General features: G+C 45.1%; 1 protein-coding gene and 1 long non-coding RNA gene across 2 annotated transcripts; one reads left to right on the forward strand and one right to left on the reverse strand.

Annotated features, from left to right (window-relative positions):
• The first annotated feature begins 37,068 nt into the window (after window positions 1-37,068).
• Window positions 37,069-39,617, forward strand: LOC134956886 (uncharacterized). Its single transcript, XM_063938764.1, has 5 exons — window positions 37,069-37,250; window positions 37,419-37,938; window positions 38,015-38,554; window positions 38,638-38,766; window positions 38,842-39,617. Exons 1-5 carry the CDS (start codon window positions 37,074-37,076, stop codon window positions 39,525-39,527), a joined length of 2,052 nt encoding a protein of 683 aa, XP_063794834.1. The 5' UTR covers window positions 37,069-37,073; the 3' UTR covers window positions 39,528-39,617.
• A 1,448-nt stretch (window positions 39,618-41,065) lies between these two features.
• On the reverse strand, window positions 41,066-108,265 carry LOC134956888 (uncharacterized). The gene is made up of 5 exons (XR_010186264.1): window positions 108,009-108,265; window positions 103,958-104,169; window positions 41,730-42,101; window positions 41,463-41,646; window positions 41,066-41,189 (listed from the first exon to the last, which is right to left on the reverse strand). It is a non-coding gene; the product is annotated as an uncharacterized LOC134956888 (long non-coding RNA).
• Window positions 108,266-144,179: the final 35,914 nt, after the last annotated feature.

Consider the following 144,179-nt stretch of genomic DNA (forward strand, 5'->3'; position numbering starts at 1 on the left):
CATAGTTAGTAAAATATACAGAAAGATAGAGAAATGTATAGATAGAAAATTGTATAGGTAGAGAGAGAAATATATAGTTAGAGTAAGGTATATAAAGAGAGAAATGTATAGATAGAAATATGTTTATGTAGAGAAATAGATAGACCGATAGGGAAATTAAGTATAGATAGAAAAATGTATAGTTAGAGAGATAGAAAAATGTATAGATAAATGAGTAGTTTGAAAAATAGATCTAAAGATAGGGAGAAATTTATAGATAGAAACATGTATATGTAGAGAGTAAGAGAAATGTATAGTTAGAAAAATATATCGAGAGGTAGAAAAATGTATAATGTATCATCAGAGAGCGAAATTCATAGATAGAAAAAATGTATAGTTGGAGAGATAGGTTAATGTAAGATATAGACATGTAGAGATAAATGTATGCTTAGAAAAATATAGAGAAAGAAAGACAGAAAAATGTATAGACAAAGTAATGTACAGGGAAAGAGAGAGAGAAATGTATAGATTGAGTAATGTATAGTTAGAGAGAGAAATGTTTAGATAGAAAAATGAATAGGTATATAGTAAGAGAAATGTATAGATAAATGTATTGTTAGAAAAATATATAGAAAGAAATATTTAAAAAAGTATAGATTAATGTATAAAAAGAGAGAGAAATGCATAGATAGAGAAATGTATAGGTAAATGTGTAGTTAGAAAATATACAGAAAGAAAGAAAGATAGAGAAATATAGATAGATTAATGTATAGACAGAGAGAGAAATGTATAGATAGAAAAATGTACACATAGAGAAATAGACATAACAGGAAATGTATAGATAGAAAAATGTATAGTTTGAAAGTAAAAGAAATGTACAGATAGGTAAATGTATAGTTAGAAAAATATATAGAAAGATAGAAAAATGTATAGAGTTATGTATAAAAAGAGTGATAAATGCATAGATAGAAAAATGTATAGTTAGAAAGATAGGGATGTGTAAAGCTAGAGAAATGTATAGAACATTGTGTCATTACAAAAATAGACAGAAAGAAATATAGAGCAATATATAGATAGAGTGATGTATAGTCAAAGAGAGAAATGTATAGATAGAAAATTGTATAGGTAGAAAAATAAGAATTTACTTACCGATAATTCTATTTCTCGGAGTCCGTAGTGGATGCTGGGGTTCCTGAAAGGACCATGGGGAATAGCGGCTCCGCAGGAGACAGGGCACAAAAAGTAAAGCTTTAGGATCAGGTGGTGTGCACTGGCTCCTCCCCCTATGACCCTCCTCCAAGCCTCAGTTAGGATACTGTGCCCGGACGAGCGTACACAATAAGGAAGGATTTTGAATCCCGGGTAAGACTCATACCAGCCACACCAATCACACTGTACAACCTGTGATCTGAACCCAGTTAACAGTATGATAACAGCGGAGCCTCTGAAAAGATGGCTCACAACAATAATAACCCGATTTTTGTAACTATGTACAAGTATTGCAGATAATCCGCACTTGGGATGGGCGCCCAGCATCCACTACGGACTCCGAGAAATAGAATTATCGGTAAGTAAATTCTTATTTTCTCTATCGTCCTAGTGGATGCTGGGGTTCCTGAAAGGACCATGGGGATTATACCAAAGCTCCCAAACGGGCGGGAGAGTGCGGATGACTCTGCAGCACCGAATGAGAGAACTCCAGGTCCTCCTTAGCCAGGGTATCAAATTTGTAGGATTTTACAAACGTGTTTGCCCCTGACTAAGTAGCCGCTCGGCAAAGTTGTAAAGCCGAGACCCCTCGGGCAGCCGCCCAAGATGAGCCCACCTTCCTTGTGGAATGGGCATTTACATATTTTGGCTGTGGCAGGCCTGCCACAGAATGTGCAAGCTGAATTGTATTACACATCCAACTAGCAATAGTCTGCTTAGAAGCAAGAGCACCCAGTTTGTTGGGTGCATACAGGATAACAGCAAGTCAGTATTCCTGACTCCAGCCGTCCTGGAACCTATATTTTCAGGGCCCTGACAACATCTAGCAACTTGGAGTCCTCCAAGTCCCTAGTAGGCGCAAGGCACCACAATAAGCTGGTTCAGGTGAAACACTGACACCACCTTAGGGAGAGAACTGGGGACGAGTCCGCAGCTCTGCCCTGTCCGAATGGACAAACAGATATGGGCTTTTTTGAGAAAAAAACCACCAATTTGACACTCGCCTGGCCCAGGCCAGGGCCAAGAGCATGGTCACTTTTCATGTGAAATGCTTCAAATCCACAGATTTGACTGGTTTTAAACCAATGTGATTTGAGGAATCCCAGAACTACGTTGAGATCCCACAGTGCCACTGGAGGCACAAAAGGGGGTTGTATATGCAATACTCCCTTGACAAACTTCTGGACTTCAGGAACTGAAGCCAATTCTTTCTGGAAGAAAATCGACAGGGCCGAAATTTGAACCTTAATGGACCCCAATTTGAGGCCCATAGACACTCCTGTTTGCAGGAAATGCAGGAATCGACCGAGTTGAAATTTCTTCGTGGGGCCTTCCTGGCCTCACACCACGCAACATATTTTCGCCACATGTGGTGATAATGTTGTGCGGTCACCTCCTTCCTGGCTTTGACCAGGGTAGGAATGACCTCTTCCGGAATGCCTTTTTCCCTTAGGATCCGGCGTTCCACCGCCATGCTGTCAAACGCAGCTGCGGTAAGTCTTGGAACAGACATGGTACTTGCTGAAGCAAGTCCCTTCTTAGCGGCAGAGGCCATAAGTCCTCTGTGAGCATCTCTTGAAGTTCCGGGTACCAAGTCCTTCTTGGCCAATCCGGAGCCATGAGTATAGTTCTTACTCCTCTACGTCTTATAATTCTCAGTACCTTAGGTATGAGAAGCAGAGGAGGGAACACATACACCGACTGGTACACCCACGGTGTTACCAGAACGTCCACAGCTATTGCCTGAGGGTCTCTTGACCTGGCGCAATACCTGTCCCGTTTTTTGTTCAGACGGGACGCCATCATGTCCACCTTTGGTATTTCCCAACGGTTCACAATTATGTGGAAAAACTTCCCGATGAAGTTTCCACTCTCCCGGGTGGAGGTCGTGCCTGCTGAGGAAGTCTGCTTCCCAGTTTCCATTCCCGGAATGAAACACTACTGACAGTGCTATCACATGATTTTCCGCCCAGCGAAAAGTCCTTGCAGTTTTTGCCATTGCCCTCCTGCTTCTTGTGCCGCCCTGTCTGTTTACGTGGGCGACTGCCGTGATGTTTTTCCCACTGGATCAATACCGGCTGACCTTGAAGCAGAGGTCTTGCTAAGCTTAGAGCATTATAAAAATACCCTTAGCTCCAGTATATTTATGTGGAGAAAAGTCTCCAGACTTGATCACACTCCCTGGAAATTTTTTCCTTGTGTGACTGCTCCCCAGCCTCTCGGGCTGGCCTCCGTGGTCACCAGCATCCAATCCTGAATGCCGAATCTGCGGCCCTCTAGAAGATGAGCACTCTGTAACCACCACAGGAGAGACACCCTTGTCCTTGGATATAGGGTTATCCGCTGATGCATCTGAAGATGCGATCCGGACCATTTGTCCAGCAGATCCCACTGAAAAGTTCTTGCGTGAAATCTGCCGAATGGAATTGCTTCGTAGGAAGCCACCATTTTTACCAGGACCCTTGTGCAATGATGCACTGACACTTTTCCTGGTTTTAGGAGGTTCCTGACTAGCTCGGATAACTCCCTGGCTTTCTCTTCCGGGAGAAACACCTTTTTCTGGACTGTGTCCAGAATCATCCCTAGGCACAGCAGACGTGTCGTCGGGATCAGCTGCGATTTTGGAATATTTAGAATCCACCCGTGCTGTTGTAGCAGTATCCGAGATAGTGCTACTCCGACCTCCAACTGTTCCCTGGACTTTGCCCTTATCAGGAGATCGTCCAAGTAAGGGATAATTAAGACGCCTTTTCTTCGAAGAAGAATCATCATTTCGGCCATTACCTTGGTAAAGACCCGGGGTGCCGTGGACAATCCAAACGGCAGCGTCTGAAACTGATAGTGACAGTTCTGTACCACGAACCTGAAGTACCCTTAGTGAGAAAGGCAAATTTGGGACATGGAGGTAAGCATCCCTGATGTCCCGGGACACTATATAGTCCCCTTCTTCCTGGTTCGTTATCACTGCTCTGAGTGACTCCATCTTGATTTGAACCTTTGTAAGTGTTCAAATTTTTTAGATTTAGAATAGGTCTCACCTAGCCTTCTGGCTTCAGTACCACAATATAGTGTGGAATAATACCCCTTTCCTTGTTGTAGGAGGGGTAATTTGATTATCACCTGCTGGGAATACAGCTTGTGAATTGTTTCCCATACTGCCTCCTTGTCGGAGGGAGACCTTGGTAAAGCAGACTTCAGGAGCCTGCGAGGGGGAAACGTCTCGACATTCCAATCTGTACCCCTGGGATACTACTTGTAGGATCCAGGGGTCCTGTACGGTCCCAGCGTCATGCTGAGAGCTTGGCAGAAGCGGTGGAAGGCTTCTGTTCCTGGGAATGGGCTGCCTGCTGCAGTCTTCTTCCCTTTCCTCTATCCCTGGGCAGATATGACTCTTATAGGGACGAAAGGACTGAGGCTGAAAAGACGGTGTCTTTTTCTGCAGAGATGTGACTTAGGGTAAAAACGGTGGATTTTCCAGCAGTTGCCGTGGCCACCAGGTCCGATGGACCGACCCCAAATAACTCCTCTTCCTTTATACGGCAATACACCTTTGTGCCGTTTGGAATCTGCATCACCTGACCACTGTCCTGTCCATAAACATCTTCTGGCAGATATGGACATCGCACTTACTCTTGATGCCAGAGTGCAAATATCCCTCTGTGCATCTCGTATATATAGAAATGCATCCTTTAAATGCTCTATAGTCAATAAAATACTGTCCCTGTCAAGGGTATCAATATTTTTAGTCAGGGAATCCGACCAAGCCACCCCAGCTCTGCACATCCAGGCTGAGGCGATCGCTGGTCGCAGTATAACACCAGTATGTGTGTATATACTTTTTATGATATTTTCCAGCCTCCTGTCAGCTGGCTCCTTGAGGACGGCCCTATCTATAGACGGTACCGCCACTTGTTTTGATAAGCGTGTGAGCGCCTTATCCACCCTAAGGGGTGTTTCCCACCGCGCCCTAACTTCTGGCGGGAAAGGGTATACCGCCAATAATTTTCTATCGGGGGGAACCCACGCATCATCACACACTTCATTTAATTTATCTGATTCAGGAAAAACTACAGGTAGTTTTTTCACATCCCACATAATACCCTTTTATGTGGTACTTGTAGTATCAGAAATATGTAACACCTCCTTCATTGCCCTTAACAAGTAACGTGTGGCCCTAAAGGGAAATACGTTTGTTTCTTCACCGTCGACACTGAAATCAGTGTCCGTGTCTGTGTCTGTCGACCGACTGAGGTAAAAGGACGTTTTAACGCCCCTGACGGTGTTTGAGACGCCTGGACAGGTACTAATGTGTTTGCCAGCCGTCTCATGTCGCCAACCGACCTTGCAGCGTGTTGACATTATCACGTAATTCCATAAATAAGCCATCCATTCCGGTGTCGACTCCCTAGAGAGTGACATCACCATTACAGGCAATTTGCTCCGCCTCCTCACCAACATCGTCCTCATACATGTCGACACACACGTACCGACATATAGCACACACACACAGGGAATGCTCTGATAGAGGACAGGACCCCACTAGCCCCTTGGGGAGACAGAGGGAGAGTTTGCCAGCACACACCAAAGCGCTATATTTTACAGGGATAGCCTTATAATAAGTGCTCCCTTATAGCTGCTTTTATAAAATCACAATTTCGCCAAATTTTGCCCCCCCTCTCTTGATTTAACCCTGTTTCTGTAGTGCAGTGCAGGGGAGAGCCTGGGAGCCTTCCTGACCAGCGGAACTGTGTGAGGAAATGGCGCTGTGTGCTGAGGAGATAGGCCCCGCCCCCTTTTCGGCGGGCTCGTCTCCCGCTTAAAAATGGATTCTGGCAGGGGTTAAATATCTCCATATAGCCCCGGAGGCTATATGTGAGGTATTTTTTGCCAAAAAAAGGATTTTCATTGCTGCCCAGGGCGCCCCCCCCCCCAGCGCCCTGCACCCTCAGTGACTGCCGTGTGAAGTGTGCTGAGAGCAATGGCGCACAGCTGCAGTGCTGTGCGCTACCTTAAGAAGACTGAGGAGTCTTCTGCCGCCGATTCTGGACCTTCTTCTCTTTTCAGCATCTGCAAGGGGGCCGGCGGCGAGGCTCCGGTGACCATCCAGGCTGTACCTGTGATCGTCCCTCTGGAGCTAATGTCCAGTAGCCAAAGAAGCCAATCCATCCTGCACGCAGGTGAGTTCACTTCTTCTCCCCTAAGTCCCTCGATGCAGTGATCCTGTTGCCAGCAGGACTCACTGTAAAATAAAAAACCTAAGCTAAACTTTTCTAAGCAGCTCTTTAGGAGAGCCACCTAGATTGCACCCTTCTCGGCAGGGCACAAAAACCTAACTGAGGCTTGGAGGAGGGTCATAGGGGGAGGAGCCAGTGCACACCACCTGATCCTAAAGCTTTACTTTTTGTGCCCTGTCTCCTGCGGAGCCGCTATTCCCCATGGTCCTTTCAGGAACCCCAGCATCCACTAGGACGATAGAGAAAATAGATATAAAGATAGGGAAATGTATAGATAGAAAAATGTATAGGTACTGGGTAAGAGAACTGTATAGTTAGAAAAAATATATAGAAAAATAGTAAAATGTGTACTGTATAGTAAGAGAGAAAAATGCATAGATAGAAAAAATGTATAATTAGAGAGAGAGAGAGAGAGAGAGAGAGAAATGTAAGATATAGAAATGTATAGGTAAATGTATAGTTAGAAAAATATACAGAAAGAAAGATAGAGCAATATATAGATAGAGTGATGTATAGTCAGAAAGATAAATGTATAGATAGAAAAATGTATAGGTAGAGAAAAATATATAAAGATAGGGAATGTATAGATAGAAAAAACTATAGGTATTGGGTAAGAGATCTGTATAATTATGAAAATATATATAGAAAGATAGAAATGCATAGATAATGTATAGTAAGAGAGAAAGGGAAATGTAGATATAGAAATGTATACATAAATGTATAGCTAGAAAAATATACAGAAAGAAAGATAGAGCAATGTATAGCTAGAGAAATGTATAGTAATAAAAATATATAAAAATAAAAATGTATAATGTAAAGCCAGAGAGAGAAATGCATAGATAAAAAAATATACAGAAAAAAGATAGAGCAATGTATAGATAAAGTAATGTATATTCAGAGAGAGAAATATATAGATAGAAAAATGTATAGTCAGAGAATAAGTGAAATGTATACTTAGAAAAATATATAGAAAGACAGAAACATGTATAGATAGAGTAATGTATAAAAGGAGACAGAAATGCATTAATAAAAAATATATAGTTAGAGACATAGAGAAATGTATAGATAAATGTGTAGTTAGAAAATTATACAGAAAGAAAGAGTAATGTATAGGCAGAGAGAAATGTGTATATAGAAAAATGTATAGTTTGAGAGATAAGGAAACACATAGAGAAATGTAAAGATAGAAAGCAGTCCTGCTCCCTTTAATTAGATGTGTTTGTGATATTTAGCTTACAGTACGTAGAGTTGAAGTTATGGTGGCAGCCGAGTACCAGTGAATGATTGTAGTTCCGGGAAAGGGGGTTGCTGTAGGTGAAGCACTCAGCATGTGGGTTCTGCAAGCTCAAGATCACGGTTGGCACGCACAGCCTCAAAAAATGTATAAATAGTCAATTGTAGATAGATATAGAAATAGAAATTTATAGATAAATGTATACTTAGAACAATATACAGAAAGATAGAGAAATGTATAGAGTTATGTATAAAAAGAGTGATAAATGCATAGATAGAAAAATGTATAGTTAGAAAGATAGGGATGTGTAAAGCTAGAGAAATGTATAGAACATTGTGTCATTACAAAAATAGACAGAAAGAAATATAGAGCAATATATAGATAGAGTGATGTATAGTCAGAGAGAGAAATGTATAGATAGAAAATTGTATAGGTAGAAAATAGATATAAAGATAGGGAAATGTATAGATAGAAAAATGTATAGGTACTGGGTAAGAGAACTGTATAGTTAGAAAAAATATATAGAAAAATAGTAAAATGTGTACTGTATAGTCAGAGAGAAAAATGCATAGATAGAAAAAATGTATAATGAGAGAGAGAGAGAGAGAGAGAGAGAGAGAGAGAGAGAGAGAGAGAGGGAAATGTAAGATATAGAAATGTATAGGTAAATATATAGTTAGAAAAATATACAGAAAGAAAGATAGAGCAATATATAGAGTGATGTATAGTCAGAAAGATAAATGTATAGATAGAAAAACGTATAGGTAGAGAAAAATATATAAAGATAGGGAATGTATAGATAGAAAAAACGATAGGTATTGGGTAAGAGAACTGTATAATTATGAAAATATATATAGAAAGATAGAATAATGTATAGTCAGAGATAGAAATGCATAGATAATGTATAGTAAGAGAGAAAGGGAAATTGTAGATATAGAAATGTATACATAAATGTATAGCTAGAAAAATATACAGAAAGAAAGATAGAGCAATGTATAGCTAGAGAAATGTATAGATAGAGAAATATATAGATAGGTAAATGTATAGATAGAAATATGTATAGGTAGAGAGTAAGAAAAATATATAGATAGAAAAATGTATAGATAATGTATAGTCAGAGAAAAATGTATAGCTAGAAAAATGTATAGGTAGAGAAATAGACAGATAGGTAGGGAAATGTATAGATAGAAAAATGTTTAGAAAGTGTATAGTTAGAGAGATGGGGAAATGTAAGTTATAGAAATGTGTATATATACGTAAATGTATAGTAAAAAAAATATACAGAAAGAAAAACAGAGAAATGTACAGATAGAAATATGTATAGGTATAGAAATAAATAGACAGATAGGGAAATGTACAAATAGAAAAATGTAAAAAGACTGAGTAAGAGAAATGTATAGTAATAAAAATATATAAAAATAAAAATGTATAATGTAAAGCCAGAGAGAGAAATGCATAGATAGAAAAATATACAGAAAAAAGATAGAGCAATGTATAGATAAAGAAATGTATATTCAGAGAGAGAAATAGATAGATAGAAAAATGTATAGTCAGAGAATAAGTGAAATGTATACTTAGAAAAATATATAGAAAGACGGAAACATGTATAGATAGAGTAATGTATAAAAGGAGACAGAAATGCATTAATAAAAAATATATAGTTAGAGACATAGAGAGATGTATAGATAAATGTGTAGTTAGAAAATTATACAGAAAGAAAGAGTAATGTATAGGCAGAGAGAAATGTGTATATAGAAAAATGTATAGTTTGAGAGATAAGGAAACACATAGATAGAGAAATGTAAAGATAGAAAGCAGTACTGCTCCCTTTAATTAGATTTGTTTGTGATATTTAGCTTACAGTACGTAGAGTTGAAGTCATGGTGGCAGCCGAGTACCAGTGAATGATTGTAGTTCCGGGAAAGGGGGTTACTGTAGGGAAGCACTCAGCATGTGGGTTCTGCAAGCTCAAGATCACGGTTGGCACGCACAGCCTCAAAAAATGTATAAACAGTCAATTGTAGATAGATATAGAAATAGAAATTTATAGATAAATGTATACTTAGAACAATATACAGAAAGATAGAGAAATGTATAGATAGAGTAATGTATAGGCAGAGATAGAAATGTATAGATGGTTATGTATAAAAAGAGAGAAATGCATAGATAAAAAATGTATAGGTAGAGAAATTGATAGATAGGAAAATGTATAGATAAATGTGTAGTTAGAAAAATACATGGAAAGATAGAGAAATCTATAGTTAGAATAATGTATAGGCAGATAGAGAAATGTATAGATAGAATAATGTAAAGGCAGAGAGAGAAATGTATAGCTAGAGTAATGTATAGTCAGAGAGAGAAATGTTTAGATAGAAAAATGTATAGGTAGCGAGTAAGGTAAATGTAGAGATAGAGAAATGTATATATAAATGTATAGTCAGAAAAATATATAGAAAGATAGAAAAATATATAGAGTAATGTATAGTCAGAGAGAGAAATGCAGATAGAAAAAGGTATAGTTAGAGAGAAAGGTAAATGTATAGATAAAAAAATGTATAGGTAGAGAGACAGAGAAATGTATAGATAAATATGTAGTTAGAAAAATAGAAAAAAGACAGAAGAAATGTGTAGATAGAACAATGTATAGGTAGAGAATACGTGAAATGTATAGTTAGAAAAATATATAGAAAGGTAGAAAAAGGTATAATGTATAGTCAGAGAGTGAAATGAATAGATAGAAAAATTTATAGGTAGAGAAATAGACAGATAGGGAAATGTATAGATCGAGATATGTATAGGCATAGAGTAAGAGAAATGTAGAGACAGAGAAATGTATAGATAAATGCATAGTTAGTAAAATATACAGAAAGATAGAGAAATGTATAGATAGAAAATTGTATAGGTAGAGAGAGAAATAAATAGTTAGAGTAAGGTATAAAAAGAGAGAAATGTATAGATAGAAATATGTTTATGTAGAGAAATAGATAGACCGATAGGGAAATTAAGTATAGATAGAAAAATGTATAGTTAGAGAGATAGAAAAATGTATAGATAAATGAGTAGTTTGAAAAATAGATCTAAAGATAGGGAGAAATTTATAGATAGAAACATGTATATGTAGACAGTAAGAGAAATGTATAGTTAGAAAAATATATCGAGAGGTAGAAAAATGTATAATGTATCATCAGACAGCGAAATTCATAGATAGAAACAATGTATAGTTGGAGAGATAGGTTAATGTAAGATATAGACATGTAGAGATAAATGTATGCTTAGAAAAATATACAGAAAGAAAGACAGAAAAATGTATAGACAAAGTAATGTACAGGGAAAGAGAGAGAGAAATGTATAGATTGAGTAATGTATAGTTAGAGAGAGAAATGTTTAGATAGAAAAATGAATAGATATATAGTAAGAGAAATGTATAGATAAATGTATTGTTAGAAAAATATATAGAAAGAAATATTTAAAAAAAGTATAGATTAATGTATAAAAAGAGTGATAAATGCATAGATAGAAAAATGTATAGTTAGAAAGATAGGGATGTGTAAAGCTAGAGAAATGTATAGAACATTGTGTCATTACAAAAATAGACAGAAAGAAATATAGAGCAATATATAGATAGAGTGATGTATAGTCAGAGAGAGAAATGTATAGATAGAAAATTGTATAGGTAGAGAAATAGATATAAAGATAGGGAAATGTATAGATAGAAAAATGTATAGGTACAGGGTAAAAGAACTGTATAGTTAGAAAAAATATATAGAAAAATAGTAAAATGTGTTCTGTATAGTCAGAGAGAAAAATGCATAGATAGAAAAAATGTATAATTAGAGAGAGAGAGAGGGAAATGTAAGATATAGAAATGTATAGGTAAATGTATAGTTAGAAAAATATACAGAAAGAAAGATAGAGCAATATATAGATAGAGTGATGTATAGTCAGAAAGATAAATGTATAGATAGAAAAATGTATAGGTAGAGAAAAATATATAAAGATAGGGAATGTATAGATAGAAAAAACTATAGGTATTGGGTAAGAGATCTGTATAATTATGAAAATATATATAGAAAGATAGAATAATGTATAGTCAGAGATAGAAATGCATAGATAATGTATAGTAAGAGAGAAAGGGAAATGTAGATATAGAAATGTATACATAAATGTATAGCTAGAAAAATATACAGAAAGAAAGATAGAGCAATGTATAGCTAGAGAAATGTATAGTAATAAAAATATATAAAAATAAAAATGTATAATGTAAAGCCAGAGAGAGAAATGCATAGATAGAAAAATATACAGAAAAAAGATAGAGCAATGTATAGATAAAGTAATGTATATTCAGAGAGAGAAATATATAGATAGAAAAATGTATAGTCAGAGAATAAGTGAAATGTATACTTAGAAAAATATATAGAAAGACAGAAACATGTATAGATAGAGTAATGTATAAAAGGAGACAGAAATGCATTAATAAAAAATATATAGTTAGAGACATAGAGAAATGTATAGATAAATGTGTAGTTAGAAAATTATACAGAAAGAAAGAATAATGTATAGGCAGAGAGAAATGTGTATATAGAAAAATGTATAGTTTGAGAGATAAGGAAACACATAGAGAAATGTAAAGATAGAAAGCAGTCCTGCTCCCTTTAATTAGATGTGTTTGTGATATTTAGCTTACAGTACGTAGAGTTGAAGTTATGGTGGCAGCCGAGTACCAGTGAATGATTGTAGTTCCGGGAAAGGGGGTTGCTGTAGGTGAAGCACTCAGCATGTGGGTTCTGCAAGCTCAAGATCACGGTTGGCACGCACAGCCTCAAAAAATGTATAAACAGTCAATTGTAGATAGATATAGAAATAGAAATTTATAGATAAATGTATACTTAGAACAATATACAGAAAGATAGAGAAATGTATAGAGTTATGTACAAAAAGAGAGAAATGCATAGATAAAAAAATGTATAGGTAGAGAAATTGATAGATAGGAAAATGTATAGATAAATGTGTAGTTAGAAAAATATATGGAAAGATAGAGAAATCTATAGTTAGAATAATGTATAGGCAGATAGAGAAATGTATAGATAGAATAATGTATTGGCAGAGAGAGAAATATATAGCTAGAGTAATGTATAGTCAGAGAGAGAAATGTTTAGATAGAAAAATGAATAGGTAGCGAGTAAGGTAAATGTAGAGCTAGAGAAATGTATATATATAAATGTATAGTCAGAAAAATATATAGAAAGATAGAACAATATATAGAGTAATGTATAGTCAGAGAGAGAAATGCAGATAGAAATAGGTATAGTTAGAGAGATAGGGAAATGTATAGATAAAAAAATGTATAGGTAGAGAGACAGAGAAATGTATAGATAAATATGTAGTTAGAAAAATAGAAAAAAGACAGAAGAAATGTGTAGATAGAACAATGTATAGGTAGAGAATACGTGAAATGTATAGTTAGAAAAATATATAGAAAGGTAGAAAAAGGTATAATGTATAGTCAGAGAGTGAAATGAATAGATAGAAAAATTTATAGGTAGAGAAATAGACAGATAGGGAAATGTATAGATCGAGATATGTATAGGTATAGAGTAAGAGAAATGTAGAGACAGAGAAATGTATAGATAAATGCATAGTTAGTAAAATATACAGAAAGATAGAGAAATGTATAGATAGAAAATTGTATAGGTAGAGAGAGAAATATATAGTTAGAGTAAGGTATATAAAGAGAGAAATGTATAGATAGAAATATGTTTATGTAGAGAAATAGATAGACCGATAGGGAAATGTATAGATAGAAAAATGTATAGTTAGAGAGATAGAAAAATGTATAGATAAATGAGTAGTTTGAAAAATAGATAAAAAGATAGGGAGAAATTTATAGATAGAAACATGTATATGTAGAGAGTAAGAGAAATGTATAGTTAGAAAAATATATCGAGAGGTAGAAAAATGTATAATGTATCATCAGAGAGCGAAATTCATAGATAGAAAAAATGTATAGTTGGAGAGATAGGTTAATGTAAGATATAGACATGTAGAGATAAATGTATGCTTAGAAAAATATACAGAAAGAAAGACAGAAAAATGTATAGACAAAGTAATGTACAGGGAAAGAGAGAGAGAAATGTATAGATTGAGTAATGTATAGTTAGAGAGAGAAATGTTTAGATAGAAAAATGAATAGGTATATAGTAAGAGAAATGTATAGATAAATGTATTGTTAGAAAAATATATAGAAAGAAATATTTAAAAAAGTATAGATTAATGTATAAAAAGAGAGAGAAATGCATAGATAGATAAATGTATAAGTAAATGTGTAGTTAGAAAATATACAGAAAGAAAGATAGAGAAATATATAGATAGATTAATGTATAGACAGAGAGAGAAATGTATAGATAGAAAAATGTACACATAGAGAAATAGACATAACAGGAAATGTATAGATAGAAAAATGTATAGTTTGAAAGTAAAAGAAATGTACAGATAGGTAAATGTATAGTTAGAAAAATATATAGAAAGATAGAAAAATGTATAGAGTTATGTATAAAAAGAGTGATAAATGCATAGATAGAAAAATGTATAGTTAGAAAGATAGGGATGTGTAAAGCTAGAGAAATGTATAGAACATTGTGTCATTACAAAAATAGACAGAAAGAAATATAGAGCAATATATAGATAGAGTGATGTATAGTCAAAGAGAGAAATGTATAGATAGAAAATTGTATAGGTAGAAAAATAGATATAAAGATAGGGAAATGTATAGATAGAAAAATGTATAGGTACTGGGTAAAAGAACTGTATAGTTAGAAAAAATATATAGAAAAATAGTAAAATGTGTACTGTATAGTCAGAGAGAAAAATGCATAGATAGAAAAAATGTATAATTAGAGAGAGAGAGAGAGGTAAATGTAAGATATAGAAATGTATAGGTAAATGTATAGTTAGAAAAATATACAGAAAGAAAGATAGAGCAATATATAGATAGAGTGATGTATAGTCAGAAAGATAAATGTATAGATAGAAAAATGTATAGGTAGAGAAAAATATATAAAGATAGGGAATGTATAGATAGAAAAAACTATAGGTATCGGGTAAGAGAACTGTATAATTATGAATATATATATATAGAAAGATAGAATAATGTATAGTCAGAGATAGAAATGCATAGATAATGTATAGTAAGAGAGAAAGGGAAATGTTGATATAGAAATGTATACATAAATGTATAGCTAGAAAAATATACAGAAAGAAAGAGCAATGTATAGCTAGAGAAATGTATAGATAGAAAAATGTATAGGTAGAGAAATATATAGCTAGGGAAATGTATAGATAGAAATATGTATAGGTAGAGAGTAAGAAAAATATATAGATAGAAAAATGTATAGATAATGTATAGTCAGAGAAAAATGTATAGCTAGAAAAATGTATAGGTAGAGAAATAGACAGGTAGGTAGGGAAATGTATAGATAGAAAAATGTTTAGAAAGTGTATAGTTAGAGAGATGGGGAAATGTAAGTTATAGAAATGTGTATATATACGTAAATGTATAGTAAGAAAAATATACAGAAAGAAAAATAGAGAAATGTACAGATAGAAATATGTATAGGTATAGAAATAAATAGACAGATAGGGAAATGTACAAATAGAAAAATTTAAAAAGATTGAGTAAGAGAAATGTATAGTAATAAAAATATATAAAAATCAAAATGTATAATGTAAAGCCAGAGAGAGAAATGCATAGATAGAAAAATATACAGAAAAAAGATAGAGCAATGTATAGATAAAGAAATGTATATTCAGAGAGAGAAATAGATAGATAGAAAAATGTATAGTCAGAGAATAAGTGAAATGTATACTTAGAAAAGTATATAGAAAGACAGAAACATGTATAGATAGAGTAATGTATAAAAGGAGACAGAAATGCATTAATAAAAAATATATAGTTAGAGACATAGAGAGATGTATAGATAAATGTGTAGTTAGAAAATTATACAGAAAGAAAGAGTAATGTATAGGCAGAGAGAAATGTGTATATAGAAAAATGTATAGTTTGAGAGATAAGGAAACACATAGATAGAGAAATGTAAAGATAGAAAGCAGTACTGCTCCCTTTAATTAGATTTGTTTGTGATATTTAGCTTACAGTACGTAGAGTTGAAGTCATGGTGGCAGCCGAGTACCAGTGAATGATTGTAGTTCCGGGAAAGGGGGTTACTGTAGGGAAGCACTCAGCATGTGGGTTCTGCAAGCTCAAGATCACGGTTGGCACGCACAGCCTCAAAAAATGTATAAACAGTCAATTGTAGATAGATATAGAAATAGAAATTTATAGATAAATGTATACTTAGAACAATATACAGAAAGATAGAGAAATGTATAGAGTTATGTATAAAAAGAGTGATAAATGCATAGATAGAAAAATGTATAGTTAGAAAGATAGGGATGTGTAAAGCTAGAGAAATGTATAGAACATTGTGTCATTACAAAAATAGACAGAAAGAAATATAGAGCAATATATAGATAGAGTGATGTATAGTCAGAGAGAGAAATGTATAGATAGAAAATTGTATAGGTAGAAAATAGATATAAAGATAGGGAAATGTATAGATAGAAAAATGTATAGGTACTGGGTAAGAGAACTGTATAGTTAGAAAAAATATAAAGAAAAATAGTAAAATGTGTACTGTATAGTCAGAGAGAAAAATGCATAGATAGAAAAAATGTATAATGAGAGAGAGAGAGAGAAGAGAGAGAGAGGGGGAAATGTAAGATATAGAAATGTATAGGTAAATATATAGTTAGAAAAATATACAGAAAGAAAGATAGAGCAATATATAGAGTGATGTATAGTCAGAAAGATAAATGTATAGATAGAAAAACGTATAGGTAGAGAAAAATATATAAAGATAGGGAATGTATAGATAGAAAAAACTATAGGTATTGGGTAAGAGAACTGTATAATTAAGAAAATATATATAGAAAGATAGAATAATGTATAGTCAGAGATAGAAATGCATAGATAATGTATAGTAAGAGAGAAAGGGAAATTGTAGATATAGAAATGTATACATAAATGTATAGCTAGAAAAATATACAGAAAGAAAGATAGAGCAATGTATAGCTAGAGAAATGTATAGATAGAGAAATATATAGATAGGTAAATGTATAGATAGAAATATGTATAGGTAGAGAGTAAGAAAAATATATAGATAGAAAAATGTATAGATAATGTATAGTCAGAGAAAAATGTATAGCTAGAAAAATGTATAGGTAGAGAAAATAAGAATTTACTTACCGATAATTCTATTTCTCATAGTCCGTAGTGGATGCTGGGGACTCCGAAAGGACCATGGGGAATAGCGGCTCCGCAGGAGACTGGGCACAAAGTAAAAGCTTTAGGACTAGCTGGTGTGCACTGGCTCCTCCCCCTATGACCCTCCTCCAAGCCTCAGTTAGGATACTGTGCCCGGACGAGCGTACACAATAAGGAAGGATTTTGAATCCCGGGTAAGACTCATTACCAGCCACACCAATCACACCGTACAACTTGTGATCTGAACCCAGTTAACAGCATGATAACAGAAGGAGCCTCTGAAAAGATGGCTCACAACAACAATAACCCGATTTTTGTAACAATAACTATGTACAAGTAATGCAGACAATCCGCACTTGGGATGGGCGCCCAGCATCCACTACGGACTATGAGAAATAGAATTATCGGTAAGTAAATTCTTATTTTCTCTAACGTCCTAGTGGATGCTGGGGACTCCGAAAGGACCATGGGGATTATACCAAAGCTCCCAAATGGGCGGGAGAGTGCGGATGACTCTGCAGCACCGAATGAGAGAACTCCAGGTCCTCCTCAGCCAGGGTATCAAATTTGTAGAATTTAGCAAACGTGTTTGCCCCTGACCAAGTAGCTGCTCGGCAAAGTTGTAAAGCCGAGACCCCTCGGGCAGCCGCCCAAGATGAGCCCACTTTCCGTGTGGAATGGGCTTTTATAGATTTTGGCTGTGGCAGGCCTGCCACAGAATGTGCAAGCTGAATTGTACTACAAATCCAACGAGCAATCGTCTGCTTAGAAGCAGGAGCACCCAGCTTGTTGGGTGCATACATGATAAACAGCGAGTCAGATTTCCTGACTCCAGCCGTCCTGGAAACATATATTTTCAGGGCCCTGACTACGTCCAGCAACTTGGAATCCTCCAAGTCCCTAGTAGCCGCAGGCACCACGATAGGTTGGTTTAAGTGAAATGCTGAAACCACCTTAGGGAGAAATTGAGGACGAGTCCTCAATTTTGCCCTGTCCGTATGAAAAATTAAGTAAGGGCTTTTATAGGATAAAGCCGCCAATTCTGATACACGCCTGGCTGAAGCCAGGGCTAACAGCATTACCACTTTCCAAGTGAGATACTTCAAGTCCACAGTGGTGAGTGGTTCAAACCAATGTGATTTTAGGAATCCCAACACTACATTGAGATCCCAAGGTGCCACTGGAGGCACAAAAGGAGGCTGTATATGCAGTACTCCCTTGACAAACGTCTGAACTTCAGGTACAGAAGCTAGTTCTTTTTGGAAGAATATCGACAGGGCCGAAATTTGAACCTTAATGGACCCTAATTTGAGGCCCATAGACAGTCCTGTTTGCAGGAAATGCAGGAATCGACCCAGTTGAAATTCCTCCGTAGGGGCCTTCCTGGCCTCGCACCACGCAACATATTTACGCCAAATACGGTGATAATGTTGTACGGTTACATCCTTCCTGGCTTTGATCAGGGTAGGGATGACTTCATCCGGAATGCCTTTTTCCTTCAGGGTCCGGCGTTCAACCGCCATGCCGTCAAACGCAGCCGCGGTAAGTCTTGGAACAGACATGGTCCCTGCTGGAGCAGGTCCTGTCTAAGAGGTAGAGGCCACGGGTCTTCCGTGAGCATCTCTTGAATTTCCGGGTACCAAGTCCTTCTTGGCCAATCCGGAGCCACGAGTATAGTCTTTACTCCTCTCCTTCTTATGATTCTCAGTACTTTTGGTATGAGAGGAAGAGGAGGGAACACATACACTGACCGGTACACCCACGGTGTTACCAGAGCGTCCACAGCTATTGCCTGAGGGTCCCTTGACCTGGAACAATATCTGTCCAGTTTTTTGTAGAGGCGAGACGCCATCATGTCCACCTTTGGTTTTTCCCAACGGTTTACAATCATGTGGAAGACTTCCGGGTGAAGTCCCCACTCCCCCGGGTGAAGATCGTGTCTGCTGAGGAAGTCTGCTTCCCAGTTGTCCACTCCCGGAATGAACACTGCTGACAGTGCTATCACATGATTTTCCGCCCAGCGAAGAATCCTTGCCACTTCCGTCATTGCCCTCCTGCTTCTTGTGCCGCCCTGTCTGTTTACGTGGGCGACTGCTGTGATGTTGTCCGACTGGATCAATACTGGCTGACCCTGAAGCAGAGGCCTTGCCTGACTTAGGGCATTGTAAATGGCCCTTAGTTCCAGGATATTTATGTGAAGTGACGTTTCCATGCTTGACCACAAGCCCTGGAAATTTTTTCCCTGTGTGACTGCTCCCCAGCCTCTCAGGCTGGCATCCGTGGTCACCAGGACCCAATCCTGAATGCCGAATCTGCGGCCCTCTAGGAGATGAGCACTCTGTAACCACCACAGGAGAGACACCCTTGTCCTTGGAGACAGGGTTATCCGCTGATGCATTTGAAGATGCGATCCGGACCATTTTTCTAGCAGATCCAACTGAAAAGTTCTTGCGTGGAATCTGCCGAATGGAATCGCTTCGTAAGAAGCCACCATCTTTCCCAGGACCCTTGTGCACTGATGCACTGACACCTGGCCTGGTCTTAGGAGTTTCCTGACTAGGTCGGATAACTCCCTGGCTTTCTCTTCCGGGAGAAACACCTTTTTCTGTACTGTGTCCAGAATCATCCCTAGGAACAGAAGACGTGTCGTCAGAATCAGCTGCGATTTTGGAATATTTAGAATCCATCCGTGCTGTCGTAGTACTATTTGCGATAGTGCTACTCCGACCTCTAACTGTTCTCTGGACCGTGCCCTTATCAGGAGATCGTCCAAGTAAGGGATAATTAAGACGCCTTTTCTTCGAAGAAGAATCATCATTTCGGCCATTACCTTGGTAAAGACCCGGGGTGCCGTGGACAATCCAAACAGCAGCGTCTGAAACTGATAGTGACAGTTCTGTACCACAAACCTGAGGTACCCTTGGTGAGAAGGGCAAATTGGGACATGGAGGTAAGCATCCTTGATGTCCAGAGACACCATGTAGTCCCCTTCTTCCAGGTTCGCTATCACTGCTCTGAGTGACTCCATCTTGAACTTGAACCTTTTTATGTAAGTGTTCAAGGTTTTCAGATTTAAAATGGGTCTCACCGAGCCGTCGGTACCACAAACAGCGTGGAGTAATACCCCTTTCCCTGTTGTAGGAGGGGTACCTTGATTATCACTTGCTGGGAATACAGCTTGTGAATGGCTTCCAATACCGCCTCCCTGTCGGGGGTAGACGTTGGTAAAGCAGACTTCAAGAACCGGCGAGGGGGAGACGTCTCGAATTCCAATTTGTACCCCTGAGATACTACCTGCAGGATCCAGGGGTCCACTTGCGAGTGAGCCCACTGCGCGCTGAAATTCTTGAGACGGGCCCCCACCGTGCCTGAGTCCGCTTGTAAGGCCCCAGCGTCATGCTGAGGACTTGGCAGAAGCGGGGGAGGGCTTCTGGTCGTGGGAAGAAGCTGTCTGTTGTAGTCTTTTTCCCCTTCCTCTGCCCCGGGGCAGATATGAGTGGCCTTTTGCCCGCTTGCCCTTATGGGGACGAAAGGACTGAGCCTGAAAAGGCGGTATCTTTTTCTGCTGCGAGGTGACTTGGGGTAAAAAGGTGGATTTCCCAGCCGTTGCCGTGGCCACCAGGTCCGATAGACCGCCCCAAATAACTCCTCCCCTTTATACGGCAATACTTCCATATGCCGTTTGGAATCCGCATCCCCTGACCACTGTCGCGTCCATAATCCTCTTCTGGCAGAAATGGACATCGCACTTACTCTTGATGCCAGAGTGCAAATGTCTCTCTGTGCATCTCGCATATATAGGAATGCATCCTTTAAATGCTCTATAGTCAATAATATATTGTCCCTGTCCAGGGTATCAATATTTTCAGTCAGGGAATCCGACCAAGCCACCCCAGCACTGCACATCCAGGCTGAGGCGATTGCTGGTCGCAGTATAACACCAGTATGTGTGTATATACTTTTAAGGATATTTTCCAGCCTCCTATCTGCTGGCTCCTTAAGGGCGGCCGTTTCTGGAGACGGTAACGCCACTTGTTTTGATAAGCGTGTGAGCGCCTTATCCACCCTAGGGGGTGTTTCCCAACGAGCCCTAACCTCTGGTGGGAAGGGATATAGTGCCAATAATTTTTTAGAAATTAGCAGTTTTCTGTCGGGGGTAACCCACGCTTCATCACACACTTCATTCAATTCATCTGATTCAGGAAAAACTACGGGTAGTTTTTTCACACCCCACATAATACCCCTTTTTGTGGTACTTGCAGTATCAGAGATGTGCAAAACCTCCTTCAATGCCGTGATCATGTAACGTGTGGCCCTACTGGAAAATACGTTTGTTTCTTCACCGTCGACACTGGAGTCAGTGTCTGTGTCTGGGTCCGTGTCGACCCACTGAGGTAACGGGCGTTTAATAGCCCCTGACGGTGTTTGAGACGCCTGGACAGGCACTAACTGAGCTGCCGGCTGTCTCATGTCGTCAACAGTTTTCTGTAACGTGCCGACACTGTCACGTAATTCCTTAATTACGGCCATCCATTCAGGTGTCGACTCCCTAGGGGGTGACATCACCATTATAGGCAATTGCTCCGCCTCCACATCATTTTCCTCCTCATACATGTCGACACACACGTACCGACACCCAGCACACACACAGGGAATGCTCTGATAGAGGACAGGACCCACTTAGCCCTTTGGGGAGACAGAGGGAGAGTTTGCCAGCACACACCAGAGCGCTATATATGTATAGGGACAACCTTACAATAAGTGTCTATCCCTTATAGCTGCTCATATCTGTTATTTTGCCAAATAAGTGCCCCCCTCTCTTTTTTACCCTGTTTCTGTAGTTGCAGGATGCAGGGGAGATTCTGGGAGCCTTCCTACCAGCGGAGCTGTGTGGGAAAAATGGCGCTGTGTGCTGAGGAGATAGGCCCCGCCCCCTTCACGGCGGGCTCTTCTCCCGCTTTTTTCTGGAAAACTGGCAGGGGTTAAATACATCCATATAGCCCAGGAGCTATATGTGATGTATTTTTCGCCAACTAAGGTAAATTCATTGCTTCCCAGGACGCCCCCCCCCAGCGTCCTGCACCCTCAGTGACCGGAGTGTGAAGTGTGCCGAGAGCAATGGCGCACAGCTGCAGTGCTGTGCGCTACCTTATGAAGACAGGAAAGTCTTCTGCCGCCGATTTATGGACCTCTTCTTGCTTCAGCATCTGTAAGGGGGCCGGCGGCGCGGCTCCGGGACCCATCCATGGCTGGGCCTGTGATCGTCCCTCTGGAGCTAATGTCCAGTAGCCTAAGAAACCCAATCCACTCTGCACGCAGGTGAGTTCGTTTCTCTCCCCTAAGTCCCTCGATGCAGTGAGCCTGTTGCCAGCAGGTCTCACTGAAAATAAAAAACCTATTTAAACTTTTACTCTAAGCAGCTCAGGAGAGCCACCTAGATTGCACCCTTCTCGTTCGGGCACAAAATCTAACTGAGGCTTGGAGGAGGGTCATAGGGGGAGGAGCCAGTGCACACCAGCTAGTCCTAAAGCTTTTACTTTGTGCCCAGTCTCCTGCGAAGCCGCTATTCCCCATGGTCCTTTCGGAGTCCCCAGCATCCACTAGGACGTTAGAGAAATAGACAGATAGGTAGGGAAATGTATAGATAGAAAAATGTTTAGAAAGTGTATAGTTAGAGAGATGGGGAAATGTAAGTTATAGAAATGTGTATATATACGTAAATGTATAGTAAGAAAAATATACAGAAAGAAAAATAGAGAAATGTACAGATAGAAATATGTATAGGTATAGAAATAAATAGACAGGTAGGGAAATGTACAAATAGAAAAATGTAAAAAGATTGAGTAAGAGAAATGTATAGTAATAAAAATATATAAAAATAAAAATGTATAATGTAAAGCCAGAGAGAGAAATGCATAGATAGAAAAATATACAGAAAAAAGATAGAGCAATGTATAGATAAAGTAATGTATATTCAGAGAGAGAAATAGATAGATAGAAAAATGTATAGTCAGAGAATAAGTGAAATGTATACTTAGAAAAATATATAGAAAGACAGAAACATGTATAGATAGAGTAATGTATAAAAGGAGACAGAAATGCATTAATAAAAAATATATAGTTAGAGACATAGAGAAATGTATAGATAAATGTGTAGTTAGAAAATTATACAGAAAGAAAGAGTAATGTATAGGCAGAGAGAAATGTGTATATAGAAAAATGTATAGTTTGAGAGATGAGGAAACACATAGAGAAATGTAAAGATAGAAAGCAGTCCTGCTCCCTTTAATTAGATGTGTTTGTGATATTTAGCTTACAGTACGTAGAGTTGAAGTCATGGTGGCAGCCGAGTACCAGTGAATGATTGTAGTTCCGGGAAAGGGGGTTGCTGTAGGTGAAGCACTCAGCATGTGGGTTCTGCAAGCTCAAGATCACGGTTGGCACGCACAGCCTCAAAAAATGTATAAACAGTCAATTGTAGATAGATATAGAAATAGAAATTTATAGATAAATGTATACTTAGAACAATATACAGAAAGATAGAGAAATGTATAGATAGAGTAATGTATAGGTAGAGATAGAAATGTATATAGTTATGTACAAAAAGAGAGAAATGCATAAATAAAAAAATGTATAGGTAGAGAAATTGATAGATAGGAAAATGTATAGATAAATGTGTAGTTAGAAAAATATATGGAAAGATAGAGAAATCTATAGTTAGAATAATGTATAGGCAGATAGAGAAATGTATAGATAGAATAATGTATTGGCAGAGAGAGAAATATATAGCTAGAGTAATGTATAGTCAGAGAGAGAAATGTTTAGATAGAAAAATGTATAGGTAGCGAGTAAGGTAAATGTAGAGATAGAGAAATGTATATATAAATGTATAGTCAGAAAAATATATAGAAAGATAGAAAAATATATAGAGTAATGTATAGTCAGAGAGAGAAATGCAGATAGAAATAGGTATAGTTAGAGAGATAGAGAAATGTATAGATAAAAAAATGTATAGGTAGAGAGACAGATAAATGTATAGATAAATATGTAGTTAGAAAAATAGAAAAAAGACAGAAGAAATTTGTAGATAGAACAATGTATAGGTAGAGAATACGTGAAATGTATAGTTAGAAAAATATATAGAAAGGTAGAAAAAGGTATAATGTATAGTCAGAGAGTGAAATGAATAGATAGAAAAATTTATAGGTAGAGAAATAGACAGATAGGGAAATGTATAGATCGAGATATGTATAGGTATAGAGTAAGAGAAATGTAGAGACAGAGAAATGTATAGATAAATGCATAGTTAGTAAAATATACAGAAAGATAGAGAAATGTATAGATAGAAAATTGTATAGGTAGAGAGAGAAATATATAGTTAGAGTAAGGTATATAAAGAGAGAAATGTATAGATATAAATATGTTTATGTAGAGAAATAGATAGACCGATAGGGAAATTAAGTATAGATAGAAAAATGTATAGTTAGAGAGATAGAAAAATGTATAGATAAATGAGTAGTTTGAAAAATAGATCTAAAGATAGGGAGAAATTTATAGATAGAAACATGTATATGTAGACAGTAAGAGAAATGTATAGTTAGAAAAATATATCGAGAGGTAGAAAAATGTATAATGTATCATCAGAGAGCGAAATTCATAGATAGAAAAAATGTATAGTTGGAGAGATAGGTTAATGTAAGATATAGACATGTAGAGATAAATGTATGCTTAGAAAAATATACAGAAAGAAAGACAGAAAAATGTATAGACAAAGTAATGTACAGGGAAAGAGAGAAATGTATAGATTGAGTAATGTATAGTTAGAGAGAGAAATGTTTAGATAGAAAAATGAATAGATATATAGTAAGAGAAATGTATAGATAAATGTATTGTTAGAAAAATATATAGAAAGAAATATTTAAAAAAGTATAGATTAATGTATAAAAAGAGTGATAAATGCATAGATAGAAAAATGTATAGTTAGAAAGATAGGGATGTGTAAAGCTAGAGAAATGTATAGAACATTGTGTCATTACAAAAATAGACAGAAAGAAATATAGAGCAATATATAGATAGAGTGATGTATAGTCAGAGAGAGAAATGTATAGATAGAAAATTGTATAGGTAGAGAAATAGATATAAAGATAGGGAAATGTATAGATAAAAAAATGTATAGGTACTGGGTAAAAGAACTGTATAGTTAGAATAAATATATAGAAAAATAGTAAAATGTGTACTGTATAGTCAGAGAGAAAAATGCATAGATAGAAAAAATGTATAATTAGAGAGAGAGAGGGAAATGTAAGATATAGAAATGTATAGGTAAATGTATAGTTAGAAAAATATACAGAAAGAAAGAGAGCAATATATAGATAGAGTGATGTATAGTCAGAAAGATAAATGTATAGATAGAAAAATGTATAGGTAGAGAAAAATATATAAAGATAGGGAATGTATAGATAGAAAAAACTATAGGTATTGGGTAAGAGAACTGTATAATTATGAAAATATATATAGAAAGATAGAATAATGTATAGTCAGAGATAGAAATGCATAGATAATGTATAGTAAGAGAGAAAGGGAAATGTAGATATAGAAATATATACATAAATGTATAGCTAGAAAAATATACAGAAAGAAAGATAGAGCAATGTATAGCTAGAGAAATGTATAGATAGAGAAATATATAGATAGGGAAATGTATAGATAGAAATACAGTATGTATAGATAGAGAGTAAGAAAAATATATAGATAGAAAAATGTATAGATAATGTATAGTCAGAGAAAAATGTATAGCTAGAAAAATGTATAGGTAGAGAAATAGACAGATAGGTAGGGAAATGTATAGATAGAAAAATGTTTAGAAAGTGTATAGTTAGAGAGATGGGGAAATGTAAGTTATAGAAATGTGTATATATACGTAAATGTATAGTAAGAAAAATATACAGAAAGAAAAATAGAGAAATGTACAGATAGAAATATGTATAGGTATAGAAATAAATAGACAGGTAGGGAAATGTACAAATGGAAAAATGTAAAAAGATTGAGTAAGAGAAATGTATAGTAATAAAAATATATAAAAATAAAAATGTATAATGTAAAGCCAGAGAGAGAAATGCATAGATAGAAAAATATACAGAAAAAAGATAGAGCAATGTATAGATAAAGTAATGTATATTCAGAGAGAAATAGATAGATAGAAAAATGTATAGTCAGAGAATAAGTGAAATGTATACTTAGAAAAATATATAGAAAGACAGAAACATGTATAGATAGAGTAATGTATAAAAGGAGACAGAAATGCATTAATAAAAAATATATAGTTAGAGACATAGAGAAATGTATAGATAAATGTGTAGTTAGAAAATTATACAGAAAGAAAGAGTAATGTATAGGCAGAGAGAAATGTGTATATAGAAAAATGTATAGTTTGAGAGATAAGGAAACACATAGAGAAATGTAAAGATAGAAAGCAGTCCTGCTCCCTTTAATTAGATGTGTTTGTGATATTTAGCTTACAGTACGTAGAGTTGAAGTTATGGTGGCAGCCGAGTACCAGTGAATGATTGTAGTTCCGGGAAAGGGGGTTGCTGTAGGTGAAGCACTCAGCATGTGGGTTCTGCAAGCTCAAGATCACGGTTGGCACGCACAGCCTCAAAAAATGTATAAACAGTCAATTGTAGATAGATATAGAAATAGAAATTTATAGATAAATGTATACTTAGAACAATATACAGAAAGATAGAGAAATGTATAGAGTTATGTATAAAAAGAGTGATAAATGCATAGATAGAAAAATGTATAGTTAGAAAGATAGGGATGTGTAAAGCTAGAGAAATGTATAGAACATTGTGTCATTACAAAAATAGACAGAAAGAAATATAGAGTAATATATAGATAGAGTGATGTATAGTCAGAGAGAGAAATGTATAGATAGAAAATTGTATAGGTAGAAAATAGATATAAAGATAGGGAAATGTATAGATAGAAAAATGTATAGGTACTGGGTAAGAGAACTGTATAGTTAGAAAAAATATATAGAAAAATAGTAAAATGTGTACTGTATAGTCAGAGAGAAAAATGCATAGATAGAAAAAATGTATAATGAGAGAGAGAGAGAGAGAGAGGGAAATGTAAGATATAGAAATGTATAGGTAAATATATAGTTAGAAAAATATACAGAAAGAAAGATAGAGCAATATATAGAGTGATGTATAGTCAGAAAGATAAATGTATAGATAGAAAAATGTATAGGTAGAGAAAAATATATAAAGATAGGGAATATATAGATAGAAAAAACTATAGGTATTGGGTAAGAGAACTGTATAATTATGAAAATATATATAGAAAGATAGAATAATGTATAGTCAGAGATAGAAATGCATAGATAATGTATAGTAAGAGAGAAAGGGAAATTGTAGATATAGAAATGTATACATAAATGTATAGCTAGAAAAATATACAGAAAGAAAGATAGAGCAATGTATAGCTAGAGAAATGTATAGATAGAGAAATATATAGATAGGTAAATGTATAGATAGAAATATGTATAGGTAGAGAGTAAGAAAAATATATAGATAGAAAAATGTATAGATAATGTATAGTCAGAGAAAAATGTATAGCTAGAAAAATGTATAGGTAGAGAAAGACAGATAGGTAGGGAAATGTATAGATAGAAAAATGTTTAGAAAGTGTATAGTTAGAGAGATGGGGAAATGTAAGTTATAGAAATGTGTATATATACGTAAATGTATAGTAAGAAAAATATACAGAAAGAAAAATAGAGAAATGTACAGATAGAAATATGTATAGGTATAGAAATAAATAGACAGATAGGGAAATGTACAAATAGAAAAATGTAAAAAGATTGAGTAAGAGAAATGTATAGTAATAAAAATATATAAAAATAAAAATGTATAATGTAAAGCCAGAGAGAGAAATGCATAGATAGAAAAATATACAGAAAAAAGATAGAGCAATGTATAGATAAAGAAATGTATATTCAGAGAGAGAAATAGATAGATAGAAAAATGTATAGTCAGAGAATAAGTGCAATGTATACTTAGAAAAATATATAGAAAGACAGAAACATGTATAGATAGAGTAATGTATAAAAGGAGACAGAAATGCATTAATAAAAAATATATAGTTAGAGACATAGAGAGATGTATAGATAAATGTGTAGTTAGAAAATTATACAGAAAGAAAGAGTAATGTATAGGCAGAGAGAAATGTGTATATAGAAAAATGTATAGTTTGAGAGATAAGGAAACACATAGATAGAGAAATGTAAAGATAGAAAGCAGTACTGCTCCCTTTAATTAGATGTGTTTGTGATATTTAGCTTACAGTACGTAGAGTTGAAGTCATGGTGGCAGCCGAGTACCAGTGAATGATTGTAGTTCCGGGAAAGGGGGTTACTGTAGGTGAAGCACTCAGCATGTGGGTTCTGCAAGCTCAAGATCACGGTTGGCACGCACAGCCTCAAAAAATTTATAAACAGTCAATTGTAGATAGATATAGAAATAGAAATGTATAGATAAATGTATACTTAGAACAATATACAGAAAGATAGAGAAATGTATAGATAGAGTAATGTATAGGCAGAGATAGAAATGTATAGATAGTTATGTATAAAACGAGAGAAATGCATAGATAAAAAAATGTATAGGTAGAGAAATTGATAGATAGGAAAATGTATAGATAAATGTGTAGTTAGAAACATACATGGAAAGATAGAGAAATCTATAGTTAGAATAATGTATAGGCAGATAGAGAAATGTATAGATAGAATAATGTATAGGCAGAGAGAGAAATGTATAGCTAGAGTAATGTATAGTCAGAGAGAGAAATGTTTAGTTAGAAAAATGTATAGGTAGCAAGTAAGGTAAATGTAGAGATAGAGAAATGTATATATAAATGTATAGTCAGAAAAATATATAGAAAGAAAGATAGAAAAATATATAGAGTAATGTATAGTCAGAGAGAGAAATGCAAAGATAGAAAAAGGTATAGTTAGAGAGATAGGGAACTGTATAGATAAAAAAATGTATAGGTAGAGAGACAGAGAAATGTATAGATAAATATGTAGTTAGAAAAATAGAAAAAAGACAGAAGAAATGTGTAGATAGAACAATGTATAGGTAGAGAATACGTGAAATGTATAGATAGAAAAATATATAGAAAGGTAGAAAAAGGTATAATGTATAGTCAGAGAGTGAAATGCATAGATAGAAAAATGTATAGGTAGAGAAATAGACAGATAGGGAAATGTATAGATCGAGATATGTATAGGTATAGAGTAAGAGAAATGTAGAGATAGAGAAATGTATAGATAAATGCATAGTTAGTAAAATATACAGAAAGATAGAGAAATGTATAGATAGAAAATTGTATAGGCAGAGAGAGAAATATATAGTTAGAGTAAGGTATAAAAAGAGAGAAATGTATAGATAGAAATATGTTTATGTAGAGAAATAGATAGACCGATAGGGAAATGTATAGATAGAAAAAATAAGAATTTACTTACCGATAATTCTATTTCTCGTAGTCCGTAGTGGATGCTGGGGACTCCGTAAGGACCATGGGGAATAGCGGCTCCGCAGGAGACTGGGCACATCTAAAGAAAGCTTTAGGATTATCTGGTGTGCACTGGCTCCTCCCCCTATGACCCTCCTCCAAGCCTCAGTTAGGATACTGTGCCCGGACGAGCGTACACAATAAGGAAGGATCTTGAATCCCGGGTAAGACTCATACCAGCCACACCAATCACACCGTATAACCTGTGATCTGAACCCAGTTAACAGCATGATAACAGAGGAGCCTCTAGAAAAGATGGCTCACTACAGCAATAACCCGATTTTTTGGTAACAATAACTATGTACTAGTATTGCAGACAATCCGCACTTGGGATGGGCGCCCAGCATCCACTACGGACTACGAGAAATAGAATTATCGGTAAGTAAATTCTTATTTTCTCTAACGTCCTAAGTGGATGCTGGGGACTCCGTAAGGACCATGGGGATTATACCAAAGCTCCCAAACGGGCGGGAGAGTGCGGATGACTCTGCAGCACCAAATGAGAGAACTCCATGTCCTCCTCAGCCAGGGTATCAATTTTGTAGAATTTTACAAACGTATTTGCTCCTGACCAAGTAGCTGCTCGGCAAAGTTGTAAAGCCGAGACCCCTCGGGCAGCCGCCCAAGATGAGCCCACCTTCCTTGTGGAGTGGGCATTTACAGATTTTTGGCTGTGGCAGGCCTGCCACCGAATGTGCAAGCTGAATGGTACTACAAATCCAACGAGCAATAGTCTGCTTAGAAGCAGGAGCACCCAGCTTGTTGGGTGCATACAGGATAAACAGCGAGTCAGTTTTCCTGACTCCAGCCATCCTGGAAACATATATTTTCAGGGCCCTGACAACGTCTAGCAACTTGGAGTCCTCCAAGTCCCTAGTAGCCGCAGGCACCACAATAGGTTGGTTCAGGTGAAACGCTGAAACCACCTTAGGGAGAAACTGAGGACAAGTCCTCAATTCCGCCCTGTCCGAATGGAAAATCAGATAAGGGCTTTTACAGGATAAAGCCGCCAATTCTGACACGCGCCTGGCCCAGACCAGGGCCAACAGCATGACCACTTTCCCTGTGAGATATTTTAACTCCACAGATTTAAGTGGTTCAAACCAATGTGACTTTTGGAACCCAAAAACTACATTGAGATCCCAAAGTGCCACTGGAGGCACAAAAGGAGGCTGTATATGCAGTACCCCTTTTACAAACGTCTGAACTTCAGGGACTGAAGCTAGTTCTTTTTGGAAGAAAATTGACAGGGCCGAAATTTGAACCTTAATGGACCCCCATTTCAGGCCCATAGACACTCCTGTTTGCAGGAAATGTAGGAATCGACCCAGTTGAATTTCCTCCGTCGGGCCTTACTGGCCTCGCACCACGCAACATATTTTCGCCAAATGCGGTGATAATGTTTTGCGGTTACATCCTTCCTGGCTTTGATCAGGATAGGGATGACTTCATCCGGAATGCCTTTTTTCCTTCAGGATCCGGCGTTCAACCGCCATGCCGTCAAACGCAGCCGCGGTAAGTCTTGGAACAGACAGGGTCCTTGCTGGAGCAGGTCCCTTCTTAGAGGTAGAGGCCACGGATCCTCCGTGAGCATCTCTTGAAGTTCCGGTTACCAAGTCCTTCTTGGCCAATCCGGAGCCACGAATATAGTGCTTACTCCTCTCCATCTTATCAATCTCAGTACCTTGGGTATGAGAGGCAGAGGAGGGAACACATACACTGACTGGTACACCCACGGTGTTACCAGAGCGTCTACAGCTATTGCCTGAGGGTCCCTTGACCTGGCGCAATACCTGTCGAGTTTTTCCCAACGGTTTATAATCATGTGGAAGACTTCTGGGTGAAGTCCCCACTCTCCCGGGTGGAGGTCGTGCTGAGGAAGTCTGCTTCCCAGTTGTCCACTCCCGGAATGAATACTGCTGACAGTGCTATCACATGATTTTCCGACCAGCGAAGAATCCTTGCAGCTTCTGCCATTGCCCTCCTGCTTCTTGTGCCACCCTGTCTGTTTACGTGGGTGACTGCCGTGATGTTGTCCGACTGGATCAACACCGGCTGACCTTGAAGCAGAGGTCTTGCTAAGCTTAGAGCATTGTAAATGGCCCTTAGCTTCAGGATATTTATGTGAAGTGATGTCTCCAGGCTTGACCATAAGCCCTGGATATTCCTTCCCTGTGTGACTGCTCCCCAGCCTCGCAGGCTGGCATCCGTGGTCACCAGGACCCAGTCCTGAATGCCGAATCTGCGGCCCTCTAGAAGATGAGCACTCTGCAACCACCACAGGAGGGACACCCTTGTCCTTGGTGACAGGGTTATCCGCTGATGCATCTGAAGATGCGACCCGGACCATTTGTCCAGCAGGTCCCACTGGAAAGTTCTTGCGTGGAATCTGCCGAATGGGATTGCTTCGTAGGAAGCCACCATTTTACCCAGAACCCTTGTGCATTGATGCACTGAGACTTGGCTCGGTTTTAGGAGGTTCCTGACTAGCTCGGATAACTCCCTGGCTTTCTCCTTTCGGGAGAAACACCTTTTTCTGGACTGTGTCCAGGATCATCCCTAGGAACAGAAGACAAGTCGTCGGAATCAGCTGCGATTTTGGAATATTGAGAATCCAATCGTGCTGCCGCAACACTACCTGAGATAGTGCTACACCGACCTCCAACTGTTCCCTGGATCTTACCCTTATCAGGGAATCGTCCAAGTAAAGGATAACTAAAATTCCCTTCCTTCGAAGGAATATCATCATTTCGGCCATTACCTTGGTAAAGACCCGGGGTGCCGTGGACCATCCATACCGCAGCGTCTGAACTGATAGTGACAGTTCTGTACCATAAACCTGAGGTACCCTTGATGAGAAGGGTAAATTTTGACATGAAGGTAAGCATCCTTGATGTCCCGAGACATCATGTAGTCCCCTTCTTCCAGGTTCGCAATCACTGCTCTGAGTGACTCAATCTTGAATTTGAACCTCTGTATGTAAGTGTTCAAAGATTTTAGATTTAGAATCGGTCTCACCGAGCCGTCCGGCTTCGGTACCACAACAGTGTGGAATAATACCCCGTTCCCTGTTGCAGGAGGGGTACCTTGATAATCACCTGCTGGGAATACAGCTTGTGAATGGCTTCCAAAACTGTCTCCCTGTCAGAAGGAGACATCGGTAAAGCCGACTTTAGGAAACGGCGAGGGGGAGACGTCTCGAATTCTAATTTGTACCCCTGAGATATCACCTGAAGGATCCAGGGGTCTACTTGCGAGTGAGCCCACTGCGCGCTGAAATTCATTGAGACGGGCCCCCCACCGTGCCTGATTCTGCTTGTAAAGCCCCAGCGTCATACTGAGGGCTTGGCAGAGGCGGGAGAGGGTTTCTGTTCCTGGGAACTGGCTGATTTCTGCAGCCTTTTTCCTCTCCCTCTGTCACGGGGCAGAAATGAGGAACCTTTTGCCCGCTTGTCCACGAAAAGACTGCGCCTGATAATACGGCGTCTTCTCATGTTGAGAGGCGACCTGGGGTACAAACGTGGATTTCCCAGCTGTTGCCGTGGCCACCAGGTCTGAAAGACCGACCCCAAATAACTCCTCCCCTTAATAAGGCAATACTACCAAATGCCGTTTGGAATACGCCTCACCTGACCACTGACGTGTCCATAACACTCTACTGGTAGAAATGGACAACGCACTTAGACTTGATGCCAGTCGGCAAATATTCCGCTGTGCATCACGCATATATAGAAATGCATCTTTTAAATGCTCTATAGGCAAAAATATACTGTCCCTATCTAGGGTATCAATATTTTTAGTCAGGGAATCCGACCACGCCAACCCAGCACTGCACATCCAGGCTGAGGCGATTGCTGGTCGCAGTATAACACCAGTATGTGTGTAAATACATTTTAGGATACCCTCCTGCTTTCTATCAGCAGGATCCTTAAGGGCGGCCATCTCAGGAGAGGGTAGAGCCCTTACAAGCGTGTGAGCGCTTTATCCACCCTAGGAGGTGTTTCCCAACGCACCCTAACCTCTGGCGGGAAAGGATATAATGCCAATAACATTTTAGAAATTATCAGTTGTTATCGGGGGAAAACCACGCATCATCACACACCTCATTTAATTTCTCAGATTCAGGAAAACTACAGGTAGTTTTTCCTCACCGAACATAATACCCCTTTTTTTGGTGGTACTCGTATTATCAGAAATGTGTAAAACATATTTCATTGCCTCAATCATGTAACGTGTGGCCCTACTGGAAGTCACATTTGTCTCTTCACCGTCGACACTGGAGTCAGTATCCGTGTCGGCGTCTATATCTGCCATCTGAGGTAACGGGCGCTTTAGAGCCCCTGACGGCCTATGAGACGTCTGGACAGGCACAAGCTGAGTAGCCGGCTGTCTCATGTCAACCACTGTCTTTTATACAGAGCTGACACTGTCACGTAATTCCTTCCAACAGTTCATCCACTCAGGTGTCAACCCCCTAGAGGGTGACATCACTATTACAGGCAATCTGCTCCGTCTCCACATCATTTTTCTCCTCATACATGTCGACACAAACGTACCGACATACAGCACACACACAGGGAATGCTCTGATAGAGGACAGGACCCCACTAGCCCTTTGGGGAGACAGAGGGAGAGTTTGCCAGCACACACCAGAGCGCTATATATATATACAGGGATAACCTTATATAAGTGTTTTTCCCCTTATAGCTGCTGTATCTTTAATACTGCGCGTAATTAGTGCCCCCCCTCTCTTTTTTAACCCTTTCTGTAGTGTAGTGACTGCAGGGGAGAGACAGGGAGCTTCCTTCCAACGGAGCTGTGAGGGAAAATGGCGCCAGTGTGCTGAGGAGATAGGCTCCGCCCCCTTATCGGCGGCCTTATCTCCCGTTTTTTTAATGTATTTTGGCAGGGGTTAAATGCATCCATATAGCCCAGGAGCTATATGTGATGCATTTTTTTTGCAATCCAAGGTGTTTTTTATTGCGTCTCAGGGCGCCCCCCCCCCAGCGCCCTGCACCCTCAGTGACCGGAGTGTGAAGTGTGCTGAGAGCAATGGCGCACAGCTGCAGTGCTGTGCGCTACCTTGTTGAAGACAGGACGTCTTCTGCCGCCGATTTTCCGGACCTCTTCTGCCTTCTGGCTCTGTAAGGGGGCCGGCGGCGCGGCTCTGGGACCCATCCAGGCTGGGCCTGTGATCGTCCCTCTGGAGCTAATGTCCAGTAGCCTAAGAAGCCCAATCCACTCTGCACGCAGGTGAGTTCGCTTCTTCTCCCCTTAGTCCCTCGATGCAGTGAGCCTGTTGCCAGCAGGTCTCACTGAAAATAAAAAACCTAAACTAAAACTTTCACTAAGAAGCTCAGGAGAGCCCCTAGTGTGCACCCTTCTCGTTCGGGCACAAAGATCTAACTGAGGCTTGGAGGAGGGTCATAGGGGGAGGAGCCAGTGCACACCAGATAATCCTAAAGCTTTCTTTAGATGTGCCCAGTCTCCTGCGGAGCCGCTATTCCCCATGGTCCTTACGGAGTCCCCAGCATCCACTTAGGACGTTAGAGAAATGTATAGGTAGGGAGATAGAAAAATGTATAGATAAATGAGTAGTTTGAAAAATAGATATAAAGATAGGGAGAAATTTATAGATAGAAACATGTATATGTAGAGAGTAAGAGAAATGTATAGTTAGAAAAATATATCGAGAGGTAGAAAAATGTATAATGTATCATCAGAGAGCGAAATTCATAGATAGAAAAAATGTATAGTTGGAGAGATAGGTTAATGTAAGATATAGACATGTAGAGATAAATGTATGCTTAGAAAAATATAGAGAAAGAAAGACAGAAAAATGTATAGACAAAGTAATGTACAGGGAAAGAGAGAGAGAAATGTATAGATTGAGTAATGTATAGTTAGAGAGAGAAATGTTTAGATAGAAAAATGAATAGGTATATAGTAAGAGAAATGTATAGATAAATGTATTGTTAGAAAAATATATAGAAAGAAATATTTAAAAAAGTATAGATTAATGTATAAAAAGAGAGAGAAATGCATAGATAGATAAATGTATAGGTAAATGTGTAGTTAGAAAATATACAGAATATGCAATCCCGGGCGAATCGCGCCTTTTTTCCGCCCGTTTAAAAATTCGCCAGCACTCGACAGCCGCAGCCCTGCCGCCGGGACCATGAATTCACCATATGCAATGCATAACGGATTCGACACACCCCTTGGCGGATAACGGCCCAATCGGCGAGTAGTGGGCGTCCCGAATTCGACTGCCCGCCGAAAGCAGCCCTTTATTAGGGCTTGTTTGCTGCGTGCTCTGCAGCCATTTTGTGAACCTGCAGAGAGGTGTGAGGAGGTGCAGAGCTAGCAAATTGGTTGTTTGCTGTGGTATCGTTTGGACACCCCAGCAGGCTTTATTCCAGGACAGACAGGAGGATACCTGTTACCCCGGAGGAGAGCCATTTTCGGAGCTTTTACAGCATTTGTAGGTAAGTACCACATGTGGGTCTGGTGTTGCATGTATGTGTTTGTGTAGTGGGGGTTGCCATGAGGTGTACATGGGGTGTTTGGGTATGTGTATAGCTCCTGCTTGTTTTGCTGCATTTTTTTGTGGATTTTTGTGTTTTGGGGTAGTTTTTCAAGCTTTTTTTTCTTTCTTAAAATGACTTTTTGGGTCTTGCTTTTACATTGGTGTACCTCCAGCATGTGCAGGATTGATTTTTGGCTAGTTTGGGCTGATTTTAGTGTGTGTCGGTAGCAATGCGGTCGACATGTTGTGGTGTTTGTTTGTCAAACATGTTTCTTCCCTCCTATTTTAGCTCTGGTGTACCTCCTTTTGTGTGCAGGGATGCTTTTCGGTTAGTTTGGGGTGATTTGGAGCAAGTTTGGTCGGCCATGCGGCCGACGTGGTGTCGGTTGTATGCCAAACATGTTTTTTTCCTCCTCTTTTAGCTCTGGTGTACCTCCTGAGTGTGCAGGGATGCTTTTCGGTTAGTTTGGGGTGATTTGGAGCAAGTTTGGTCGGCCATGCGGCCGACATGTGGTGTCGGTTGTATGCCAAACATGTTTTTTTCCTCCTCTTTTAGCTCTGGTGTACCTCCTGAGTGTGCAGGGATGCTTTTCGGTTAGTTTGGGGTGATTTGGAGCAAGTTTGGTCGGCCATGCGGCCGACATGTGGTGTCTGTTGTATGCCAAACATGTTTTTTTCCTCCTCTTTTAGCTCTGGTGTACCTCCTGAGTGTGCAGGGGTGCTTTTTGGCTAGTGTGTGTCAGCCATTTTGGGTGTGTCAGCCATTTTGGGTGTGTCAGCCATTTTGTGTGTCAGCCATGGTTGATTTCCAGTATGTGCAGGGATGCTTGTACAGGGGTTTTTTTTTGTTTGTTTTTTGTTTTGTTTTGTGCTTTGGTCCTGCTTGAGAACTGGGGTCCCAGCAGCATGATGTGATTGCATTTAATTATGTAATGTGTTAAATTTTTAAATATATATAATTTTTTTTTATTTTTGTCTTTTTAAAACAGAGATGTCAAGGGACAAGCAGCCCCGATCCCCCCCTTCCCCCACCCACTCGGATCTATCCCTGCATAGCAACGAGGAGTGGGAGCCGACCCAGGAGGGGGATACGACCGACCAGGCATGCAGTGACCAGCCGCGGTCGTCAAGGGCCCATGAGAAGACTAAGAAAAAGCCTAGTAGAAAGGTACTGACAACACCTGCAGACACAAATAGCATCCAACTTGACCCACCCTAGTTTGCGCACTGCCATGCACACCTACAGGTATATGTGCGCAATGCCAGGGATACTGACACTCACAGGTACACACCGATCTCATTAAATGCATGGTTTTTTTTTTTTCAATCCCTAAAGGCAAGAAGCCAGCCAGAGGAGCAGTCGGAGGAGGAAGCCTCTGGTGAAGATGCAGGACCGAAAAAGCCGCGTGGCCCCAGATACACTGAGGCGGAAAACTGTGCTCTAGTGGATGGCGTCGACAGGTCCTACGACGTTCTGTATGGACCAAGGGCACAGACCACAGCAGCTAGGACAAAGCGAAACATCTGGGATGCCATCGCGAGCCAAGTCACTGCAGTATCTGGAAACCGCCGGAGCACCAGAAACTGCATGAAGCGGTACAGTGATTGCCGCAGACAGACCAAAAAGAAGATGGGGATTCAGCGCCGACATGAGACCGCTACGGGAGGTGGACCGGCTCTCAACCTGAAGTGGCTACCCTGGGAGAATGTTATTAGAAGGCGCATGAACCCTGCCATGGTCGAAGGAGTTCGCGGAGGTGTGGACTCTAGCCGTCCTGCTGGCTTTCCCAAGGAGGAAGAACTGCCCAGAAGACGGAAGAAGGCGGGAGATAAGCAGTCCAAAAGGAGGCCTGATGGTAAGAATAAATTCAGATGAGCTGTATTAACGAAAAAATTGTTTTGTACTTGCTAATGTGATTATTTTTTTTTCAGACAGGCCTGCCCAGAGGACATCACCTGCGCGCAGGACATCGCCAGCGCGCGGACCGACACCTGCGCAGCAGGCATCGACAGCAGCGCGCGGGCCGACACCTGCGCAGCAAGCATCAGGAGCGCGCAGATCTTCACCTGTGCGCCACAGATCGTCATCGCACAGTTTGTCACCTGTGCACCAGACGACGTCGGCGCGCAGACTATCACCTGTGGGCCAGACATCAGCGCACAGAACTTCACCTGTGCGCCATACACCGTCGGCGACCACACCACAAGATGGGCGCCAAACTACAGCTCCTGCGCGCAGGTCATCACCAGATCGTCGTATCTCCAGGAGCTCTGGGACTGTGACTGAAGAGCCTCAAGACACAACCCTTGTGGACCCATCACCCGATCTGTTTGAGTCTACAGGGTTAACAGACGAGACTTTTCTTGGGTTTGAGGACAGCCGTGCAGACGTATCCAGCCAGACCCTTGAAAAGTCTTCAGATACGAGGACAAGTGAAGCTCCTGGAGCAGCGGCACCACAGGATGGAGAAGGTTTGTATTTAATTTTTTGGGGTGTGGGGTTCAGCAGTTTTGTATAGTTTATTAACTTAAACAAAAAATTATTTTGCAAACAGTGGTGCCACGGACCAGCAGCGGACTAGCTTCGGGAATTGGTTCCTACTACAGGCCGGATCTCCTCCTACAGGAGTCGTCAGAGGATGACGAGGTGGAAGTGCAGCAGGCTGCAGTTGCTACATCCCTGTGTGAGTAAATAGAATTGTGAGCCTTCAAACAAATGTATGATGAATGTGTATTAAATTTTCTAATTTTCTTTTCAGCTGCCCAAATGCAAGTGGTGGCAGACGTCCAGGAAGGGCAGAATCCCTCAACTGTTCAGAGGGTTCACACCCTGGCATCGGAGATTACTTCCCGCCAGGATACGTACACAAATGTCGTTGGAAGCAGACGGGACAACATTGAGAGGACAATGGAGAAGATGTCAAACAGTCTGCTTGAAATGCAGAAGGCTCTTGCCGACAGCATGGCCACAATGCTACAGGTCAGAATGGAAGATCATAGGGAGACTATGGACGTCCTTCACATTCTGGCCGAATCCATGAGCCGGCTCGTGGAGAACACAACATGTCTGGCACACAGCAATACCAACATGTCGGAGAGCCATCGACAATCCTCATCCAGCCAACAGCTCATCGCAACCACACTGCAGATGATCTATGACAAGCTCCCAGAACCAGCTCATCAACACGCTGGTGATCCATTTCCGCCGTCACAAGCCACAAGGACGCCTCGTACCCTTCCTCAACTACCATCCCAGTACAGACAGTCACAGATGTACCAGGGATATACAGGGATGTACCCCACCCACCAGATGCCTCCACCACCGGCCGCCACATCTACAGCCGCATGGGCACAGAGGCCCAGTCAACGTACTACCCAGCCTCCCAGGACATCGACACCCCACACTCAGGAGGAACACCAGGATCCGGACAGACTTCCACCATAAGCCCGGTCGCATTGTTTTATTTACTTCTATGTTTTTCATGTATCCCTTTCTTCCCCTCCCATTAGTTTTTTTTTTTTTCTTACTATTGTTTTTTCTTTGTTGGGCTTCCCCATCCGTGACCGGGTACTACCAAGGAGCTTTGTGTAGGCATACATGCGCGGGCATGTATGCGGGCGCGTGTGGTAACGGATGAAAGCTCCTTGTGGCTACATGTATGATGGGCCAAAGAGCAATTCTGATACCACTCTTTTACCCAAAAAATCCTTTTTGTAATGGTGTACAATAGGCTTTCACTGTTGTGTGAATTTACTATTCACTAGTGTGTGTTTTTGGCTTATTCATAGGATTGGGTGGAAAATTGAAGTGGACGGCATAAGTTCGTGTTGTGCGTACCAAGGTGAGTAGAGCAATGTTTCAATGTATATATTCTAGAAACTTTGGACCGCCTGCCTTTGTGGAACCACACAGCCCAGCAATGGGTCATGCTGGTCTGTGTGGTTCCACAAATGTTAGCGTGTCAAAGTGCTGACCACTGACGCCACTATTCCACTTTGGACCGCCTGCCTTTGTGGAACCAAACAGCCCAGCAATGGGTCATGCTGGGCTATGTGGTTCCACAAATGTTAGCGTGTCAAAGTGCTGACCACTGACGCCACTATTCCACTTTGGACCACCTGCCTTTGTGGTACCACACAGCCCAGCAATGGGTCATGCTGGGCTATGTGGTTCCACAAATGTTAGCGTGTCAAAGTGCTGACCACTGACGCCACTATTCCACTTTGGACCGCCTGCCTTTGTGGAACCACACAGCCTAGCAATGGGTCATGCTGGGCTGTGTGGTTCCACAAATGTTAGCGTGTCAAAGTGCTGACCACTGACGCCACTATTCCACTTTGGACCGTCTGCCTTTGTGGAACCACACAGCCCAGCAATGGGTCATGCTGGGCTGTGTGGTTCCACAAATGTTCTTGGAAAGAAATGAACATGACTTTAGTGTCTTTACTTAATATACTTTTTTTCTTTTCCCCACAGATATCTATCTACACAAGAAAAGAATATAAAGAATAACAAACTACTTTTTTGTTTTATTACCTTACAATTTTTCTTCAATAAATTTTTAAAAAGAGAAGTTTTCTGTGGTTTTTATTAAAAAATATTTGATATGAAGTTGAATTGTACAGAAGTAGGTCGCACATGGAACATCAGGGGAACTGTGTGTCTCTTCACATCCACGCCACTTGGGAAGGAAACACTGCAAGACCTGTGGAAGAGAACAGTATGAGGTTCCAGCTAATGGTAAAGTGTCACCCTGGTACTGAAAAGAAGAGGTACAATCAACACGACACAAGCAGGTTACAGTGGGCCCAAATGCAATCCCCCGGCACTTGCGTCACTACACATCCAAACATTCCCTTGACCAGTATTGGTGTATCAGGGAATGATTGGATGTGCAGTTTGGCAAATGCCGGAGGGCTGCACTTTGGACATGTCGGGGTGACTTGGACAAGAGGGAGTTTAGGGAAATACATCTCACCTGAGGGGGAGTTGTCTGCTACATGGCGGAGGGTCAGGTCCACATCACAAGTTGGTCGCCCATGGAACATCAGGGGAACTGTGTGTCTCTTCACATCCACGCCACTTGGGAAGGAAACACCGCAAGACCTGTGGAAGAGAACAGTATGAGGTTCCAGCTAATGGTAAAGTGTCACCCTGGTCCTGAAAAGAAGAGGTACAATCAACACGACACAAGCAGGTTACAGTGGGCCCAAATGCAATCCTCCGGCACTTGCGTCACTACACATCCAAACATTCCCGGACAAGCATTGCTGTATCAGGGCATGATTGGATGTGCAGTTTTGCAAATGCCGGAGGGCTGCACTTTGGACATGCCGGGGTGATTTTGGACAAGAGGGAGTTTAGGGAAATACATCTCACCTGAGGGGGGTTGTCTGCTACATGGCGGAGGGTCAGGTCCACATCACAAGTAGGTCGCCCATGGTAGAGTTGGATAAAATGGTCCAAAATTTGCAGCAAACCAACAACAGGAGAAAACAGGGGGTAACGATTCGTCAACAGGACAAAACAGGCCTGGGAATGCACATCAACAGGACGTAAAACTCTGAAATACATAAATAAAGAAGTTTTTTTAGAATATTACAATGTCAGTTTACACAATAATACAAATGTTATAAGTATACTCACAGGCAACCGAAAAAAAGTTTTGTATCACTGTCCGCCGGGAATCATCTCCTTCATCCATACCCACCGGTACAGCAGAAGAACGGTTCCCGCGTCGGAAAGCACTGCGACGAAGAGTCACCGGCAAACGGTTTGCGACACATATGTTGTGTAAAATACAACATGCATTTACCATGCCGCAAACCTTCGCCGGTGAGTACAAAAGAGCATCGCCGGAAGTGTCTAAACATCGAAACCGGCTTTTAAGTACACCGAAGGCACGTTCAATTATTTGCCTCGATGCAATGTGTGTCTCTTGGTAACGTTTTTCTGCTCTACCAACAGGATTAGACAATGGGGTCAAGAGCCACGATTTGTTTGGATAACCCGCATCACCTATATAGAAAAGGAAAAAAATGGTAGTTAATCTAAAAAATAATAAAAAAATAATAAAATAATATAAAATAAAAACAATTTAAATACATACCTAACAGCCAGCCACCAGGCATGTTTCCTGTTTCGAACTTGTCAAACAGCGATGACTGGCTTAGGATGAAGGAGTCGTGAGACGATCCAGGAAATCCCACAAAAATGTTCAAAAATCTCATGTTAACATCACAGACCGCCTGTACATTCAGGGAATGGAAATGTTTTCGGTTCCGAAAACATTCTTCTGAATTCCGTGGCGGTCTGATCTGCACGTGGGTACAGTCAATCGCTCCCAGCACATTGGGAAATTTGTATTTGGTGAAAAAGCCTAATTTGATCTCACGACATTCGCTGTCCGTCTCTGGAAATGTGATGTACTGGATCGTCAATTTGCGGAAAGCCCTAATGACCTGGGTTATACAGCGCGACAGTGTCGACTGTGAAAAACCGCATGTTTGAGACAGTGTAGGCTGGAATGTGCCTGACGCCAAAAAATGTAACGTACCCAGCAGTTTCTGGAAACCGCTGACTGCACGGTTGGACCGGGCCCGAGGTTCCAGGTCAGCCTCCAACAGAGCGTACAGCGAATATATGTCGCGAGTCGATAAGCGATAATTTTGTATCACCTCGAACTCGCTGAGATCCTCCAGTTCACGCCTAGTGCGATACTGGCGTGGACGTGGAAATGAAACCCGCAATACTGGCTCACCCAATGCAGACATTTGCTGATCTTGATCCTGATGTTCACCAGCACTCTCTTCCTCCATGCTTGCAGCCAGCATGAACATCACAATCTGGTCAGAGAATGGCTCCATTATTGTAGTCAGTACAAAAATAGGAATGTGTTTTAAAATGCAGGAATTTTCCTAAAAAAATGATTCCACAACAGAGCTGACTGTAATGGCTCCTTCTCCCTGAATGTCTCACACCGGGAGTGAGGAGATAGGAGGTGCTTTGCAGAAGTGTATCCTGGGTAAAACTGTGGAATCATGGGTACATTTCCCTCAGGAGAGTGAAGAAAAAAATATTCTTTTAAAAAATCAATTAAATAATACTTGTGCCTCCAAAAAAGACAAACCAAGTACCTAATCCCTCCTAATATAAATAGATATGCTATTACCAAAAAAAAAAACACCAAAAAAAAAATGTTTTACATTTTTTTTATTAGTTTCACCCACCAAAGTGTGGCGGATTGAAAATGTCGAATTTGCGGTCTAAAAGCACTGTTGTCGAATTTCCAAACTTCCATTGAATAGACTTTGGTCGAATTGCAGCATTTGTACCATTGCAAAAAAAGTCGAATTTGACAAAAGTCGAATTTCCAAAAGTCGAATTTTGAATGTCCGTTTTTTAGCATAAAGTACTGGATTGCATTGTCGATTTTTTTTTTTTTTTTGGCGAAAAAGTCCCGAAATTCGACAATTTCAGGAATTCGACAGCAATTGCATATACCCCATAAATGTATAGTTTAAAAAATATTTAGAAATATAGAAAAATGCATAAATGGAGTAATATAGAAAAAATAAGAATTTACTCACCGGTAATTCTATTTCTCGTAGTCCGTAGTGGATGCTGGGAACTCTGTAAGGACCATGGGGAATAGCGGGCTCCGAAGGAGACTGGGCACTCTAAGAAAGAATTAGGACTACCTGGTGTGCACTGGCTCCTCCCTCTATGCCCCTCCTCCAGACCTCAGTTAGGGAAACTGTGCCCGGAAGAGCTGACACAATAAGGAAGGGATTTGGAATCCCGGGTAAGACTCATACCAGCCACACCAATCACACCGTACAACTCGTGATACTATATCCAGTTAACAGTATGAACAACAACTGAGCCTCACGAACAGATGGCTCATAACAATAACCCTTTAGTTAGGCAATAACTATATACAAGTATTGCAGACAATCCGCACTTGGGATGGGCGCCCAGCATCCACTACGGACTACGAGAAATAGAATTACCGGTGAGTAAATTCTTATTTTCTCTGACGTCCTAGTGGATGCTGGGAACTCCGTAAGGACCATGGGGATTATACCAAAGCTCCCAAACGGGCGGGAGAGTGCGGATGACTCTGCAGCACCGAATGAGCAAACACAAGGGCCTCCTCAGCCAGGGTATCAAACTTGTAGAATTTTGCAAATGTGTTTGAACCCGACCAAGTAGCAGCTCGGCAAAGTTGTAAAGCCGAGACCCCTCGGGCAGCCACCCAAGAAGAGCCCACTTTCCTCGTGGAATGGGCTTTTACTGATTTAGGATGCGGCAGTCCAGCCGCAGAATGTGCAAGTTGAATCGTGCTACAGATCCAGCGAGCAATAGTCTGCTTAGAAGCAGGAGCAGCCAGCTTGTTGGGTGCATACAGGATAAATAGCGAGTCAGTTTTCCTGACTCCAGCCGTCCTGGAAATATATATTTTCAGGGCCCTGACTACGTCCAGTAACTTGGAATCCTCCAAATCCCGAGTAGCCGCAGGCACCACGGTAGGTTGGTTCACATGAAAAGCTGAAACCACCTTAGGAAGGAATTGGGAACGAGTCCTCAATTCCGCCCTATCCATATGAAAAATCAGATAAGGGCTTTTACATGACAAAGCCGCCAACTCTGATACACGCCTGGCCGACGCCAAGGCCAACAGCATGACCACTTTCCACGTGAGGTATTTTAGCTCCACGGTTTTAAGTGGCTCAAACCAATGTGACTTTAGGAAATCCAACACCACGTTGAGAGCCCACGGTGCCACTGGAGGCACAAAAGGGGGCTGAATATGCAGCACTCCTTTAACAAAAGTCTGAACTTCAGGCAGTGAAGCCAGTTCTTTTTGGAAGAAAATCGACAGAGCCGAGATCTGGACCTTAATGGAACCCAATTTTCGGCCCATAGTCACTCCTGACTGTAGGAAGTGCAGAAATCGACCGAGCTGAAATTCCTCCGTTGGGGCCTTCCTGGCCTCACACCAAGCAACATATTTTCGCCATATGCGGTGATAATGTCTTACGGTCACATCTTTCCTAGCTTTAATCAGCGTAGGAATGACTTCCTCCGGAATGCCCTTTTCTTTTAGGATCCGGTGTTCAACCGCCATGCCGTCAAACGCAGCCGCGGTAAGTCTTGGAACAGACAGGGCCCCTGCTGCAGCAGGTCCTGTCTGAGCGGCAGAGGCCATGGGTCCTCTGAGATCATTTCTTGAAGTTCTGGGTACCAAGCTCTTCTTGGCCAATCCGGAACCACAAGTATAGTTCTTACTCCACTCCTTCTTATTATTCTCAGTACCTTGGGTATGAGAGGCAGAGGAGGGAAAACATAAACCGACTGGTACACCCGCGGTGTCACTAGAGCGTCCACAGCTATCGACTGAGGGTCCCTTGACCTGGCGCAATATCTTTTTAGCTTTTTGTTGAGGCGGGACGCCATCATGTCCACCTGTGGCCTTTCCCAACGGTGTACAATCATTTGGAAGACTTCTGGATGAAGTCCCCACTCTCCCGGGTGGAGGTCGTGCCTGCTGAGGAAGTCTGCTTCCCAGTTGTCCACTCCCGGAATGAACACTGCTGACAGTGCTAACACATGATTTTCCACCCATCGGAGAATCCTTGTGGCTTCTGCCATCGCCATCCTGCTTCTTGTGCCGCCCTGACGGTTTACATGGGCGACCGTCGTGATGTTGTCTGACTGGATCAGCACCGGCTGGTGTTGAAGCAGGGGTCTTGCCTGACTTAGGGCATTGTAAATGGCCCTTAGTTCCAGAATATTTATGTGTAGGGAAGTCTCCTGACTCGTCCATAGTCCTTGGAAGTTTCTTCCCTGTGTGACTGCCCCCCAACCTCGAAGGCTGGCATCCGTGGTAACCAGGACCCAGTCCTGTATGCCGAATCTGCGGCCCTCTAGAAGATGAGCACTCTGCAGCCACCACAACAGCGACACCCTGGTCCTTGGAGACAGGGTTATCAGCCGATGCATCTGAAGATGCGATCCGGACCACTTGTCCAACAGATCCCACTGAAAGATCCTTGCATGGAACCTTCCGAATGGAATTGCTTCGTAAGAAGCTACCATCTTTCCCAGGACTCGCGTGCAGTGGTGCACCGACACCTGTTTTGGTTTTAGGAGGTCTCTGACTAGAGATGACAACTCCTTGGCCTTCTCCTCCGGGAGAAACACCTTTTTCTGTTCTGTGTCCAGAACCATCCCCAGGAACAGTAGACGCGTTGTAGGAACCAGCTGCAACTTTGGAATATTCAGGATCCAGCCGTGCTGTTGTAGCACTTCCCGAGCTAGTGCTACTCCGATCAACAACTGTTCCCTGGACCTCGCCTTTATAAGGAGATCGTCCAAGTACGGGATAATTATAACTCCCTTTTTTCGAAGGAGTATCATCATTTCGGCCATTACCTTGGTAAATACCCTCGGTGCGGTGGACAGACCAAACGGCAACGTCTGAAATTGGTAATGACAGTCCTGTACCACAAATCTGAGGTACTCCTGGTGAGGAGGGTAAATGGGGACATGCAGGTAAGCATCCTTGATGTCCAGTGATACCATGTAATCCCCTTCGTCCAGGCTTGCAATAACCGCCCTGAGCGATTCCATTTTGAACTTGAACCTTCTTATATAAGTGTTCAAGGATTTCAAATTTAAAATGGGTCTCACCGAACCTTTCCGGTTTCGGTACCACAAACATTGTGGAATAGTAACCACGTCCCTGTTGAAGGAGGGGTACTTTGGTTATCACCTGCTGGGAGTACAGCTTGTGAATCGCCTCCAGCACCGCCTCCCTGTCTGGGGGAGTAGTTGGCAAGGCTGATTTGAGGAAACGGCGAGGGGGAGACGTCTCGAATTCCAGCTTGTACCCCTGATGCCAGTTGGCAAATATCCCTCTGTGCATCTCTCATGTATAAGACTACGTCTTTAATATGCTCTACAGTTAGCAATATAGTGTCCCTGTCAAGGGTATCAATGTTATCAGACAGGGAACCTGACCACGCAGCTGCAGCACTGCACATCCATGCTGAAGCAATAGCTGGTCTCAGTATAATACCTGTGTGTGTATACACAGACTTCAGGATAGCCTCCTGCTTTCTATCAGCAGGTTCCTTTAGGGCGGCCGTATCCGGAGACGGTAGTGCCACCTTCTTTGACAAGCGTGTGAGCGCTTTATCCACCCTAGGGGATGTTTCCCAACGTGACCTATCCTCTGGCGGGAAAGGGTACGTCATTAGTAACCTTTAAGAAATTACTAGTTTCTTATCGGGGGAAGCCCACGCTTCTTCACACACTTCATTTAACTCCTCAGATGGAGGAAAAACTGGTAGTTTTTTCTCTCCAAACATAATACCCTTTTTTGTGGTACCTGGGGTAACATCAGAAATGTGCAACACATTTTTCATAGCCTCAATCATGTAACGTGTGGCCCTATTGGAAGTTACATTAGTCTCATCGTCGTCGACACTGGAGTCAGTATCCGTGTCGACATCTGTGTCTGCCATCTGAGGTAGCGGGCGTTTTAGAGCCCCTGATGGCTTTTGAGACGACTGGGCAGGCACAGGCTGAGAAGCCGGCTGTCCCATATTTGGTATGTCGTCAAACCTTTTATGTAAGGAGTCGACACTGTCACGTAATTCCTTCCACATAACCATCCACTCAGGTGTCGGCCCCGCAGGGGGTGACATCACATTTATAGGCATCTGCTCCGCCTCCACATAAGCCTCCTCATCAAACATGTCGACACAGCCGTACCGACACACCGCACACACACCGGGAATGCTCTGACAGAGGACAGGACCCCACAAAGCCCTTTGGGGAGACAGAGAGAGAGTATGCCAGCACACACCAGAGCGCTATATAACACAGGGATTAACACTATAACTGAGTGTTTTCCCTTATAGCTGCTTATATATATATATTGCTGCGCCTAAATTTAGTGCCCCCCCTCTCTTTTGTACCCTTTTGCAGCTTGAAACTGCAGGGGAGAGCCAGGGAGCGATCCTTCCAGCGGAGCTGTGAGGGAAAAATGGCGCCAGTGTGCTGAGGGAGATAGCCCCGCCCCTTTTTCGGCGGACTTTTCTCCCGCTTTTTTTATGGATTCTGGCAGGGGTATTTATCACATATATAGCCTCTGGGACTATATATTGTGATTTTTTGCCAGCCAAGGTATTCATATTGCTGCTCAGGGTGCCCCCCCCAGCGCCCTGCACCCATCAGTGACCGGAGTGTGAGGTGTGCATGAGGAGCAATGGCGCACAGCTGCAGTGCTGTGCGCTACCTTGTTGAAGACCGAAGTCTTCTGCCGCCGATTTTCCGGACCATCTTCATGCTTCTGGCTCTGTAAGGGGGACGGCGGCGCGGCTCCGGGACCGGACGATCGAGGTCGGGTCCTGTGTTCGATCCCTCTGGAGCTAATGGTGTCCAGTAGCCTAAGAAGCCCAAGCTAGCTGCAAGCAGGTAGGTTCGCTTCTTCTCCCCTTAGTCCCTCGTAGCAGTGAGTCTGTTGCCAGCAGATCTCACTGAAAATAAAAAACCTAAAATATACTTTCTTTTCTAGGAGCTCAGGAGAGCCCCTAGTGTGCATCCAGCTCAGCCGGGCACAAGATTCTAACTGAGGTCTGGAGGAGGGTCATAGGGGGAGGAGCCAGTGCACACCAGTTAGACCAAAAGCTTTTAGTTGTGCTCAGTCTCCTGCGGAGCCGCTATTCCCCATGGTCCTTACGGAGTCCCAGCATCCACTTAGGACGTCAGAGAAATATACAGATAGATAGAGAAATGTATAGAGAGATTAATGTATAGGCAGAGAGAAAATAAGATTTTACTTACCGGTAAATCTATTTCTCGCAGTCCGTAGTGGATGCTGGGGACTCCGTAAGGACCATGGGGAATAGACGGGCTCCGCAGGAGACAGGGCACTTTAAGAAAGAATTAGGACTACTGGTGTGCACTGGCTCCTCCCTCTATGCCCCTCCTTCAGACCTCAGTTAAGGAAACTGTGCCCGGAAGAGCTGACAGTACAAGGAAAGGATTTTGGAATCCAGGGTAAGACTCACACCAGCCACACCAATCACACCGTATAACTCGTGATAAACTTACCCAGTTAACAGTATGAACAACAATAGAGCATCAGACAAACCTGATGCAACCATAACATAACCCTTATTTAAGCAATAACTATATACAAGTATTGCAGAAGAAGTCCGCACTTGGGACGGGCGCCCAGCATCCACTACGGACTACGAGAAATAGATTTACCGGTAAGTAAAATCTTATTTTCTCTAACGTCCTAGTGGATGCTGGGGACTCCGTAAGGACCATGGGGATTATACCAAAGCACCCAAACAGGCGGGAGAGTGCGGATGACTCTGCAGCACCGAATGAGCAAACTCAAGGTCCTCCTCAGCCAGGGTATCAAACTTGTAGAACTTTGCAAAGGTGTTTGAATCCGACCAAGTAGCTGCTCGGCAAAGCTGTAATGCCGAGACCCCTCGGGCAGCCGCCCAAGAAGAGCCCACCTTCCTTGTGGAATGGGCTTTTACTGATTTTGGATGCGGCAATTCAGCCGCAGAATGAGCCTGCTGAATCGTGTTACAGATCCAGCGAGCAATAGTTTGCTTTGAAGCAGGAGCACCCAGCTTGTTGGATGCATACAGGGTAAACAGCGAGTCAGTTTTCCTGACTCCAGCCGTTCTGGCTACATAAATCTTCAAAGCCCTGACTACATCTAGTAACTTGGAATCCTCCAAGTCACGAGTAGCCGCAGGCACCACAATAGGTTGGTTCAAATGAAAGGATGACACCACCTTCGGAAGAAATTGCGGACGAGTCCGTAACTCTGCCCTGTCCATATGGAAAACCAGATAGGGGCTTTTACATGACAAATCCGCCAATTTAGACACACGCCTAGCCGAAGCTATAGCCTCTGGGACTATATATTGTGATTTTTTGCCAGCCAAGGTATTCATATTGCTGCTCAGGGCGGCCCCCCCCCCCAGCGCCCTGCACCCATCAGTGACCGGAGTGTGAGGTGTGCATGAGGAGCAATGGCGCACAGCTGCAGTGCTGTGCGCTACCTTGTTGAAGACCGAAGTCTTCTGCCGCCGATTTTCCGGACCATCTTCATGCTTCTGGCTCTGTAAGGGGGACGGCGGCGCGGCTCCGGGACCGGACGATCGAGGTCGGGTCCTGTGTTCAATCCCTCTGGAGCTAATGGTGTCCAGTAGCCTAAGAAGCCCAAGCTAGCTGCAAGCAGGTAGGTTCGCTTCTTCTCCCCTTAGTCCCTCGTAGCAGTGAGTCTGTTGCCAGCAGATCTCACTGAAAATAAAAAACCTAAAATATACTTTCTTTTCTAGGAGCTCAGGAGAGCCCCTAGTGTGCATCCAGCTCAGCCGGGCACAAGATTCTAACTGAGGTCTGGAGGAGGGTCATAGGGGGAGGAGCCAGTGCACACCAGTTAGACCAAAAGCTTTTAGTTGTGCCCAGTCTCCTGCGGAGCCGCTATTCCCCATGGTCCTTACGGAGTCCCAGCATCCACTTAGGACGTCAGAGAAATATACAGATAGATAGAGAAATGTATAGAGAGATTAATGTATAGGCAGAGAGAAAATAAGATTTTACTTACCGGTAAATCTATTTCTCGCAGTCCGTAGTGGATGCTGGGGACTCCGTAAGGACCATGGGGAATAGACGGGCTCCGCAGGAGACAGGGCACTTTAAGAAAGAATTAGGACTACTGGTGTGCACTGGCTCCTCCCTCTATGCCCCTCCTTCAGACCTCAGTTAAGGAAACTGTGCCCAGAAGAGCTGACAGTACAAGGAAAGGATTTTGGAATCCAGGGTAAGACTCATACCAGCCACACCAATCACACCGTATAACTCGTGATAAACTTACCCAGTTAACAGTATGAACAACAACAGAGCATCAGACAAACCTGATGCAACCATAACATAACCCTTATTTAAGCAATAACTATATACAAGTATTGCAGAAGAAGTCCGCACTTGGGACGGGCGCCCAGCATCCACTACGGACTACGAGAAATAGATTTACCGGTAAGTAAAATCTTATTTTCTCTAACGTCCTAGTGGATGCTGGGGACTCCGTAAGGACCATGGGGATTATACCAAAGCACCCAAACAGGCGGGAGAGTGCGGATGACTCTGCAGCACCGAATGAGCAAACTCAAGGTCCTCCTCAGCCAGGGTATCAAACTTGTAGAACTTTGCAAAGGTGTTTGAACCCGACCAAGTAGCTGCTCGGCAAAGCTGTAATGCCGAGACCCCTCGGGCAGCCACCCAAGAAGAGCCCACCTTCCTTGTGGAATGGGCTTTTACTGATTTTGGATGCGGCAATCCAGCCGCAGAATGAGCCTGCTGAATCGTGTTACAGATCCAGCGAGCAATAGTTTGCTTTGAAGCAGGAGCACCCAGCTTGTTGGATGCATACAGGGAAAACAGCGAGTCAGTTTTCCTGACTCCAGCCGTTCTGGCTACATAAATCTTCAAAGCCCTGACTACATCTAGTAACTTGGAATCCTCCAAGTCACGAGTAGCCGCAGGCACCACAATAGGTTGGTTCAAATGAAAGGATGACACCACCTTCGGAAGAAATTGCGGACGAGTCCGTAACTCTGCCCTGTCCATATGGAAAACCAGATAGGGGCTTTTACATGACAAAGCCGCCAATTTAGACACACGCCTAGCCGAAGCTAAGGCCAATAGCATGACCACTTTCCACGTGAGATATTTTAACTCCACAGTCTTAAGTGGCTCAAACCAGTGAGATTTCAGGAAACTCAATACCACGTTAAGATCCCAAGGTGGCACAAAAGGGGGCTCAATATGCAGCACTCCCTTTACAAACGTCTGAACTTCAGGAAGAGAAGCCAGTTCCTTTTGAAAGAAAATGGATAGGGACGAAATCTGGACCTTAATGGACCCTAATTTTAAGCCCATAGTCACTCCCGCCTGTAGGAAGTGAAGGAAACGGCCCAGTTGGAATTCCTCTGTAGGGGCCTTCCTGGCCTCACACCAAGCAACATATTTTCGCCATATACGGTGATAATGTTTTGCTGTCACGTCCTTCCTAGCCTTTATCAGCGTAGGAATAACCTCATCCGGAATGCCTTTTTCCGCTAGGATCCGGCGTTCAACCGCCATGCCGTCAAACGCAGCCGCGGTAAGTCTTGGAACAGACAGGGTCCCTGTTGCAACAGATCCTGTCTGAGAGGCAGAGGCCATGGGTCCTCTGTGAGCATTTCTAGCAGTTCCGGATACCAAGCCCTTCTTGGCCAATCCGGAACAATGAGTATTGTTCTCACTCCTCTTTTTCTTACGATTCTCAGCACCTTGTGTATGAGAGGAAGAGGAGGAAACACATAAACCAACTGGAACACCCACGGAGTCACTAGTGCGTCCACAGCTATCGCCTGAGGGTCTCTTGACCTGGCGCAATACCTTTGTAGCTTCTTGTTGAGGCGGGATGCCATCATGTCCACCTGTGGCAGTTCCCATCGATTTGTAATCTGTGTGAAGACTTCTTGATGAAGTCCCCACTCTCCCGGGTGGAGGTCATGCCTGCTGAGGAAGTCTGCTTCCCAGTTGTCCACTCCCGGAATGAACACTGCTGACAGTGCTTGCACGTGATTCTCCGCCCAGCGAAGAATTCTGGTGGCTTCTGCCATTGCCACCCTGCTTCTTGTGCCGCCCTGGCGGTTTACATGAGCCACTGCGGTGAGGTTGTCTGACTGAATCAGCACTGGTTGGTTGCGAAGCAGAGGCTCCGCTTGACTCAGGGCGTTGTATATGGCCCTTAGTTCCAGGATATTGATGTGCAGACAAGTCTCTTGACTTGACCACAGCCCCTGGAAGTTTCTTCCCTGAGTGACTGCCCCCCACCCTCGGAGGCTTGCATCCGTGGTCACCAGGACCCAGTCCTGTATGCCGAACCTGCGGCCCTCGAGAAGGTGAGCACTCTGCAGCCACCACAGAAGAGACACCCTGGCCCTGGGGGATAGGGTAATCAGCCGATGCATCTGAAGATGCGATCCGGACCACTTGTCCAACAGATCCCACTGAAAGGTCCTCGCATGGAACCTGCCGAAGGGATTGGCTTCGTATGATGCCACCATCTTTCCCAGGACTCGCGTGCATAGATGCACCGACACCTGTTTTGGTTTTAGGAGGTCTCTGACCAGAGTCACGAGCTCCTGGGCCTTCTCCTCCGGGAGAAACACCTTCTTCTGGTCTGTGTCCAGAATCATGCCCAGGAAGGGCAGACTCGTCGTAGGAATTAGCTGCGACTTTGGAATATTCAGAATCCAGCCGTGCTGTTGTAACACCTCCCGAGAGTGTGCTACGCTGATCAGCAACTGCTCTCTGGACCTCGCCTTTATGAGGAGATCGTCCAAGTATGGGATAATTGTAACTCCTTGCTTTCGCAGAAGCACCATCATTTCTGCCATTACCTTGGTAAATATTCTCGGTGCCGTGGAATGGGCTTTCACTGATTTAGGATGCGGCAGTCCAGCCGCAGAATGTGCAAGCTGAATCGTACTATAGATCCAGCGAGCAATAGTCTGCTTTGAAGCAGGTGCACCCAACTTGTTGGGCGCATACAGGATAAATAGCGAGTCAGTCTTTCTGACTCCAGCTGTCCTGGAAACATAAATTTTCAGGGCCCTGACTACGTCCAACAACTTGGAAGCCTCCAAGTCTGTAGTAGCCGCAGGCACCACGGTAGGTTGGTTCAGATGAAAGGCTGATACCACCTTAGGGAGAAATTGGGGACGAGTTCTCAATTCTGCCCTATCCATATGGAAAATCAGATAAGGGCTTTTACATGACAAAGCCGCCAATTCTGATACACGCCTGGCCGAAGCCAAGGCCAACAACATGACCACTTTCCACGTGAGATATTTCAATTCCACGGTTTTAAGTGGCTCAAACCAATGTGACTTTAGGAAATCCAACACCACGTTGAGATCCCAAGGTGCCACTGGAGGCACAAAAGGGGGCTGAATATGCAGCACTCCCTTAACAAAAGTCTGAACTTCAGGCAGTGAAGCCAGTTCTCTCTGGAAGAAAATCGATAGAGCCGAAATCTGGACCTTAATGGAACCCAATTTTGTAGGAAACGGACTGTAGGAAGTGCAGGAAACGGCCCAGCTGAAATTCATCCATTGGGGCCTTCCTGGCCTCACACCACGCAACATATTTTCGCCAAATGCGGTGATAATGGTTTGCGGTCACTTCTTTCCTAGCTTTAATAAGCGTAGGAATGACTTCCTCCGGAATGCCCTTTTCCTTCAGTATCCGGTGTTCAACCGCCATGCCGTCAAACGCAGCCGCGGTAAGTCTTGGAACAGACAGGGCCCCTGCTGCAGCAGGTCCTGTCTGAGCGGCAGAGGCCATGGTCCTCTGAGATCATTTCTTGAAGTTCCGGGTATCAAGCTCTTCTTGGCCAATCCGGAACAATGAGTATAGTCCTTACTCCTCTTCTCCTTATTATCCTCAGTACCTTTGGTATGAGAGGAAGAGGAGGGAACACATAAACCGACCGGTAAACCCACGGTGTCACTAGAGCGTCCACAGCTATCGCCTGAGGGTCTCTTGACCTGGCGCAATATCTTTCTAGCTTTTTGTTTAGGCGGGACGTCATCATGTCCACCTGTGGCCTTTCCCAACAGTTTACAATCAGTTGGAAGACTTCTGGATGAAGTCCCGACTCTCCCGGGTGGAGGTCGTGCCTGCTGAGGAAGTCTGCTTCCCAGTTGTCCACTCCCGGAATGAACACTGCTGACAGTGCTAACACGTGATCTTCCGTCCATCGGAGAATCCTTGTGGCTTCTGCCATCGCCGTCCTGCTTCTTGTGCCGCCCTGTCGGTTTACATGGGCGACTGCCGTGATGTTGTCTGACTGGATCAGTACCGGCTGGTTTTGAAGCAGGGGTTTTGCCTGACTTAGGGCATTGAAAATGGCCCTCAGTTCCAGAATATGTATGTGTAGGGAAGTCTCCTGACTTGACCATAGTCCTTGGAAGTTTCTTCCCAGTGTGACTGCCCCCCAGCCTCGAAGGCTGGCATCCGTGGTCACCAGGACCCAGTCCTGTATGCCGAATCTGCGGCCCTCTTGAAGATGAGCACTTTGCAGCCACCACAGCAGAGACAGCCTGGTCCTTGGAGACAGGGTTATCAGCCGATGCATCTGAAGATGCGATCCGGACCACTTGTCCAACAGGTCCCACTGAAAGGTTCTTGCATGGAACATGCCGAATGGAATTGCTTCGTAGGAAGCTACCATTTTTCCCAGGACTCGCGTGCAGTGATGCACCGACACCCGTTTTGGTTTTAGGAGGCCTCTGACTAGAGATGACAGCTCTTTGGCTTTCTCCTCCGGGAGAAACACTTTTTTCTGTTCTGTGTCCAGAACCATCCCCAGGAACAGTAGACGTGTCGTAGGGACCAGCTGTGACTTTGGAATATTTAGAATCCAGCCGTGCTGTTGTAGCACCTCCCGAGATAGTGCTACCCCGACCAACAACTGTTCCCTGGACCTCGCCTTTATCAGGAGATCGTCCAAGTACGGGATAATTAAAACTCCCTTTTTTCGCAGGAGTATCATCATTTCGGCCATTACCTTGGTAAATACCCTCGGAGCCGTGGATAGACCGAACGGCAACGTCTGGAATTGGTAATGACAATCCTGTACCACAAATCTGAGGTACTCCTGGTGAGGATGGTAAATGGGGACATGCAGGTAAGCATCCTTGATGTCCAGTGATACCATGTAATCCCCCTCGTCCAGGCTTGCAATAACCGCCCTGAGCAATTCCATCTTGAACTTGAATTTTTTTATATATGTGTTCAAGGATTTCAAATTTAAAATGGGTCTCACCGAACCGTCCGGTTTCGGTACCACAAACATTGTGGAATAGTAACCCCGTCCTTGTTGAAGTAGGGGCACCTTGACTATCACCTGCTGGGAATACAGCTTGTGAATTGCCTCTAGCACTGCCTCCCTGCCTGAGGGAGTTGTTGGCAAGGCAGATTTGAGGAAACGGTGGGGGGGAGACGTCTCGAATTCCAGCTTGTACCCCTGAGATACTACTTGAAAGATCCAGGGATCCACCCGTGAGCGAGTCCACTGATTGCTGAAATTTTTGAGACGGGCCCCCACCGTACCTGGCTCCGCCTGTGGAGCCCCAGCGTCATGCGGTGGACTTGGAGGAAGCGGGGGAGGACTTTTGCTCCTGGGAACTGGCTGTATGCTGCAGCTTTTTCCCTCTACCTCTGCCTCTGGCAGAAAGGACGCGCCTTTAACCCGCTTGCCCTTATGGGGCCGAAAGGACTGTACCTGATAATACGGTGCTTTCTTTGGCTGTGAGGGAACATGGGGTAAAAATGCAGACTTCCCAGCTGTTGCTGTGGAAACGAGGTCCGAGAGACCATCCCCGAACAACTCCTCACCCTTATAAGGCAAAACTTCCATGTGCCTTTTAGAATCTGCATCACCTGTCCACTGCCGAGTCCATAACCCTATCCTGGCAGAAATGGACATTGCACTTATTTTAGATGCCAGTTGGCAAATATCCCTCTGTGCATCTCTCATGTATAAGACTGCGTCTTTAATATGCTCTACGGTTAGCAATATAGTGTCCCTGTCTAGGGTATCAATATTTTCCGACAGGGAATCTGACCACGCAGCTGCAGCACTGCACATCCATGCTGAAGCAATAGCTGGTCTCCGTATAATACCTGTGTGTGTATATACAGACTTCAGGATAGCCTCCTGCTTTCTATCAGCAGGTTCCTTTAGGGCGGCCGTATCCGGAGACGGTAGTGCCACCTTCTTTGACAAGCGTGTGAGCGCTTTATCCACCCTAGGGGATGTTTCCCAACGTGACCTATCCTCTGGCGGGAAAGGGTACGTCATTAGTAACCTTTAAGAAATTACTAGTTTCTTATCGGGGGAAGCCCACGCTTCTTCACACACTTCATTTAACTCCTCAGATGGAGGAAAAACTGGTAGTTTTTTCTCTCCAAACATAATACCCTTTTTTGTGGTACCTGGGGTAACATCAGAAATGTGCAACACATTTTTCATAGCCTCAATCATGTAACGTGTGGCCCTATTGGAAGTTACATTAGTCTCATCGTCGTCCACACTGGAGTCAGTATCCGTGTCGACATCTGTGTCTGCCATCTGAGGTAGCGGGTGTTTTAGAGCCCCTGATGGCTTTTGAGACGACTGGGCAGGCACAGGCTGAGAAGCCGGCTGTCCCATATTTGGTATGTCGTCAAACCTTTTATGTAAGGAGTCGACACTGTCACGTAATTCCTTCCACATAATCATCCACTCAGGTGTCGGCCCCGCAGGGGGTGACATCACATTTATAGGCATCTGCTCCGCCTCCACATAAGCCTCCTCATCAAACATGTCGACACAGCCATACCGACACACCGCACACACACCGGGAATGCTCTGACAGAGGACAGGACCCCACAAAGCCCTTTGGGGAGACAGAGAGAGAGTATGCCAGCACACACCAGAGCGCTATATAACACAGGGATTAACACTATAACTGAGTGTTTTCCCTTATAGCTGCTTATATATATATATATATATTGCTGCGCCTAAATTTAGTGCCCCCCCTCTCTTTTGTACCCTTTTGCAGCTTGAAACTGCAGGGGAGAGCCAGGGAGCGATCCTTCCAGCGGAGCTGTGAGGGAAAAATGGCGCCAGTGTGCTGAGGGAGATAGCCCCGCCCCTTTTTCAGCTGACTTTTCTCCCGCTTTTTTTATGGATTCTGGCAGGGGTATTTATCACATAAATAGCCTCTGGGACTATATATTGTGATTTTTTGCCAGCCAAGGTATTCATATTGCTGCTCAGGGTGCCCCCCCCAGCGCCCTGCACCCATCAGTGACCGGAGCCAGTGCACACCAGTTAGACCAAAAGCTTTTAGTTGTGCCCAGTCTCCTGCAGAGCCGCTATTCCCCATGGTCCTTACGGAGTCCCAGCATCCACTTAGGACGTCAGAGAAATATACAGATAGATAGAGAAATGTATAGAGAGATTAATGTATAGGCAGAGAGAAAATAAGATTTTACTTACCGGTAAATCTATTTCTCGCAGTCCGTAGTGGATGCTGGGGACTCCGTAAGGACCATGGGGAATAGACGGGCTCCGCAGGAGACAGGGCACTTTAAGAAAGAATTAGGACTACTGGTGTGCACTGGCTCCTCCCTCTATGCCCCTCCTTCAGACCTCAGTTAAGGAAACTGTGCCCGGAAGAACTGACAGTACAAGGAAAGGATTTTGGAATCCAGGGTAAGACTCATACCAGCCACACCAATCACACCGTATAACTCGTGATAAACTTGCCCAGTTAACAGTATGAACAACAACAGAGCATCAGACAAACCTGATGCAACCATAACATAACCCTTATTTAAGCAATAACTATATACAAGTATTGCAGAAGAAGTCCGCACTTGGGACGGGCGCCCAGCATCCACTACGGACTACGAGAAATAGATTTACCGATAAGTAAAATCTTATTTTCTCTAACGTCCTAGTGGATGCTGGGGACTCCGTAAGGACCATGGGGATTATACCAAAGCACCCAAACAGGCGGGAGAGTGCGGATGACTCTGCAGCACCGAATGAGCAAACTCAAGGTCCTCCTCAGCCAGGGTATCAAACTTGTAGAACTTTGCAAAGGTGTTTGAACCCGACCAAGTAGCTGCTCGGCAAAGCTGTAATGCCGAGACCCCTCGGGCAGCCGCCCAAGAAGAGCCCACCTTCCTTGTGGAATGGGCTTTTACTGATTTTGGATGCGGCAATCCAGCCGCAGAATGAGCCTGCTGAATCGTGTTACAGATCCAGCGAGCAATAGTTTGCTTTGAAGCAGGAGCACCCAGCTTGTTGGATGCATACAGGGTAAACAGCGAGTCAGTTTTCCTGACTCCAGCCGTTCTGGCTACATAAATCTTCAAAGCCCTGACTACATCTAGTAACTTGGAATCCTCCAAGTCACGAGTAGCCGCAGGCACCACAATAGGTTGGTTCAAATGAAAGGATGACACCACCTTCGGAAGAAATTGCGGACGAGTCCGTAACTCTGCCCTGTCCATATGCAAAACCAGATAGGGGCTTTTACATGACAAAGCCGCCAATTTAGACACACGCCTAGCCGAAGCTAAGGCCAATAGCATGACCACTTTACACGTGAGATATTTTAACTCCACAGTCTTAAGTGGCTCAAACCAGTGAGATTTCAGGAAACTCAATACCACGTTAAGATCCCAAGGTGCCACTGGTGGCACAAAAGGGGGCTCAATATGCAGCACTCCCTTTACAAACGTCTGAACTTCAGGAAGAGAAGCCAGTTCCTTTTGAAAGAAAATGGATAGGGACGAAATCTGGACCTTAATGGACCCTAATTTTAAGCCCATAGTCACTCCCACCTGTAGGAAGTGAAGGAAACGGCCCAGTTGGAATTCCTCTGTAGGGGCCTTCCTGGCCTCACACCAAGCAACATATTTTCGCCATATACGGTGATAATGTTTTGCTGTCACGTCCTTCCTAGCCTTTATCAGCGTAGGAATAACCTCATCCGGAATGCCTTTTTCCGCTAGGATCCGGCGTTCAACCGCCATGCCATCAAACGCAGCCGCGGTAAGTCTTGGAACAGACAGGGTCCCTGTTGCAACAGATCCTGTCTGAGAGGCAGAGGCCATGGGTCCTCTGTGAGCATTTCTAGCAGTTCCGGATACCAAGCCCTTCTTGGCCAATCCGGAACAATGAGTATTGTTCTCACTCCTCTTTTTCTTACGATTCTCAGCACCTTGTGTATGAGAGGAAGAGGAGGAAACACATAAACCGACTGGAACACCCACGGAGTCACTAGTGCGTCCACAGCTATCGCCTGAGGGTCTCTTGACCTGGCGCAATGCCTTTGTAGCTTCTTGTTGAGGCGGGATGCCATCATGTCCACCTGTGGCAGTTCCCATCGATTTGTAATCTGTGTGAAGACTTCTTGATGAAGTCCCCACTCTCCCGGGTGGAGGTCATGCCTGCTGAGGAAGTCTGCTTCCCAGTTGTCCACTCCCGGAATGAACACTGCTGACAGTGCTTGCACGTGATTCTCCGCCCAGCGAAGAATTCTGGTGGCTTCTGCCATTGCCACCCTGCTTCTTGTGCCGCCCTGGCGGTTTACATGAGCCACTGCGGTGAGGTTGTCTGACTGAATCAGCACTGGTTGGTTGCGAAGCAGAGGCTCCGCTTGACTCAGGGCGTTGTATATGGCCCTTAGTTCCAGGATATTGATGTGCAGACAAGTCTCTTGACTTGACCACAGCCCCTGGAAGTTTCTTCCCTGAGTGACTGCCCCCCACCCTCGGAGGCTTGCATCCGTGGTCACCAGGACCCAGTCCTGTATGCCGAACCTGCGGCCCTCGAGAAGGTGAGCACTCTGCAGCCACCACAGAAGAGACACCCTGGCCCTGGGGGATAGGGTAATCAGCCGATGCATCTGAAGATGCGATCCGGACCACTTGTCCAACAGATCCCACTGAAAGGTCCTCGCATGGAACCTGCCGAAGGGAATGGCTTCGTATGATGCCACCATCTTTCCCAGGACTCGCGTGCATAGATGCACCGACACCTGTTTTGGTTTTAGGAGGTCTCTGACCAGAGTCACGAGCTCCTGGGCCTTCTCCTCCGGGAGAAACACCTTCTTCTGGTCTGTGTCCAGAATCATGCCCAGGAAGGGCAGACTCGTCGTAGGAATTAGCTGCGACTTTGGAATATTCAGAATCCAGCCGTGCTGTTGTAACACCTCCCGAGAGTGTGCTACGCTGATCAGCAACTGCTCTCTGGACCTCGCCTTTATGAGGAGATCGTCCAAGTATGGGATAATTGTAACTCCTTGCTTTCGCAGAAGCACCATCATTTCTGCCATTACCTTGGTAAATATTCTCGGTGCCGTGGACAGACCAAACGGCAACGTCTGGAATTGGTAATGACAGTCCTGTAACACAAATCTGAGGTACTCCTGATGAGGTGGATAAATGGGGACATGCAGGTAAGCATCCTTTATGTCCAGAGACACCATAAAATCCCCCTCTTCCAGGCTTGCAATGACCGCCCTGAGCGATTCCATCTTGAACTTGAACCTTTTCAGGTAAATGTTCAGGGATTTTAAATTCAATATGGGTCTGACCGAACCGTCCAGTTTCGGAACCACAAACATTGTGGAATAGTAACCCCTTCCCTGTTGAGGGAGGGGAACCTTTACCACCACCTGCTGGAGATATAATTTGTCAATTGCCGCTAACACTACTTCCCTTTCTATGGGGGAAGCTGGCAGGGCCGATTTGAGGTAACGGTGAGGGGGCATCACTTCGAATTCCAGCTTGTATCCCTGAGACACAATCTGTATAGCCCAGGGAGCCACCCATGAGCGAACCCACTGGTGGCTGAAATTTCGGAGACGCGCCCCCACCGCTCCTGGCTCCACCTGTGGAGCCCCAGCGTCATGCGGTGGATTTAGTGGAAGCCAGAGAGGACTTCTGTTCCTGGGAACTAGCTGTATTGTGGAGCTTCTTTCCTCTACCCCTGCCTCTGGCAAGAAAGGACGCACCTCTGACTTTCTTGCCTCTTTGCGATCGAAAGGACTGCATTTGGTAATACGGTGCTTTCTTAGGTTGTGAGGGAATATATGGCAAAAAAATGGACTTCCCAGCCGTAGCTGTGGAAACTAGGTCCGAGAGACTGTCCCCAAACAATTCCTCACCCTTATAAGGTAAAACCTCCATGTGCTTTTTTGAGTCGGCATCACCTGTCCATTGCCGAGTCCACAGGACCCTTCTGGCAGAAATTGACATTGCATTTATTCTAAAGCCCAGTAGGCAAATGTCTCTCTGGGCATCCCTCATGTATATATGCCCCAGGGTCAGCAATATAGTATCCTTGTCCAAGGTATCAAGCTCCTCAGACAGAGTATCTGTCCATGCTGCTACAGCACTACACATCCAGGCCGACGTAGTTGCCGGCCTTAGTAGGGTACCTGAATGTGTATAAACGGACTTCAGGATACCTTCCTGCTTTCTATCCGCAGGATCTTTTAGGGCGGCCGTATCCTGTGACGGCAGGGCTACCTTCTTAGATAAGCGTGTCAAAGCTTTGTCTACCCTAGGGGAGGATTCCCAGCGTAACCTGTCCGTTGGCTGGAAAGGATACGCCATAAGTAACCGTTTGGAAATCTGCATTTTCCTATCAGGAGAATCCCAAGCTTTTCCACATAACTCATTTAACTCATGTGAAGGGGGAAAAGTCACTTCTTGCCTTTTCTCCCCAAACATATAAACCCTCTTGGCAGGGACAGGGTTTTCCTCTGAGATGTGCAATACATCCTTCATTGCTATAATCATGTAGCGGATGGCTTTAGCCATTTTAGGCTGCAACTTTGCATCATCGCCATCAACACTGGAGTCAGACTCCGTGTCGATATCTGTGTCAACAATTTAGGATAGTGGGCGCTTCTGAGACCCTGACGGCCTCTGCGCTGTAGGATCAGGCATGGGTTGGGACCCTGACTGTCCCAAGGCATCAGCTTTATCCAACCTTTTATGCAAGGAGTTTACATTATCATTTTACACCTTCCACATATCCATCCAATCAGGTGTCGGCGCCGTCGGCGGAGACACCACATTCATCTGCACCTGCTCTGCTTCCACATAGCCTTCCTCGTCAAACATTTCGACACAAGCGTACCGACACACCACACACACAGGGGTGCTCTATTTGAGGACAGAACCCCCACAAGGCCTTTTGGAGAGACAGAGAGAGAGTATGCCAGCACACACCCCAGCGCTATATGACCCAGGATTTACACAGTAACTTAGTGTTTACCCAGTAGCTGCTGTATATACTGATATTGCGCTAAATTTATGTGCCCCCCTTCTCTTTTTACCCTCTTTCTACCGTGAATCTGCAGGGGAGAGCCTGGGGAGCTTCCTCTCAGCGGAGCTGTGGAGAGAAAATGGCGCTGGTGAGTGCTGAGAAAGAAGCCCCGCCCCCTCAGCGGCAGGCTTCTGTCCCGCGATTTTGTGTAAAATAATGGCGGGGGTTCATGCATATATACAGTGCCCAACTGTTTATATGCCCTTTTATGCCAAGAGGTACTTAATTGCTGCCAAGGGCACCCCCACCCCCCCCCCCTGCGCCCTGCACCCTACAGTGACCGGAGTGTGTGGGTTTGATGTGGGAGCAATGGCGCACAGCTGCAGTGCTGTGCGCTACCTCATATGAAGACTGGAGTCTTCTGCGCCGCTTTTGACGTCTTCTTGCTTCACACGCTGGCTTCTGGCTTCTGGCTCTGCGAGGGGGACGGCGGCGCGGCTCCGGGATCGGACGACCAAGGGTGCGTTCCTGTGTTCGATCCCTCTGGAGCTAATGTAGCCTAAGAAGCATGACCTATCCGCAGTTAGTAGGTCTGCTTCTCTCCCCTCAGTCCCACGTAGCAGAGAGCCTGTTGCCAGCAGATCTCTCTGAAAATAAAAAATCCTAACAAAATACTTTCTTATTAGCAAACTCAGGAGAGCTCACTAAAGTGCACCCAGCTCGGCCGGGCACAGATTCTAACTGAGGTCTGGAGGAGGGGCATAGAGGGAGGAGCCAGTGCACACCAGTAGTCCTAATTCTTTCTTAAAGTGCCCTGTCTCCTGCGGAGCCCGTCTATTCCCCCATGGTCCTTACAAAGTCCCCAGCATCCACTAGGACATTAGAGAAAAATGTATAGATAGAGAAATGTATAGATAATGTATAGTTAGAAAAATATATAGAAAGAAAGATACAAAAATGTATAAACAGTAATGTATAAAGAGAGGGAGAAATGCAAAGATAGAAAAAGGTATAGTTAGAGAGATAGGGAAATGTATAAACAGAAAAATGTATTGGTAGAGAGATAGAGAAATGTATAGATAAATGTGTAGTTAGAAAAATAGATAAAAGATAGAAGAAATGTATAGATAGAACAATGTATAGGTAGAGAGTACATGAACTGTATAGTTAGAAAAATATATACTGTAGAAAGGTAGAAAAATGTATAATGTATAGTCAGAGAGTGAAATGCATAGATGGAAAATTTATAAGTAGATAAATAGACAGATAGGGAAATGTATACATAAAAAAAATGTATAAAGTAAGAGATATGTAGCATTAGAGAAATGTATAGATAAATGTATAGTTAGAAAAATAGAGAATTGTATATACAGTATAGAATAATGCATAGGCAGAGAGAGAAATATATAGATAGAGTAATGAATAAAAAGAGAGAGAAATATATAGATAGAAAAATGTATAGTTAGAGAGATAGAGAAATGTAGAGATAAATGAGTAGTTTTAAAAACAGATACAAAGATAGGGAGAAATGTATAGATAGAAACATGTATAGGTAGAGAGTAAGAGAAATATATAGTAAGAAAAATATGTAGAAAGGTAGAAAAATGTATAATGTATCATCAGACAGCTAAATTCATACATAGAAAAAATGCATTCTTAGAGAGATAGCAAATTGTAAGAAATAGAACTGTAGAGATAAATGTATATTTAGAAAAATACACAGAAAGAAAGATAGAAAAATGTATAGACAAAGTAATGTATAGGGAAAGGGAGAAATGTATAGACTGAGTAATGTATAGTTAGAGACAGAATTGCATAGAGAGAGAAATGTATAAGTATATACTGTAGTAAGAAATGTATAGATAAATGTATAGTTAGAAAAATATATAGAAAGAAATATTAAAAAAAGTATAGATTAATGTATAAAAAGAGAGAAATGTATAGATAGAGAAATGTATAGGTAAATGTAGTTAGAAAATATACAGAAAGAAAGATAGAGAAATGGATAGATAGATTCATGTATAGACAGAGAGAGAAATGTATAGCTAGAAAAATGTATACAAAGAGAAACAGACAGATCGGGAAATGTATAGAAAGAAAAATGTATAGTTAGAAAGTAAAAGAAATGTGAGCTAGTTGATAAGAAAGGTGTTTCACCACAGGTGATGGCAATTATACATTACCAGGAAAGTCCAGGAACAGAGCATTTTCTCCCTCATAGAGAGGGTCAGGTAGGCAAGTATGGGCAGAGGTATTTGCATTGGACCCATTCTGTACATGTGCAGAACGAGTACTGCACATGCAGTTTCCCGATTATCATGAAGCTGCTTGCTGGATCGCTTATGCGATCCAACCTAAATAATCCCCATTGTTTCCCTCAGATGCCTGTTCAGGGAAAAACACCTCTTTCTGCTGCGGGGTACACTGGGCTCCACAAGTCTGGACAATGGGATGTAGAGTAGGATCTTGATCCGAGGCACCAACAGGCTCAAAGCTTTGACTGTTCCCAGAATGCACAGCGCTGCCTCCTCTATAACCCCGCCTCCCAGCACAGGAGCTCAGTTTGCCAGTTGGTGCTGCAGTAAGCAGGCACTTAACAGAGGGGCTGCTCCAGGCAGCTCTAAGAAAAGCTTTTTATGAGGTAAAAAGTGAAGACTTCAAGGGCAGCAGCAGGGGCAGAGCCGGATTAAGGGGGGGGCCCGGGGGATACGTACCCCGGGCCCCCCTTTCCAAAAGGGCCCCCTGCTACACCGCAGATCGGATCTCTCTTCCGATCCGATCTGCGGTGCTGTGCTCCGCTCCCCGGCTCCCTTAGAACAGATTGACATGCGGACGAGCGTCCGCATGTCAATCTGCGGTCTCCTCTCCCTCCCTGCGGTGTTGGAGGGACACTGAGCGCATCGCGCGTCTCTCATGTGTCCCTCCCTGGCTCTCCCCCGGCCGGTCTAAGGAAGTGCCGTTCGTGAGCTCTGATTGGCTCACGAACCGGCACTTCCTGCATTAGACCAGCCGGGGGAGAGCCAGGAGGGACATAGGAGAGACACGCGATGCGCTCCGTGTCCCTCCAACACATGGGGGGGGGGAGCAGGCACTGGGGACATATACCTGGCACTGTGGGGGGCAGATCTGGCACTGGGGGGCATATACCTGGCACTGTGGGGGGCAGATCTGGCACTGGGGGGCATATACCTGGCACTGTGGGGGGGGGAGATCTGGCACTGGGGGCATATACCTGGCACTGTGGGGGGCAGATCTGGCACTGGGGGCATATACCTGGCACTGTGGGGGGCAGATCTGGCACTGGGGGCATATACCTGGCACTGTGGGGGGCAGATCTGGCACTGGGGGCATATACCTGGCACTGTGGGGGGGGAGATCTGGCACTGGGGGCATATACCTGGCACTGTGGGGGGGAAGATCTGGCACTGGGGGCATATACCTGGCACTGTGGGGGGCAGATCTGGCACTGGGGGCATATACCTGGCACTGTGGGGGGCAGATCTGGCACTGGGGGCATATACCTGGCACTGTGGGGGGAAGATCTGGCACTGGAGGCATATACCTGGCACTGTGGGGGAATATCTGGCACTGGGGGCATATACCTGGCACTGTGGGGGAATATTTGGCACTGGGGGGAGCAGGCACTGAGGGGGCATATGTGGCACTGGGGGGGGGGAGTATATGTGGCACTGGGGGCATGTACCTGGCACTGTGGGGGAATATCTGGCACTAGGGGCATATACATGGCACTGTAGGGGAATATCTGGCACTGGGGGCATATGTGGCACTGGGAGCATGGCCCTAGCAACAAGCACTACCCCCTAGCAACGAGCATGACACCCAGTGCATGAAACCCCTGGCAACGAGCATGACACCCTGAGCGTGAAAACCCCTGGCACCGTGCATGGAACCAAGAGCATGAAACCCCTGGCAACGAGCAGGTAATTTAAAAGTAATTAGAAGCCTTACTGTAGAACTTAATGTGTAATGGGCATTACGGTGTGTGGCATAATGTATCACGGACATTGCGGTGTGTGTCATAATGTATCAGGCATTACGGTGTGTTGTATACTATATCACGGGCATTGTGGTATGTGGTATAATGTCTCAGGATCATTGTGGTGTGTGTCATACTGTGTCACAGACATTGTATGTGCTATAATGTATCAGGGGCATTGCAGTGTGCAGCATAATGTATAACGGGCATTGCGATTCCTGTCATAATGTGTATGGGGCATTACGGTGTGTGGCATAATGTGTCTGGGGCATTACAGTGTGTGCATATTGTGTCATGTGCATTATTGTGTGTGGAATAATGTCTAAGGGCCATTGCAGTATGTGGAATAATGTATACTGGGCATTACTATAAGGAGGAAAAATGACAAATAATGTAAGGGGCATGAATCAGGATTATTTTTCTTTCCTGTGGTGGCCAACGTCTGGGCGTGCAGGTTGCAAAACTGGGGTATAAGGTAGTCTTTTCCTGCAATGCCAGCCCTCCACGCAAAGCCACGCCCATTTCGACAAAGCCACACACCCTTTTTGCCGGCGCGCGCCTGCGGCGTGCACATTTTTCTACCTTTGCTAGTGCCAATTACGGGGGGTATGGGGGGGGGCGCCAAAGGATTTTTTGGCTTGGGGGAGAAAAATTTCTAGTTACGCCACTGGGCTCAGCTGTCCAATAATGTATCAATGAAACAGCCTGCGTGCCCAGCCAATGACTGAGCGGCAGGCTGCTTTATTCATACTTTATTGGACAGCTGAGCCGTCGCTCAGCTCAGCTGTCCTGTCTGTGCGCCCGCTGCTGCAGTGAGGACGGGATCCGGGGACCACAGCACCGTAGATCGGATCGGAAGAGAGATCCGATCTGCGGTGTGGCAGGGGGTGTGCTGCTTGGGGAGGCAAATATATATATATATATATATATATATATATATATATATAAATATATATATGTGTGTATATATATATATATATATATATATATATATATATGTATATGTGTGTGTATATGTATATATATATATATATATATATATATATTTTCTGCCTTCTCTATTAGGGGCCCCACTCTCTTAAGTGCCCCGGGCCCCCCATGGTCTTAATCCGGCTCTGAGCAGGGGTAAATGTCTTCTGACATTCTCTGCTGCAGCTCCAGCTCTCCCCATCGGCGCTGTACACTCCCGAGCCCTGGTTGCCGGGTACCTACAGCGGAGGCTCCGGTTTACTTCACGTTAGGCACACACGGCTGGGGCTCTCCAGGATCGCGTTGCCCGCTCGCGGGACCCGGTCTTTATCGCGATCCGGCGCGGTCAGTGGGAGGCGGGCCGCGCGCACTGGCGGTGGAAACTGTGGATACAGGCAATCCCACTAGATCACCAGGGCATGAGCGCAGGTCAGGTTTTCTCTTAAAACCGATTTTAATAACGCCCACAGTACCCGGTCGTTTTGCCAGCAAGGGGGATAAGGCTTAGACCTGAAGCCCCTCCCCCAGCCCCAGGGCGCCATTTTCAGCAAGTGATCCCACCCTGGAGCTGCATCTCTGTCTTTTCCTCACTCCCTGTGAAAAATCCTGGAGGTACTCCCTTTCAAGGGGGATATTCTGTTTGGGGAGGACTTAAATAAGATAGTGGCTGACTTGGCTACTGCCAAAACTGCCTGTCTGCCTAATACAGCTCCTTCTGTGTCGAAGGCCAAAGGCACGTTCTTTCGCCCCTTTCGTCCTTCAGGTAAAGCAAAAGGTCAGGCGTACCATAAGCAGGCCCGCACTTCCAAACCTGGTAAGCCGAAGCCCAGAACAGTCTGGGCTGCCCGTCAGCCAGCAGCCAAGACCGATAAGCCTGCCGCATGACGGGGCGGGCCTCCCCCTGAGGGATCCCAGGGTGGGGGCCGGCTTCTAGGGTATACCCAGGAATGGTTGAAGACCACTTCAGATAACTGGGTACGGGAAGTCATCACTCGAGGTTACGCCATAGCCTTCAAAAACCGACCCCCTCATCGATTTTGCCAGACAGACATCCCGTCGGACCAGACAAAGGCAAACCCTCTGCATTCGGTGGTACAGACCCTCTTGGATACAGGAGTCGTAGTACAGGTGCCTCTTGCTCAGAGGGGCCGGGGGTACTATTCTCCGCTGTTTCTAGTCCCGAAACCGAATGGGTCCTCCTGGCCCATTCTCAACCTCAAGGCACTGAACAAAATTGTGAAGGTTTCCAAGTTCCGTATGGAAACCCTTCGCTCTATAGTTCTGGCCTTGGAACCTGGGGACTACATGGTCTCCCTGGACATACAGGATGCTTACCTGCATATTCCTATAGCTGTGTCACATCAACAATACCTGAGGTTCGGTATTGGCAACCTCCATTACCAGTTTCGGGCGTTACCTTTTGGTTTAACATCGGCTCCGCAAGTCTTCACCAAAGTTATGGCGGTGATGACGGTGGTACTCCGCCGTCAAGGGGTCAGGATACTGCCGTATCTGGACGACTTGTTAATCCTGGCAAATTCCCCAGATCTTCTCCTGCGTCATCTGGATATGACGGTCCGGTTTCTACAAGCCCACGGGTGGCTCATCAACTGGAAGAAATCCTCCCTGGTCCCTGCTCAGAGCATGGTGCATCTGGGAGCGCTGTTGGACACTCACAACCAGAGGTTGTTCTTGTCTCAGGAGAAAGTCCTGAAACTTCAGGACAGGATTCGTTGCTTCCTTTCTCGTCCGCAAGTGTCGATACATTCGGCAATGCAGGTGCTGGGCTTCATGGTGTCAGTATTCGACATGGTAGGGTATGCTCAATTCCATTCTCGCCCCCTACAGAAGCTGATTCTAGCCAAGTGGGACGGCCTGCCTCGCCGGATCAGGTCTCACATGATCTCTTTGACTCCGGAGGTCCATCTGTCACTGCTCTGGTGGCTCCTGGACTGACAATTGTGCAGAGGCCGTCCCTTCTGGATATCCAACTGGGTCCTGTTGACGACAGATGCCAGTCTAAGAGGTTGGGGCGCGGTGCTGGAGCAGCACTCCTTGCAGGGTCGGTGAACCAAGGAGGAATCTCTCCTCTCAATCAACATTCTGGAATTGCGGGCGGTCTTCAATGCGTTGAACCTAGCCCAGCATTTTATTCAGAACCGTCCTGTTCAAGTACAGACGGACAACGCCACCACAGTGGCTTACATAAATCATCAAGGCGGCACTCGAAGCCGTTTGGCAATGAAGGAAGCCTCACGGCAATATCGGCAATATTCATTCCGGGAGTCCTGAATTGGGAAGCGGACTTTCTCAGTCATCAGGACGTGCATGCCGGCGAGTGGGGCCTCCATCCAACAGTGTTTCAACTCCTCGTGGAAAGGTGGGGTCTTCCAGATGTGGATCTGATGGCCTCTCGATACAATCACAAGGTTCCGGTCTTCGGAGCAAGGACAAGGGATCCTCAAATAGCATTCGTGGATGCGCTGGCAGTGCCATGGAGGTTTCGGCTGCCGTACGTGTTCCCTCCGGTGTCACTCCTGCCCAGGGTAATTCGGAAGTTCAAGCAAGAAAAAGGAAATCTGCTTCTCATAGCTCCGGCGTGGCCCAGACGGCACTGGTACTCAGACCTGCAAGGCCTATCATCAAAGCGTCCACTTCTACTTCCACAACGCCCAGACCTCCTCGTTCAGGGCCCCTGTGTCTACCAGGACCTAGCCCAGCTGTCTTTGACGGCGTGGCTCTTGAAGCTTCTGTCTTAAGAGCTAAGGGTTTTTCTGAAGAGGACATTAAAACTATGTTGCGGGCCCGGAAACCGGCCTCTGCTCGGATTTACCATCTGGTCTGGCATTCCTACTTTGTTTGGTGTGCATCTAACCATTATGACACTTCCAAGTTTAGTACAGCCAAACTTTTGGCTTTTCTACAGCAGGGCCTAGATTTAGGCCTGCGTCTGGCCTCCCTCAAGGTTCATATTTCTGCCTTGTCGGTGTGGTTTCAGAGAAAAATTGCGACTTTACCTGATGTTCATACTTTCACTCAGGGTGTGTTGCGTATCCAACCTCCCTTTGTCCCGCCTGTGGCTCCTTGGGACTTGTCGGTGGTTTTGGAGGCATTGCAGGAGCCTCCATTTGAACCTCTTGGTTCAAGCTGACCTTAAGTGGCTTTCCCTTAAGGTGGTGTTCTTGCTGGCTATTGCCTCTGCTAGGAGAGTGTCAGATTTGGGTGCCTTGTCTTGTAGTTCCCCATATCTGATTTTTCACCGTGACCGGGCGGTTCTTAGGACTCGTCCCGGATAATTACCTAAGGTGGTTTCTTCGTTCCACATTAATCAGGAGATTGTGGTTCCAGCTTTTGTTTCTCCTGATTTGCCTCCCAAAGAGCGGTCTTTGGATGTGGTACGGGCTCTCCATATCTATGTGAAGAGAACTGCTTCTATTCGAAAGTCTGATTCTCTTTGTTTTTTTTGGATTTCACAAACGTGGCTGGCCTGCGCACAAGCAGACCCTGGCCAGGTGGATTAGAATGGTGATTGCGCATGCTTTTGTGAGGGCTGGTCTGTCAGCTCCTGTTCACATTACGGCCCATTCTACTCGGTCTGTTGGACCTTCTTGGGCGGCCCAACGTGGTGCGATCCTTGACCAATTGTGCAAGGCGGCTACGTGGTCCTCCGGGAACACGTTCATAAGGTTCTATGCCTTCGATACTGCCGCTTCCCAGGATGCTTCTTTTGGACGCCGGGTTCTTGTGCCCGCTACAGTGCGTCCCCTCCCATAAGGAACTGCTTTAGGACATCCCCATTGTCCAGACTTGTGAAGCCCAGTGTCCCCATCAGCAGAAAACGAGTTTTATGGTAAGAACTTACCCTTGTTAAAACTCTTTCTGCGAGGTACACTGGGCTCCACAAGGCGGCCACCCTGACGCACTTAGCTTCTTTGGGTTGATATGGCATTAGCCGCTGACACTTCTCTTGTCGTGAGAGTGTGGTGTATGTGGCTACTAACCGTTGTCGTCTCTTTTCCTGCTACTGCATTGGGCTGGTTAACTAAACTGAGCTCCTGTGCTGGGAGGTGGGGTTATAGAGGAGGCGGCGCTGTGCATTCTGGGAACAGTCAAAGCTTTGAGCCTGTTGGTGCCTCGGATCAAGATCCTACTCTACACCCCATTGTCCAGACTTGTGGAGCCCAGTGTACCTCGCAGAAAGAGTTTTAACAAGGGTAAGTTCTTACCATAAAACTCTTTTTTTCAGGGATAGGGGGTAATTCAGAGTTGATCGCAGCAGAAAACTTGTTAGCAGTTGGGCAAAACCATGGGGGTAATTCCAAGTTGATCGCAGCAGGATTTTTGTTAGCAATTGGGCAAAACCATGTGCACTGCAGGGGAGGCAGATATAACATGTGCAGAGAGAGTTAGATTTGGGTGGGGTGTCTTCAATCTGCAATCTAATTTGCCGTGTAAAAATAAAGCAGCCAGTATTTACCCTGCACAGAAATAAAATAACCCACCCAAATCTAACTCTTTCTACACATGTTATATCTGCCTCCCCTGCAGTGCACATGGTTTTGCCCAATTGCTATCAAAAATCCTGCTGCGATCAACTTGGAATTACCCCCCATGTGCACTGCAGGTGTGGCAGATATAACATTTGCAGAGAGTTAGATTTGGGTGGATTATTTTGTTTCTGTGCAGGGTAAATACTGGCTGCTTTATTTTCACACTGCAATTTAGATTTCACTTTGAACACACCCCACCCAAGTCTAACTCTCTCTGCACATGTTATATCTGCCCCCCCCCCCCTTGTAGAGCACATGGTTTTGCCCAACTGCTAACAAATTTGCTGCTGCGATCAACTCTGAATTAAGCCCATAGTCCACAGCTGAAATACATTTATGGCATAGTTGCCTACCCTTCCGCATTCTGCAGAAGACTCCCTGAAATACTGTAGTAGCAATCTCCTTGACTCCCTGAATTGTCCTTCAATCTCCCTGATTGCCCCTTACCCCTATTATGAAGCTGTTACATTCTTGTGGGGGAAAAAAGAAATCAGAGATAATAGGATTTTAATTACCTACCGGTAAATCCTTTTCTCGTAGTCCATATGGATGCAGGGGTCCACATTAGTACTATGGGGCATAGACGGGTCCACTAGGAGCCATGGGCACTTTAAGAGTTTGAGAGTGTGGGCTGGCTCCTCCCTCTATGCCCCTCCTACCAGACTCAGTCTAGAAACTGTGACCGAGGAGACGGACAACTTTGAGAGAAAGATAATACTCAGATAGTGGCGACATTCACACCAGCTCACACATACAAGGCAAACCAAGCTAACTAGCTTGAAACTCAGCAACAGCTGAATAACACTACTGAACCAAATAATAACACAGTACTTAACTAAGAACAAAGCAGTACTGAACCAAGTAACCACTGCAGGATAACGAAGCGCTGGGCAGGCGCCCAGCATCCACTCTGCACTACCGGTAGGTAATTCAAATCCTAATTTTCTCTTACGTCCTAGAGGATGCTGGGGTCCACATTAGTACCATGGGGATGTACCAAAGCTCCCAGAAAGGGGAAAGGGGGGGAGCGCGGAGGCTCCTGCAGATTTGATTGACCAAAATTTAGGTCCTCAGAGGCCAAAGTATCGAACTTGTAGAACTTAGCAAACGTGTTCGCCCCAGACCAAGTATCCTCTCTGCAAAGCTATAAGGCCGAGATACCCCGGGCAGCCGCCCAGGAAGAACCCACCTTACGAGTAGAGTGGGCCTTAACAGATTTTGGACACGGCAAGCCTGCCATAGAATACGCATGCTGGATAGTGAACCTGATCCAGCGAGAGATTGTCTGCTTAGAAGCAGGACACCCAATTTTCTTGGGATCATACAGGACAAACAGAGAGTCCGATTTTCTGTTATGAGCAGTCCTCTTCACATATATTTTCAGAGCCCTTCAGAGACTTTGAAGTAATTGAGGAGTCAGTAGCAACTGGCGCCACAATAGGTTGGTTGATATGAAAAGCCGACACAACCTTAGGAAGAAACTGCTGACGTGTATGGAGCTCAGCCCTATCTTCATGAAAGATCACGTAGGGGCTTTCACAAGACAAAGCTCCCAACTGCGACACACGTCTAGTAGAAGCTAAGGTCAACAAAGTGATAGCCTTGCATGTGAGAAACTGGACCTCAGCCTCCTGTAGAGGCTCGAACCAATCCGATTGGAGGAACGGCAACACCACGTTAAGATCCCAGTGTGCCGTAGGTGGCACAAAGGGAGGCAGAATATGCAGAACCCCTTTCAAGAAAGTCTGAACCTCAGGGAGGGCAGCCAGTTGTTTCTGAAAGAAAATGGATAGGGCCGAAATCTGGACTTTTACGGATCCCAGCCTCAGGCCCATATCCACACCTGCTTGCAGGAAAAGGAGAAACCGTCCTAGATGAAACTCCACCGTAGGAAACTTCTTGGATTCACACCAATATACATATTTTTTCCAAATGCAATGGTAATGTTTAGACGTTACTCCTTTCCTAGCCTGTATCAGGGTAGGAATAACCTTGTTCAGAATGCCCTACCGAGCTAATATCTGGCGTTCAACTTCCATGCCGTCAAACGTAGCCGCGGTAAGTCTTGATAAGCGAACAGCCCCTATTGCAGCAGGTCCTCCCGAAGAGGAAGAGGCCTCGGATCTTCCAGCAGAAGACCCAGAAGATCTGCGTACCAAGCCCTTCTTGGCCAGTCCAGAGCAATGAGGATTGCCTGAACTCTTGTTCTCCTTATGAGTTTTAGAACTCTTGAAATGAGTGGAAGTGGAGGAAACACATACACCAACTGGAACACCCACGGAGTCACCAAGGTATCCACTGCCATGGCTTGCAGGTCTCTCGACCTGGAACAATACCTCCAAAGCTTCTTTTTGAGACGGGAGGCCATCATGTCTATTTGAGGTACACCCCAAAGATCTGTCCCCTCCGTGAACACCTCCAGATGGAGGCCCCACTCTCCTGGATGGAGATCGTGTCTGTTGAGAAAGTCTGCTTCCCAGTTGTCTACTCCCGGAATGAAAATTGCTGACAATGCCAACGCGTGTTTTTCTGCCCAGAGGATGATTCTTGTTATCTCTGACATTGCAGCTCTGCTCTTCTTTCTGCCCTGTCGGTTTATATAGGCCACCATCGTGACATTGGCCCTCATTCCGAGTTGTTTGCTCGCTAGCTGCTTTTAGCAGCATTGCAAACGCTAGGCTGCCGCCCACTGGGAGTGTATCTTAGCTTAGCAAAATAGCGAACAAAAGATTAGCAGACTGCTACTAAATAATTTGCTGCAGTTTCTGAGTAGCTCCAGACCTACTCCTAGACTGCGATCATCTCAGTCCGTTTAGTTCCTGGTTTGACGTCACAAACACGCCCTGCGTTCGGCCAGCCACTCCCCCGTTTCTCCAGCCACTCCTGCGTTTTTTAGCACACTCCCTGAAAATGGGCAGTTTCCGCCCAGAAACACCCACTTCCTGTCAATCACACTACGATCACTCGAGCGAAGAAAAAACGTCGCTCGAGCATGTGTAATCTACAAAGTTTTGTGTGAAAGTACTTAGCGCATGCGCGCTGCGTACCATGCGCATGCGCATTTTTGGCATTTTTTCACTTAATCACTGCACTGCGAAAAACGGCACCATTGTCCGACTGCACTTGAACGGCTCAATCTCACAGAAGATGAGCCACTTGGAGAAGACCGTTGCAGATGGCTCTTAGTTCCAGAATGTATATTGAAGACTGGATTCCAGGCTTGACCACCTTCCTTGGAAGGTTTCCACTTGAGTGACTGCGCTCCATCCCCGGAGACTTGCATCCGTGGTTAGAAGGATCCAGTCCTGAATCCCGAACCTGCGGCCCTCCAGAAGGTGAGGCATTTGCAGTCACCAGAGGAGTGAAATCCTGGCCTTCGGCGACAGACGTATCCTCTGGTGCAGGTGTAGGTGAGATCCTGACCACTTGTCTAGGAGATCCAGTTGGAGGATAGTGCATGAAATCTTCCATAATGTAGAGCCTCGTATGAGGCAACCATCTTCCCCAGAAGGTGAATGCACTGATGTATCAATACCCGGGCTGGCTTCAGGACATCCCAGACCATTGTTTAAATCACCAATGCTTTCTCCACTAATAGAAACACCCTCTGCACTTGCGTGTCGAGGATCATCCCAAGAAAAGACAATCTCCTTGTCGGCTCCAAATGTGACTTTGGAAAGGTTCAGGATCCAACCGTGTACCCTGATCAGATGAGTCGTAAGAGCAATGGACTGCAGCAACATCTCCCTGGATGGTGCCTTTATCAGCAGATCGTCCAGATATGGAATTATGTTCACCCCCTGTCTGCAGAGGAGAAACATCATCTCTGCCATCACCTTGGTGAACACCTTCGGTGCTGTGGAGAGGCCGAATGGCAGTGCCTGAAATTGATAGTGACTGTCTAACAGCGCAAATCTGAGATAAGCCTGGTGCTGCAGCCAAATCGGAATGTGGAGGTACGCATCCTTGATATCCAGGGATACCAGAAACTCTCCCTCCTCCAGACCTGTGATCACTGCTCTGAGAGATTCCATTTTGAATTTGAACACCCTCAGATAAGGGTTTAATGATTTCAAGTTCAAAATCAGTCTGACCGAACCATCCGGGTTTGGTACCACGAAAATATTTGAATAATAACCCTTGTTTTGCATATGAGGTGGAACTGGGATAATGACCTGTGACTTTTCCAATTTTAGGATGGCTTCCTGTAGTATAGCCCCATCTATCAGCAAAGCTGGTAAGCCTGATTTGAAGAAACGGTGAGGCGGGAGTTCTTGAAGCTCCAGTCTGTACCCCGGGGACACAATATCCTGTATTCAGGGATCCAGGCCGGATGATAGGTTTCTGATCCTTGGAGCCTGCGGGCGCAGGCTTTTTGGATTTCGCCCGACCACCTCTAAAGAAAGTGGTAGGAAGCTTGGACTTTTTTGTCTTAGCGGTCCGAAAGGACTGCGATGCTCCTGAAGAAAATGGTTTCTTCATAGAAGGTGTAGAAGAGGGAAGAAAAGGTGACTTACTCGCGGTTGCCTTGGAAATCCATGCATCCAACGCTTCCCCAAATAGAGCCTGACCTGTGTAGGGCAGGTTCTCCACACTTCTCCTGGATTCCGTGTCTGCAGACCATCGGCGTAGCCAGAGTCCCCTGCGAGCTGATACCGACATGGATGATATCCGTGCAGTCAGCGTACCCAGGTCCTTCATGGATTCCACCATGAACCCCGCAGAATCCTGTATTTTACATAAAAACAATTCAATGTCACTTCTATCCATTGTATCCAAATCCTCTAGTAACGTGCCTGACCACTTTACTATGGCTTTAGAAATCCATGCACAGGCAATAGTGGGCCTTAATGCCACTCCTGATGCACTGTATATGGATTTGAGCGTAGTGTCAATCTTATGATCAGCCGTTTTTTTTTAACGCAGTAGATCCAGGGACAAGTAAAACGACCTCTTTAGATAGTCTGGAGACAGATGCGTCAACTATGGGTGGGGTTTCCGATTTTTTTCTATCCTCCTCTGGGAAGGGAAAGGCAACCAGAACCCTTTTTGGGACCTGGAATTTTTTCTCCGGGCTTTCCCAGGATTTTTCAAATATAGCGTTTAATTCTTTAGACGCAGAGAAGGTTAGCGAGGCTTTCTTATTGTCAGTGAAGCAAGCTTCCTCAATCTGCTCAGGTGGTGTGTCATTAATTTTTAACACATCTCTTATGGCCTCAATCATGAGCTGCACCCCCTTTGCAAGGGATGCCGCCCCCCCCCCCCCCCACACACACACACACACACACACACCCCATCACCGTCTGCTGTATCAGAGTCGGTATCTGTGTCATCTTGCATAATCTGGGCAAGTGCACATTTTTGAGAGTGGATGCTAGGGGGCCCTGGAGGAACAGAACAGGATCATACAGCCATAGAGTTTCTTAAAACCTGAGTTGCTGTCTCTGTTTGTGCTACTCTAGTAGAAATCTGAGAGCTTATACCCTTAAGAGAGGCTAACCACTCAGGCTCCTTAGCAGGAATCTGTGCTAGAACAGTGCAATCCTGATTACATGGAATTGGGTCATCCTGAGAAGACATATCCTCTGCAGCATATGACGCAGAGTCCCTAGACATGGCCAGTTGGGGACAACAAACACTACACACACACACACACACACACACACACACACACACACACACAGGGAAAAGGCAGAAAAGGAACAGAACCTGACCAAAATGCCATAGATTTCTTTAACACCTGAGTTTCAGTCTCAGTATGAGCTACAGATGTAGCCACCTTTGTCTTGACCGATTCTCCGCCTAGACGTCCGTTTAGTCACGCTAAGGCGATAGCTGAGTTTAATCACAGGCAGGCGCGTTGAGGCGATCTAGATACTCAGCATGCATTACACATCTCCACCACTGGGTGGCTAATGCTCCACTAATCCAGTACTTTCGATCGTACAGTATAGCGGCGGATTGATCTGTACAGCTCTGGCAATTGGTCAGTGACGACTGTAATGTTAATACTGTAGGCGTAACGGGAGGCGGTGGAAAAAGATGGTGACCTACTGTAGAGTACTGTATGTGTATGGAGACGCAACTAATTGTGTAAAAGGAAGAATGTACAGTACAATGCATAAACACCGTGCTTTTAAAATACATGAGCGTCTGAGTTCCCTAAGGCATAATGGGAATGGAGGGCTAGCAGGAGGCGGTGGAAAATACCGTGCTTTACAAATGCGAGTGTCCGAGTCCTCTAAGGCATAAACCAACACCAATGGGGTGGGGGCCGGGCGCTGTTTGCAGTACTTTTACACATGAAATTGGGAATCTCTCATGAGGCATCGTGGGCTAGGGGTGAAGGCTCCCACCTCCCACGCTGAGGGTCCAGGGTTCGAGACCTGATGTGCCTTCTTTTTTTTTTAATTGTAATAATACACTGTATTATTTTATTTTCATTGTAAGACAGTCAATGGAAAGGTGCACACAAGTTACATATAAATCAGAGTACATCTGCAGGAGCGATTCTTTACGCTAAATGCAACTACACAGCGGCAATGAGTAGAAATGAGTGTATTCTGACGCAACAAATTGAGCAAAACAGTACAGTAGATCTTCGGCGTTTGAGTATTGCACAGGACCTGAATTCCCTCCCTGTCTACTGCATGATCTGTGCAAGCTCCCAGGGGGGGAAGGGCGATGGAGGTAGGGGGAGACGATGGAAAATACCGTGCCTTTGAAATGCAATTATATGAGCGTCCGAGTCCCCTACGGCATAAACCAACACCAATGGGAAGGAAGTGCCAACCTTTTTTTTTTTATGTGTTCCCGTGACATTCACTTTAATATTTTTTTTTCTCTCTAATACATCCAATGGAAGGATGCACACAAGTTTCATATAAATCAGAGTAGATCTGCAGGAGCGATTCTTTACGCTAAATGCATCTACACAGCGGTAATGAGTAGAAATGAGTGTATTCTGAGTGAGCAAAACAGTACAGTAGATCTTCGGCGTTTGTGTATTGCACAGGACCTGAATTCCCTCCCTGTCCACTGCATGATCTGTGCAGGCTCCCAGGGGGGAAGGGCGATAGGCTAGCAGGAGGCAACTGGGGACTCAGACTCATACAGTACTTGCATTTCAAAAGCACAGTATTTTCCACCGCCTCCCGCTTGCCCATCGCCCTTCCCCCCTGGGATCCTGCACAGGTCATACAGTAGACAGGGAGGGAGTTATTCACATAAACTAGGGCAAAGCTGCAGGAGCAGTTGTACTGTTTAGGGTTTATGCACCATGTGGTATACATACAATTCTGTAGCAGGGCAGACTCAATTGACATGGCTACCGCCTGTGACTCCTCGCCCAATGGAAGCCCTCGGCTATGGAGCAAGTAACAGTACAGATTTGGTAGGTCACGGGGCAATGCTGAAGGAGCGTCAGAATCCCCTAGCTAAAATACACAGGGGTGATAGGGATAAGTGAGGTCTTTGCGCATAACGATACACCGCAAAGTTCCCCATGGTTTTGATTATGCCTTTTCTTTGAACACGGTATTTTCCACTGCCTCACCCTACCCCCATCCCACTTTCCCCTTCCCCCCCTGGGAGCCTGCAAAGTACATGCAGTAGACAGGGAGGGAGTTCCGATCAGGTTACAAGACATGTGCAACAGTATACTACTGTATGTAGGAAAATCCACCGCCCACTCTGATTTATGTGAAACCTGTGTGCACCCGTCCATTGAATGTATAACAAGAAAAATAATAATAAAGTGAATGTTACAGGAACACATTAAAAAAAGGTTGGCACTTCCTTCCCATTGGTGTTGGTTTATGCCTTAGGGGACTCGGACGTTAATACTTGTATTTCAAAAGCACAGTGTTTTCCACCGCCTCTCCCTACCCCCATCACCTTTCCCCCCTGGGAGCCTGCACAGGTCATGCAGTGGCCTGGGAGGGAGTTCAGGTCAGGTACAATACACAAATGCTGACGATCTACAGTACTGTGTTGCTCAGTTAGTTGCGTTGGAATACACTAATTTATACTCATTACCGCTGTGTATTTGTATATAGCGGAATGAATCGCTGCTGCAGATTTACTTTGATTTATGTGAAACCTGTGTGCACCCTTTCATTGAATGTACAACAAAGAAAAAAAATAATAAAGTGAATGTCACGGGAACATAGAAAAAAAAAAGGTTGGCACTTTGTGACTCTCAGCATGGGAGGTGGGAGCCTTCATCACTAGGTTGGTATGGAAGGGGAGACAATTAGCTACCGGAGGGTACCAACCCCAAGTTTCTGTGACCCCCACAAGGCTCATGGCAAGCGTCGGAACCTATGGTGGGTCTGAATTAACGGTCCCATTATAGTCTATGGAAAAATGGGTCCACTTTGCGTACTGATATCTCTAGTTCTGGGTGTACCAGAGACTCAGGACTTGTACCATACAAAAGAGGAGACTCTTGGCTTTCGGGGCAGACCAACCACTAGTTTATGTGACACTGGAAAAGGAAACGGGAAGCAACCGTGTTTCGGGTCCCCTCCAGTTGTCCGCCTAGCTTGCACAGGATGCAGGGTTTCTGGCTAGATAGGAAATACTGTACAGAAATGCTAGGCATGGTAATTTGACATCCAGGAACATAGGGAGGAGTTTTTATCTCACTCCATTATACTTAGAAAAATTACACTTGCCACTGTACGTTACAAGCTGTTTGTGCTAATTAGTACACTAGTAGAACATACTGTACAGAGATACTAAGGACAGTGATTTGGCATCCACGAACTTAGGGAGGAGCTTTTATCTCTCTCCATTGTAATCTTTCTAAGTATAATGGAGAGAGATAAAAGCTCCTCCCTAAATTCCTGGGTGCCAAATTACCGTCTTTAGTATCTCTGTATAGTATTTTCTACTAGGGTACTAATTAGCACGGACAGCTTGTAAAGTACAGCGGCAAGTTTAATCTTTCTATGTAAAATGGAGAGAGATAAAAGCTCCTCTGGAAGTTCCCAGATGCCAAATCACCATTCTTAGTATCTCTGTACAGTATGTTCTACTAGTATACTAATTAGCACGAACAGCTTTTAACTGGATGCCAAATCACCATACTTCGTATCTCTGTACAGTATGTTCTATTAGGTTACTAATTAGCACGAACAGCTTGTAACGTACAGCAGCAAGTTTAATCTTTCTATGTATAATGGAGAGAGATAAAAGCTCCTCAATAAGTTCCTGGATACAAAATCACCATACTTAGTATCTCTGTACAGTATGTTCTATTAGGGTACCAATTAGCTGTTTGTGCTAATTAGTACCCTAATAGAAAATACTATGCAGAGATACTAAGGATGGTCATTTGGCAACCAGGAACTTAGGGAGGAGCTTTTATCTCTCTATATTATACATAGAAAGATTAAAATTGTCACTGTACGTTACAAGCTGTTCGTGCTAATTAGTACACTAGTAGAACATACTGTACAGAGATACTAAGTACAGTGATTTGGCATCCACAAACTTAGGGAGGAGCTTTAATCTCTCCATTGTAATCTAAGTATAATGGCGAGAGATAAAAGCTCCTCCCTAAATTCCTGGATGCCAAATTACTGTCCTTAGTATCTCTGTACTCTATATTCTACTAGTGTACTAATTAGCACGAACAGCTTGTAACGTAGAGTGGCAAGTTTAATCTTTCTATGTATAATGGAGAGAGATAAAAGCTCTTCAATAAGTTCCTGGATACAAAATCACCATACTTAGTATCTCTGTACAGTATGTTCTATTAGGGTACCAATTAGCTGTTTGTGCTAATTAGTACCCTAATAGAAAATACTATGCAGAGATACTAAGGATGGTGATTTGGCAACCAGGAACTTAGGGAGGAGCTTTTATCTCTCTATATTATACATAGTAAGATTAAAATTGCCACTGTACGTTACAAGCTGTTTGTGCTAATTAGTACCCTAATAGAAAATACTATGCAAAGATACTAAGGATGGTGATTTGGCAACCAGGAACTTAGGGAGGAGCTTTTATCTCTCTATATTATACATAGAAAGATTAAAATTGCCACTGTACGTTACAAGCTGTTCGTGCTAATTAGTACACTAGTAGAACATACTGTACAGAGATACTAAGTACAGTGATTTGGCATCCACGAATTTAGGGAGGAGCTTTAATCTCTCCATTGTAATCTATCTAAGTATAATGGAGAGAGATAAAAGCTCCTCCCTAAATTCCTGGATGCCAAATTACTGTCCTTAGTATCTCTGTACTCTATGTTCTACTAGTGTACTAATTAGCTGTTTGTGCTAATTAGTACCCTAATAGAAAATACTATGCAAAGATACTAAGGATGGTGATTTGGCAACCAGGAACTTAGGGAGGAGCTTTTATCTCTCTATATTATACATAGAAAGATTAAAATTGTCACTGTACGTTACAAGCTGTTCGTGCTAATTAGTACACTAGTAGAACATACTGTACAGAGATACTAAGTACAGTGATTTGGCATCCACAAACTTAGGGAGGAGCTTTAATCTCTCCATTGTAATCTAAGTATAATGGAGAGAGATAAAAGCTCCTCCCTAAATTCCTGGATGCCAAATTACTGTCCTTAGTATCTCTGTACTCTATATTCTACTAGTGTACTAATTAGCACGAACAGCTTGTAACGTAGAGTGGCAAGTTTAATCTTTCTATGTATAATGGAGAGAGATAAAAGCTCCTCAGTTAGTTCCTAGATGCCAAATCACCATCCTTAGTATCTCTGTACAGTATGTTCTACTAGTGTATTAATTAGCACGAACAGCTTGTAGCTGTACAGTTGCAAGTTTAATCTTTCTATGTATAATGGAGAGAGATAAAAGCTCCTCAGTAAGTTCCTGGATGCCAAATCACCGTACTTAGTATCTCTGTACAGTATGTTCTATTAGGGTACTAATTAGCTGTTTGTGCTAATTAGTACCCTAATAGAAAATACTATGCAGAGATACTAAGTTTGGTGATTTGGCAACCAGGAACTTAGGGAGAAGCTTTTATCTCTCAATATTATACATAGAAAGATTAAAATTGCCATTGTGTGTTACATGCTGTTCGTGCTAATTAGTACACTAGTAGAACATACTGTACAGAGATACTACGGACAGTGATTTGGCATCCAGGAACTTAGGGAGGAGCTTTTATCTCTCTCCATTGTAATCTTTCTAAGTATAATGGAGAGAGAAGCTCCTCCCTAAGTTCGTGGATGCCAAATCACTGTCCGTAGTATCTCTGTACAGCATGTTCTTCTAGTGTACTAATTAGCACGAGCAGCTTGTAACATACAGTGGCAGGTTTGATCTTTCTCCTCGGTAAATTCCTGGTTGCCAAATCACCGTCTTTAGTATCTCTGTATAGTATTTTCTATTGGGGTACTAGTTAGCACGAACAGCTAATTAGTACCCTAATAGAACACACTGTACAGAGATACTAAGTACGGTGATTTGGCATCCAGGAACTTACTGAGGAGCTTTTATCTCTCTCCATTATACATAGAAATATTAAACCTGCCATGTACGTTACAAGCTGTTCATGCGAACTAGTACCCTAATAGGACATACTGTACAGAGATACTAAGTTCGGTGATTTGGCATTCCGTTAATAGCCGTTTGTGCTAATTAGTACACTAGTAGAACATACTGTACAGAGATACTAAGGACGGTGATTTGGCATCTAGGAACTTTCAGAGGAGCTTTTATCTCTCTCCATTATACATAGAAATATTAAACTTGCCACTGTACGTTACAAGCTGTTCATGCTAATTAGTACACTAGTAGAACATAGAATACAGAGATACTAAAGACTGTAATTTGGCACCCAGGAACTTAGGGAGGAGCTTTTATCTCTCTCCATTATACTTAGAAAGATTACAATGGAGAGAGATTAAAGCTCCTCCCTAAGTTCGTGGATGCCAAATCACTGTCCTTAGTATCTCTGTACAGTATGTTCTACTAGTGTACTAATTAGCACGAACAGCTTGTAACGTATAGTGGCAAGTGTAATTTTTCTAAGTATAATGGAGAGAGATAAAAACTCCTCCCTATGTTCCTGGATGTCAAATTACCATGCTTAGCATTTCTGTACAGTATTTCCTATCTAGCCAGAAACCCTGCATCCTGTGCAAGCTAGGTGGACAACTGGAGGGGACCCGAAACACGGTTGCTTCCCGTTTCCTTTTCCAGTGTCACATAAACTAGTGGTTGGTCTGCCCCGAAAGCCAAGAGTCTCCTCTTTTGTATGGTACCAGTCCTGAGTCTCTGGGACACCCAGAACCAGAGATATCAGTATGCAAAGTTGACCCATTTTCCCATAGACTATAATGGGCCCGTTAATTCAGACCCACCATGGGTTCCGACGCTTGCCATGAGCCTTGTGGGGGTCACAGAAACTTGGGGTTAATACCCTCCGGTAGCTAATTGTCTCCCCTTCCATACCAACCTAGCGATGAAGGCTCCCACCTCCCACGCTGAGAGTCCCAAAGTGCCAACCTTTTTTTTCTATGTTCCCGTGACATTCACTTTATCATTTTTTTTTCTTTGTTATACATTCAATGAAAGGGTGCACACAGGTTTCACATAAATCAGAGTAGGTGGAGGATTTTCCTACATACAGTAGTATACTGTTGCACATGTCTTGTAACCTGATCGGAACTCCCTCCCTGTCTACTGCATGTACTTTGCAGGCTCCCAGGGGGGAAGGGGAAAGTGGGATGGGGGTAGGGCGAGGCAGTGGAAAATACCGCGTTCAAAGAAAAGGCATAATCAAAACCATGGGGTACTTTGCGGTGTATCGTTATGTGCATTGACCTCGCTTATCCCTATCACCCCTGTGTATTTTAGCTAGGGGATTCTGACGCTCCTTCAGCATTGCTTCAAATCTGTGCTGTTACTTGCTCCATAGCCGAGTGCCTCCATGGAGCTAGGAGTCACAGGCGGTAGCCATTTCAATTGAGTTTGCCCTGCTATAGAATTGTATGTGTACCGTGAAGTGCATAGAACCTTGACAGTAGAAACTCTCCTGCAGCTTTGCCCTGCTTTATGTAAAACTTGTGTTTTGTCAGTTTGCTATGCGATCGAGCCCGGTGTAACGTAATGTGCATAGACCTCACTTATCTCTATCGCCCCTGTGTATTTTGGCTAGGGGATTGTGACGCTCCTTCAGCATTGCCCCGTAGCCATCGCTGCCTGCCACGAGGTGGGGGTTCAGGGGTAATGGTAATTTTGCCAGTGTGCTATGCGATTGAGTCCGGTGTACCGTAATGTGCAGACCTAGCTTATCCCTATCGCCCCTGTGTATTTTAGCTTGGGGATTGTGTCGCTCCTTCAGCATTGCCCCATAGCCTGTAAAATCTGGACTGTTACTTGCTCGTAGCCTAGGGCCTCTATGGGGCAAGGAGTCATAGGTGGTAGCCATTTCTATTGAGTCTGCCCAGCTACAGAATTGTATGTATACTGTACGGTGCATAGAACCTTAACAGTAGAACCGCTCATGCAGCTTTGCCCTGGTTTATGTGAATAAAAATAATAATAAAGTGTCTGGAAAAAACTAACATGCATTTGTACTTTAGGAATCGAACTCAGGACTCTGAGTATAGGAAGCGGAACACTTCACCACTTCACCACAGACAGATGAATAAATCCATTGGTTTTGATTATGCTGTAATGACTATGGGATTAGGACGCTAACATACTGTACAAAATTCCTAATCTCAAGAGGCAATAGTGAACTTCTAACACGTCCATTTGCGACAGTGTACACTACTGGTTTTCTGTTGTTTTGTCTGCGGGACTTGGACGCTCACATATTCATAAAGTACTGTAGATGGATCATATACTGTATGCTGTACTATCTGTGTCTGTATCGTATATACTGTATTAAATAATGTAGCGTAATGAGTATTTACTGTATGCAGCGTAATGAGACGCCTTAGTAAAGTAGTCCTTATTATATATTTCAGTATTGTATTTTACGGGAGACCACGCGCATGCTCAGTGGTGATTGTAAAAAGCGACATCTGGTGGCTGATCGCAGGTATTACACATAAAGGTAACGCCAAACGCTCTGTCTGCCTCCGTGCGATTAGGTACGCCTCTCTGTGACTAGGCGCGCCTCCCTACGCTGCGTATGCTCGATCGGGACAAACGCCTCAGCCAGTCAAGATAAAGGTGGCTACATCTGTACCCTAGTAGATATCTGAGAGATCATTCCTTTAATAGAAGTCAACCAGTCTGGCTCAGTAACAGGGATCTGAGACAAGACATTACATTCCTGTGTACATGGAATTAATTCCTCCTGAGAGGAAACATCCTCTGCAGCATATGACACAGAGTCCCTAGACATAGCTATGGGAGATAACACACACCCACACACACACACAGGGATTGGAGCCAACCCACACACAGCGCTTCCTGAGGCAGATATAATACACTACCTAGTGCTAACTGTGTACCTTAATAGACTACACAGACTTTACACAGCCTCCCCCCCTTCTACAACCCCCTGGTACCTCACAAGATAGCTGGAGTTGCTTGGAGGGACAGCACTCCCTGTCAGCATCTCTATATAGGATCTGCAGGCAGGAAAATGGCACTGAAAGCTGCTGGGTCCGCTCTGAGGAGAAGCTCTGCCCCCTGAACATGGCACTGCTTCCCGCTCTTCACTTTTTTATACTGGCCTGAGGATTGATGCTGGCAGCGTTAATGAGGTCCCTGACAGGCTTGTTGACTAGTGTAGGGTATTGGCGCTGGCTCAGGGCGCCCCTTACAGCGCCGCACCATGTACCACTAAGCCTCCTTGATACTGCGCTCCCACCCTGTTGCCGTCATCTTCACACCGGCTCCCCGCTTGCCAGGGTGGCCAGTGACTCACTCGCCACCAGAATTTTCTGGCTCTGTAAGGGTGTGGTGGCATGCTGCAGGAGTGAGCGGTCGCCTGGGGCGGCTAACGATCAGCACCCTCAGAAGCTCAGTGTCCTGTCAGCGGAGATAGTGGCTCGGACCCCTCAGGGCGGACACAACTCCCCCCTAAGTCCCATGAAGCAGAGAGGCCGTTGCCAGCAGCCTGCCTGTGCCTAACTAACTCTAAGAAAAATAATAAAACTAAAGAAGCTCTAGGAGCTCCCCTAGCTGTGACCGGCTCCTCCGGGCACATTTTCTAAACTGAGTCTGGTAGGAGGGGCATAGAGGGAGGAGCCAGCCCACACTCTCAAACTCTTAAAGTGCCAGTGGCTCCTAGTGGACCAGTCTATACCCCATGGTACTAATGTGGACCCCAGCATCCTCTAGGACGTAAAAGAAATATACATTCATATGGGATCATCATCGCTATTTCCCTGCATTGGTTATCATACGCGTACGCAGGGGGGGTTTCCGAGTACCTGGAAACCCCCCCGCCGATCCCTCGCACATCTGCCCAATTCATATTTTTTTTATTGAGATGGAGGAGCTCCGCAGGGTGTGTGTATAATGCGGCAGCTGTCTCCACATATTGAACAGTAGAGGGAGCTCCTCTCAGGAAGTTCCCTCGGGGAGAGCTGGTTACTCTCCACGGACTCTGCAGTATCCAAAAGGTGTGTGTCTCGTCTCATATCGGGGGAGCCACCGAGCCAGGCTGCGAGAGTGATGGGAGGGTGTCTTTGATGTTGGCTGGGTCAGTACTCAGTTGCTGTATTCCACTTGCAGGAGTGTGTCTGACTCGTATGCCTGGGTATGGGCAGCGGGGAGGGGAGTGCTTTCATAAATGATAGTGGCTTATTTATTATTTTCTTGCTTTACATGGCTGTGTTTTATTTTATTGTGGAAAAGGTGTGCGTGTGTGACAATGTGAGTATGCTATATACTGTAACTATGAGTGTGTGACACTGTGAGTATGCTATATACTGTAACTGTGAGACAATGTGAGTATGCTATATACTGTAACTGTGAGTGTGTGACAATGTGAGTATGCTATATACTGTAACTGTGAGACAATGTGAGTATGCTATATACTGTAACTGTGAGTGTGTGACAATGTGAGTATGCTATATACTGTAACTGTGAGACAATGTGAGTATGCTATATACTGTAACTGTGAGTGTGTGACAATGTGAGTATGCTATATACTGTAACTGTGAGACAATGTGAGTATGCTATATACTGTAACTGTGAGACAATGTGAGTATGCTATATACTGTAACTGTGTGTGAGACATACATGTGTGCTGTATACTGTATATAGTACTGTAACTGTGTGTGTGTGTCCTATATATACTGTAGGCGTGTGTTAGACATACATGTGCGCTATATCTATACAGCTGTGCGTGTGTGTGTATATATATATATATATATATATATATATATATATATATATAGAGAGAGAGAGAGAGAGAGAGAGAGAGAGAGAGAGAGAGAGAGAGCGCAATGATGGCACTCCTCGGTCTGGGAATCGTGTAAAAATCAATTAAGAAGCCCGTCATATCCAACGTTTATTACCCTTCTCCAGGGAACACACACACGTGTATGTATGTATGTATGTATGTATGTATGTATGTATGTATGATTTTATATATATATATATATATATATATATATATATATATATATATATATGAAACCCCCCTTTAAAAATCCTGCGTTTGCCCCTGGTTATAAGGCACAATGATCCCTATGGCTACATGCATTTTAAATAAGGTTTCTTGTGGCCATTTACAGTATATGGAATTTCTTGTAAAACAAAATACACAAACAAATCCTGCAAAATATCAGTGTCTTTTCTTCAACAAGTAGATCTTACTAACTATGGGGCTCATTTACATTTGGATGTAAGTCATTTTTATGACACGCTTCTCAGATCTAGCAGTACATATCTGCACTGATGTTACTTTCACATCTCCCTAAAAAACGTTTTCGAAAGTAGGCAAGTATGATTTATGGTGAGCAGGGCCGGACCTGCTGTCTAGTCCTTCTGGTAAATTCCATAAGGGCTGATGGCCTGAAGGGCTGGTCTGGCCGCATTGCATGACACACAGTTACGGGGGCTTTGTGACTCGTGGCATGCCCCCTTAAGTCATGAACATGCCCAATAGTACAATGCCCAGGCTGCTTTAGAGCTCCAGTCTATCCCTGATAGTGAGTAGCACCTCCGACTATGCCACAGCTCCCTCTGGCTCCATGTGCTTCTATGTCCAAACACCCCTTTGACAACCAATAGTGTCCATTCAGCCATAAGCGAGAAACAACTGAGACAGAGCATTTATTTGATACCCAGAGTTTTGCCTAAGCTGCCAATGCAGACCTTGACGCATGCGCAGTTTGCTAAAAAAAACAACAACTTAGATTTGACTCAATTCTCAATTCTGAGCACTCTGAATAAGGCCAATAGTGATTATGAGCTTGTTCAGTAATCTTGATAAGAGGCCTAAAAAAAATATGCAGCTACGAGCCTATCAGTATATGAGCAGACTATGGGCCTATTTCAGACCTGACCGAAACAGAAACATTTTTCTTTAATGGGCAAAATCATGTGCACTGCAGGTGGGACAGATATAACATATGCAGAGAGTTAGATTTTGGTGGGGTGTGTTCAAACTGAAATCTAAATTACAGTGTAAAAATAAAGCAGCCAGTATTTACCCTGCACAGAAACAAAATAACCCACCCAAATCTAACTCTCTCTGCACGTTATATCTGCCCCACCTGTAGTGCACATGGTTTTGCCCATAAGAGAAAGATTTTGCTGCTGCGATCATGTCTGAATTAGGCCCCATATTTAATCATACCTCCCAACTGTCCCGATTTTCATGGAGCAATCCCGTTTTTTTGGGACTGTCCAGCTGTCCCACCCCCCGGGGACGCAGTGTCCTGCGGTGGTGGTGGGGGCAGTTGTGAGGTTCCCGTCACTTGCTGCTCTGCTGCTCACAGCATCTGTTCATGGGAAATACAGGAGCAGGAGGCATGGCCAGCAGATCAGAGTGATAGCCATGCCCACAAAGTAACGAATACAGGGGAATGGCTTGCAATCGCTTCATTCCTGCAAAGACACCCCCCCTTCCCTCAAGGCCACACCCTATGCCGCACAGGGGAGTCCCGGGTGCCAATCTAATGTTGAGAGGTATGAATTAATGCTAGTGTACTATAAAACATGGAATGGCATAAAAAGTTGCTCACCACACTCACTTTGTTATTTCCCAGACATGCTAAAAAGGAGGTTTATGAAAAGAACTTACCTTTGTTAAATCTCTTTCTGCGAGGTACACTGGGTTCCACAGGGATAACATCGGGGTGTAGAGTTGGATCTTGATCCGAGGCACCAACAGGCTAAAAGCTTTGACTGTTCCCAGGATTCTTAGCACTGCCTCCTCTATATCCCCACCTCCAGACACTGGAGCTTAGTTTTGTTAACCAGTCCAATGCAGTAGCAGGTAGGAGAGACGACAACGATTAGTAGCCACATACACTACAATCTCACAACAGGAGAAGGTACCAGCGGCTAATGCCATACAAACCCAAAGAAGCTAAGTGTGTCAGGGTGGGCGCCCTGTGGAACCCAGTGTACCTTACAGAAAGAGATCTAACAGAGGTAAGTTCTTACCATAAATCTCCTATTCTGCAGCGGGGTACACTGATGTTCCATAGGGATAACATCGGGGATGTCCTAAAGCAGTTCCTCATGGAAAGGGAACGCACTGTAGCGGGCACAAGAACCCAGCATCCAAAGAAGGCATCCTGGAAGGTGGAAGAATCGAAAGCATAGAACCTTATGAACGTGTTCACTGAGGACCACGTAGCCGCCTTGCACAATTGTTCAAGGGTCGCACCACGGTGAGCTGCCCAAGAAGGTCCAACAGACCGAGTAGAATGGGCTTTAATGGTAGCAGGAGCTGGAAGGCCAGCCTGTACATAAGCATGTACAATCACCATTCTAATCCATCTGGCCAAGGTCTGCTTATTAGCAGGCCAGCCACGTTTGTGAAAACCAAACAGAATAAAGAGAGAATCAGATCTCCTAAGAGAAGCTGTTCTCTTCACATAAATACGGAGAGCCCGTACCACGTCCAAAGACCGCTCATTGGAGAACAAACCTGGAGAGGTAAATGCCGGAACCACAATATCCTGGTTAAGGTGGAAAGACACCACCTTAGGCAAATAACCCGGGCGAGTTCGAAAAACTGCCCGGCCATGGTGAAAAATCAGAAACGGTGACCGACAGGACAAGGCACCCAAGTCTGAAACCCGTCTAGCAGAGGCAATAGCCAGCAAGAAAAAGACCTTAAGAGTGAGCCACTTAAGGTCCACAGACTCAAGCGGTTCAAACGGAGACTCTTGTAAGGCGTCCAGAACAACCAACAAATCCCGTTGAGCCACAGACGGGACATAGGTAGGTTGAATCCGCAAAACACCCTGCACGAATGTATGAACATCAGGCAGAGTCACAATTTTTCTCTGAAACCAGATCAACAAGGCAGAAGGCCTAAGTCCAGGCCTTGTAGCAGGAAAGCCAAAAGCTTGGCAGTGCTGAACTTGTATGCGACATAATGGTTAGTTGCACACCAGGCGAAGTAAGAATTCCAGACCCTATGATAAATCCGAGCAGACGCCGGTTTACGGTCCTTCAACATAGTTTGAATGACCGCCTCAGAAAATCATTTGGCCCCCAGTACGGAAGTTTTAAGAGCCACGCCATCAAAGCCAGCCGGGCCAAATCCTGGTAGACACAAGGGCCCTGAACGAGGAGGTCTGGGCATTGCGGAAGTAGAAGAGGATGCTCTATCGAGAGACCCTGTAGATCTGAGAACCAATGCCGTCTGGGCCATGCTGGAGGGATTAGAAGTAGTATTCCTCCTTCTTGCTTGAACTTCCTTATTACCCTGGGCAGGAGTGACACTGGAGGGAACACATACGGCAGCCGAAAGTTCCATGGAATTGCCAGGGCGTCCACGAATGCTGCTTGAGGATCCCTTGTCCTTGCTCCGAAGACCGGAACCTTGTGATTGTGTCGAGACGCCATCAGGTCTACATCTGGTAGGCCCCACTTGTCCACTAGGAGTTGAAAGACTTCCGGATGAAGGCTCCACTCTCCTGTGTGTACTGTATGTCCTAACGACTGAGGAAGTCCGCTTCCCAGTTGAGGACTCCCGGAATGAACACTGCCGATATGGCTGGCAGATGGTCTTCCGCCCAACAAAGGATTTTTGATACTTCCATCATTGCCATGCGGCTTCAAGTGACGATTTGATTATTTATGTATGCCACCGTGGGGGCGTTGTCTGACTGTACTTGAACAGGCCTGTTCTGTACCAGAGGCAGGGCTAGAGTCAATGCATTGAACACTGCCCGCAATTCTAGAATGTTTATCGGGAGGAGAGATTCCTCCCTGGTCCACCGACCCTGAAGAGACACTGCGCCCCAACCCCGCAGACCAGCATCCGTCGTCAAAAGGACCCAGTTGGAGATCCAGATGGGACGACCCCTGCTCAATTGCCGTTCCTGTAGCCATCAGCTCAGTGACAGGCGGACCTCCAGAGTCAAAGAGACCATGTGAGTCCTGATCCAGTGAGGCAGGCCGTCCCACTCAGAGAGTATCAACTTCTGCAGAGGGTGGGAATGAAATTGAGCATACTCCACCATATCGAAAGCCGACACCATGAGGTTTAGTACTTGCATCGCCGAGTGTATCGACACACGTGGATGAGAGAGGAACCTTTTATCTTGTCCTGAAGTTTCAGGACCTTCTCCAGAGACAAAAACAACCGTTGGTTGTGTGTGTCCAGTAACGCCCCCAGGTACCATGCTCTGAGCAGGAACCAGTGAGGATTTCTTCCAGTTGATGAGCCACCTGTGGGCTTGCAGGAATTGGACCGTCAGCTCCAGATGATGGAGGAGAACCTCTGGGAGTTCACCAGGATCAACAAGTCGTCTACATACGGCAGGATCCTGATACCCTGACGGTGGAGTAGAGCCGTCATGACCGCCATGACCTTGGTGAAAATTCTTGGAGCCGTGGTCAGACCAAAAGGTAAGGCCTGGAAATTGAAAATGGAGGTTGCCAATAGCAAACCACAGGTATTGCTGATGCGACACTGCAATAGGTATATGCAGGTAAGCATCCTGTATGTCCAGGGACACAATATAGTCCTTGAGCTCCAAAGCAAGAACAATAAAGTGAAGAGTTTCGATCCGGAATTTGGAAACTTTCACAAACTTGCTCAAAGACTTGAGGTTGAGTATGGGCCGGGAAGAACTATTCGGCTTCGGAACTAGGAACAGCATTGAATAGTACCTCCTGCCTCTCTGAGTCAGAGGCACTGGCACTATCACTCCCATGTCCAGGAGGGATTGCACCACCAGATGGAGAGTTTTTGCTTTCACCGGATCCGTAGGGATGTTTGTCAACTGGCTAGGGGGACGTTTCTTGAAAGAGATGGCGTATCCGTGAGCGATGACTTGTCAGGGCCAAGTGTTTTTGTGAATCCATTAACCCTAGACCAACCAAAGGTTTAGGTACTGGGGTATGATGAAAGCAGGGAGGACGAAGAAAGTTCATTTTCATATATTTATTAAAGGCAACAATTCCAGTAAGGAGTTAAATGACAAAATTATTAATCACCATATATATACTGACATATTGCAATGAATGGTATAATGATAAGCAGGAAAAGTCTTAAAGATGCATTGAAAAAATGTTCATATAACTGAGTTTTTAAACAGGCTTGTGAATGAATGACGAATTGTCCAAATGAAGCAATGATTGGTGCCAAACTGTAAGGATAACAGTTTGTTAACTGGATATTGCAGACATAAATGCATACATGTAGAGACTTGTACTGAAGCTTAAAGATTAAACTGGAAGGCTGTAAAGAAATGTCCTTGATCGCAGCAACAATGAAAATACAATACTGAATGGAATACTTGCGAGTTGTGATGATAACACAGCACTGTGAAACTGCAGCAGACGACAATGGTGATGAATGGGTTAAACTGGGAGCTGATTAAATGAGCACCTGAATTTAGTAGAATCTTCCAAAGGCTGTGTGATTGAAGTAGGCAGACAGGACTCTGGAAATTCACTTGTTGCCACTGGGAGAGCGAGTGACTGACAGCACAGCAGGGAGCTGGTGGATCTTTTGCAGTGAAGGCTGCAGGCAGACCTCTGGGAGCGGAGGTGATATCTGGACCACTGGAATCAAACGGAAATCCACGGAGAGAGCACAGAGCTAGGGCATATAGTAGATACAACAAAGCACTGGCTCAGAGTAACATAATCCCAGCCTACATAAAGGCAGCACAAGCACGGGATTGGCTAACACCCACAAGTGTTTCACAAGTGCTCTCAGGTGCTCATTTGGTCTCTAACATGGCCACCTCCTATACTGCAGACACATAGCGGTGCCTTTGGCCATTTGGTCTCTGCACTCCCAGCTCCCAGAACCTGCATCACCTCTGCCGCTGACCACGCCGCATCCCCACTCGGCCGTACAGCACCACGAGCTTCTGCGCCGGCAATGGACGGACCCCAGAACCCGCAGAGGTGAGTGATCGGTTCATGACACGACTTCCCTTACCCAGGCATCAGAAGTGGTCTGTGCCCCATCATGCATCAGGCTTGTCTGTTTTGGAAGCAGGCTGACAGGCAGCCCAGGCACGTTTAGGTTTGGGCTTAGTGGGTTTGGAAGTGCGAGCCTGTTTTGGGTACGCCTGACCCTTTGCTTTACCTGGAGGTTGAAAGGATCGAAAGGAAGTACTCTTAGCCTTCAGGGACGAAGGTGTAGTACTAGGTAGACATGCAGTCTTAGCCAATGCTAAGTCAGCAACAATCTTATTGAGGTCTTCCCCAAAAATAAGATTTTACTCACCGGTAAATCTATTTCTCGTAGTCCGTAGTGGATGCTGGGGACTCCGTAAGGACCATGGGGAATAGACGGGCTCCGCAGGAGACTGGGCACTCTAAAGAAAGATTTAGTACTACCTGGTGTGCACTGGCTCCTCCCTCTATGCCCCTCCTCCAGACCTCAGTTAAGGAAACTGTGCCCGGAAGAGCTGACATTACAAGGAAAGGATTTTGGAATCCAGGGTAAGACTCATACCAGCCACACCAATCACACCGTATAACTCGTGATAAACTTACCCAGTTAACAGTATGAACAACAAACAAGCATCACTCAACTGATGCCACATAACATAACCCTTTAGTAAGCAATAACTATATACACGTATTGCAGAAAGTCCGCACTTGGGACGGGCGCCCAGCATCCACTACGGACTACGAGAAATAGATTTACCGGTGAGTAAAATCTTATTTTCTCTAACGTCCTAGTGGATGCTGGGGACTCCGTAAGGACCATGGGGATTATACCAAAGCTCCCAAACGGGCGGGAGAGTGCGGATGACTCTGCAGCACCGAATGGGCAAACTCAAGGTCCTCCTCAGCCAGGGTATCAAACTTGTAGAACTTTGCAAATGTGGTTGAACCCGACCAAGTAGCAGCTCGGCAAAGCTGTAATGCCGAGACCCCTCGGGCAGCCGCCCAAGAAGAGCCCACCTTTCTTGTGGAATGGGCTTTCACTGATTTTGGATGCGGCAATCCAGCCGCAGAATGAGCCTGCTGAATCGTGCCACAGATCCAGCGAGCAATAGTTTGCTTTGAAGCAGGAGCACCCAGCTTGTTGGATGCATACAGGACAAACAGCGAGTCAGTCTTCCTGACTCCAGCCGTTCTGGTCACATAAATCTTCAAAGCCCGGACTACGTCAAGCAACTTGGAATCCTCCAAGTCACCAGTAGCCGCAGGCACCACAATAGGCTGGTTCAAATGAAAGGATGACACCACCTTTGGCAGAAATTGCGGACGAGTCCGCAATTCTGCCCTATCCATATGGAAAACCAGATAGGGGCTTTTACATGACAAAGCCGCCAATTCTGACACACGCCTAGCCGAAGCTAAGGCCAACAGCATGACCACTTTCCACGTGAGATACTTTAGCTCCACGGTCTTAAGTGGCTCACAACAGTGGGATTTCAGGAAACTCAACACCACGTTAAGATCCCAAGGTGCCACTGGTGGCACAAAAGGGGGCTGAATATGCAGCACTCCCTTAACAAACGTCTGAACCTCAGGCAGTGAAGCCAGTTCTTTTTGGAAGAAAATGGATAGGGCTGAAATCTGGACCTTTATGGACCCTAATTTCAGGCCCATAGTCACTCCTGACTGTAGGAAGTGCAGGAATCGACCCAGCTGGAATTCCTCTGTAGGAGCCTTCCTGGCCTCACACAAAGCAACATATTTTCGCCATATACGGTGATAATGCTTTGCTGTCACATCCTTCCTAGCCTTTATCAGCGTAGGAATAACTTCATCCGGAATGCCTTTTTCCGCTAGGATCCGGCGTTCAACCGCCATGCCGTCAAACGCAGCCGCGGTAAGTCTTGGAACAGACAGGGCCCTTGTTGTAACAGGTCCTGTCTGAGAGGCAGAGGCCACGGGTCCTCTGTGAGCATTTCTTGCAATTCCGGGTACCAAGTCCTTCTTGGCCAATCCGGAACAATGAGTATTGTTCTCACTCCTCTTTGTCTTACAATTCTCAGCACCTTTGGTATGAGAGGAAGAGGAGGAAACACATAGACCGACTGTAACACCCACGGTGTTACTAGTGCGTCCACAGCTATGGCCTGAGGGTCCCTTGACCTGGCGCAATATCTTTTTAGCTTTTTGTTGAGACGGGATGCCATCATGTCCACCTGTGGCAGTTCCCATCGATTTGCAATCTGCGTGAAGACTTCTTGATGAAGTCCCCACTCTCCCGGGTGGAGGTCGTGCCTGCTGAGGAAGTCTGCTTCCCAGTTGTCCACTCCCGGAATGAACACTGCTGACAGTGCTAGTACGTGATTCTCCGCCCAACGAAGAATCCTGGTGGCTTCTGCCATTGCCACCCTGCTTCTTGTGCCGCCCTGGCGGTTTACATGGGCCACTGCCGTGATGTTGTCTGACTGAATCAGCACTGGTTGGTTTCGAAGCAGAGGCTCCGCTTGACTCAGGGCGTTGTATATGGCTCTTAGTTCCAGGATATTGATGTGCAGACAAGTTCCCTGAGTGACTGCCCCCCATCCTCGGAGGCTTGCATCCGTGGTCACCAGGACCCAGTCCTGTATGCCGAACCTGCGGCCCTCGAGGAGGTGAGCACTTTGCAGCCACCACAGAAGAGACACCCTTGCCCTGGAAGACAGGGTGATCAGCCGATGCATCTGAAGATGCGATCCAGACCACTTGTCCAACAGATCCCACTGAAAGATCCTCGCATGGAACCTGCCGAAGGGAATGGCTTCGTATGACGCCACCATCTTTCCCAGGACACGCGTGCAGTGATGCACCGATACCTGTTTTGGTCTTAGGAGGCCTCTGACCAGAGTCACGAGCTCCTGAGCCTTCTCCTCCGGGAGAAACACCTTTTTCTGGTTTGTGTCCAGAATCATGCCCAGGAAGGGCAGACGCGTCGTAGGAATCAGCTGCGACTTTGGAATATTCAGAATCCAGCCGTGCTGTTGCAACACTTCCTGAGAGAGTGTTACGCTGATCAGCAACCGCTCCCTGGACCTCGCCTTTATGAGGAGATCGTCCAAGTATGGGATAATCGTAACCCCTTGCTTCCGAAGGAGCACCATAATTTCCGCCATCACCTTGGTAAATATTCTCGGTGCCGTGGACAGGCCAAACGGCAACGTCTGGAATGGAATTGGTAATGACAAAAACCTGAGGTACTCCTGATGAGGTGGATAAATGGGGACATGCAAGTACGCATCCTTGATGTCCAGAGACACCATAAAATCCCCCTCTTCCAGGCTTGCAATGACCGCTCTGAGCGATTCCATTTTGAGCTTGAATCTTTTCAGATAAAAATTCAGGAATTTTAAATTCAATATGGGTCTGACCGAACCGTCCGGTTTCGGTACCACAAACATTGTGTAATAGTATCCTCTTCCTTGTTGAAGGAGGGGAACCTTTACCACCACCTGCTGGAGATATAACTTGTGAGTTGCCGCTAACACTACTTCCCTTTCTATGGGGGAAGCTGACAGGGCCGATTTGAGGTAACGGTGAGGGGGCATCACTTCGAATTCCAGCTTGTATCCCTGAGACACAATCTGTATAGCCCAGGGACCCACCTGTGAGCGAACCCACTGGTGGCTGAAATTTCGGAGACGCGCCCCCACCGCTCCTGGCTCCTGTGGAGCCCCAGCGTCATGCAGTGGATTTAGTGGAATCCGGGGAGGACTTCTGTTCCTGGGAACTAGCTGTGTTGTGCAGCTTCTTTCCTCTACCCCTGCCTCTGGCCAGAAAGGACGCACCTCTGACCTTCTTGCTTCTCTGTGATCGAGAGGACTGCATTTGGTAATACGGTGCTTTCTTAGGCTGTGAGGGAATATATGGCAAAAAGTTTGACTTCCCAGCTGTAGCTGTGGAAACTAGGTCCGAGAGACCGTCCCCAAACAATTCCTCACCCTTGTAAGGTAACACCTCCATGTGCTTTTTGGAGTCGGCATCACCTGTCCATTGCCGAGTCCACAGGAACTTCTGGCAGAAATTGACATTGCATTTATTCTAGAGCCCAGTAGGCAAATGTCCCTCTGGGCATCCCTCATATATAGGACAGCGTCTTTTATATGACCCAGGGTCAGTAAAATGGTATCCTTGTCTAAGGATTATCTGTCCATGCTGCTACAGCACTACACATCCAGGCCGACGCAATAGCCGGCCTCAGTATAGTACCTGAGTGTGCATAAACAGACTTCAGGATACTTTCCTGCTTCCTATCTGCAGGATCCTTTAGGGTGGCCGTATCCTGTGACGGCAGGGCCACCTTTTTAGATAAGTGTGTCAGAGCTTTATCTACCCTAGGGGAGGATTCCCAGCGCATCCTGTCCGTTGGCGGGAAAGGGTACGCCATAAGTAACCTTTTGGAAATCAGCACTTTCTTATCGGGGGAATCCCATGCTTTTTCACATAATTCATTTAACTCATGTGAAGGGGGAAAAGTCACCTCTTGCTTTTTCTCCCCATATATATACACCCTTTTGTCAGGGACAGGGTTTTCCTCCGATATGTGCAATACATCCTTCATTGCTATAATCATGTATCGGATGGCTTTAGTCATTTTAGGCTGCAACTTTGCCTCATCGTCATCGACACTGGAGTCAGAATCCGTGTCGACATCTGTGTCAACCAACTTGGATAGTGGGCGCTTTTGAGACCCTGACGGCCTCTGAGCTGCAGAATCAGACACGGGGTGAGACCCTGACTGATTATCCAACCTTTTATGCAAGGAGCTTACGTTATCATTTAATTCCTTCCACATATCCATCCAATCAGGTGTCGGCGCCGTCGGCGGCGACACCACAGTCACTTGCACTTGTTCTGCCTCCACGTAACCGTCCTCGTCAAACATGTCGACACAAACATACCGACACACCGCACACACACAGGGAATGCTCTAATTGAGGACAGGACCCCACAAGGCCTTTTGGGGAGACAGAGAGAGAGTATGCCAGCACACACCCCAGCGCTATATAACCCAGGGATTACACAGTAACTTAGTGTTTACCCAGTAGCTGCTGTTTATGATAATTTGCGCCTAAATTTATGTGCCCCCCCTCTCTTTTTACCCTTTTTCTACCTTGATACTGCAAGGGAGAGCCTGGGGAGCTTCCTCTCAGCGGAGCTGTGAAGAGAAAATGGCGCTGGTTAGTGCTGAGGAAGAAGGCCCCGCCCCCTCAGCGGCGGGCTTCAGTCCTGAGTCTGTGTAATAAAATGGCGGGGGCTCGTACATATATACAGTGCCCAGCTGTATATATGTGTCTTTTTGCCAAGAGGTATCCTAATTGCTGCCCAGGGCGCCCCCCCCTGCGCCCTGCACCCTACAGTGACCGGAGTGTGTGGGTAGTGTGGGCACAATGGCGCACAGCTGCAGTGCTGTGCGCTACCTCATGTGAAGACAGGAGTCTTCTGCCGCCGATTTCGATGTCTTCTTGCTTCTGTCGGCTTCCGACTTCTGGCTCTGCGAGGGGGACGGCGGCGAGGCTCCGGGAACGGACGACAAGGCCAGGTCCTGTGTTCGATCCCTCTGGAGCTAATGGAGTCCAGTAGCCTAAGAAGCGCAACCTAGCCGCAGTTAGTAGGTTTGCTTCTCTCCCCTCAGTCCCACGTAGCAGAGAGTCTGTTGCCAGCAGAAGCTCTCTGAAAATAAAAAAACCTAACTAAAATACTTTCTTATTAGCAAGCTCAGGAGAGCTCACTAAAAGCACCCAGCTCTGGCCGGGCACAGATTCTAACTGAGGTCTGGAGGAGGGGCATAGAGGGAGGAGCCAGTGCACACCAGGTAGTACTAAATCTTTCTTTAGAGTGCCCAGTCTCCTGCGGAGCCCGTCTATTCCCCATGGTCCTTACGGAGTCCCCAGCATCCACTAGGACGTTAGAGAAAAGTATGTTTCCTTTAAAAGGGATCACCTCCAAGGTCTTTTTAGAGTCCAGATCTACAGACTAGGACCGTAACCAGAGGATCCGGTGAGCCAGAATAGACGTAGTATAAAAGCTTTGGTCACCAGGATACCTGCATCAGATGCGGCCTTCTGAATATAATGAGGCTGTAATAATGTATGAAGGACACTGTTTTGCATTATCAGGAAAATTAGATGGTAGTTCCGTTTCAAATTCCTGAACCCAGGCCTCAATAGCTTTAGCTACCCAAGAGGCCGCAATAGTAGGTCTGTGCACAGCTCCAGCAAGAGTGTAAATAGACTTCAAGCAACTCTCCACACGCTTATCCATCGGTTCTTTTAGAGAGGTGACGGTAGTGATAGGCAGAGCAGAGGACACCACCAGACACGCGGCTTGTGGGTCCACCGGCGGTGGTGTTTCCCAATGTTTCCTTAACTTTGCAGCAAGGGGATAACGAGCTAGCATCTTTTTAGACAGGAAGAATTTATTTCCTGGATACTCCCAGGATTCCTGACGTATGTCAACTAAGTGGTCAGGGTGGGGCAAAACTAATTTATTAACTTTCTGACGCTTGAACTTATCTGGTTTCTTAGAGGGAGCTAGAGGTTCTTCATCATCATCAATTTGAAGAATCAGCCTGATAGCCTCCAAGAGGTCAGGAACATCCACTTGTGTCATAGATTCCCCATCATAAGCATCTGCATCAGTGTCTGAGGAGTCAGTATATGAGCCATCTTCATCAGATGAAGTATCTGAAACATGTGGATTGTGAGGAAGTAATAGCCTGCTTAGATGACCCCTTAGTCTTAGGTAGGCGAGGGTTAGGATTTTGCTTAGCCAAAGACTGATTTAATTGCTGTAACTGAGAGGACACAGTTTCTGCCCAAGACAGATTAACTGCAGGGACAATATGTGGCTGTAATGGCACAGGAGGTCCCGTAGGGGGTGCAAGTCTAGTTACCAGCGTAGTCAGTAAAGTAGAAAATGTAGAACACGGCGGGTCATGATTCGCCCCTATTGCTGTAGACTGACTGAGGGGTATAAAACCCCCAGTACCTGAACCAACAGCTGCAATATTCTCCTCAGAGACATCCATGGTAGTAGCACTGCATGTTGCAGGATCAGCCATAGAATTATCACCCTGTTTAGCTGACATTATATGAAAGCATAACCGTAGGGCAAAATAGTACAATATAAGCAGACAAAGTACCTGGCAGAAATCCCACTGTATAGTGTGACTGCAAGCAGAGCACACACAGAGGATTTAAGAGGTATATGGTGACTGTAATACACAGAGAAAACTACCAAAAAAGTATATCCTGTGAAACACTATATTATATGATAACCCTGACAAACTTAACCCCCTTCAGGGTACAGAATATAGGGATAGCAGTATATGTGAGATACACGGAATGGAAATCACACAGCAGCTACTGACACACACACAGTCACATGTACAATGCAGAAATTATAACAAACAATAAAACTGAACTGGACTAGCAATACTAAGTAACTGCACTACAAAGTAAGCTATATATGTATATACTGTAGATATAACAATGCACAGTAAAGACTGGATGTATATCCCAGGGTACATGTACTAAATAGCTCTGAATGTATGCACATGTTCTTAACTAACACAATCTAAAAGATATGTAGAATAGTTAGGTGTCCTGTAAATGCTCAGCGCTGATGATGCAGGCGGCTTTACAAAGGAGACATTGACCAGCAGTCCCAAAGTCAGCTCAGCATGTGTGTAATGGCACCCAAACGCTGACAGGGAGTGAGGGAGACAGAGAGATGCAGCTCCAGGGCGGGAACATTAGCAGTAAATGGCGCCTGGGGCTGGGGGAGGGGCTACAGGTCAGAGCCTTATCCCCTTGCTGGACTTCACCACTGGGTACTGCGGGCCTTAGCAAAACGAATTATGAGGTAATCCGACCTGTGCCCTTTGCTCTGGTGGTCTAGTGGGGTCCCTGTACTGCCACAGTGTCCACGCCAGCGCACTCGATCCATCTCCTAAAGACTGCGCCGGATCGCGATTTCCATCGGGTCTTGCCTGGGGGACCCTCTTACCTCCTCCCTTGATGCAGCCACGCAACCCCGGAGAGCAGCGGCAAGTGTGTATGCCCTACTTGAATATACATATACACACACACATACATATACAGTGGTCGAAGTGGACATTTTGAAGTGGGGGTATGGAAAAGTGAAGGTTGCAATTATGCGCGCGCCTCCGGAAGAGGGGGTGTGGCCACTCAAATGGGGGCGTGTCCTTCAGTGTATTAGGACCCCTTATACTATCTAGAAATTCTTATACTATCTAGAAATTCACATTACAGCACACGGAATGAGCCGAAATTCACACTACAGCACATGGTATGAGCCAAAATTCACACTACAGCACATGGTATGATCCGAAATTCATATTTTACCACACAGTATGAGCCTAAATTCACATTACAGCACACCGTATGAGCCGAAATTCACATTACAGCACACAGTATGAGCCGAAATTCACATTACAGCACACGGTATGAGCCGAAATTCACATTACAGCACACGGTATGAGCCGAAATTCACATTACAGCACACGGTATGAGCCGAAATTCACGTTACAGAACACGCTATGACCCAAAATTTCAGATTTTACCACACTGTATGAGCCGAAATTCACATTATAGCACACGGTATGACCCGAAATTCACATTACAGCATACGGTATGAGCCAAAATTCTGATTTTACCACATGGTATGAGCCGAAATTCACATTATAGCACATGGTATGAGCCGAAATTCACATTATAGCAAACGGTATGACCCACAAATCAGGGACAGGGAGAGAGAGTGACAGCAAGGACTGAGAGAGTGACAGCAGGGACTGAGAGAGTGACAGCAGGGACTGAGAGCGTGACAGCAGGGACATAGGGTAACATTACCTGATATGTGCAGCGGAGGTGCGGAAGGGACTGTGGTTGTCGGTGGCGGATGAGCCCATGGTCTGCGGGGGATGCGGCGGTACTAAGCTGTCCTTCTTCGCTGAGGCGTTGATGTCCCTCTGACCACCGCCAGTTGTGGTCTGCGGTGGTCAGCTTTCAATGGCGGTGCAGCGTGCAGAAGTGAGCGCTGGTCAGCGGTGGGAGGCGGGCAGCTGTGATATAAATATATCATTTTTTTACATTTATTTTATTTATTTTTCCCTGTCCCTGCGTCCAAGTGATCTGGGGGTGAGCTGGAGTCCAAGTGATCTTGCCCAGATCACTTGGACTGCAGCTTACCCCCAGATCACTTGGACTGCAGCTCACCCCCAGATCACTTGGACTGCAGCTCGCCCCCAGATCACAAGGGGGGGAGCTGCAGTCCAAGTGATCTGGGGGTGAGCTGCCCAGACACTTGCCACCAAGCACAACTCCCCCCACCCCTCGCCTTAGTGGTCCTGGTTCCTCAGTCCCGGAGGAAGCAGATGCTGCCGGAGATGCTGAGGGCACGGAAATAGAGGTAACAGCGCTGCCTGTTGTCTCCGGAGCTGCCGCTGCTGTAGGCAACTCCAACATCGGGAGGCGCGGGGCGGCAGGGAGGGAGGGGATAGGGAGACGTGGGGTGGGAGGGAGGGGATAGGAAGACGCGGGGCGGCAGGGAGGGAGGGGATAGGGAGACGTGGGGTGGGAGGGAGGGGATAGGGAGACGCGAGGTGGAAGGGAGGGGATAGGGAGATGCGGGGTGGGAGGGAGGAGATAGGGAGGCGCGGGGCGGCAGGGAGGGAGGGGATAGCGAGACGCGGGGCGGCAGGGAGGGGATAGTGAGACGCGGGGTGCGAGGGAGGGGATAGGGAGACGCGGGGCGGCAGGGAGGGAGGGGATAGGGAGGCGCGGGGCGGCAGGGAGGGAGGGGATAGGGAGGCGCGGGGCGGCGGGGAGGGAGGGGATAGCGAGACGCGGGGCGGCAGTGAGGGGATAGTGAGACGCGGGGTGGGAGGGAGGGGATAGGGAGACGCGGGGCGGCAGGGAGGCGCGGGGCGGCAGAAAGGGAGGGGATAGGGAGGCGCGGAGCGGCGGGGAGGGAGGGGATAGGGAGGCGCAGGGCGGCGGGGAGGGAGGGGATAGCGAGACGCGGGGCGGCAGTGAGGGGATAGTGAGACGCGGGGTGGGAGGGAGGGGATAGGGAGACGCGGGGCGGCAGGGAGGGAGGGGATAGGGAGGCGCGGGGCGGCAGGGAGGGAGGGGATAGGGAGGCGCAGGGCGGCGGGGAGGGAGGGGATAGCGAGACGCGGGGCGGCAGTGAGGGGATAGTGAGACGCGGGGTGGGAGGGAGAGGATAGGGAGACGCGGGGCGGCGGGGAGGGAGGGGATAGCGAGACGCGGGGCGGCAGTGAGGGGATAGTGAGACGCGGGGTGGGAGGGAGGGGATAGGGAGACGCGGGGCGGCAGGGAGGGAGGGGATAGGGATGCGCGGGGAGGGAGGGGATAGGGAGGCGCGGGGCGGCGGGGAGGGAGGGGATAGTGAGACGCGGGGTGGGAGGGAGAGGATAGGGAGACGCGGGGCGGCAGGGAGGGAGGGGATAGCGAGACGCGGGGCGGCAGTGAGGGGATAGTGAACGCGGGGTGGGAGGGAGAGGATAGGGAGACGCGGGCGGCAGGGAGGGAGGGGATAGGGAGGCGCGGGGCGGCGGGGAGGGAGGGGATAGCGAGACGCGGGGCGGCAGTGAGGGGATAGTGAGACGCGGGGTGGGAGGGAGAGGATAGGGAGACGTGGGGCGGCAGGAAGGGAGGGGATAGGGAGGCGCGGGGCGGCAGGGAGGGAGGGGATAGGGAGACTTCTCTTGCCTTTCAGATGCTCCAATTAAATATATTTTCCAAAAAAAAAAAATATTTTGATAAGTAAGCCCAGACCAGGGCCGGCCGCGGCGAGGGTCTAGCCTGCCACAGCCGTCAGTCACCTCACCTACGCCAGTGTGTTGATTTCCCTGCTCCATGTCTCTAACAGAAATAGACGGAGCTGCGCGTATGAGAGAGCAGGTCAGGAGACGGGCGCCGCACAAGCGCACGGCATGTTCGTGCTGACGGCGCCTAGGATGCGTGTTAGGCTGTCAGTGTGGGCGGCGCCCGTCTCCTGACCTGCTCTCTCATACGCGCAGCTCCGTCTATTTCTGTTAGAGACATCATGGAGCAGGGAAATCAATACACTGGCGCCGGTGAGGTGACTGACGGCTGTGGCAGGCTAAACCCTCGCCGCGGCCGCCCCTGGTCTGGGCTTACTTATCAAAATATTTTTTTTTTTTGTAAAATATATTTAATTGGAGCATGCCGCCCTCCAGTGGCCAGCGCCCATAGGCAGCTGCCTAAAGCTGCCTAATGGTAGCGCCGGCCCTGGTTGGAGCTTAGGATCAAGATCCAACTCTACACCCCTATGTTATCCCTGTGGAACCCCAGTGTACCCCGCTGCAGAAACAAAAATTCTACTTCCCCTATTTTCATTGAAGACATTTAAAATTATTTTCTGATTCAATTATTTCTGTGGTTGAAAAACAACATTTCAAACATATCAGTTTGTATGTAGTCTAGCTTTAGTTGGGCACATGCCTAATTTTTACAGTATTTTTTTTTTTTTTCAATGCAGCAGGGAAAGTGCAGCTCTTATAAAACTGAAAACTTATGGGGGGAACTTTTTCAATGCCTGGAGAGAGACAAAGTGCCAACCAATCACACTTCTGTCATTTTTTAAAACACAGCCTGTAAAATGACGTTACTTGTTGGTTAGTAATTTTTCACTGGAGGACTGGTGGGCAATGTCGGAATGGGTCACTAAGGGGCAACCAGGAAAATGCAGTGGTTGGGGCCCATTGAAGTGGTGTGAAGGATAAGGTGCTTCTGGCAGTGAAGGGTGTGTAATGACAGCAGCTGAGGAGGGACCAGGCTAGAGCCAGAGTACATACATATCAACTGTCCTAATTTTCGCGGGACAGTCCCATTTTCTTGCGACTGTCCCACCCACGGGCCGCAGTGTCCCGCAGTTGGGGGCGGGGGGCAGTTGGGAGGCTCCTGTCACTCAGTACTCTGCTTAGCAGAGTAGCAGTGAATAAACTATTTACTGGAGACAGAGGGAAAATGCCAGCAGCTCACAGAGTGCTGGGCATGCCCCTTCTGTGACTCCCCTTGTTCATAGATGGGCGCAGCTTTGCCGCACAGATGTCCCGCATCCCCATCAGAAATGTTGGGAGGTGTGAGAGTAAGTATAGGAAGAGAGGCAGGAGAGGACACAGTGGGTGACTGCAGTATTTAGGATTATAGGTTTTTCCTTTTACTCCCACCCTTGCTGATTACTCTTGTACACCCACCCCTCCTACAAACAATAATATACATTTATCACATACATTTTCCTGCCCACAAATAATATGCACTTACACCCCACCCACACATAACAATAGCATACACTTACACCCCACTCCCCACAAATGACAACAATATACACTCACACCCCCTACCCACTAATCACAATAGTATAAACTTACACCGCCCTGCCTATTAAACATAATGTACACTAGTAACATACTCTCCAACTGTACCTTTTTAATAGGTACAGTACCTTTTTTTTATGGTCTGTACCGATTTTTGCCTCTCCAAACTATCATTGAAAGTATAGGAAAAGGGGCGTAGCCACGCCCCCCTTTACCCGCGGTCACGCCCCTTTTTCGGATTTGTACCGATTTTTCTGTGTAAGATGTTGGAGGGTATGTAGTAATATACTCACACCCCCTGACCACAAATCACAAGAGTACCCACTTACACCCCCTGCCCACTAATCACAAGAGTATACCTTAGCACCTCCCTGTCTACACATGACAATAGTATACCCTTACATCACCCCCTGCTCATGCATGATAGTATTCTTACATCCCCCCACACACATGGTAATAGTATACATTATATCCCCCCTTCCACAAATGAAATTAAAAAACACTTACATCCCTTTTTTCCCTTCCCAGACACTTACTTATTTTTGAAGGTCTTTCAGACTCCAGAGTTGCAGAGCTCTGGAGATAAGGTGAAGAGATAAGAAGGAGGGGCAGGGACTCAGGGTGGAGCAGGAAGAGGAGGCTTTGTCAGTACTCAGTATCTGTGAAGTGAGTAGTAATATAGCTGGTGCCCCGGCAATATGCATTAAGGTACTGCCAGCACAATCAGTCAGTACTGCAGCCAGTCCCGTCCCCTCCACCGAGGAGATCAGCTAGGTCACTCACTTGTATAATAGCCGGTGCTTCAGCTGAGCTGCATGATGTAAGGCACCAGAATGGAAAGCACCCCCTCTTGTCACTGGTCAACCTGTCTGCATCCAGAAATGGTCAGAGCTGCAGTTATTTTTCCTGCTGCCTCTGTCACACTGTGGGCAGGATTCAAATGTTCCTCGCTCCCTCCCACCCCCTATCGCGCCCACCGGCGGAATTCTAATGTTACTGCAGACGGGCATGACAACTTTATTTCAGCTCGCTACCTCCGGAGGTAGCGAGCTGAAATGCGTGTAAAGAGACCCGTTTGGGTGCCCAAATGGGTCTCTTTACGATTGCGCCCATTACTACTACTAGTTGGGTTTAGGCACTTGACGCACCTACATAAGACTGTAATGAGCGCAATCAGCGCGAAAACGGGGCACATTTTAATATTGCCCCACTATCTCCCGTCACTTTAGGCGGGAGATAGAAGGTGCGATATGATTTGAATCCGCCCCTGTGTATGTAAAAGACAGTGCTTCTGCTAAACATAGCACTGCAACGGCACTGCTGTTGATGTCTGATAGGCAGTGGGGTCGAGAGGGGGGTATAAATTATCTGGGCCCAGGTCTGATAAGGGGGCCCAGTGGTGGTCGCAGCACCCCCCTTCCCCCCTCCCCCCCCCTTAACTGGAACAGCTGCAGCTTTTTTTCTCTGCTCAGTATACACTGCTGTGTGCTGAGCTGCCATGTGACCAGTGAAGTGCTTAAAATACAATTTTATCTGTATTTTTTATAAGGGTGCATGGCCATGCCTCCTGTGATTAGGCCATCCCCCTGAAAAGTACCTAGGCCCAGTTAGGCTCTCTACTGCCCTGGCATGCCATGCTCCTGTGAGTTGGTGCTTCTCACGTGCTAGACAGGCCCCCAAAGAGGTGTGACCATGTCCCCAGCATGCTGTGCTCACAACCCCTCCAGGGGGGGCGCGGGGCTACAGGAAGTTGTTGTATTAGGGCCCAGGTTTTCTCTTGGCAGCCCTGCTGATAGGGACCAGCTCAAGCCTGCATAGGCCACACCCATGATAGTGGATGGAGCTCCAAAGTAGTAGGGCCCACAGGGGATTAACCTGGCAGCCATGTCCAAATCTGCTGGTAGGCAGCAACGCAGATCAAGGGCAGGTGAATGCGGCATACACTCCACTGGGTGTACACTGCCCTAGCCGGCAGCGCCCCATCTACTGGATCTGACATGGCGCCAAAGGCACGAGCCCCGCTGGCCCTGCCCTTTTTATGTCTCTGGATGCAACTACGTACATTAACCAGTTCCTGAGGCACATGAATCCCTCCAAAACAGAATCTAGGACATTTGGAAGGGAAGGGGTTTTCAGCGAGACGTGAAAGTACTCTTATAAGATTATCACTAACTCTTGTGCTCTTTGGTGTCTGTGTTCTCATTTATTGTAACACCATGCTTAGGCTTTAGACAAGCATAAAACAAGATACTGTATATACAGTATATTACATATACATATTTCTGCAGCAGGGTACATTGTGTTCCACAGGGAAACATCAGGGTGTAGAGTGGATCTTGATCCAGAGGCACCAACAGGCTAAAGCTTTAGGCTGTCCCAGGATGCAATAGGGTCTCCTCTATAAACCCCGCCTCCAGGCACTGGAGCACAGTTTCGAGTTGGTGCCTGCAGCAGCAAGTCACTTAAGAAGACTTCTAAGAAGACTTCATGGGCTGTAGTGCTGATATGTCAGTGTGACACACTATGCTGCGGCTCCATCTCCTCCCAAGCGGCACTGCATAGTCCCGCAGCCTGTTCCCGGATTTAGGCACGCGGTCGCAGACGCTTTCCTGGTTCACGTGGCTGCTACGTGGAGGAGGTAAGAGGGTCCCCCAGGCAGGACCCACCATTAAATCGCGTTCCTGTCATGATCTAGGCAGACAGAGCGCGACACTGGCGTGGACACTGTCACCGAGCAGGGACCCCACTAGACCGCCAGGTCGGGTGTACTAACGCCATTTTAATAAGACTCTGTAGTACCAGGCAGTGAGGACCAGCATAGGGGAGCCGACGCTTGACCTGTAGCCCCTCCCCCGGCCCAGGGCGCCATCTACTGCAGATTTTCCCACCCTGGAGCTGCCTCACAGTTTCCCTCACTACCTGACTGAGATGCTGGCATAGCTGCGGCTGGTCTCTGGGACTGCAGGGCAAAGTGTCCCTTGCACAGTCGCCTGTAGACAGCGCTGTGACTTTACAAACACTTGAGTATTCTACATGTCTTTATTAGTGATGTGCACCGGAAATTTTTCGGGTTTTGTGTTTTGGTTGTGGGTTCGGTTCCGCGGCCGGGTTTTGGATTTGGACGCGTTTTGGCAAAACCTCACCGAAAATTTTTTGTCGGATTCGGGTGTGTTTTGGATTCGGGTGTTTTTTTCAAAAAACCCTCAAAAACAGCTTAAATCATAGAATTTGGGGGTCATTTTGATCCCAAAGTATTACTATCCTCAATAACCATAATTTCCACTCATTTTCAGTCTATTCGGAACACCTCACACCTCACATTATTATTTTTTGTCCTAAAATTTGCACCGAGGTAGCTGTGTGACTAAGCTAAGCGACCCAAGTGGCCGACACAAACAGTGGCCGACACAAACACCTGGCCCATCTAGGAGTGGCACTGCAGTGTCAGACAGGATGGCACTTGAAAAAAATACTCCCCAAACAGCACATGACGCAAAGAAAAAAAGAGGCGCACCAAGGTCGCTGTGTGACTAAGCTAAGCGACACAAGTGGCCGACACAAACACCTGGCCCATCTAGGAGTGGCACTGCAGTGTCACGCAGGATGGCCCTTCAAAAAAATACTCCCCAAACAGCACATGACGCAAAGAAAAAAAGAGGTGCAATGAGGCAGCTGTGTGACTAAGCTCAGCGACCCAAGTGGCCGACACAAACACCTGGCCCATCTAGGAGTGGCACTGCAGTGTCACGCAGCATGGCTCTTCAAAAAAATACTCCCCAAACAGCACATGACGCAAAGAAAAAAAGAGGCGTAATGAGGTAGCTGTGTGACTAAGATAAGCGACCCAAGTGGCCGACACAAACACCTGGCCCATCTAGGAGTGGCACTGCAGTGTCACGCAGGATGGCCCTTCAAAAAAATACTCCCCAAACAGCACATGACGCAAAGAAAAAAAGAGGCGTAATGAGGTAGCTGTGTGACTAAGCTAAGCGACCCAAGTGGCCGACACAAACACCTGGCCCATCTAGGAGTGGTACTGCAGTGTCAGACAGGATGGCACTTGAAAAAAATACTCCCCAAACAGCACATGACGCAAAGAAAAAAAGAGGCGCACCAAGGTCGCTGTGTGACTAAGCTAAGCGACACAAGTGGCCGACACAAACACCTGGCCCATCTAGGAGTGGCACTGCAGTGTCACGCAGGATGGCCCTTCAAAAAAATACTCCCCAAACAGCACATGACGCAAAGAAAAAAAGAGGTGCAATGAGGCAGCTGTGTGACTAAGCTCAGCGACCCAAGTGGCCGACACAAACACCTGGCCCATCTAGGAGTGGCACTGCAGTGTCACGCAGGATGGCCCTTCAAAAAAATACTCCCCAAACAGCACATGACGCAAAGAAAAAAAGAGGCGTAATGAGGTAGCTGTGTGACTAAGATAAGCGACCCAAGTGGCCGACACAAACACCTGGCCCATCTAGGAGTGGCACTGCAGTGTCACGCAGGATGGCCCTTCAAAAAAATACTCCCCAAACAGCACATGACGCAAAGAAAAAAAGAGGCGCAATGAGGTAGCTGTGTGACTAAGATAAGCGACCCAAGTGGCCGACACAAACACCTGGCCCATCTAGGAGTGGCACTGCAGTGTCAGACAGGATGGCACTTGAAAAAAATACTCCCCAAACAGCACATGACGCAAAGAAAAAAATGGGCGCAATGAGGTAGCTGTGTGACTAAGATAAGCGACCCAAGTGGCCGACACAAACACCTGGCCCATCTAGGAGTGGCACTGCAGTGTCACGCAGGATGGCCCTTTTAAAAAATACTCCCCAAACAGCACATGACGCAAAGAAAAAAAGAGGCGCAATGAGGTAGCTGTGTGACTAAGATAAGCGACCCAAGTGGCCGACACAAACACCTGGCCCATCTAGGAGTGGCACTGCAGTGTCACGCAGAATGGCCCTTCAAAAAAATACTCCCCAAACAGCACATGACGCAAAGAAAAAAAGAGGCGCAATGAGGTAGCTGTGTGACTAAGATAAGCGACCCAAGTGGCCGACACAAACACCTGGCCCATCTAGGAGTGGCACTGCAGTGTCACGCAGGATGGCCCTTCAAAAAAATACTCCCCAAACAGCACATGACGCAAAGAAAAATGAAAGAAAAAAGAGGTGCAAGATGGAATTGTCCTTGGGCCCTCCCACCCACCCTTATGTTGTATAAACAGGACATGCACACTTTAACGAACCCATCATTTCAGCGACAGGGTCTGCCACACGACTGTGACTGAAATGACTGGTTGGTTTGGGCCCCCACCAAAAAAGAAGCAATCAATCTCTCCTTGCACAAACTGGCTCTACAGAGGCAAGATGTCCACCTCATCATCATCGTCCGATTCATCACCCCTTTCACTGTGTACATCCCCCTCCTCACAGATTATTAATTCGTCCCCACTGGAATCCACCATCTCAGGTCCCCGTGTACTTTCTGGAGGCAATTGCTGCTGGTGAATGTCTCCACGGAGGAATTGATTATAATTCATTTTAATGAACATCATCTTCTCCACATTTTCTGGAAGTAACCTCGTACGCCGATTGCTGACAAGGTGAGCGGCGGCACTAAACACTCTTTCGGAGTACACACTGGAGGGAGGGCAACTTAGGTAGAATAAAGCCAGTTTCTGCAAGGGCCTCCAAATTGCCTCTTTTTCCTGCCAGTATAAGTACGGACTGTCTGAGGTGCCTACTTGGATGCGGTCACTCATATAATCCTCCACCATTCTTTCAATGGTGACAGAATCATATGCAGTGACAGTAGACGACATGTCAGTAATCGTTGGCAGGTCCTTCAGTCCGGACCAGATGTCAGCACTCGCTCCAGACTGCCCTGCATCACCGCCAGCGGGTGGGCTCGGAATTCGTAGCCTTTTCCTCGCACCCCCAGTTGCGGGAGAATGTGAAGGAGGAGATGTTGACGGGTCACGTTCCGCTTGACTTGACAATTTTCTCACCAGCAGGTCTTTGAACCTCTGCAGACTTGTGTCTGCCGGAAAGAGAGATACAACGTAGGTTTTAAATCTAGGATCGAGCACGGTGGCCAAAATGTAGTGCTCTGATTTCAACAGATTGACCACCCGTGAATCCTGGTTAAGCGAATGAAGGGCTCCATCCACAAGTCCCACATGCCTAGCGGAATCGCTCTGTTTTAGCTCCTCCTTCAATGCCTCCAGCTTCTTCTGCAAAAGCCTGATGAGGGGAATGACCTGACTCAGGCTGGCAGTGTCTGAACTGACTTCACGTGTGGCAAGTTCAAAAGGTTGCAGAACCTTGCACAACGTTGAAATCATTCTCCACTGCGCTTGAGACAGGTGCATTCCACCTCCTTTGCCTATATCGTGGCCAGATGTATAGGCTTGAATGGCCTTTTGCTGCTCCTCTATCCTCTGAAGCATATAGAGGGTTGAATTCCACCTCGTTACCACCTCTTGCTTCAGATGATGGCAGGGCAGGTTCAGGTGTTTTTGGTGGTGCTCCAGTCTTCTGTACGCGGTGCCTGTATGCCGAAAGTGGCCCGCAATTCTTCTGGCCACCGACAGCATCTCTTGCACGCCCCTGTCATTTTTTAAATAATTCTGCACCACCAAATTCAAGGTATGTGCAAAACATGGGACGTGCTGAATTTTTGCCCAGATGTAATGCACGCACAATATTGCTGGCGTTGTCCGATGCCACAAATCCCCAGGAGAGTCCAATTGGGGTAAGCCATTCTACGATGATCTTCCTTAGTTGCCGTAAGAGGTTTTCAGCTGTGTGCGTATTCTGGAAAGCGGTGATACAAAGCGTAGCCTGCCTAGGAACTAGTTGGCGTTTGCGAGATGCTGCTACTGGTGCTGCCGCTGCTGTTCTTGCAGCGGGAGGCAATACATCAACCCAGTGGGCTGTCACAGTCATATAGTCCTGAGTCTGCCCTGCTCCACTTGTCCACATGTCCGTGGTTAAGTGGACAGTGGGTACAACTGCATTTTTTAGGACACTGGTGACTCTTTTTCTGACGTCCGTGTACATTCTCGGTATCGCCTGCCTAGAGAAGTGGAACCTAGATGGTATTTGGTAACGGGGGCACACTACCTCAAGCAATTCTCTAGTTCCCCGTGAACTAACGGCGGATACTGGACGCACGTCTAACACCAACATAGTTGTCAAGGCCTGAGTTATCCGCTTTACAACAGGATGACTGCTGTGATATTTCATCTTCCTCGCAAAGGACTGTTGGACAGTCAATTGCAAACTGGAAGTAGTACAAGTGGTCTTCCAACTTCCCCTCTGGGATGACGATCGACTCCCAGCAGCAACAACAGCAGCGCCAGCAGCAGTAGGCGTTACACTCAAGGATGCATCGGAGGAATCCCAGGCAGGAGAGGACTCGTCAGACTTGCCAGTGACATGGCCTGCAGGACTATTGGCTTTCCTGGGTAAGGAGGAAATTGACACTGAGGGAGTTGGTGGTGTGGTTTGCGGGAGCTTGGTTACAAGAGGAAGGGATTTACTGGTCAGTGGACTGCTTCCGCTGTCGCCCAAAGTTTTTGAACTTGTCACTGACTTATTATAAATGCGCTGCAGGTGACGTATAAGGGAGGATGTTCCGAGGTGGTTAACGTCCTTACCCCTACTTATTACAGCTTGACAAAGGCAACACACGGCTTGAAACCAGTTGTCCGCATTTCTGTTGAAATAATTCCACACTAAAGAGCTGATTTTTTTTGTATTTTGACCAGGCATGTCAATGGCCATATTCCTCCCACGGACAACAGGTGTCTCCCCGGGTGCCTGACTTAAACAAACCACCTCACCATCAGAATCCTCCTTGTCAATTTCCTCCCCAGCGCCAGCAACACCCATATCCTCATCCTGGTGTACTTCAACACTGACATCTTCAATTTGACTATCAGGAACTGGACTGCGGGTGCTCCTTCCAGCACTTGCAGGGGGCGTGCAAATGGTGGAAGGCGCAAGCTCTTCCCGTCCAGTGTTGGGAAGGTCAGGCATCGCAACCGACACAATTGGACTCTCCTTGGGGATTTGTGATTTCGAAGAACGCACAGTTCTTTGCTGTGCTTTTGCCAGCTTAAGTCTTTTCTTTTTTCTAAACACAAACGAAAACAGGTGCGCTGATTTGGGTGGAGTTCAGGTTTAGTTAGTTTTTCATAGGTTTGTCAGTGTGTGCTGCTGCTTCCCCCTAATGAGGCAATTGCCAACCTCAATATAGTGAACTGCAGAAGAATTTTTTGTTTTGGGGATGCGCTACACCACTGGCAAAGGAATAAAAATTCTCATAAACACGTATAGCAAAGATCGCTACAATAGGACATTCACACAGAATAACATTGTTTCAAATCCTGAGGACTGTCCTTTTCAAAAACAAGGCTATATCAGCTTTACAACCAATCTTCACACGTGTTTTTTTAAAAAAAAAAAAGAAAAAAGTATACTTTAAACTTATGTTTAGTAATATATGTTTTTATAAGTTTTATTTAATGAAAAATGTTTTTGTTTATATATGAAACTCTTTAAAAATAAATTATACATTTTTATTTTTTGGAATTGTGTGACGAGTATTAAAACCCTTTTTTCTATATACAGGAATACATAGTATTATATATACGTGTTTATGAGAATTTTTATTCCTTTGCCAGTGGTGTAGCGCATCCCCAAAACAAAAATTTTTTCTTTTTTCTAGCGAGAGGATGAGTGCTTCCATCCTCATGTGAAGCTGAACCACTAGCCATGAACATAGGCCAGGGCCTCAGCCGTTCCTTGCCACTCCGTGTCGTAAATGGCATATTGGCAAGTTTACGCTTCTCCTCAGACGCTTTTAATTTGGATTTTTGGGTCATTTTACTGATCTTTTGTGTTTTGGATTTTACATGCTCTGTACTATGACATTGGGCATCGGCCTTGGCAGACGACGTTGATGGCATTTCATCGTCTCGGCCATGACTAGTGGCAGCAGCTTCAGCACGAGGTGGAAGTGGATCTTGATCTTTCCCTATTTTTTTAACCTCCACATTTTTGTTCTCCATATTTTAATGCGCACAACTAAAAGCCACCACAGGTATACAATGTAGATGGATGGATAGTATAGTATTATATTACTTATGGAGGACGAGTGCACTGACGACACAGAGGTAGGTACAGCCGTGGCCTACCGTACTGCTATATATATATATATAATATACTGTATAATAATAACGGACCTGGTGGACACTGTCAGCAGACTGCTAAACTAGTATGAAGAAAAAAAAAACCACCACAGGTATACAATGTAGATGGATGGATAGTATAGTATTATATTACTTATGGACGACGAGTGCACTGACGACACAGAGGTAGGTACAGCCGTGGCCTACCGTACTGCTATATATATATATATATATATAATATACTGTATAATAATAATAACGGACCTGGTGGACACTGTCAGCAGACTGCTAAACTAGTATGAAGAAAAAAAAAACACCACAGGTATACAATGTAGATGGATGGATAGTATAGTATTATATTACTTATGGAGGACGAGTGCACTGACGACACAGAGGTAGGTACAGCCGTGGCCTACCGTACTGCTATATATATATATATAATATACTGTATAATAATAACGGACCTGGTGGACACTGTCAGCAGACTGCTAAACTAGTATGAAGAAAAAAAAAACCACCACAGGTATACAATGTAGATGGATGGATAGTATAGTATTATATTACTTATGGACGACGAGTGCACTGACGACACAGAGGTAGGTACAGCCGTGGCCTACCGTACTGCTATATATATATATATATATATAATATACTGTATAATAATAATAACGGACCTGGTGGACACTGTCAGCAGACTGCTAAACTAGTATGAAGAAAAAAAAAACACCACAGGTATACAATGTAGATGGATGGATAGTATAGTATTATATTACTTATGGAGGACGAGTGCACTGACGACACAGAGGTAGGTACAGCCGTGGCCTACCGTACTGCTATATATATATATATAATATACTTTATAATAATAACGGACCTGGTGGACACTGTCAGCAGACTGCTAAACTAGTATGAAGAAAAAAAAAACCACCACAGGTATACAATGTAGATGGATGGATAGTATAGTATTATATTACTTATGGACGACGAGTGCACTGACGACACAGAGGTAGGTACAGCCGTGGCCTACCGTACTGCTATATATATATATATATATATATAATATACTGTATAATAATAATAACGGACCTGGTGGACACTGTCAGCAGACTTCTAAACTAGTATGAAGGAAAAAAAAGCCACCACAGGTATACAATGTAGATGGATGGATAGTATAGTATTATATTACTTATGGAGGACGAGTGCACTGACGACACAGAGGTAGGTACAGCCGTGGCCTACCGTACTGCTATATATATATATAATATACTGTATAATAATAACGGACCTGGTGGACACTGTCAGCAGACTGCTAAACTAGTATGAAGAAAAAAAGAAACACCACAGGTATACAATGTAGATGGATGGATAGTATAGTATTATATTACTTATGGACGACGAGTGCACTGACGACACAGAGGTAGGTACAGCCGTGGCCTACCGTACTGCTATATATATATATATAATATATACTTTATAATAATAACGGACCTGGTGGACACTGTCAGCAGACTGCTAAACTAGTATGAAGAAAAAAAAAACACCACAGGTATACAATGTAGAGGGATGGATAGTATAGTATTATATTACTTATGGACGACGAGTGCACTGACGACACAGAGGTAGGTACAGCCGTGGCCTACCGTACTGCTATATATATATATATAATATACTGTATAATAATAACGGACCTGGTGGACACTGTCAGCAGACTGCTAAACTAGTATGAAGAAAAAAAAAGCCACCACAGGTATGCAATGTAGATGGATGGATGGATACTATAGTTTTATATTACTTATGGAGGACGAGTGCACTGACGACACAGAGGTAGGTACAGCCGTGGCCTACCGTACTGCTATATATATATATATAATATACTGTATAATAATAACGGACTTGGTGGACACTGTCAGCAGACTGCTAAACTAGTATGAATGAAAAAAAAACCACCACAGGTATACAATGTAGATGGATGGATAGTATAGTATTATATTACTTATGGAGGACGAGTGCACTGACGACACAGAGGTAGGTACAGCCGTGGCCTACCGTACTGCTATATATATATATAATATACTGTATAATAATAACGGACCTGGTGGACACTGTCAGCAGACTGCTAAACTAGTATGAAGAAAAAAAGAAACACCACAGGTATACAATGTAGATGGATGGATAGTATAGTATTATATTACTTATGGACGACGAGTGCACTGACGACACAGAGGTAGGTACAGCCGTGGCCTACCGTACTGCTATATATATATATATAATATATACTTTATAATAATAACGGACCTGGTGGACACTGTCAGCAGACTGCTAAACTAGTATGAAGAAAAAAAAAACACCACAGGTATACAATGTAGATGGATGGATAGTATAGTATTATATTACTTATGGACGACGAGTGCACTGACGACACAGAGGTAGGTACAGCCGTGGCCTACCGTACTGCTATATATATATATATATATATATATGTATAATATACTGTATAATAATAATAACGGACCTGGTGGACACTGTCAGCAGACTGCTAAACTAGTATGAAGAAAAAAAAAGCCACCACAGGTATACAATGTAGATGGATGGATAGTATAGTATTATATTACTTATGGAGGACGAGTGCACTGACGACACAGAGGTAGGTACAGCCATGGCCTACCGTACTGCTATATATATATATATATATATATATATAATATACTGTATAATAATAACGGACCTGGTGGACACTGTCAGCAGACTGCTAAACTAGAATGAAGAAGAAAAAAAACCACCACAGGTATACAATGTAGATGGATGGATAGTATAGTATTATATTACTTATGGACGACGAGTGCACTGACGACACAGAGGTAGGTACAGCCGTGGCCTACCGTACTGCTATATATATATATATATATATATATATATAATATACTTTATAATAATAACGGACCTGGTGGACACTGTCAGCAGACTGCTAAACTAGTATGAAGAAAAAAAAAGCCACCACAGGTATACAATGTAGATGGATGGATAGTATAGTATTATATTACTTATGGAGGACGAGTGCACTTATGACACAGAGGTAGGTACAGCCGTGGCCTACCATACTGCTATATATATATATATATATAATATACTGTATAATAATAACGGACTTGGTGGACACTGTCAGCAGACTGCTAAACTAGTATGAAGAAAAAAAAAACCACCACAGGTATACAATGTAGATGGATGGATAGTATAGTATTATATTACTTATGGACGACGAGTGCACTGACGACACAGAGGTAGGTACAGCCGTGGCCTACCGTACTGCTATATATATATATATATATATATATATACTGTATAATAATAATAACGGACCTGGTGGACACTGTCAGCAGACTGCTAAACTAGTATGAAGAAAAAAAAACCCACCACAGGTATACAATGTAGATGGATGGATAGTATAGTATTATATTACTTATGGACGACGAGTGCACTGACGACACAGAGGTAGGTACAGCCGTGGCCTACCGTACTGCTATATAAATATATAATATACTGTATAATAATAACGGACCTGGTGGACACTGTCAGCAGACTGCTAAACTAGTATGAAGAAAAAAAAAAGCCACCACAGGTATACAATGTAGATGGATGGATAGTATAGTATTATATTACTTATGGAGGACGAGTGCACTGACGACACAGAGGTAGGTACAGCCGTGGCCTACCGTACTGCTATATAAATATATAATATACTGTATAATAATAACGGACCTGGTGGACACTGTCAGCAGACTGCTAAACTAGTATGAAGAAAAAAAAAACACCACAGGTATACAATGTAGAGGGATGGATAGTATAGTATTATATTACTTATGGACGACGAGTGCACTGACGACACAGAGGTAGGTACAGCCGTGGCCTACCGTACTGCTATATATATATATATATAATATACTGTATAATAATAACGGACCTGGTGGACACTGTCAGCAGACTGCTAAACTAGTATGAAGAAAAAAAAAGCCACCACAGGTATGCAATGTAGATGGATGGATACTATAGTTTTATATTACTTATGGAGGACGAGTGCACTGACGACACAGAGGTAGGTACAGCCGTGGCCTACCGTACTGCTATATATATATATATATAATATACTGTATAATAATAACGGACTTGGTGGACACTGTCAGCAGACTGCTAAACTAGTATGAATGAAAAAAAAACCACCACAGGTATACAATGTAGATGGATGGATAGTATAGTATTATATTACTTATGGAGGACGAGTGCACTGACGACACAGAGGTAGGTACAGCCGTGGCCTACCGTACTGCTATATATATATATAATATACTGTATAATAATAACGGACCTGGTGGACACTGTCAGCAGACTGCTAAACTAGTATGAAGAAAAAAAGAAACACCACAGGTATACAATGTAGATGGATGGATAGTATAGTATTATATTACTTATGGACGACGAGTGCACTGACGACACAGAGGTAGGTACAGCCGTGGCCTACCGTACTGCTATATATATATATATATATATATATAATATACTGTATAATAAAAATAACGGACCTGGTGGACACTGTCAGCAGACTGCTAAACTAGTATGAAGGAAAAAAAAGCCACCACAGGTATACAATGTAGATGGATGGATAGTATAGTATTATATTACTTATGGAGGACGAGTGCACTGACGACACAGAGGTAGGTACAGCCATGGCCTACCGTACTGCTATATATATATATAATATACTGTATAATAATAACGGACCTGGTGGACACTGTCAGCAGACTGCTAAACTAGTATGAAGAAAAAAAAAAACACCACAGGTATACAATGTAGATGGATGGATAGTATAGTATTATATTACTTATGGACGACGAGTGCACTGACGACACAGAGGTAGGTACAGCCGTGGCCTACCGTACTGCTATATATATATATATATGTATAATATACTGTATAATAATAATAACGGACCTGGTGGACACTGTCAGCAGACTGCTAAACTAGTATGAAGAAAAAAAAAGCCACCACAGGTATACAATGTAGATGGATGGATAGTATAGTATTATATTACTTATGGACGACGAGTGCACTGACGACACAGAGGTAGGTACAGCCGTGGCCTACCGTACTGCTATATATATATATATATATATATATATATATATATAATATACTTTATAATAATAACGGACCTGGTGGACACTGTCAGCAGACTGCTAAACTAGTATGAAGAAAAAAAAAGCCACCACAGGTATACAATGTAGATGGATGGATAGTATAGTATTATATTACTTATGGAGGACGAGTGCACTTATGACACAGAGGTAGGTACAGCCGTGGCCTACCATACTGCTATATATATATATATATATATATATAATATACTGTATAATAATAACGGACTTGGTGGACACTGTCAGCAGACTGCTAAACTAGTATGAAGAAAAAAAAAACCACCACAGGTATACAATGTAGATGGATGGATAGTATAGTATTATATTACTTATGGACGACGAGTGCACTGACGACACAGAGGTAGGTACAGCCGTGGCCTACCGTACTGCTATATATATATATATATATATATATATACTGTATAATAATAACGGACCTGGTGGACACTGTCAGCAGACTGCTAAACTAGTATGAAGAAAAAAAAACCCACCACAGGTATACAATGTAGATGGATGGATAGTATAGTATTATATTACTTATGGACGACGAGTGCACTGACGACACAGAGGTAGGTACAGCCGTGGCCTACCGTACTGCTATATAAATATATAATATACTGTATAATAATAACGGACCTGGTGGACACTGTCAGCAGACTGCTAAACTAGTATGAAGAAAAAAAAAAGCCACCACAGGTATACAATGTAGATGGATGGATAGTATAGTATTATATTACTTATGGAGGACGAGTGCACTGACGACACAGAGGTAGGTACAGCCGTGGCCTACCGTACTGCTATATAAATATATAATATACTGTATAATAATAACGGACCTGGTGGACACTGTCAGCAGACTGCTAAACTAGTATGAAGAAAAAAAAAACACCACAGGTATACAATGTAGAGGAATGGATAGTATAGTATTATATTACTTATGGACGACGAGTGCACTGACGACACAGAGGTAGGTACAGCCGTGGCCTACCGTACTGCTATATATATATATATAATATTCTGTATAATAATAACGGACCTGGTGGACACTGTCAGCAGACTGCTAAACTAGTATGAAGAAAAAAAAAGCCACCACAGGTATGCAATGTAGATGGATGGATACTATAGTTTTATATTACTTATGGAGGACGAGTGCACTGACGACACAGAGGTAGGTACAGCCGTGGCCTACCGTACTGCTATATATATATATATAATATACTGTATAATAATAACGGACTTGGTGGACACTGTCAGCAGACTGCTAAACTAGTATGAATGAAAAAAAACCCACCACAGGTATACAATGTAGATGGATGGATAGTATAGTATTATATTACTTATGGAGGACGAGTGCACTGACGACACAGAGGTAGGTACAGCCGTGGCCTACCGTACTGCTATATATATATATAATATACTGTATAATAATAACAGACCTGGTGGACACTGTCAGCAGACTGCTAAACTAGTATGAAGAAAAAAAGAAACACCACAGGTATACAATGTAGATGGATGGATAGTATAGTATTATATTACTTATGGACGACGAGTGCACTGACGACACAGAGGTAGGTACAGCCGTGGCCTACCGTACTGCTATATATATATATATATATATATATATATATAATATACTGTATAATAATAATAACGGACCTGGTGGACACTGTCAGCAGACTGCTAAACTAGTATGAAGGAAAAAAAAGCCACCACAGGTATACAATGTAGATGGATGGATAGTATAGTATTATATTACTTATGGAGGACGAGTGCACTGACGACACAGAGGTAGGTACAGCCATGGCCTACCGTACTGCTATATATATATATAATATACTGTATAATAATAACGGACCTGGTGGACACTGTCAGCAGACTGCTAAACTAGAATGAAGAAGAAAAAAACCCACCACAGGTATACAATGTAGATGGATGGATAGTATAGTATTATATTACTTATGGACGACGAGTGCACTGACGACACAGAGGTAGGTACAGCCGTGGCTACCGTACTGCTATATATATATATATAATATATACTTTATAATAATAACGGACCTGGTGGACACTGTCAGCAGACTGCTAAACTAGTATGAAGGAAAAAAACACACCACAGGTATACAATGTAGATGGATGGATAGTATAGTATTATATTACTTATGGACGACGAGTGCACTGACGACACAGAGGTAGGTACAGCCGTGGCCTACCGTACTGCTATATATATATATATATGTATAATATACTGTATAATAATAATAACGGACCTGGTGGACACTGTCAGCAGACTGCTAAACTAGTATGAAGAAAAAAAAAGCCACCACAGGTATACAATGTAGATGGATGGATAGTATAGTATTATATTACTTATGGAGGACGAGTGCACTGACGACACAGAGGTAGGTACAGCCATGGCCTACCGTACTGCTATATATATATATATATATATATATATAATATACTGTATAATAATAACGGACCTGGTGGACACTGTCAGCAGACTGCTAAACTAGAATGAAGAAGAAAAAAAACCACCACAGGTATACAATGTAGATGGATGGATAGTATAGTATTATATTACTTATGGACGACGAGTGCACTGACGACACAGAGGTAGGTACAGCCGTGGCCTACCGTACTGCTATATATATATATATATATATATATATAATATACTTTATAATAATAACGGACCTGGTGGACACTGTCAGCAGACTGCTAAACTAGTATGAAGAAAAAAAAAGCCACCACAGGTATACAATGTAGATGGATGGATAGTATAGTATTATATTACTTATGGAGGACGAGTGCACTTATGACACAGAGGTAGGTACAGCCGTGGCCTACCATACTGCTATATATATATATATATATATATATATATATAATATACTGTATAATAATAACGGACTTGGTGGACACTGTCAGCAGACTGCTAAACTAGTATGAAGAAAAAAAAAACCACCACAGGTATACAATGTAGATGGATGGATAGTATAGTATTATATTACTTATGGACGACGAGTGCACTGACGACACAGAGGTAGGTACAGCTGTGGCCTACCGTACTGCTATATATATATATATATATATACTGTATAATAATAATAACGGACCTGGTGGACACTGTCAGCAGACTGCTAAACTAGTATGAAGAAAATAAAAACCACCACAGGTATACAATGTAGATGGATGGATAGTATAGTATTATATTACTTATGGACGACGAGTGCACTGACGACACAGAGGTAGGTACAGCCGTGGCCTACCGTACTGCTATATATATATATAATATACTGTATAATAATAATAACGGACCTGGTGGACACTGTCAGCAGACTGCTAAACTAGTAGTATGAAGGAAAAAAAAGCCACCACAGGAGTGTTTTTCAGGCAGACAAACGTATACTGGACTGGTGGTCACTGTCAGCAAAACTGTGCACTGTACTCCTGCTATAACTGCTCCCCAGTCCCCACAATTAGGCAGTGTGAGCAGTGCACTCAGCACAGATATATCATGCAGCAGTGCAGCACACTGAGTGAGCACAGATATGGTGGAGCGTTTTTTTCAGGCAGAGAAACAACGGATGAAACTCACTGGTGGTATTATAATCAAAACCCTGCACTGTACTCCCTAACAGCTGCTCCCCGTCCCCAATCCTCCCCACAATTATAACTAAGTCACTCAGTCTTTTCTACTATAACGGAGAGGACGCCAGCCACGTCCTCTCCCTATCAATCTCAATGCACGTGTGAAAATGGCGGCGACGCGCGGCTGCTTATATAGAATCCGAATCTCGCGAGAATCCGACAGCGGGATGATGACGTTCGGGCGCGCTCGGTTTACCCGAGCCACACGGGAGAATCCGAGCACGGCTCGGACCCGTGTAAAAAGGCTGAAGTTCGGGTGGGTCGGTTTCCGAGAAACCGAACCCGCTCATCACTAGTCTTTATACAGACAGTGTTAGTTAAGAAAGTTTACCTATTATAGGATATATTGTACGAGTATTCTGATATATACCTCTGGTCTAGGACGGCGCTGTGTTTTATGTATATCTGTACATTTACTAGTCCAGTGCAGTTTTATTGTCATAATAATTATCTGCATTGCCTGTGACTGTGTGTGTCTGTATCTTCTGTGTGGTTTCAATTTCAGTGTTTCACAGATATATCTATCACTTTTTTCTGTACCCTAAGGGACTAGGGGCCTAATTCACATCTGATCACTACTGTGCATTATCGCATAGCAGCCGATCAGGTCTGAACTGCGCATGCACCGGCCCCGCAGTGCGCCGGTGCATGCCAGACAGCTGACGGATGTCTCTGCCCTGCGATTGCTTCTGCCTGATTGACAGGCAGAGGCGGTCGCTGGGCAGGCTGGTGCCATTTGGCCGTCATTTAGGGGGTGTGGACCGGGCAACGCAGGCGTGCCCGGACCATTGGGGATGGGGGGCGTCGTGGCTGCGTGACATCACACACAGCCGCTGCGACCCTCACAGAGGCGAGTAGCTCCTGCCAGCGTGCAGGAGCTGCGCTGGCAGGGAGCTACTCCTACAGTATAAAAGCATTGCGGCTTGTGCGGGGGGGGGGGGTCGGGCCTGACGTGCGGGGCGGACGAGCCCTGGGCTGGGCATCCCCCCCACATGTCTGTGTGACTGATCGTAGATGTGCTAAATTTAGCACATCTACGATCAGGTCTGAATTAGGCCCTAGGTGCGTCTAGGTCATATATATATAGTGCATCACAGTATTTACCCATTACGTGTATGCTACTGTGTACTCAGTCACATAATACCAAATGTATTTGCAGGTGTTGTCTACTGTGTATTCAGTCACATACTAGCGGAAAATTTGTCTAACCAGTTGCAGCAATTAAATCAATCCTTGGTCAGACAAAAATCTACTCCAGGTCACTCCAATATCTGTGGGTCATGTAAGCGGGCTGCTTCCTCCTCACAATCCACTAATCTCTCAGATGTTTCATCTGAAGAGGAGGGGGAGCATACTGTCCTGTCAGACTCTGAATCAGGTGTTTCTTACAAGGATTCGCCATTGCAAATTGATGTCCCTGCCCCAGTGGTTGCTATTAAGCAGATCCTACAAATCACTGATGATGAGAATTCCACTACTGTGGCTAAGAAAACTGAAATGTTTAAACTAGAGATGAGCGGGTTCGGTTCCTCGGAATCTGAACCCTCCCGAACTTCACCCATTTTACACGGGTCCGAGGCAGACTCGGATCCTCCCGCCTTTCCTTGGTTAACCCGAGCGCGCCCGAATGTCATCATCCCGCTGTCGGATTCTCGCGAGATTCGTATTCTATATAAGGAGCCGCGCGTCGCCGCCATTTTCACTCTTGCATTGGAAATGATAGGGAGAGGACGTGTGCAGCGTTCTCTCAGTTGTGTTCAGTGTGCTGCAAATATCTGTGCTCAGTGTGCTTGCAAATATCTGTGCTCAGTGTACTGAAAATATCTACGTTCTCTGCCTGAAAACCGCTCCATATCTGTGCTCAGTGTGCTGCAAATATCTGTGCTCAGTGTGCTTTATTGTGGGGACTGGGGACAACCAGTATTATATAGTAGGAGGACAGTGCAGAATTTTGCTGACCAGTGACCACCAGTATTATATCAGTACGGTACAGTAGTCCACTGCTCTACCTACCTCTGTGTCGTCAAGTATACTATCCATACCTGTGGTGCATTTTAGTTGTTGTGCGCAGTAGTAGGAGGACAGTGCATAATTTTGCTGACCACCAGTATATAATATATAGCAGTACGGTACAGTAGTCCACTGCTCTACCTACCTCTGTGTCGTCAAGTATACTATCCATCCATACCTGTGGTGCATTTTAGTTGTTGTGCACAGTAGTAGGAGGACAGTGCATAATTTTGCTGACCACCAGTATATAATATATAGCAGTATGGTACAGTAGTCCACTGCTCTACCTACCTCTGTGTCATCAAGTATACTATCCATCCATACCTGTGGTGCATTTTAGTTGTTGTGCGCAGTAGTAGGAGGACAATGCATAATTTTGCTGACCACCAGTATATATTATATAGCAGTACGGTACAGTAGTCCACTGCTCTACCTACCTCTGTGTCGTCAAGTATACTATCCATCCATACCTGTGGTGCATTTTAGTTGTTGTGCACAGTAGTAGGAGGACAGTGCATAATTTTGCTGACCACCAGTATATAATATATAGCAGTACGGTACAGTAGTCCACTGCTCTACCTATCTCTGTGTCGTCAAGTATACTATCCATCCATACCTGTGGTGCATTTTAGTTGTTGTGCGCAGTAGTAGGAGGACAGTGCATAATTTTGCTGACCACCAGTATATAATATATAGCAGTACGGTACAGTAGTCCACTACTCTACCTACCTCTGTGTCGTCAAGTATACTATCCATCCATACCTGTGGGGCATTTTAGTTGTTGTTCGCAGTAGTAGGAGGACAGTGCATAAGTTTGCTGACCACCAGTATATAATATATAGCAGTACGGTACAGTAGTCCACTGCTCTACCTACCTCTGTGTCGTCAAGTATACTATCCATCCATACCTGTGGTGCATTTTAGTTGTTGTGCGCAGTAGTAGGAGGACAGTGCGTAATTTTGCTGACCACCAGTATATAATATATAGCAGTATGGTACACTAGTCCACTGCTCTACCTACCTCTGTGTTGTCAAGTATACTATCCATCCATACCTGTGGTGCATTTTAGTTGTTGTGCGCAGTAGTAGGATTACAATGCATAATTTTGCTGACCACCAGTATATAATATTTAGCAGTACGGTACAGTAGTCCACTGCTCTACCTACCTCTGTGTCGTCAAGAATACTATCCATCCATACCTGTGGTGCATTTTAGTTGTTGTGCGCAGTAGTAGGAGGACAGTGCATAATTTTGCTGACCACCAGTATATAATATATAGCAGTACGGTACAGTAGTCCACTGCTCTACCTACCTCAGTGTCATCAAGTATACTATCCATCCATACCTGTGGTGCATTTTAGTTGTTGTGCGCAATAGTAGGAGGACAGTGCATAATTTTGCTGACCACCAGGTATATAATATATAGCAGTACGGTACAGTAGTCCACTGCTCTACCTACCTCAGTGTCGTCAAGTATACTATCCATCCATACCTGTGGTGCATTTTAGTTGTTGTGCGCAGTAGTAGGAGGACAGTGCATAATTTTGCTGACCACCAGTATATAATATATAGCAGTACGGTACAGTAGTCCACTGCTCTACCTACCTCTGTGTCGTCAAGTATACTATCCATCCATACCTGTGGTGCATTTTAGTTGTTGTGCGCAGTAGTAGGAGGACAGTGCATAATTTTGCTGACCACCAGTATATAATATATAGCAGTACGGTACAGTTGTCCACTGCTTTACCTACCTCAGTGTCGTCAAGTATACTATCCATCCATACCTGTGGTGCATTTTAGTTGTTGTGCGCAGTAGTAGGAGGACAGTGCATAATTTTGCTGACCACCAGTATATAATATGTAGCAGTACGGTACAGTAGTCCACTGCTCTACCTACCTCTGTGTCGTCAAGTATACTATCCATCCATACCTGTGGTGCATTTTAGTTGTTGTGCACAGTAGTAGGAGGACAGTGCATAATTTTGCTGACCACCAGTATATAATATATAGCAGTACGGTACAGTAGTCCACTGCTCTACCTACCTCAGTGTCGTCAAGTATACTATCCATCCATACCTGTGGTGCATTTTAGTTGTTGTGCGCAGTAGTAGGAGGACAGTGCATAATTTTGCTGACCACCAGTATATAATATATAGCAGTACGGTACAGTAGGCTATTGCTATTGATATATTACTGGCATATAATCCCACACATTAAAAAATGGAGAACAAAAATGTGGAGGGTAAAATAGGGAAAGATCAAGATCCACTTCCACCTCGTGCTGAAGCTGCTGCCACTAGTCATGGCCGAGACGATGAAATGCCATCAACGTCGTCTGCCAAGGCCGATGCTCAATGTCATAGTAGAGAGCATGTAAAATCCAAATAACAAAAGTTCAGTAAAATGACCCAAAAATCTAAATTAAAAGCATCTGAGGAGAAGCGTAAACTTGCCAATATGCCATTTACGACATGGAGTGGCAAGGAACGGCTGAGGCCCTGGCCTAAGTTCATGGCTAGTGGTTCAGATTCACATGATGATTGAAGCACTCATCCTCTCGCTAGAAATCTGCAGTGCCACTCCTAGATGGGCCAGGTGTTTGTGTCGGCCACTTGGGTCGCATAGCTTAGTCACACAGCTACCTCATTGCACCTCTTTTTTTCTTTGCGTCATGTGCTGTTTGGGGACTATTTTTTAAATCTGCCATCCTGTCTGACACTGCAGTGCCACTCCTAGATGGGCCAGGTGTTTGTGTCGGCCACTTGGGTTGCTTAGCTTAGTCACACAGCTACCTCATTGCACCTCTTTTTTTCTTTGCATCATGTGCTGTTTGGGGACTATTTTTTAAATCTGCCATCCTGTCTGACACTGCAGTGCCACTCCTAGATGGGCCAGGTGTTTGTGCCGGCCACTTGGGTCGCTTAGCTTAGTCATCCAGCGACCTCGGTGCAAATTTTAGGACTAAAAATAATATTGTGAGGTGTGAGGTGTTCAGAATAGACTGGAAATGAGTGGAAATTATGGTTATTAAGGTTAATAATACTATGGGATCAAAATGACCCCCAAATTCTATGATTTAAGCTGATTTTGAGGGTTTTTTTGGTAAAAAAACACCCGAATCCAAAACACACCCGAATCCGACAAAAATTTATCAGGGAGGTTTTGCCAAAACGCGTCCGAATCCAAAACACGGCAGTGGAACTGAATCCAAAACCAAAACACAAAACCCGAAAAATGTCCGGTGCACATCACTAGTTTAAACGGCAGAATGTGGTTAAAAGTGTATTACCCCATTCTGACCATTTGGTGGACATCAGGCAGAAACCCTGGTCTAATCTTTGGAAGAAAGGCCCTCTGTCTAAATGGGCCTTGGCTCGCTATCATCTCCCTGCAGAGTTATGTAACAAGTGGGAAAATTCACCGCAGGTGGATTCTCTGTCACCTGCCTAGTGGTGTCGTCTACTCTGCCTGTCACCACTATCACTACACTGAAAGAACCAACAGATAAGCGTGTGGAGGGATGCCTGAAATCTATGTACTCCCTTACAGGGGCTGTACATAGACCCATTATTGCAGCCTTTTGGGCTGCAAAAGGTATTGAAGCATGGGTTCAGGCATTAGAGGAAGAGCTGCCCCAGGATATATCTGACAATACCAGACAATACCTGTCTCACATTACCACTGCCGCCTATCACATTCAGGAGGCGTCCTCTGAGGCGGGTGTGTTGGCAACCAAGGCGTCGACTGCATCTTTCCTGGCTCGCCGTATTCAGTGGTTGAGCTCATGGAAGGTGGACCTAGACTACAAAAAGACCTTGGAGGTACTCCCCTTTAAGGGGGGCATTTTGTTTGGGGAAGACCTTAATAAAATTGTGTCTGAGTTAGCAGCTGCTAAGACTGCTTTCATCCCAAATACTAATCCTTCTGCACAGAACGCAAAAGGTACCACTTTTTTCTTTCCTTTCGCCCTCAAGGGAAAGCAAAAGGTCAGGCATACCCGAGACAGTCTCGTGCTCCCAAAACCAAGAAGCCCAGGGCTAAACAATCCTGGGCGGCCCGTCAGCCTGCTTCGAAACAAGACAAGCTTGCCGCATGACAGAGGCCGACTTCTGTAGTTCACCCAGGTCTGGTTAAAGACCACTTCAGACACATTGGTGTGGGAAGTTGTCTCTCACAGGCACGCGGTCTCATTCAAGAGATGTCCCCGTCGCCAGTTTTGCACCACGGTTATCCCATTAGATCCGTTTAAGTCGCAAGCTCTGCAGGAGGTTGTAAGTTCTCTCCTCAATACAGGAGTGGTAGTGCCAGTACCTCTGTCCCACAGAGGCAGAAGTTACTACTTGACCCTGTTTCTAGTACCGAAACACAATGGGTCTTTCCAGCCTATACCCAAACTCAAATCACTGAACAAGTTTGTAAGAGTGTCCAAGTTCCATATGGAAACACTGCGCTCAATTGTACTGGCTATGGAACCCGGAGACTATATGGTATCACTGGCTATACAAGATGCGTACCTGTATTTCTGCAGTGGGGTACACTGGGGTTCCACAGGGATAACAGCGGGGTGTAGAGTTGGATCTTGATCCGAGGCACCAACAGGCTAAAAGGTTTGACTGTTCCCAAGATGCACAGCGCCGCCTCCTCTATAACCCCGCCTCCGTGCACAGGAGCTCAGTTTGTAAGTTGGTGCCTGCAGTGCAGGCTAATAACAGGGAGGGCTGCACTGGGCAGCTTTGAACATATGCTTCTGATGGGGAATCCCTGACCCAAGTGGATGTTCCTGACCTCTTGGAGGCTATACGGCTGATTCTTCAAATTGATGATGATGATGATGATGAGGCTGATTCTTCAAATTGATGATGATGAAGAAACCCCAGCTACCTCTAAGAAACCAGATAAGTTTAAGCACCAGAAGGTTACTAAATTAGTTTTACCACATTCTGACCATTTAGTTGACATACGTCAGGAATCCTGGGAATATCCAGGAAAGAAATTCTCTTTGTCTAAGAAAATGGTGGTTCGTTATCCCCTCGCTGCAGAGTTAAGCAAAAATTGGGAAGCACCGCCACCGTTGGACTCACAAGACACACGTCTGGTGGTATCATCTGCTCTGCCTGTCACTACCGTCAACTCTCTGAAGGAACTGACGGATAATCGTGTGGAGGGTTGCTTGAAGTCCATTTACACTCTGGCTGGAGCTGTGCATAGGCCTACTATTGCGGCCTCTTGGGCTGCTAAAGCTATAGAGGCCTGGGATCAAGAAGTAGAAGTGGAACTACCGTCTAATTTTCCTGATAATGCAAAACAGTGTCTCTCATACATTGTTACAGCCTCTCATTATATTCAGGAGGCAGTTTCAGATGCAGGTATCTTAGCGGCCAAAGCATCTACCACATCTATTCTGGCTCACCGGATCCTCTGGTTGCGGTCCTGGTCGGTAAATCTGGATTCGAAAAAGACCTTGGAGGTTATCCCTTTTAAGGGAAACATTCTTTTTGGAGAAGATCTCAACAAGATTGTCGCTGACTTAGCGTCTGCTAAGATTGCATGTCTGCCTAGTACTACTACTTCGGCCCCGAAGGCTAAGAGTACTTAATTTTGTTCCTTTTGACCTCCAGGTAAAGCAAAGGGTCAGGCGTACACAAAACAGGCTCGCACTTCCAAATCCACTAAGCCCAAACCTAAATGTGCCTGGGCTGCCCGTCAGCCTGCTGCCAAAACAGACAAGCCTGCTGTATGATGAGGTGGGCCTTCCTCTGGGGAATCCCAGGATGGGAGGCTGACTTCTACGGTTTGCTCAGGTATGGCTACAGACCACTTCGGACCCCTTGGTAAGAGAAGTCGTCACTCACGGATACGCCATCTCTTTCAGGAAACGTCCACCTCACCAGTTTTGCTCCACAAATGTTCCTTCGGATCTGGTGACCGCAAGGACTCTCCATCTGGTGGTGCAATCCCTCCTGGACACAGGAGTGGTAGTGCTGGTGCCTCTGGCTCAGAGAGGCAGGGGGTACTATTCAACGCTGTTCCTAGTTCTGAAACCGAATGGATCTTCTTGGCCCATTCTCAACCTCAAGTCTTTGAACAAGTTTGTGAAAGTCTCCAAATTTGGTATGGAAACTCTTTGTTCTATTGTTCTGGCCTTGGAGTCCAAGGACTACATGGTATCCCTGGGCATACAGGATGCTTACCTGCATATTCCTATTGCAGTGTTGCATCAGCAATACCTGCAGTTTGCTATTGGCAACCTATATTTTAAATTCCAGGCCTTGCCATTTGGTCTGACCTCGGCTCCTTGAGTTTTCATCAAGGTCATGGCAGTCATGACGGCCCTACTCCGCTGTCAGGGTATCAGGATCCTGCCATATCTCGATGACTTGTTGATCCTGGAAAATTCTCCAGTGGTTCTCCTTCGTCATCTGGAACTGATGGTCCAATTCCTGCAAGCCCACGGGTGGCTCATCAACTGGAAGAAATCTTCCCTGGTCCCTGCTCAGAGCATGGTGCACCTAGGAGCACTGTTGGACACCTACAAGCAGCGGTTGTCTTTGTCTTCGGAAAAGATCCTAAACTTCAGGACAAGATAAGATGCTTCCTTTCTCGCCCACATGTGTCGATACACTCGGCGATGCAAGTACTAGGCCTCATGGTGTCGGCTTTTGACATGGTGGAGTATGCTCAATTTCATTCCCGCCTTCTACAGAGGTTAATTCTCTCTGAGTGGGACGGCCTGCCTGACTGGATCAGGTCTCACATGATATTCTTGACTCCGGAGGTCCGTCTGTCACTGACTTGGTGGCTGCAGGACCAACAACTGAGCAGGGGTCGTCCATTGTGGATGTCCAACTGGGTCCTTCTGACGACAGACGCCAGTCTGCGGGGTTGGGGCGCGGTGTTAGAGCAACACTCTATTCAGGGTCGGTGGTACCAGGGAGGAATCTCTCCTGCCAATAAACATTCTAGAATTGCGGGCAGTGTTCAATGCCTTGACACTGGCCCTGCCTCTGGTACAGAACAGGCTGGTTCACAGGTTGAACACGATGGGCAATTTGCCTCTATTCAATCTCAAATACTATGTTAAGTACAGTTGGACAATGCCATCACGGTGGCATACATAAATCATCAAGCTGCAAAGCCATGACGGAAGTGTCAAAGATTCTTCATTGGGCGGAACGCCATCTGCCAGCCCTATTGGCAGTGTTCATTCCAGGGGTCCTGAACTGGGAAGCGGACGTCCTCAGTCGTCAGGACGTACATGCTGGAGAGGGGAGCTTTCATCCGGGGGTCTTTCAACTCCTCATGGAACAGTGGGTTCTACCAGACGTAGACCTGATGGCGTCTCGACACAATCACAAGGTTCTGGTCTTTGGAGCAAGGACAAGGGATCCTCAAGTAGCGCTCATGGACGCATTGGCAATTCCATGGAACTTTCAACTGCCATATGTGTTCCCTCCAGTGTTACTCCTGCCCAGGGTAATTCAGAAGTTCAGGCAAGAAGCAGGAATACTAATTCTAATCGCTCCGCCGTGGCCCAGACGGCATTGGTGCTCAGACCTGCAGGGTCTATCAATAGTGCGTCCTCTTCTGCTTCCACAGCACTCAGACCTCCTCGTTCAGGGCCCTTGTGTCTACCAGGATTTGGCCCCTCATACTGAGGGCCAAAGGGTTTTCTGAGGCGGTTATTCAAACAATGTTGAAGGGCCATAAACCGTCTTCTGCTCGGATTTATCATAGGGTCTGGAATTCTTACTTCACCATGATGCATTCAAGTTCAGTACTGCCAAACTTTTGGCTTTCCTGCAACATGGCCTGGACTTAGGCCTTCGCCTGGCCTCCCTCAAGGTTCATTTTTCTGCCTTGTCGATATGGTTTCAGAGAAAAATTGTGACCATGCCTGATGTTCATACATTCACTCAGGGTATTTTGCGGATTCAACCTCCCTATGTCCCGCCTGTGGCTCCTTGGGATTTTTCACTGTGACCGTGCGCCCTGGTTATCTGCCTAAGGTGGTGTCATCTTTCCACCTTAATCAAGAGATTGTGGTTCCGGCCTTTATCTCTCCAGGTTTATCCTCCAAAGAGCGGTCTTTGGATGTGGTATGGGCTCTCCGTATTTATGTGAAGAGGACAGCTTCTCTTAGGAGATCTGATTCCCTCTTTGTCCTTTTTGGTTTTCACAAAAATGGCTGGCCTGCTAACAAGCAGACCTTGGCCAGATGGATTAGAATTGTGATTGCACATGCTTATGTACAGGCTGGCCTTCCAGCTCCTGCTACCATCAAAGCCCATTCTACTCGGTCTGTTGGACCTTCTTGGTCAGCCCACCGTGGTGCGACCCTTGAACAACTGTGCAAAGTGGCTACGTGGTCCTCAGTGAACACATTCATAAGGTTCTATGCCTTCGATACTTCCGCCTCCCAGAATGCCTCCTTTGGACGCCGGGTTCTTGTGCCCGCTACAGTGCGTCTCCTCCCATGAGGAACTGCTCTAGGACATCCTGATGTTATCCCTGTGGAACCCCAGTGTTCCCCGCTGCAGAAAAGAAGATTTATGGTAAGAACTTACCTTTGTTATATCTCTTTCTGCAAGGTACACTTGGTTCCACAGGGCGCCCACCCTGATGCACTTAGCTTATTTGGGTTTCTATGGCATTAGCTGCTGATTCCTTCTCCTGTAGTGAGAATGTGGTGTACGTGGCTACTAACGGTTGTCATCTCTTTTACCTGCTGCTGCATTGGACTTGTTAACGAAAATGAGCTCCTGTACACGGAGGCGGGGTTATAGAGGAGGCGGCGCTGCGTATCTTGGGAACAGTCAAAGCTTTTAGCCTGTTGGTGCCTCAGATAAAGATCCAACTCTACACCCCGATGTTATCCCTGTGGAACCCAGTGTACCTCGCAGAAAGAGATTTAACAAAGGTAAGTTCTTACCATAAATCTCCTTATACTTGTTGCCATGTCGCATCTGCAGTATCTGCGGTTTGCTATTGGTGACCTCTATTATCAGTATCTTGTCTTTATCCAGACCTGGCCAGACGGGCTTTGACGGTGTGGCTCTTGAAGCATCGCTCCAGAGGGCCAAAGGATTCTATTAGGTGGTCATCCAAACTACTGAATGTTGAAAGCCTGCCAACCGGCATCTGCCCGGATTTATTACAGGGTCTGGAATTCTTACTTCACCTGGTGTACTGATAAGAATTACGATGCATACAGATTCAGAACTTCCAGAATTCTGGCTATTCTGCAAAACGGCCTCGATTTAGGTCTTCTCCTGCCCTTCCTCAAGGTTCATATATCTGACTTGTCGGTTTGGTTTCAGAGAAAGATTATGTCTATACCTGACATTCATACATTCACTCACGGGGCATAATTTAGACCTGATCGGTGCTCTGCATTTTTTCGCACAGCAGCGATCCGGTCTGAACTGCGCCGGCACATGCCAGACAGCCGACGGTTGTCTTAGCCCTGCAATCACCTCTGCCTGATTGACAGGCAGAGGCATTCGCTGGGTGGGAGGGGGCATGCCGGCAGCGTTTGGCATTAGGGGGTGCAGTCCGGGCAACACAGGTGTGCCCGGACCGTTGGGGGGGGGGGGGGGGCGGCCGCAGCGTCACACACAGATGCTGCGACCCGGGCAGCGACAGTAGCTCCCTGCCAGTGTGCAGGAGCTGCGCTGGTAGGGAGCTACTCTTCCAGTAAAAAAGCATCACCACTGTGCTTGTGCGGGGGGAAGGTCGGGCCTGACATGCGGGGCAGACTTGCCCTGTGCTGGGCATCCCCACGCATGTCTGAAGACTGATGGTACATGTGCTAAATTTAGCACATCTACGATCAGGTCTGAATTACGGATTCAGCCTCCCTATGTCCCTCCTGTGGCTCCATGGGATCTGTCTGTTGTCCTGAATGCACTGCAAGAGTCTCCATTTGAACCTCTTAAGTCGGTGGACCTTTAATGTCTCACAGCCAAGGTCTTGTTTTTACTCATCGTCAATGTACCCTGCTGCAGAAAAGGAGAGTTATGGTAGACTTAACATGGTACATCTCTTTCTGCGAGGTACATTGGGTTCCACAGGGTGCCAACCCTGACGCGCCTAGCTTCTATGGGTTTGTATGGCATTAGCCGCTGGTCTCTTCTCCTGTCATGAGAATGTGGTTCTATATGACTAACATCTGCCTTCTCTCTTGCCTACTCCTATATTTGACTAGTTAACGAAACTGAGCTCCAGTCCCTGGAGGCAGGGTTTATAGAGGAGGCACCAATGCATCCTGGGACAGCCTAAAGCTTTAACCTGTTGGTGCCCCTGGATCAAGATCCACTCTACACCCCAATGTTTCCATGTGGAACCCAATGTACCTCGCAGAAAGAGAGTCAACCATGATAAGTCTACCATAACTCTCCATATATCGTCGCTGTTCTTTAGAGTAGTGAGGGTGCCTTCAGTGAGAAGTAGGTATAAGAACAAAAAAGACCGCGGCACTCCTGGTGAATATTGAAAGATCCTTTAAGTGGATTACAGTTTACATGACCATGTAAACTGTTATCCACTTAAAGGATCTTTCAATATTCACTAGTGATGAGCGGGTTCGGTTTCTCGGAAACCGAACCCCCCCGAACTTCACTCTTTTTACACGGGTCCGAGCCGTACTCGGATTCTTCCGTATGGCTCGGTTAACCCGAGCGCGCCCGAACGTCATCATCCCGCTGTCGGATTCTCGCGAGATTCGGATTCTATATAAGCAGCCGCGCGTCGCCGCCATTTTCACACGTGCATTGAGATTGATAGGGAGAGGACGTGGCTGGCGTCCTCTCCATTTAGTTATAGAGCCTTAGAGTTAGTTGATCTGATTGATTGCTACTGCTTAGCTTATTGTGGGGAGGATTGGGGAGCAGCTGTCAGGACAGGAGGAGTACAGTGCAGAGTTTTGCTAGTTTTTTTTTATCCGTTCTCTGCCTGAAAAAAACGCTTCATACCATATCTGTGCTCAGCCTTAGTGTGCTGCATGATATATCTGACTGTGCTGAGTGCTCACACTGCTTAATTGTGGGGGAGACTGGGGAGCAGCTATAGCAGGAGTACAGTGCAGAGTTTTGCTGACAGTGACCACCAGTATACGTTTGTCTGCCTGAAAAACACTCCTGTGGTGTCTTTTTTTCTTTATACTATAAACGCAGTCTGCTGACAGTGTCCACCAGGTCCATTATACTGTATATAGCAGTACGGTAGGCCACTGCTGTACCTACCTCTGTGTCGTCACTCGTCGTCATACATAAAGTATACTAGTAGTATATCCATCCATCTACATTGTATACCTGTGGTGTCTTTTTTTTTTTATACTATAAACGCAGTCTGCTGACAGTGTCCACCGGGTCCATTATACTGTATATAGCAGTACGGTAGGCCACTGCTGTACCTACCTCTGTGTCGTCACTCGTAGTCATACATAAAGTATACTAGTAGTATATCCATCCATCTACATTGTATACCTGTGGTGTCTTTTTTTCTTTATACTATAAACGCAGTCTGCTGACAGTGTCCACCAGGTCCATTATACTGTATATAGCAGTACGGTAGGCCACTGCTGTACCTACCTCTGTGTCGTCACTCGTCATCATACATAAAGTATACTAGTAGTATATCCATCCATCTACATTGTATACCTGTGGTGTCTTTTTTTCTTTATACTATAAACGCAGTCTGCTGACAGTGTCCACCAGGTCCATTATACTGTATATAGCAGTACGGTAGGCCACTGCTGTACCTACCTCTGTGTCGTCACTCGTCATCATACATAAAGTATACTAGTAGTATATCCATCCATCTACATTGTATACCTGTGGTGTCTTTTTTTCTTTATACTATAAACGCAGTCTGCTGACAGTGTCCACCAGGTCCATTATACTGTATATAGCAGTACGGTAGGCCACTGCTGTACCTACCTCTGTGTCTTCAGTCACTCATCGTCATACATAAAGTATACTAGTAGTATATCCATCCATCTACATTGTATACCTGTGGTGTCTTTTTTTCTTTATACTATAAACGCAGTCTGCTGACAGTGTCCACCAGGTCCATTATACTGTATATAGCAGTACGGTAGGCCACTGCTGTACCTACCTCTGTGTCTTCAGTCACTCGTCATCATACATAAAGTATACTATCCATCCATCTACATTGTATACCTGTGGTGTCTTTTTTTCTTTATACTATAAACGCAGTCTGCTGACAGTGTCCACCAGGTCCATTATACTGTATATAGCAGTACGGTAGGCCACTGCTGTACCTACCTCTGTGTCTTCAGTCACTCGTCGTCATACATAAAGTATACTATCCATCCATCTACATTGTATACCTGTGGTGTCTTTTTTTCTTTATACTATAAACGCAGTCTGCTGACAGTGTCCACCAGGTCCATTATACTGTATATAGCAGTACGGTAGGCCACTGCTGTACCTACCTCTGTGTCGTCACTCGTCGTCATACATAAAGTATACTAGTAGTATATCCATCCATCTACATTGTATACCTGTGGTGTCTTTTTTTCTTTATACTATAAACGCAGTCTGCTGACAGTGTCCATTAGGTCCATTATACTGTATATAGCAGTACGGTAGGCCACTGCTGTACCTACCTCTGTGTCGTCATTCGTCGTCATACATAAAGTATACTAGTAGTATATCCATCCATCTACATTGTATACCTGTGGTGTCTTTTAGTTGTGCGCATTAAAATATGGAGAACAAAAATGTGGAGGTTAAAAAAATAGGGAAAGATCAAGATCCACTTCCACCTCGTGCTGAAGCTGCTGCCACTAGTCATAGCCGAGACGATGAAATGCCATCAACGTCGTCTGCCAAGGCCGATGCCCAATGTCATAGTAGAGAGCATGTAAAATCCAAAACACAAAAGATCAGTAAAAAAAATGACCCAAAAATCAAAATTAAAAGCATCTGAGGAGAAGCGTAAACTTGCCAATATGCCATTTACGACACGGAGTGGCAAGGAACGGCTGAGGCCCTGGCCTATGTTCATGGCTAGTGGTTCAGCTTCACATGAGGATGGAAGCACTCAGCCTCTCGCTAGAAAAATGAAAAGACTTAAGCTGGCAAAAGCACAGCAAAGAACTGTGCGTTCTTCGAAATCACAAATCCCCAAGGAGAGTCCAATTGTGTCGGTTGCGATGCCTGACCTTCCCAACACTGGACGGGAAGAGCTTTCGCCTTTCACCATTTGCACGCCCCCTGCAAGTGCTGGAAGGAGCACCCGCAGTCCAGTTCCTGATAGTCAAATTGAAGATGTCAGTGTTGAAGTACACCAGGATGAGGATATGGGTGTTGCTGGCGCTGGGGAGGAAATTGACAAGGAGGATTCTGATGGTGAGGTGGTTTGTTTAAGTCAGGCACCCGGGGAGACACCTGTTGTCCGTGGGAGGAATATGACCATTGACATGCCTGGTCAAAATAAAAAAAAAATCAGCTCTTCGGTGTGGAATTATTTCAACAGAAATGCGGACAACAGGTGTCAAGCCGTGTGTTGCCTTTGTCAAGCTGTAATAAGTAGGGGTAAGGACGTTAACCACCTCAGAACATCCTCCCTTATACGTCACCTGCAGCGCATTCATCATAAGTCAGTGACAAGTTCAAAAACTTTGGGCGGAAGCAGTCCACTGACCAGTAAATCCCTTCCTCTTGTAACCAAGCTCACGCAAACCACATCACCAACTCCCTCAGTGTCAATTTCCTCCTTACCCAGGAAAGCCAATAGTCCTGCAGGCCATGTCACTGGCAAGTCTGACGAGTCCTCTCCTGCCTGGGATTCCTCCGATGCATCCTTGAGTGTAACGCCTACTGCTGCTGGCGCTGCTGTTGTTGCTGCTGGGAGTCCATGGTCATCCCAGAGGGGAAGTCGGAAGACCACTTGTACTACTTCCAGTAAGCAATTTGACTGTCCAACAGTCCTTTGCGAGAAAGATGAAATATCACAGCAGTCATCCTGCTGCAAAGCGGATAACTGAGGCCTTGGCAGCCTGGGCGGTGAGAAACATGTTCCGGTATCCATCGTTACTTCAGAGCCAACTATAGACTCGATTGAGGTACTGTGTCCCCGGTACCAAATACCATCTAGGTTCCACTTCTCTAGGCAGGCGATACCGAGAATGTACACGGACGTCAGAAAAAGACTCACCAGTGTCCTAAAAAATGCAGTTGTACCCAATGTCCACTTAACCACGGACATGTGGACAAGTGGAGCAGGGCAGACTCAGGACTACATGACTGTGACAGCCCACTGGGTAGATGTATTGACTCCCGCTGCAAGAACAGCAGCGGCGGCACCAGTAGCAGCATCTCGCAAACGCCAACTCGTTCCTAGGCAGGCTACGCTTTGTATCACCGCTTTCCAGAATACGCACACAGCTGAAAACCTCTTACGGCAACTGAGGAAGATCATCGCAGAATGGCTTACCCCAATTGGACTCTCCTGGGGATTTGTGGCATCGGACAACGCCAGCAATATTGTGCGTGCATTTCATCTGGGCAAATTCCAGCACGTCCCTTGAATTTGTTGGTGCAGAATTATTTAAAAAATGACAGGGGCGTGCAAGAGATGCCGTCGGTGGCCAGAAGAATTGCGGGCCACTTTCGGCGTACAGGTACCGCGTACAGAAGACTGGAGCACCACCAAAAACACCTGAACCTGCCCTGCCATCATCTGAAGCAAGAGGTGGTAACGAGGTGGAATTCAACCCTCTATATGCTTCAGAGGATGGAGGAGCAGCAAAAGGCCATTCAAGCCTATACATCTGCCAACGATATAGGCAAAGGAGGTGGAATGCACCTGTCTCAAGCGCAGTGGAGAATGATTTCAACGTTGTGCAAGGTTCTGCAACCTTTTGAACTTGCGACACGTGAAGTCAGTTCAGACACTGCCAGCCTGAGTCAGGTCATTCCCCTCATCAGGCTTTTGCAGAAGAAGCTGGAGGCATTGAAGGAGGAGCTAAAACAGAGCGATTCTGCTAGGCATGTGGGACTTGTGGATGGAGCCCTTCATTCGCTTAACCAGGATCCATGGGTGGTCAATCTGTTGAAATCAGAGCACTACATTTTGGCCACCGTGCTCGATCCTAGATTTAAAACCTACGTTGTATCTCTCTTTCCGGCAGACACAAGTCTGCAGAGGTTCAAAGACCTGCTGGTGAGAAAATTGTCAAGTCAAGCGGAACGCGACCCGTCAACAGATCCTCCTTCACATTCTCCCGCAACTGGGGGTGCGAGGAAAAGGCTAAGAATTCCGAGCCCACCCGCTGGCGGTGATGCAGGGCAGCCTGGAGCGAGTGCTGACATCTGGTCCGGACTGAAGGACCTGCCAACGATTACTGACATGTCGTCTACTGTCACTGCATATGATTCTGTCACCATTGAAAGAATGGTGGAGGATTATATGAGTGACCGAATCCAAGTAGGCACGTCAGACAGTCCGTACGTATACTGGCAGGAAAAAGAGGCAATTTGGAGGCCCTTGCAGAAACTGGCTTTATTCTACCTAAGTTGCCCTCCCTCCAGTGTGTACTCCGAAAGAGTGTTTAGTGCCGCCGCTCACCTTGTCAGCAATCGGCGTACGAGGTTACTTCCAGAAAATGTGGAGAAGATGATGTTCATTAAAATAAATTATAATCAATTCCTCCGTGGAGACATTCACCAGCAGCAATTGCCTCCAGAAAGTACACGGGGACCTTAGATGGTGGATTCCAGTGGGGACGAATTAATAATCTGTGAGGAGGGGGATGTACACAGTGAAAGGGGTGATGAATCGGACGATGATGATGAGGTGGACATCTTGCCTCCGTAGAGCCAGTTTGTGCAAGGAGAGATTGATTGCTTCTTTTTTGGTGGGGGCCCAAACCAACCAGTCATTTCAGTCACAGTCGTGTGGCAGACCCTGTCGCTGAAATGATGGGTTCGTTAAAGTGTGCATGTCCTGTTTATACAACATAAGGGTGGGTGGGAGGGCCCAAGGACAATTCCATCTTGCACCTCTTTTTTCTTTCATTTTTCTTTGCGTCATGTGCTGTTTGGGGAGTATTTTTTTGAAGGGCCATCCTGCGTGACACTGCAGTGCCACTCCTAGATGGGCCAGATGTTTGTGTCGGCCACTAGGGTCGCTTAGCTTAGCCACACAGCTACCTCACTGCGCCTCTTTTTTTCTTTGCGTCATGTGCTGTTTGGGGAGTATTTTTTTGAAGGGCCATCCTGCGTGACACTGCAGTGCCACTCCTAGATGGGCCAGGTGTTTGTGTCGGCCACTAGGGTCGCTTAGCTTAGTCACACAGCTACCTCATTGCGCCTCTTTTTTTCTTTGCGTCATGTGCTGTTTGGGGAGTATTTTTTTGAAGGGCCATCCTGCGTGACACTGCAGTGACACTCCTAGATGGGCCAGGTGTTTGTGTCGGCCACTAGGGTCGCTTAGCTTAGTCACACAGCTACCTCATTGCGCCTCTTTTTTTCTTTGCGTCATGTGCTGTTTGGGGAGTATTTTTTTGAAGGGCCATCCTGCGTGACACTGCAGTGCCACTCCTAGATGGGCCAGGTGTTTGTGTCGGCCACTTGGGTCGCTTATCTTAGTCACACAGCTACCTCATTGCGCCTCTTTTTTTCTTTGCGTCATGTGC

This window comes from Pseudophryne corroboree, chromosome 9 (genome assembly GCF_028390025.1).
Source record: "Pseudophryne corroboree isolate aPseCor3 chromosome 9, aPseCor3.hap2, whole genome shotgun sequence".
In the NCBI taxonomy this organism is placed as follows: domain Eukaryota; kingdom Metazoa; phylum Chordata; class Amphibia; order Anura; family Myobatrachidae; genus Pseudophryne; species Pseudophryne corroboree.

Excerpts from the sequence above, each read along its gene's own strand:
- LOC134956886 (XM_063938764.1), top strand. The coding sequence starts at position 37,074 with ATGTCAAGGGACAAGCAGCCCCGATCCCCCCCTTCCCCCACCCACTCG. Across the intron at positions 37,939-38,014 it reads GTCCAAAAGGAGGCCTGATG|ACAGGCCTGCCCAGAGGACA; the intron begins GTAAGAATAAAT and ends TTTTTTTTTCAG. Across the intron at positions 38,767-38,841 it reads TGCAGTTGCTACATCCCTGT|CTGCCCAAATGCAAGTGGTG; the intron begins GTGAGTAAATAG and ends TTTTCTTTTCAG.